We start from the raw sequence: 143232 nt of genomic DNA on the forward strand, positions 1-143232 counted from the left end.
GAAGTTAAAATATCCTGATAGAGAGGTTGTAGTAAAGGTTGAAGTAGTCCAGATGGATCTAAATAAATAGAAGACATATGGATGGTTCCAGCTTATCTGTATCAACTGCTAACAAGCAGGTTGTGAATACAAATAAAAAAATATACTTTAAATTGTCTGTATGTGAATGCAAAAACTCTATAAAATAAGATTGGATAATTAAAATGTATGGCACTAAATAAAGATGTAAACATAACAGGCATCTCAGAGAGCTGGTGGAAGGAGTGGAAGGAGAATAACCAATGGGACACTATGTATTTATGTAATATTCATATATTCTTCCAAATCCATAGTATGTTCAAGGCAGTTACCACATATACATTCATAATTAAAATTACAAAATCATCAATCATAAACTTAACAATAAAATATGAATATAAAACTTCAAAAACATAAATAGCACAAAGCAACTTTAAATATTTTATACATTCAACCTCTTAATCAAAATCCTGAAGAAATAACATAGCCACTATCTTTTTCTTAAATAATAAATAATCAGCTTCATTTATCAGTTGCAATCTTAAGTCATTCCAAAATAGAGGAGTTGCCACAGAAAAAGCTCTAGAGTGAGTTTCCTGCCATCTGTCCTTCTGCATCAAAGGTATTACAAAGAAACTGACACCAGGGTACAAATTATATCAAAATGGCAGAGAAGATAAAATTGGTGGAGAGGTGGCACTATATGTAAGGATGGCATAGAATCAAGGAGGACAAAAGTATTTCAGAAAACAAAATGCACTGTAGAACCTTTGGGGTAGATTTTCAAAGGGTTGCGCACGTAAGATACACGCGCAACCCCCGAAAACCTACCCCTGGCTCCCCCTGCGCGCGTCGAGCCTATCTTGCATAGGCTTGGCGGTGCGCACAAGCCCCGGGACGCATGTAAGTCCCGAGGCTTTGAATAAGGGGCTGGCCGGGGGCGTGTCTGGGGCGTGGCAGCAGGACAGGGCATGTCCGGGGCGGGGTCAGAGGCGTGACGGTGGTCCGGGCCGAGGGCTCCGGCACAATGGCCTGTGCCAGGGCAGAGAGCCAGCGGTGCGCGCAAGTTACGCCTGCCAGATGAAAAAAGGTAGGGAGGAATTTAGTTAGGGCTGGGGGGTGGGTTAGATAGGGGAAGGGAGGGAAAGGTGGGGGGACAAAAAAAAAGGGAACAGAACGGAGGGAACAGAGGCAGGCTGCTCAGCTCGGCGCGTGCAGGTTGCACAATTGTGCACCCCCCTGCTCGCGCCGACCCTGGATTTTATAACATGTGCATGGCAGCGTGCGCATGTTATAAAATTAGGCGTAGATTGGCGCGAACAAATCTGCGCCCTCGCGTAAGTTTAAAGATTTGCCCCTTTATGACTAGAAATTCCATATAGAGATGAGTATAGCAGTGGGGGTATACTATAAAGCAATAGACAGTGAAATACTAACAGAAATTAGACAGGCAAATAAAATTAGTCACACATTAAGAATTGGAGAGTTCAATTACCCATTATTGATTGCGTAAATGTCTTATTAGGACATGCTAGTGAAGAAAGTTTCTGGATGCCATAAATGACTGCATAACGTTTTGGCTGGTTGCAGGATGTCCCATGACCAGCCACACCCATCCCCAGCTTTGTAGCTCACATAGGCTGCCAACATGGCCAAAACACCATCCTGCTGTGCCAGTCCCAGGGCCTCCTAGGCATGCTTGTGTGTGGTGTGGCACTTCTTAAAGGCTCCTTGGTGGGAACCTTTCAGCCTGTGCTCATTAGTTATGTGGCTGGGTATTTAAACCCAAGCTGTGCTACAAGTTGATGCTTCAGCAACAGGCCCTCCTGCTCCTGCAGTGAGTGTTGCTATTTGCTGTCTTGGGCTTACCTTGCCTTGTTGTTTCCCTGCTGTGCCCTGTTGTCTCTTTGCTTTGCTTTCTTGTGCCTTGCCCTGCTTTATTTGTCCCTGCCATGTCTTGGTCTCTCTGCCTTTGTCTTGTTTGTCTATCTCTGCCTGATCCTTGGTTTTGACTCTGGCCTCGGACCCTGACTACGCTTCTGGATTGCTGCCTGCCCTGACCTCTGCCTGCACCTTGACATTGCTTGACCTTCGTCTGCCCCGACCTCTGCCTGGACCTAGATGGCACTTGCTCGCTGCCTGCCCTGACCTCTGACTGCTACTCAACTTCATCTGACCATTCCTTACAGGACTATTGCCTAAGCCCTGCTAGCCCCTGGAACCCAAAGGCTCAAACTTCAGGGAACTGGGCTGGTAGAAGTGAAGCCCCAGACTCAGTCTTTGTAAGAGTGAGTCCAGCTGCTGTCAGTGTGGGCCTAGCGAGTTCACTTGCTAGACTTCATCAACCACGCCATAGCCCAAGGGCTCATATCCCTGACAGACTGCTTTGTGGAGCAGCTGATTTTGGAGCTGATGAGAGGGAGAACTACCTTAGATCTAGTCCTCAGTGAAACACAGTATATGGTGAAAGAGATAAAGGTAGTGGAGTCGCTTGGCAATAGTGATCATAATGCAATCAAATTTGAGGAAAACAACTGCAGTAGCATGTAACTTTAAAAAGGGAAACTATGATAAAACGAGGACATTAGAAAAAACTAAAAGAAGTGATTACCAAAGTTAAAAGTTGAGGTGTGGAACACTTTAAAAAATCCCATCTTGAGAACCCAGATAAAATGTATTCCATGCATTTAAAAAGATTGAAAAAAGACCAAAAGACAGCCAGTATGGTTAAAAGTGAAAAAGGCAATTAAAGCCAAAAGAACATCTTTCAAAAAATGGAAAGCAGATCCATATAAGGAAATTAGGAAAGATCATAAGCACTGGAAGGATAGATGTAAAACATTAATATGCAGAATAAAAAAGAATTTGAAAATAAATTTGCTATAGAGGCAAAAACTAATAATAAAAATATTTTTAAGTGCATTCAGAGCAAATAGCCTGTGAGGAAATTGGTTGGATTGCCTGATGATCAAGGGTTAAAAGAAGCACTCATGGAGGACAATGCAATAACAGAAAAACTAAATTAATGTTTTTGCTTCAGTCTCTTTACTGAACAGGATGTTTCAGAGACACCCACACCAGAAACATTCTTTGACGGGGAAGATTTAGAGGAACTGAAGCAAAGGTTTTCTCAGTTATTCTGTGCTTTATCTGTATTAAGTTGTTAAACTGTAAACCGGAGTGAAGGCAGATTGCTATACCTCGGTATATAAAAGTTTTCAAATAAATAAATAAATAAATAAAATAAATCACAAACTAAAGAAGAAATCACCAGGACCTGATGGTATTCCGCCCAGAGTTCTGAAAGAATTCAAATATGAAATTGAGACTTGTTACTAGTAATCTGTAACCTATCACTAAAATCAGTCACATTACCTGAGGTCTGGAAGATAGCCAATTTAACACTAATTTTTGTGTTTAAACATTTTTTATTGAATAAAATACATATACAAAAAAGGCTTCAGGGGTCATCTGTGAAACTAGAGACCATTGTCTGATGTTAATGCTGAAGAAAATAATAGAAGCTAATCTTAAAAACAAAATTACTGGCCATATGGACATACAAATTGATGTAGCTTAATGAGGAAGAGTCAATATAAATTAACAATCTATTAGACTTTTTTGAAAGTGTTAATTAACATGTGGATAAGGATGAGCCAGCCAATATAGTGTATCTGGATTTTCAGAAGACCATTGACAAAGTGCCTCATGACAGACTTCTCAGGAAATTTAAAAGGCAAGGAATATGAGGCAATGTCCTATTGTGGATTGGTAAATGGCTAAAAGATAGGAAGCAGAGAGTAGGACTACATTGTCAGATTTGCCAATAGAGAAAGGTAAATAGTGGAGTCCACCTGGAATCTGTACCAGAGCTGTAGCCAGGCAATTTGGTGCCTATGGCCAAGTGAAACATTGCGCCATCACCCATTACACAACACATGGAACTACGAGTTGGGAGACTCTTCAATGCTTGTACAGCAATACCCATGGCCAGTGCAAGGGTATTAGGTGCCCTAGGAAAACTTTACAGCCTTTCATCCACCACCTCATCACACCCAATTAAAAATTATGCATTTATAATAACAGATTTTACATGGAAAAGAACATTCAAAGCACAGTCTTCTGAGGTAAAAATATCACTTACAATATGTATATTATATTTACGTGCACTGCTGTGGTGCCAACCAGAAAATCCTGCAAAAGAGCAAGAGATACTTGGCAACTATTGTAATGCATGTGGGGCATGGGCATGACCCTCAGAGAACCACTCAAACAGCAACAACCCTACCTATGGAAGTTAATACTAGGAATGTGAATCGGGCTTCGGACGATTGAAAATATCAGACGATATTTGCAAAATCGTCAGAAATCGGGGGCTCCCCCAAAACGATAGGAAAACCCCACGATATTGATCATGAGGGTTCTCTTATCCTTTTGGGGGAGGGCGGGAAAAACGGCACACAAAAATAACCCCTAAACCCATCCTGACCCTTTAAAACTAATCCCTTAGCTTCCCCCACCCTCCCAACCCCCCCAAAAAAACTTTTTACAGGTACCTGGTGGTCTAGTGGGGTCCCTGGAGCGATCTCCAGCTCCTGGGCCGTCGGCTGCCAGTAATCAAAATGGCGCCGATGGCCCTTTGCCCTTACCATGTGACAGGGTGTCCGTGCCATTGGCTGGACCCTGTCACATGGTAGGAGCACTGGATGGCCAGCGCCATCTTGTTCTCCTACCATGTGACAGGGGCTGACCAATGGCACCGGTAGCCCCTGTGACATAGTAAGGGCAAAGGCTATTGGTGCCATTTTGAATACTGGCAGCCGACGGTCCAAGTGCAGGAGGTTGCTCCCGGACCCCGCTGGACTTTTGGCAAGTCTTGTGGGGGTCAGGAGGGTCCCCCAAGACTTGCCAAAAGCCCCTGGTGGTCCAGCGGGGGACCGGGAGCGATCTCCTGCATCGGCTGCCAGTAATCAAAATGGCGCCGATAGCCTTTGCCCTTGCTATGTCACAGGGGCTACCCGTGCAATTGGTCAGCCCCTGTCACATGGTAGGAGCACAAGATGGCGCGGGCCATCCAGTGCTCCTACCATGTGACAGGGTCCGGCTAATGGCACGGATACCCTGTCACATGGTAAGGGCAAAGGGCCATCAGCGCCATTTTGATTAGTGGCAGCCGATGGCCCGGGAGTGGGAGATCACTCCAGGGACCCCCACTGGACCACCAGGTACCTGTAAAAAGGTTTTGGGGGGGTCGGGAGGGTGGGGGAAGCTAAGGTATTAGTTTTAAAGGGTCGGGGAGGGTTTTTTGTTTATCGGCTCGGGCGCAGCCGATAAACAAAACCGCGATCGGGCCCGATGAAAAAAAAACCACATGTGAATCGGAACCGGAATCCGAACCGATTCCGGTTCCGATTCACATCTCTAGTTAATACTACAAATATTACACCAAGCCTAAAATAGTAATAAACTCCCTATTAGGAAAACAGAACAATCCAAGCTGCTATAGATCCCTACATAGAAACTACACACGAATGGAATAACTCACTTCAGTCACATATGCAAAACAGAGATAGACCCTCAAATACAGAATAAAGAGACCATACAGTATAAATAGAAATGTACAGACAAAACCTGAACTAGAAACCTCAACAAGCCAAATTCCGTATGCATTACAACAATGTAAAAAACAGAAACATTACCATCTATCATAAAACAAAATTAGTAAAACCATACCAATAAAAAGAATAATTAAAAACAATTAATGAATAGAATAACATTCAATAATTAAAAACTCATATAAAAATCTTGCAAACATCAATAAAATATTTCAAAACAGACACCATCAAATAAATTCCAACAATTAAAATAAAGATTTTTTAAAATTCCCTGTTATCTATACCTTGGAACTTTTGATTTCCAGATGCCCTGAAATTGTCATGGATTAGCAGGCAGAGAGTAACTGGGGTAGTTGTGTACACACATGTTCCCTCTCATAGACACACATGCTTTCTCTCACTCTCCCACACACAAGCACACATGCTCTCTCTCACTCTCCCACACACAAGCACACATACTCTCTCACTCTGCCACACAAACACACATGCTCTCTCTTTCTCCCGCACACATGCACACATGTTCTCTCACTTTCTCACACACAAGTACACATGCTCTCTCTCACTCTCCCACACACAAGCACACATGCTCTCTCACTCTGCCACACAAACACACATGCTCTCTCTCACTCTCCCACACACAAGCACACCTGCTCTTTCTCACTCTCCCTCACACAAGCACACATGCTCTCTCTCACTCTCCCACACACAAGCACACATGCTCTCTCACTCTCCCGCACACATGTTCTCTCACTTTCTCACACACAAGCACACATGCTCTCTCTCACTCTCCCACACACAAGCACACATGCTCTCTCTCATGCACTTCTCCTTGACTTAGCAGGCAGCAGCAATCTCCTTCTTCAGCCCCTGTGGCCAAGGGAACGAGTTCCAGCATTGGGGCATTGGACTACTTCTGGCAGGGCGTGCTCCTCCTCCTCCTCAGCAGCAGTGTGGCCCTGCTGAAATTGACAGCTTTGTAAGTGCAGCCTCGCCAGAAACAGTATCGTTGCCAGTGGGGCTGTGTTGCTTTTTCTCTTACTAATGCCGTGCTGACCACGCTGTCAATTTTGATGGGGACACACTGCTTTCTCTTTTGCTGAGGATCCACCAGCCACACGGCTCCCGTCAGCACTTTTCGGTAGCAGCGCCTATGGCCATGGCCATACTGGCCATAGACACGCTACAGCTGTGATCTGTACTGGGATCAGTGTTGTTTAACATATTCATAAATGATCTACAAGGGAACGAGTGAACTGATCAAATTTGCAGATGACACAAAGTTATTCAAGGTTTTTAAAACATGAGCAGATTGTGAGTTTCAGGAAGATATAATGAGACTGGGAGATTGGGCATCTAAAGGACAGATGAAATTTAATATGGACAAGTCATAATAAGAAAAAAATAATCCTATCTATGGCTACACAAAGCTGGGTTCCATATTAGGAAAAAGATCCCAGAGTCATTGTGGACAATATGTTGAAATCATCAGCTCAGTGTGCAGTTGTGGTAAAAAAAATAAATAAATAAAATTGGATATTAGGAATTATGTGGAAAGGAATGGAGAATAAAACAGAGAATACCTTAATGCCTCTGTATTGATCCATGGTGTGACCGAACATCGAGTATTGTGTGCAGCTCTGGTTACCGCATCAAAAAAAGACAAAGTGGATGTAGAAAAGGTGCAGAGAAGGGTAACAAAAATGATAAAGTGCATGGAAAAGCTCCCTTATGGAGAAAGCGAAACAGGTCAGGACTCTTGAGAAAAGAAAATTGAGAAAGGAAATGATAGAAGTCTATAAACTCATGAGCGGTGAGGAACAGGTTAATGGGGGATGGTTATGTATCCTTTCAAACAGTACTAAAACTAAGACGAGGGGACATTCCATGAAACTAACAAGTAGGGGATTTTAAATAAATCGGAGACAGTAGTTTTTCACTCAATGCGCAATCAAGCTGTGGAATTTGTTCTCAGCAGATGCAGTCAACACATCTAACATAACTGAGGTTAAAAGGGGTTTTGACAAGTTCTTAGAGGAAGAGTCCATAAACCATTGTTCCCCAGGTAAACTTGACAAAGCCACCACTTATCCCTGAGGGTGAGCACCAAAGTCTGGATCTACTCTTTGGGATCCAGCAGGTATTTGTGACCTGGATTGGCCACTGTCAGAGATAGGAAACTGGGCCTGATGGCCTTTGGTCTGGCCTGGCATGGAACATCTTATGTCCTCATGGTGGCCACTTCCCTAGCCAGCCTGCAGAAGAGATACAGAGACCTCTATTCTGCAGATTTCCTCAGCTGTCTGGAGATATTGGTCATCCACGTTTTTTCTCATGCTACAAAAAGAGATATTTAGGCCAGCACGGGGGATATTCAGCCATATCCTGCAGAGATCAACTCTGTAGCATGACTTTCTGAATTTCGTAGAGCAAAGTAAATATCCTCTACCCATCCTCTGTGGATAATGGTGGGTAGGCATTTGAAAATCAGTGCTGGAAGAGGGCCAGTATGTACAGTACTTTGTACCAGCATTTCTCGCTGTTCACTAGAGATGTGAATCGTGTGATCGATCGTCTTAACGATCGATTTTGGCTGGGGGGGGGGAGGGAATCGGATCGTGGCGGTTTTGTTTTTTTAAATATCGTGTAAATCGTAAATCGGGGGAGGGCGGGAAAACCGGACACTAAAACAACCCTAAAACCCACCCCGACCCTTTAAAATAAATCCCCCACCCTCCCGAACCCCCCCAAAATGTCTTAAATTACCTGGGGTCCAGTGGGGGGGTCCCGGTGTGATCTTCCACTCTCGGGCCACGGGTGCGTTGATAGAAATGGCGCCGGCCGTATGGCCATATTGCCGTATTGCAAAATGGCGCCAGCGGTATGGCCATATGGCCGGCGCCATTTTGTAATTTGGCAACACGATTCGAGTGCAGGAGGTCGTTCCCGGACCCCCGCTGGACTTTTGGCAAGTCTTGCGGGGGTCAGGAGGCCCCCCCAAGCTGGCCAAAAGTCCCTGGGGGTCCGGGAGCGATCTCCTACGCTCGTGACATCGGGGGACAGGAACCAAAATGGCGCCGGCGCCATTTCTATCAACACACCCGTGGCCCGAGAGTGGAAGATCACACCGGAACCCCCGCACTGGACCCCAGGTAATTTAAGACATTTTGGGGGGGTTCGGGAGGGTGGGGGATTTATTTTAAAGGGTCGGGGTGGGTTTTAGGGTTGTTTTAGTGTGCCGGTTTTCCCGCCCTTCCCCTCCCCCTTCCCCCGATTTACGATTTTTGACGATAAATCGGGGGAATTCCTATTATATATCGCCTCTAACGATTTTTGACGATTTAAAATATATCGGACGATATTTTAAATCGTCAAAAAACGATTCACATCCCTACTGTTCACTTCAGCACTGCACGCAGACCAACAGAACCATCCTCCTAAGGAAAACTCCTAGCTGCCTGTTACCCAATCCCCTCCATCAGGCTATGGTTGGCCAACTGGAAGTGGTGGGACACAGAGGGAACATGCTTTACTGGTCCCCATTGCTCCTCCCACTCTCTTCTGCTTTCTGTTTAAAAAAAAGGAGAAGGTGGGGAGCTGCAGGGGACCAGGAGCATTCATACTCTTCCTACTCTACAGCACTTGGCCTGCCAATCTACCACAAACTCTCTTGGCACAGCTCTTGCCCAGCAGGTTGGGTTTGTGGCTCCAACCCCAAGAGAGAGAGGGGGTGGGGGGGAAGGTGGACAAGAAGGGAAGGAGAGATGGTGAGAGCAGGAGAAGGGAGGTGGACAGGGAAGATAAGAGCAGGAGATGAGATTTGATATTATTTATTTAGTTATTAGAAATACGGATATTCTGCCTAGAACAGACCAGCTGTGCTAGGCGGATCACATTAGATAGAGGGATGATGAAAGCAAGAGAAGGGAGATGGACTGGGAGGGAGAGGAATTTGAGGGCTGCAGGTAAAGATGGGAGCAAATGGAAGATTAGGAAGTGGCAATGAGTATAGGATGGAGAGCTGGAGAAGTGGGGAAGGCTAAGTGGAAGGAAGAGAAGCAAGGGGAAGAGGTGAGAGGAGGAGGTAAAAGAATTGGAGAGGTGAGATAAAAGTGCAGATATTTAGTGACTGGGTGGGGAGACAGAGAAAGAAGTGAGAAGACAGATGGAGACAGGGAAAGATGGAAAGAGACATTGGGTTTTATTCAATATAAGTCTTTTGATGGGCACCGAATTGGATGCAAAGCAGTTTACAATGTTTGAAAATATTGCAATCAGATTAGTATAATACCTCAATAGAAAGAAGAACCAGGAGAAGGAATCCAATGACAGATAAGATGAGAGCAGAGGACAAACCAAGGGTAATGAGCCTGGGTGAATAAAGGTAGAAAGAAATATTATTTTGAATTCAGTTGTTGAAATGTGTATCTTTGTGAAGTATTTAAATTGCTGTGCCTTACATATATTTGGTTCTTTTTCTTTTAAATTATACATGTAATAAATGTGGCTTTTGGGAGATGGTACTCCCTGCCCTTTCGTCAGGGAGAAAGAAAAAGAGGAAGAGAGCATAATGGGAGAGGAAGGTAGGTGGAGCAGATGAAGGATGCAGAGGAAGGTGGAGGGACCAGATGGCTTCTGTGCAGGAAGCAGGCCTGGTGCCTGCAGCTGATTAGTATTTGCACTTGCTGCCTGCTATCAGCCCCAGCAGATTCTCTACACTTTGGGAACCATGGGATCTGGGGGAAGAATACAGAAAGGGGGAGTGATGAGGTCTATTTCAACCCCCCTCTCACGAAGAGGCTAGCACTGCCCCTATTGAACATTGATTAATGTAACCAGAAGCGGCACTGAATTTTTATGTGTTTCTATTAATCTCTATTACAGCAGTTTAAACTAGTCCCTAGAAAGATATATTAATAGCATATAAGTAGATGTTTATTAAAGAAATAAGGTTTTCCATATTCCTGTCTTTAAAAACACACACAAATAAACAGGCACAGCATGGGCAAAGCTTTTAGAATTCATTCTATCCATTCTTCATTAAATGCGTTTGACCATCAAGTTATAGGAGAAACCTGCTTTCCCCCCTTTGAAATTGCAGAACTTGTGCTCCAATGGTCTTAAAAGTTGTGCCATGTTTTCGGAAACGCTGGCTGACTGATGTCGAATCCCGGACTGGGGCCTACTATTGACCAGTTTCTGCGATCGAGCACCTCTGCTGCTTTGACTGGGCAATAGTTTGTGGCTTTTGAGGTTTGAGGCACATGTTGCTAGGCAACTGTATTCAAATCTGAAAAGGAATGAGATGTAGGAATCCCGTCTGCTAGACAGGGAAAAATGACAGGGATTAATAAAACAGATAATGACTGTTGGTGGTCTGCAAATAGTAGCCAGTTAATTGCCCTCTGGCTTTCAAGTCTCCTTTCTATTAATATGTATTATTTGTATAAGTCTGTCATTATGCCCAGGGCCCAATAATATGAATCACCTGGTCACAGCCCCAAGACCTTAATATCTTAAGTTCAGCTGCAGAGAGATTTAGGTGAATTATTCAAAGCTTCCGAGAAAGTGGTGGCAGAGTCGAATTTGGGTCTCCAGGTTCCACGGCTTTGAATTCTACCCACCCCGCTGTACTGCACCTCGGAAACGGTGCTCCGTGCACTAGGACAAGATGTCAGGGAATCCGGGATTTAGGCCACTAGAACTGCAAATAATGACCTTAAAAAATACTCACTATCTGTGTCCCTGAGAAGGCCTTCCTTCCCCGACAATAGACCCTACTCTATGAAACTATTATGTCAATATTCCTAAACCCTCTATCCTTCTGATCTGTAAAAAGCGCTGGAAAAATACAGAGAAGATACAAAGCTATTTAGGAAGAAGAGAACGGAAGGAGAGAGAGGCTACAACAACAGGTGCTTGCTTTTTTTTTTTTTTTTAATTTATCTCTTAAATGCTTAATAAAGATTGGATTAGGCAGGCCCTGTTGCAGAGTGGCAATCATCCAGTTCAGGTGGACAGAATATCCCCTCCCAAGCTGCTTTGTTACTCCGGTGTTTTTTATTTCTTTTTTTTTTTTTTCTCGCTGCATAAAGCAAAAGCTACCGCTAGTCCCAGAGAAACAGTATTCCTTCAGGGACTCTGTTTTCCAAAGATTCTGTCCATAAACAGAAGGAGAAATATATATATATATATATATATATATATATATATATATATATATATATATATATATATATATATATATATATATATATATATATATATCTTATCGAAACAGGACCCCCACATCTTTAAACCAAGTAATTCTGTACAGGGCATATATGAGCCCTGGGAAAACATACGGCTTATTTTGGCTTGCCTAAGGCTTTTTTTTTTTTTTACTTTACTGCCATATGAATTAGTGGTTGCCATAACAGTGATGTCCAGACGTCTGGCAGCTGCGATGTCCTTCCAGCCAGGATAGGGGCGAGCTGAGGAGTAGCATTCGCAGCCACACTGCGGAGAATTCTACACTTGTCCTGTATCGGAGATACAATTAGGCAGCTGTGATGGGAATGTGAGGCAAGCCAGCCATGGCTGTGTGTGTGGGAGCAGATTTATTTCTTCTATGTGAAGGCAAAAAAAAAAAAAAGGTTTAGATATTGGCCAAGTGTGTGCCTGGAGCAGAGGATCTTTGCTAAATCTGCACTTTTCTCCCATACGTAAGAAAGCGGCTCTTGGCTGGGAGTCAAAGTGTTCAAGGTTTCTCCCGTGATTAAGCGTCCCAGGGGAATCCGGGCAGGGTTTAAAACGCTCCTTTCTTCTTGTTTCAAGCCCCTTGTTTACTCCTCTTTTTTCGGCTGATTGCTCCAACCTGGTAAACTGCTAAAAATTCACTAGGCTACGTTCTCCGTCGTCTTTTCTTTTTGAAACAACCAAAAGGGAAATTAAGGAGACAGCAGTAAGGAAGCGAGACCTAAATGAAGCTGTTCCAGAACTGGCTGGCTTGGAGCACACAGGGAACTTCTTCTGCATGATTGTTTCAACACAAGCTGTCACCTGGAAATCCACTTGAACAGCATCGAGTCTTTTTTTCTCGTATTGTTTTACTTTACGCGGGCACACGTTGCTCCATAAACCGCAGCAGCGCTAATATGAGCTTGGTAGAATGAAGAACTGCATTTGTTAGGAAAAAAAAAACAAACCCCCCAAAAACAAACAAACCATAAGCAAGGCACCTGGTAGAGAATGAAAGCATGGAAGAAAACAAAGAAACAAAAAAAGATCCCACGTGCTCGTTCAGGTAAATAAAAGCAGCAGCCCACCTGGGTGTCTGGGAGGGAGCTCCTGGCATCGCCCCTCTCCCCCCGCCAACATTCAGGTCGTTGTTTTATTTGGCTCAAGCCTTTTCATTGGTAGCTCAAGACCTTAAATCCAGGTATTTCCCTATCTCCAGAGGGTTTACAACGCAAGGGTTTCATTTACAAAGCATTTTCCCCAGAATGGGAGAAAAGCTTTGGTAAATCAGGCCCTAAGTTTGTACCTGAGCCAATGGAGGTTAAGTAACTTGCCCAAGGTCACAAGGAGCGTCAGCTGAAACTGAACCCTGGCTTTTCAGCTCTAATCACTGGACTTCTCCACTCCTTCTCCCTCCCTTGCTCCCTTCAGGGTCTTTTCAAAATCCCTTCCCTAAGAGAAGATCAAGACCCCCGCCCCCCCCCCCCCCCCCCAGCCTCCTCCTGATAAACTGGTGCCAGCTGGGGTGGTGCCCCCAAGGTGTTCCTGCCATCTCTGGAGGGTTTGCGGCCTCGGGGCTCCAGCAGGCGGTGCTCGGGCTGTGACTATGAGGTCCAGGGGGACAGACGGCTGCCATTCCCTGTACTGCCTGGGGAGGATGGTGCTCTCCCCCCGCCTCCTACTCAGAGCAGGACCAGCTCACGTATTGTTTTCTCGAAGAGAGAAAAGACGACTTTCTCTTTCCACCCACCTTCCCCCCAAATTCATATGCATGGAAAGAATGCAGTGGAGCTCAGACAGATACAATAAAAAAAAAAAAGGGAATTTCTCAATCGCCAAAGGTAAAAAAAAAAGTCTCTTTCCTGCCATGTCCCTTTCTCTTCCTCGCCGGCGCCCTGGATGCTGTTTGGCAGAGGACATGGCGGCAAGAAACTGCAAAGGGCGGAAGAAATTCAAATATTGCAAGCAGACAGGGCCCCATCTCTGCTACTAGAGCTCCTGCCCCCAGCCGTAACAGGGATGGTTGTTTAATTGCCAGACCTTTTATAGTCTCTACAACTCGCTCGTGACTCTGAGTGAGGGGGGGGGGGGGGGGGCCCGAGTACCCCCAAGAATGGGCCAGCGGCGCTCCATCCTCGCCCAAAATAGGACTCCAGAATCGGCCCCACAAGCTCTGCTCTGGGGTCTTAGGCTCCCAGCGATCCGGAATCACTGGCAGCGTGTTTGTAAACAGAGACAATCCCGTGACTGCTGCTCCGCCAGACTGCGCTGAGAATAGCTGCTGGTTGTTTACTACCCTTCAACGTGCTGCAACTGCTAGCATTTCTCTCCTATCGCTCCTAATTAACACCCGAACGCATCTGAAAAGGATCAGGAGTCTGCGGGGAAGTGACAGGGGGGGAAAAGATGGAAGGGCTCGGAGCGGAGGCAGCTGCCGCAGCAGCACAGTGCCCGAGGCGGGGTCGTGCTGCTCGAGCAGAACCTGCAAATGCGAGATTTCCGCTCACAAGACTCTGCCTGCTTGTGCACCTTTCTGTCCTGCCCTTGAACCGACATGTAAATGTCTGCCTCGTACAATCGCAGTAAAGCCGGCGAAGGCAGCCCGGCAGGCTGGCATAACGCTGATTCCGCGGTTAGAGTCTGAGGAGTAAGGAAAAAGGGTTGTCGTGCTGCTCCCGGGGATTTGGATGCAAGAGTGTCACACTGTACCCGCAGGATCCGGATCGGAGGAGAGTGTCACGCTGCTTCCATGGCTCGGGAGCAGAGAATGTGTCACACCGTACCCCCGGGGGATTCGGATCAGAAATTGTCACACGGCTCCCCGGGCTCGGAAATCAGAGAGGGGTCACATTCTACCCCGAGGATCCGGATTGGAGAGTATCACATTGTTCCCAGGGCTGGGGGATCAGATGGTGTTACAATGTACCCGGGGAATCCGGATCGCAGAATGTCACGCTGCTGCCGTGGCTCAGATCAGAGAGCATCACATTCTACCCGGGGGATCCACATTGGAGAGCGTCAAACTGCAGCCCAGGGCTCGGGATCAGAAAGTGTCGCATTCTACTCGAGGGATCCGGATCGGAGAGTGTCAAACTGTTCCCAGGGCTTGAGATCAAACCGTGTTACAATGTAACCAAGAGAATCCGGATCGGAGAGTGTCACACTGTACCCTGGAGATCCGGATTAGAGAAGGTCATACTGCTCCCGGGGACTAGGATCGGAGAGTGCACACTAAATCCGGATCAACTGCTCCTGGGGATCGGGATTAGAGATAGCTTCACACCTCTGCTGGGAATTCGGATCAGAAGGAGTGTCACACTGCTTCCAGGGCTCTGGATCAGAAAGTTACACAGTTCCCTGATCTCGGGATCAGAGAAAGTGTCACAGTTCTCCCGGAGATCCGGATCAGACACGGTATCACACTGTTCCAGGGGATCCGGGATCAGGGAATATCACACTGTACCTGGGGGATCAGATCAGAGAGGTTCACACTGCTCCCAGCGCTCAAGATCAGTGTCACACTGATCCTGGGGAGTGGGATCAGAGCTAGCGTCACATTTCTGTCGGCAATTCGGATCAAAAGGGAGTGTCATATTGCTGCCAGGAATCTGGATTAGAGGGAGTATCACCCTCTCTGGATCAGAAAGTTATACAGTTCCCTGATTTCGGGATGTCACGGTGCTCCCGGGGATCTGGATCAGACACAGTGTCACACTGCTCCCGGAGCTGGAAACTTGGGATCAGAAAACGGCTGCTACTGCCCCTGAGAGTTGGCTTCGATGAAAGGGTGATGGCGTAATGTGCCGATTCCAGAGCTCAGGGTTGGCGACCGGAGTCAGATTTTGATTTGGGGGTATTTAAGGCAGTGGTTGGAGTTTGAGAATGGAGGATCGGGGCCGGTGGCTGGTACAGGAGCTGAGCCTGGGGCATTAGGACAAAGGCTGAGAGAGCGAACTAGAATTGTGGGATCAGAGAGAAGCTGCAGACTTGGCCACAGTTGCAAACTCATAAAATTAGAATATTTGCCGCTTTCCGCTGTTTATTTAAACTCCCTTGTGGATTTTTTTTCCCCAAGACTGTGACAAATTTAGAGCCTAGATCAGCTGGGCGTTTTATACCGTACACCACCCCTTTTATAATTCTACTTGTTATAAGGAATATGAGATTCAAAATTGTAAATCAGTCGACAAACCCCCGCCGTGGCTGTTATAAAACGTACAAATCTTGCTCTCCTCTTAAGAAAGGTTTTAATGGCAGGGAAGGAAGCCGAAGGCTGTTCTTCAGCACTGGCAGTGCTTATGCGTGTAGGGAAGCGTGCGCGGCTCCCTCCGTGATTTTCACAGCCGCCTTTTCTCATCAGCGGGTTTGGTTACGAGACGAGAACTCGCCGCGGTTAGAAGCTGACAAGTGAGCTGTGCCTCCACCAGCTGGGCTGGGGCCCGGAGCTCCTGCTCTCCCCTGGAGGGCTTCCAGGACTGAGAGAGAGAAATCTAGATCAAGGCACTTCAGGCCTACCTCGTCCGTCCAGTTTCATCGCCGCGCCACCGACGCTGCCTGCACTGCTTTCTCTTTGGCCGCGCTTGTGATCGTTTGCTGAGGACCCACTCGGCCGCTTGCTCCTGCACACCAGCTGCCGGGACGACGACCTCTATTCCTCTGCTTCCTAACCAGAGCAGAGAGATCTCCCTCAACAAATATTTCTACCCACCCTCCCCAAAATACATATATTTTGAAATATTCCAGCCTTTATTATGACAGACGCAATCAATTATACAAACCCCCCTCCCTCCACCCCCACAATCTTTCTGATCCCATTCTTAATAGTAATAGACAAAGATGCTGCATGGTACAGGTCTGTCTGTGTCTAGAGAGGCACGGAACGGGGAGAAAGCTTTAGAAAGATCACGGAGCGCGCACTCTACTCAGGAGATAACCGAGCCTTAATCCGCGCTGGAGGCATAGGTCGGCTCCATTTATTCTGGCGGTGTGCTCGGACCTTGCCCGAGCTCTGTGCCAGGTGCAAAGGGCTTCCCCTCCCCCCCCCCCCTGCCCTGGAGAAGGCACGAGTAAAGATGTGGCCACATCTGTACAACACATGACTTTTCTACAGCCCCTTCATAGGAAGTGACGGCAGAATGTTTTGAACAGACCTTAGACGTGTTTGTAATTGTTAACAACAATCACATTCCCCGATCGCGGTTCTTTGAACTTGCAAACCGGTGTAGGCAGTGCCAGGCACACCAAGCGGGAGGGGGGGGGGGGAATGGGGGAGGGGGCGCTTCTATGCACAGGCAGTGGCATCGTACGGTAGCGTCTGCGCTGCTATCTGAATGGCTCGCATGCGCCTACGGGAGACCTCAAAATCAAGTTTTATTTGTCAGGTTCCTTTAGTTTACTTTAGTTTCGTTGTTTTCTTAATCGCTTTTCTGAAACCGAAACTCAAAAGCGATGTACAATACATTTGTTACAGTGGCAACATGGCAAAACACTAAAAACATATCCATCAAATAAATACAATAACCTTATGATGAAATAATAGCTAAAGCTAAACCAATAGACAAGGCCAGACTCAATGGTATTAAAGAAAAAGAATAAAAAGTAGATTAAAAGTAGATATTTTTTAGGAGGTGGGATTCTGATACACAGGATTGGAGTCTGCCAAATTTCAGAATAGTTCAGCTAACTTGTTCCTACCATAGAAAGGGCAAGGGGCAACCACATGTAAATAAAATATGCCAAAGTCAATCACCCTTACAATCAATCTATTTAGCATATTCATAGTAATACATTTTGTAGCTTGGATGGAATAAGACGCTAATCTCAGGGTCTGGGGTCATAGCTGGCACACCATTCATGTATTTTATCCCTCCCAGACTCTGGCCCCCAATCAGCAGAAATGCTGTCTTCTAATATCACCCCCCCCCCCCCAAACCCAGCCCTCACCCATCCCAAGCAAGGAAGACCAGATGGTAGCATTGAGTATGTAGGTCCAAGCCATCTGAATATAGCCTTCTACATGCTGTAAGATCATACTTGAAGTCTAGCTAATACAAAAAGAATTACCCACCCAAACAGTGGTGCAACATCCAGGTCACCCAAGGAAGAGGTTGGGCTGGCCACCATTCATGTATTTTATCCCTCCCAGACGCTGGCCCCCAATCAGCAGCAATGTTCCCGTCTCATATAAACCCCCCCCCCCCCCCCCCCCACACACACACACACACTGGGGCATGTTGGCTGCCAGGCCTGGCAGCCTCGTAACCCTCCCCCCCCCCCCTCCCTTTTCCTGCTCTGGTCATCACATGTTGATGACATCACCCATGATGACCAGGAAGTCAGAAACAAAGCTCCTCCCCAACCCAACCCTCCCCCTAATCCCCCATGGTAGAAAGGTAGGAGTGGGAAGGATGAGGGGAATGCCCACAGCACAGGCTCCTGATTACACGCAGTGCCCATGCACTTGGGGATGGCACCGGGCATTTATCAAGCTGATTATATCAAGGCAGATTTTCATTCTAGGAGATGCCAATTTCAGTGTAATGATATTAAGATAAAATCTGATATACGTGGCGCTGAGTGATTTTTATAACAAGGCCCATGCTTGTAGACACAGTGGGACTAATAGGAGTGCCACTAACAGGTCCCGGTTTTCCGGATATCCACTATGAATATGCATGAGGTAGATTTGCATGCACTGCTTCTGTTGTATGCAAATCTATCTCATGCATATGCATGTCAGATGTCCTGAAAACCAGACCTGTTTGTGGCACTCCAGGACAGGAGTTGCCTGCCCCTGAGATAGACACTGATTTGTTAGTGTCCATCTGCATAATGATTCAGTGTGTACATTACATAGAAACAGCATATAATGCAAGCTAAAACCCCCAAGGCCCATCCAGTCTGCCTGCTCTCCCTTCCTGATGCAATAAACACTGCAGGGTCCACCTGACCTCCTATTTGATCTGTTTATTTACCTTCGTTTCTTCACAAGTAAGGATCCTCTGAAGTTATCCCAGGCTTTCTTGAATTCTGTAACCGTTTTTGACTCTACCACCGCCTCTGGGAGGCTGCTTCATGCATCCACCACTTTCTCCACCAAGAAATATTTCCTTATGTTGCTCCTCAGTTTTCCCCCTCGGAGCCTCATATTAACACTGACTTATCTGAAATACCGGATTTCTGTAGTTAGCAGGGTAGCCATATCAATGCAGTTGTTCATAGCAATATGATATTGCCATGGACACAGACACTAAATATGCCAATGTTCATAGTGATAGGTATCACCATGGTGATAGAGATTAACAATAGCAGCCGATTAACCAGGAGAAAGTACATAGTTAACAAGGGGTCGAGATGGTCCAGGGGCCATTCAAATCCTCCAGCCAGGGCACCAAGAGCGAGTTCACACCACGGCCTTTGGTGGCTAGCAGGGAGACCATATCAGTGGGCCTGGAAACATAAGGTAACAAACAACACATGCCCCTGGAAATGAATGTATGAAAACGAACGGCTTTAAAGTTATAATTCTAACAGAGCTGAATTGTCTGGAGTTCAGTTATAGCCACCACAGCAATTATATCTCTGCCTCCTTTCACATGTCATGACAAATAATTTTCACTGATATCTTCCAGAATTACCTCATTTACAGAAGGATCTGGAGAAGGGCCAGGAGAGGCTGGGGTACAAGAGAAAGAGGGAAAGAGAGAATTAGCACAAAAGAGGAAAGAGGCACAACATGAAAAGGCACAGGGAGGTAAGAGGCGTAAATAAAAAAAAATATTTTAAAAAGGAAAGCTCCTAGGATGCTCGGAGGCACAGGATGCAGAGAGGAAGAACTGGGCATTGCATTGCTAGAGCCCGCTAAATCGAAGCTGTATTTTGCAGAATTCGATCGTTTCTGACGTCACAATGTTAGGTAAAAGAATGATGAATTCTGATTTTCAGAACGTTGCGTTCCTTTGTGTTAGAAACACAATGTTACTGCAGCCGAGCTTTTGTTCTTCCGTAGGGACGTAGTGTGAAATGTAGTGTCCCGCACAGCACCCGCAAATAATCCAGCACACGCTGATGCACCGATCTAAATGCAGGCAGAGAAAGCCACGCACTCAGCTGGGCCCGGAATTTCCGAATCGTCACACAAATAAAGCAAACGGTGTTTGCGGGAAGGCTTTGTGAAAGTGCCCCGCAGAAACAGATTGCCCCTGTAGTGATCAAGGAAGTTATTTACGAGGCAGAGCGGACTCTGTGCAGAAAATGAAAAGCTCCAGACGGAGCACAGAAGGGAGAGCTTGCATACGCCGCACGGTCTCCAGACTCTGCAAACCCCCTCAAGCACCTGAACCCCGCAACCTTAAACCTGGAGCACTTAGCCTCCTGCATAGCCTTTAAGACCCATTTATGTCTTCCGGAGAAGCTCATTACTGCAGAGGGATTTCGAGGCACTAGAGATACAATGGTGCCAACAATAACCTTTCCGGAGCAAATCAATGATTCGGTCGTGTGCAAGTGCTGTGCCAGGCTCAGGCAGCCGAGCTCCTGCCAGCACCTTCAGCTTGGGCTTAATGGCGCATGAATCCTGATTATAAAAGCGCTCCTTCAAGGAGCGACCCTTAGACTATACAGGACTGCACTCTGCAATGCACTGGAAATGCAGCCATGCAAAGTTATTCCTGCCTTACGCTCACAGATGCAGAAGGGCATTCAACGCGGGTAACTGCAGACTGCATTAAACAGGTTGCATAACTTAAAAAAAAAAAAAAAAAAGCATTTGACAACTGCTTAATTCTAGTCAATGGTAAAAGCATTTATGTGGAAGTTATGTAGGGTAGGGTAAGGATTGTTTCTGTACCACTTATCGTACAATCTAGGTGGTTTATAATTTTGTACAAAATTTAAAAAGCAAAGACATCAAGTAAAAAGTCACTAAATTAAAATAAAAAAATAATAAAATACAATGCATCAAAAGAACAAGAACTGACAACTGAATATAAAAAATAGGCGACTCACTGAATGTAAATACAATTTATGGCTTTGTTTCAGATATTTAAAAGGGGTGGCACCGAAGCTACGTAGACTTTAATTTTCACCAATACAATATATGTTAGAATGAGGTTCTCCTCCCCCACCTCTCAGGTAACCGTATCAACTTCTTGTATTCTCTGCCTCTCATGACCACAGAACAGGGATGGCGAACTCCGGGCCTCCAGTGCCACAAAAAAAGGTCTAGTTTTCAGGGTAGCCAAATTCTGCAGATCACCTGGAGTCGTGGGCCAGATATGTCTTATGAATATTCATAGCGGGACTTCTGAAAATCAGGCCTCTTTTGCAGCCTTGGAGGACGAGTTCATCATCGCTCCTACAGCCCTAGCACCATGGGTTGCACTGGGTCATCGCCTCCCTCTGATTGACGCTGCTTGCCACCTAACACCACAGGCTGTACTGCGTGCTCTGCCCTTCTGGCTGACCCTGCTGGTCACCTAACACCACAGGCTGTACTGTATCCTTTCCCTCGCCCCTGCTGTACGCTGCTGCCTCACGGAATAGACTGCTGTTAAGAGTCTCCTGCATGCCCTTTTCCACCGTTCGTACAGGGTGAGCACGTCTCGCTCTGTAAATAGGCTGGATGAGAAAAAAAAATGAGAATGTATCAGGCAGGCAAAAGTAAATCAAGCTCTTTTTTTTTTTTTTCGGGCGGGGGGAGGGGAAGAAGTGTGAGGAAAGGTCAGATACCAGGAGGAAGAGAAGATATTCTTTTAAATCCCGCAAAGAGAGAACCCTCCTGCTCGTTTCCCTATCAAGGCAAAGCTTTGTAAAGGAAGTGGTAACGTTACATAACCACCGCGCATTAAGGTCATTTTTACTGTGTACAGAGCAGGTGGCGTAGAAATAACCCGAAGGCTCTCGGCCTGCAGGGTAGATAAGTCTCGCCCACCAGCCCACGCCCAAAGGATAGATGTTTCAGCACTACACACCCCACTGCAGGATAAATAAATCACCCCGCTATACCACGCTGCAGGATAGAAGTCTCACCCCTGTATACCACGCTGCAGGATAGATTAATCACTTCTGTATACGGGGCTAGAGAACCGATAAGGGTCACCCCTGTTTACCAAGCTGTATGCTAGATAAATCTCACCCCTGTATACCAGGCTACAGGACAGCTACATAAATCACTTGCTAGATAAACGGCTCACCCCCTTCTGCAGGTCTGGCACTGTTTGCTCTTACTGAGCCTGACTTGAGTTTTCCAAATTCCGCACCCCTCCCCCCCCCCCCCCCTCCCATCTCCTTCGCTGGTGCTGGGACGAGCTGGAGCGTTACCCCCTTTCCTGCTCTGTGGGGGACCGAGGAAGGAATTAACATTGTATCTTTAGGTAACTGCGTTAAATTTAAACACAAAAAAAAAGGGAAGAACCGAAACAAGTTAGAATGTAATGCAGAGCCGGAGCCCGAATTGTATTGCGCAAATTAGCAGAAAAGAGGAAGTAGAAAAAGCTTCAGAGATAAACCCAGCAGGATACAGCGAGTGAATGTTGTCAGGCTGGAAGGAAGGCGGCTTTGAAAGAGAAAAAGCGAAGGTGGTTAGAGGAAGTGGGGAGGGAGGGAGGGAGAGGGGCTGGGGGAGGGGAAGCATCGCCATCTTTCCATGTCACAGGCAGACAGATCGTCTTGGTTTCCTTTCAGCGGCAAACGTGCGATTAGCAGCAGCCAGACAGGCGCAGCGCTGCCAGCCCCGAGAACAGAGGCCATCTCTCTCTCTCTCTCTCTCCTCTCTGTGCAGCCCCTGCCCTCCCTCGCAGAGCGAACTTGTGCCACCAGGCTAGGGCAGGGCCGAGACGTGCCAGACCCGGGTTAAACCGGGCTGAGCACCGGGCTGAGCGGGCCAAAGCCTTAGCATACCAGGCTGGAAGGGTACGAAAAGGGCTAAATGCTGCAGATTAGAATGAACCGGGATACAATGGGTCGAGCAGAATCAAACTAAACTGAGTAGGACTGGCGAATGTCGAACAATATTAGGTCGCCCTGAGCTAGAAGGAACTGAGAAAATGGACTGTACCGAGATAAAGTGGGCTAAACCAGGTAGAAGGAGATTTTCCGAGTTTGAGTGCCTTTGATTTCGGAGGAAGAGGGGGGTATGTGTTTGATTTATTTCGACCCTGATTTGTACAGATTAAGACATGGGATCCAACAAACATGTTACATGCCTGTGAGTTCCGATGCTTAACATATATCTATCTAATATGTGTGCGTGTGTCTATACTGAATAATCCACCCCCCCCCCCCCGAACTTTATGTTCCGGTCCAAAACTTCCCATAAAGAAGGAGAGTTTATCGTGTACCTTAAACACGTTTTCTTTTCTATTTACGGGATTTCTCTCCCATCCCCCCTCATACTCAGATTCACTCTGTTAACCACTGCAATATTTACATTTAAATCATATGCACTCCCCTCCCGACTGGGACGTGAATATTTGATGGTGGCAGCTTCAGACACTCGGAATATGCCCTACACTAGACACCAGGTGCTTGAGAGCCGAGCTTAGGTGTGCGTGGAGGGAGCGGGAGAAAGAAGTTGGCGGGTTTATTTCCTGACTGCCTGCATATTAAATGGTTAATGGCCGTGGGGATATGCAGCTACTTCCAGGGCAGCAAAGTCGTGAAGCTGGTAAAATGAAAATGAAGATTAAATAAGTATACACAACAGTACGTGTTTTAACAGTGAGTTTTCCCTGCCAATTATTTCGCTAAATTACTGTTGTGGATTCCTGTTAATCGCTAATAGAACTTTCCGTGTGTGTGTGTGTTTTTTAGGTGTCTGTCTAGCGTGTGTATGTATCTGTGTTCAGTGGTAGTGTCTATATAGTGTGTGTACAGTACATTTTGTGTGTGTGTGTGTGTATGTTTTAGGTGTCTGTCTAACGTGTGTATGTATCTGTGTTCAGGGGTAGTGTCTATATAGTGTGTGTACAGTACATTTTGTGTGTGTGTGTGTGTGTTAAGTAATATGTGTTCACAGAGCGAGAAAGATTGTGTTTGGATAAAATGTGTGCCTTATCTGTGCTGTGTATGCGCCTATGTGTGCAATGCATCTTTGTGTGTAATGTGTGCTTTGAGTGTGCGTAGGTGATGTATACTCTGTCGGTAGTGTCGTTCGGTGCCTATCTGTGTGTGTGAGAGTTGTGTCATTGAGAGAGAGAGCGAGAGAGAGAGAGAGCGCGAGAGAGAGAGAGAGAGAGAGTACGTGAGCTGCCTCCACTCACTTGAAGAGAATGAATTGCGGCTGGGTTTTTCTGAGAACGGAGATAGAGGAAGAGGAAGACAGATAGAGACGGTGGTGGCTTCTCTTCAAGGAAACCCCGTGACAGGAACTGGGAGCCCAGTTCAGCCCCACGGCTTGGCTGAGAGAGGCGGTGCAGCCCCCCCCCCCCCCCCCCCCCGCCCTTCTGCCAGCCCTTCCCCCTCCCCTGCTGCAAAGGGGAAAACGTTTTACAATCCACAGACGGGAGACGGTGCAGGCGCTCCCCTCGTCCTCCAGGGTCTAGCAGGCCTTTCTCTTTCTCTGTCCTCTAAATGGACCCGGTTGACGTTCATCTTGCATTCAGTGCCTCTGTTCCTGAGGAGTCAGGCATTTTCTCTCTTTTTTTGGGGGGGGGGCTAAGGGGAGAACAACCGCCCCCTTGTCTCCCGCTTGCCCAGCCGCTTTACCATTTGAAGGCCAATTCAAACGCCCTCCCTAATGCGGGAACAGATAACAACAGCACCTTTTGTAAAGGGTTAACCTCCTACTTTCACAGCAGCGCGATTGTCTTTAGCGCTGTAAACAGAGCTGTGTTTACCACGGCGAGCTACGCGGGGCTGCTCTAAGCCCTGAATTATGCGGGCCTTTTCGTCCACGTGGAAGGGCAGTCACAGAAACGCATAATAGTCTTAACAATGCGAAGATGAACTGTCAACGGAGGGCAACTCTCCCCACACAAATCGGGGAGATTTACGAAAAAGCAGATGGCAATCCAGTTCCATGTGCCGTGCTCCGTACTATTTACAGCTGCTGAAAAGCAGAGGCCAGTGTAGTCATGTTGGTTTAAAAAGGAAAAAAAAAAGTTCAACTCTGAAAGGCTTTTCATATTGGCATGCAAACAACATCATCCCAGAAACAGAGAAACTGATGGCAGACGAGGAGCACAAGATCCATCTAGTCTGCCCATTCCTGAGGCAATGCTACCGAGCTGGCCAAAATCAGGTCCTGGCATCCACGCATCCTCTGTGCCTGTCCCCAGGCTTTCTCGAATTCTGTTACTGTTCTGGCCCCTCCACCACCACCAATAACAACAAGAACTGGAAGCGCCTCCATGTATATAACATCACCCTTTCTGTGAAGAAATATTTTCTTACGTTCAAAACCGTCCTGGGCGGGGGAGGGGAGGAAGGAGAAGGGAGAAAATATGGGGAACCTTGCACTCCCACGGTAGCCTTGCCTCCAATGTCTGACAACACTGGGAAACACTGGTGGGCAGCCAGCCAGCCAGGAGGTCCACCACTTCCCAGTATCTAGGGTGACAACCTCCTCCTTCAGTCTTTGGAGAGCGGCCCTCCTGCTAAATCCCCCCCCCCTCCCCCTTCCTAGGGTCAGCCCTGGTTATGCTACTTTTGAATCTATGCCCTCTGAGCGGTATTTCACGACCCCTTGTCCTTAAAACTGCCTTTCCTTTGAAAAAATGCTTGCTTCTTTTGCATTAATACCTTTAAGATTCCTCCTACCTTACATCCCCCCATTCTGATTCTCCTCTAGGACATATTTTGCTCTTTAAACCGAATTTCTTAAGGTTTATGGTGCAAACTGCACCTTTTTTTTTTTTTTTTTAAAGCCCTTGTTTAGCCTGCCTCTAATCTGCTTATATCTTTTTGGAGATACAGCCTCCAGAATTGCAAACACCAGATAAGGCATCACTGATTACCTGTACAGAGGAACGATCACCTTCTTTGGTCTATTGATTATATTTCCCACTGCGCTTCTTAGCATTCTTCCTGTAGTCTTGCCACTACCCTGTCACATCATTTTGAGGACATTGGCTATGACCACTCGGGCCTTCTCCTGTCTGGTACACAGGTGTGCCTCCTCCAATCAAGTTAAGGGTTGCTCCTGTTTTGTGGGCTTTCTGTCTATTCTCTCGCTCAGGGCATGTTTCTAACCACCCTCCCACTGAGTTGTAACCAGCAGGGCTAAGGCTGAAACAGGCACTGTTTATGGAGTTGGCATCAGACCCAGCTCTATTTAACTAGCACATGAATTGTGCTGTGAAGCGTTACCTTACCGCCAGATTGTAAATACGCCTGGGGGGTGAGATTTGCGCCCTAGTACGAATAGCGCTGCAGTGCGCAAACGAGCTGGCAAACTCCTTAATATCAGTACCACGAGTGACGGTGAAATAAATCGTTTCTTCATATAGAAAAGCACATGCCCAGAAAGATGGATTGTGTTCAGGTAAATCCTCATAACGCCCTTTTCATTTGTTCTAATTATGGGGATAATCAGTGCGTTCAGACACACTTAGGTAAAACGTGTTTCCCCCCCTGCATTATTGGCTTTTGCTTGATTGCTAGCTAGTCTTTGAAACCAGGTTTGATATCCAAGTGTGAGCTTGTTCTTGGCAAGGCCCTGCATTTTGTAATGTTATATTTCTAGCTCCATTGCCTTTTGATGCTTTGGAAATGAGCATTTTTTTTTTTTGTGATAGTTAAATAAGAAGCGACTCTTGGAAAATCACAGGAGGGTCTGCAGAGTTGCTGTACCGCAGTTTATTGTTTGTTACCCCTACCGGGATAACAAAACTGTCCCTTATCCCTATATCCGTCCCAAGAGGAGCTGAGAATCCTTCCATTTGAACAATGAATCCCTGCGAACTCTCGAACACATTACGGTAGCGCAGAGTTCTTGTAGCCGCATTGATCCCGAGAAAAAAAAAAAATAAGGGAGCTCTTTGGTCTTTATTCAATACAGATGTTTGAACAGCCCTAGAATGAAGACGGAAAGGGCCTTTCTGAATAAGGCCCCCTTCTTCGGATACTTTTTTTTTTTTTTTTATTGGATCAAGCGACGGATCTTTCTAAAACATTTGTAGTATTTGAGACCACTGGGGTCCTTTTAAGCATCTTGGCTACATCATGGTAGGCCCTTTCGTAACTAGCACTCCAGGGTAATCTTATATATTTATGATCGGGGGTTCTACACGTTTCCTCATAACCAAACAATGTGGCGGTGGAGTCTCTCCAAGCTCCGAGTTTGTATTTTTTGTGTTTTTTTTTTTTTTACTGCTGTAGCTGAGACACTTCAGCGTCTTCTCTCATCCTCCTCCCCCCTTCCACTTTAAGGAGCCTGTTTCCTGAAGATTGTTGTTTGTTCCCCCCCCCACAGGTGCTCACACTAGGAGAAACGCCTTGGAAATAAGGATTCCCCTTCTAAAAGACGGGCTTCTCTTATTCTTTGCCTAAAAACAAACCCTCCTGGGAAAACACAGGGGCCTGTGCGATCTTTTCAGACCTGTGTTGCCGCCCCCCCCCCCCGGTAGGAAAGCAACCAGCAGAGCAGCTCTAATCATTTATTAAACCAAGCTCCTCGGCGATCTCCTGTTCCCTTTGTATGCGCGAGGCTCTCTATAGAAATGAGTCAGAAGCGGAGGGGCTCCTGGAAACGAGAGCCCTTTTCTTTCCGTGGCGGCGGAGGGCGGCCGATGGCCGGGACCGTGGAAGCAGCCCCGCCGCCGCTGCTCTTCCCTCTGCTTTTAGCGCCCAGCTCTCGCTGAAATCCTACCCGCAGCGAGCGCAGTGCACAGCCGCCTGACCTGCGGGTCAGCTCCCCGAGGGACTCCGGGGGAAGGGCAGCCCGCCAGACTCTGCAGGCGATCCTATTATGCTGGCAGCGTATCCGCAGCAGCTCTGCTGCCTGCTGCGGCTGCGGGAGCCGGGAGGAAAGGCGGCACATCTGGCAGCTCGGCCTCCGCCTTGCCTGCGCCCCAGACATTCCCCGCATTTTTCACGGATAAGTGCCCCCCCCCCCCCCCACCGCACATACATTACTGAAAGGAAGGGATTTTTTTTTTTTTTTTTTTTGCGTAAGAAACGAAAGGGGAAACCCTTATAACTGCCTCTTCGCTGCATGATCGCGCTTAGCCAGAGGAATCCGCGCCCGCGCTCAGTTGCTTGAAAATCTTCCCCTAAAAAGAAGAGGGGGACTGCAAAGTCGTCACGGCCACGCGATGCGAGTAGTGGGAGCAGAAACGCCGATTCTCCGTGTGCTGCTCGAAACGTCACCGAGCCGGAATAACTTTTATTGCACGCTATTCAAGTATACATTGCCTTCCTGTTTGCGTCTACATAAAAAGATTCCAAGGGTCCTGCTGTCTCGCGGCGGCCTGGGAAAGAGAACAGGCACGACCCCGTTGCAGATGGACCCATCCCCCCCCCCCGGCTAGGAGAAGGTCTTTAGAAACAGCCTCCGTAGTGGCCTCGGCCCTGACTCTCTGGAAAGGCGACATCCCTGCTGCCAGGGCACTCTGCCGCCCAGCCTCTGAATTCTGAAAGGGATTTTTTATTTAAGTCCAGGTCTTCTCAGTTGTACAGCTTAATTGGGGTCCCTATTCCTCAGTCGAGGAAGTCAGCTTGCAGCTGTTAGGCAGCGCCTATCTAAGTATTAAATTATATCAAAGGTCAATCTTCTGAATTGCTCTCCCCCCCTCCTAAGAAAGTCATTTATTAAATTCTATTGTGGGCCTTGATTAAACATTCAGACCATGCGTTCTTCCCAGGCTTTCGGACAGTGACGCGACTATTAGATTTTCGTCCTCTTTCGTTTATTTACAGAAGTTTTGGGAGTGCTTATAAGGACCCACAAAGTAGGAGCTCATTAGTTCTGCTGCTGTCCCTTCATTACGCCGGGTCACAACCGTGGCCAAAGCTGGACTCTCTGTTTCCTTCCATAAGATGCGAATCATTTTCACCGGAGAAAACTGCAGACAGTCCTCCCCCCCCCCCCCCCCCCCCCCCTCCTCCCAGCTCATTTATGACAGCTCTGCAGCCGTTTTGCTCCTGTGCAAAACTGACATCATAAGAACTTAAGAAATTGCCATGCTGGGTCAGAGGCCAAACTAGGCCACAAGAACCTGGCAATCACCCAAACACTAAGAAGATCCCATGCTACTGATGCAATTAATAGCAGTGGCTATTCCCTATTTAAATTTGATTAATAGCTGTTAATGGACTTCTCCTCCAAGAACTTATCCAAACCTTTTTTGAACCCAGCTACACTAACCACATCCTCTGGCAACAAATTCCAGAGCTTTATTGTGCGTTGAGTGAAAAAGAATTTTCTTAAATGTGCTACTTGCTAACTTCATGGAATGCCCCCTAGTCCTTCTATTATTCAAAAGTGTAAATAACCGAGTCACATCTACTCGTTCAGATCTATTGTTTAAAACTCCCCATTATTTTTAATTTGGGGGGGGGGGGGGGGGAGAGGAATACCTTGTACAATTGGAGCAATTTTTGGAACTGGAGCAAGGCCAGCACAAAACTGAAGGAAAGAACAAAGTCCCTCTATAACTTTAACACCTAGCCTCTGTGGTTGTATAGTGTCTATCTACTCTCTCTCTCACTGTCTTTCTGCGGGTGCTTCGTGTTTGTTCAGTCTAATAACGTTTAAGTCTGTCCTTAAAACTCTTGAGTAAGAAAAACAAAAATGTGCTGTACAGTGCAATGGGCCAGGTGCGTCTTATTCATGGAGCTGAGGGCTAAACTACAGATGGAAACCCCCATAATCCGAGGGACACGAGAATGCTTTACCACCTAGGACCGTGCTAACTGGAAGACACTACGGTTGTACAGACTGCTGGCTAAAACCGCAGATGGAGCGCTGTTTCAGATTACTGCTGGTAAAAAAAAAAAGAAAAGAAAAGAAATCTAACTTGCTTGCTTTACAATTTGCATCTGTCGCTTTCAGCAGCCCCCTCGCGAGGGAGATGAACTTAAAGCAGCGGCGCAGCCCTGCGTCTGAGTTTCAGGTTTCAAACCATAACACGTTTCACTTCTGTTTTTCAAGGGGAAGGACAAGGTTTGCAGCGGCAGCACAACTGACTGACTGAAAACTAGAACGGTGCGCACACGTTTTCACAGAATCCCCTTGCCCTTTCGTCTAAAGCCTGCTTCTGTAACATCTGGCAGATAAAACAAACTTCTTTTCTTCTTCTTCACGGGCTTGGCTCCGCACCAGCCCAACTTCAGGTGGATATTAGCAGCAGATCTCGTTCTGAAAGTAACTCTTGTCCTCTTACAATGAAAGGAGGGAAGTTCATCAACTCAGAAGGGACCGAGTTCATTGCACGTTGCTCGCTCGAGACATCCAGCGCAATCTGGCGAGAATTTTCTGCCGAATGCATTTTCTGCAACAAATGAAGAGTTTCGAGAAGAAGGCATACTCGCTGAACTACCTCTAGAAAAAAAAATTCTAAAGTATCCAGAGACGTGCATAGCGCGAACAGAACTAGTGGAAGAGGCGTACGTATCGCGCTCGTCTATGAACATCGGCTTGGTGGGGGATGAACAAAAGTCCTGATCCCCTTCCTATCTGCAGTCCTGTTCATTTCCTGTGCTGTCTTAACTACAAAGACTATTCAGCAACTTCAAAATATGTTGGGCCTCATGTATTAAAGTTTTGTTCCACTGCAAAAGCTGCGCCGCTTTATATAAGAGGAAAACGTCCCATTATTTTCAGTGGTGAAAATACCCTTTCAAAACTGGCGCACGTTTGGCACCGGAGCGAAACGAGTGCAAACATTTTACTAAATAGGCCGCCAGTCTGTGTTAGCACCTCATCTAGCTGCATATAGGACGGGAGCTATTCACTTGTCATTCAAGGAGCGAGGGAGGAAAAAGAAAAGTATTCGCGATCGTGCCTGCAACTAGCACAGATCAGAAACAGAACGCAGTCCCGGAATTGTTTAAATTAAGTCCAATACGTCCAGCAAAACAAACGATCTCCAGTCAAAGAGGTAGGAGCTGAAGCGCCAGATCGATCAGTGATCCTGTGCCAAAATTAAAAAAAAAAAAAGGACGTAGTGCAGAGGGAGCCAAGAGAAAAGTCATCTCCCGAGCGCACAAAAAAAAAAACTCCGAGCCTTCCGGAAGTCCTTGAATTCCAGCTGGGAGAAGGCTTTCTAGCTTCGCACGCGATGGGGGGGCAAGAACTTCAGCTCGGTGGCGAGGAGGTGCAGCCGCTCTCTCTCTCTCTCCCTGCGGCCTGGGGGAAATTCAATTAAAGTGTGAAAGGGAAGGGGGGGGGGGGAGAGAGAGGCGCTGCGCTGCGCCGCCACCGCCGCCTGGGTTTTGACAGCTCGGCGGAGGGGAGCGGAGCGGGAGGCGCTTTATGGTAATTGCGGTTCTCCTCTGGCCTTCTGGGTAGCGAGGGGAGTGTGGGCTGGGGCTCACGGCGAGCTTCCTCTCACTCGTCTCTGCCGGTCGGAGGGAAGAGCTGCGATCGAGCCGCACAGTCTCGCTCTCTCGCTGAGCGCGGCGGCTGGGGCTGGAGGGGGGGGAGAGAGAGAGAGGCTGCCGCACAAGCAGAAACTTGCTCCGGACGGGGGAGGGCAGCGGAGGAGCAGCAGCAGCAGCAGCAGCAGCCCCGGCGAAGGGCTGTGCGGGATTTCCCCCCCTCCCCCCCCCCCCCATACACACAGCACCGCCGCGGACCGGATCGTTGCCGCGGAGGAGGAGGAGGAGAGGGCGGAGAGCGCCAGCGAGTCTCCCCGCCGCCCACCGAACTCGCCGCGCGGAGAGACAACATGGCGCTGCGGAGAGAGCAGCTGCCGCCGCCGCCCGAGTGAGCGCCTGCCGCCCGCCCGCCCCGCCAGCACCTGCGCGGCGGCCCCCGGAGAGCGAGCGAGAGCGAGCGAGCGCGCGCGCGGCCGCAGAAAGTTTGGCGAGCGCCCCGGCACCGGAGCAGGTCAGTGCTGCCATCGACTACTTTGCAACTGCTCGCCGGGGGGGGGGGATGTGACTTGCTTGGCTTTTCCCGGAGCGGGCAGGGAACAGGTTTTTCTTTCTTCGGGTGTTTTTTGGTTTTTTTTTATTTGTGTTTGGTTTTGGGGGTGGGTTTAAAGATTTTTTTTTTATTTTTTTTTGCACGCTTTCTCTTCACTTTTCCTCCGCGGGGGCTCGGCTGTGCTGCCTCCTGGGCTGGGGGAGGTCGGAGGGATGGATCTGAACTTTGTTGTTGTTTTTTTTTTTTTTCCTTTTTCACGCCGCTTCTTCCAGTCTCCTGCGAGTGAAGGGGGAAAGCGTCCGTCTGCTGTGCAAAAAAAAAAAAAAAAAAAGGGGGGGGGGAGGAGGAGGAGAGGCGGCTTTTCCTTGCTTTGCTTTTCCTGCATCTGGAACTCCTGGCTGGAGGGCAGAGAGGAGAGAGAGAGAGAGAGAGAGAGGAGAGAGAGCGCTCAGCGCTCCCCACCTTGGCAGCCGCCTCTTGGCTCTCGTTCAGAGAGGCGCAGCTCGGAAAGGTAAAGCCGGGGCGCTCCTCTGGGCGGCACTGAAAGAGGGGGAGGTGGTGGTGGTGGGGTTTAGAGAGGGACTTGCCCCCCCCTGTAGATGAGGTTGATGCCAAGAACTTTGCCGGGGCGGGAGTCGCTTGGGTGTGTCAGCCCGTTTTGTTGGTGGGGGTGGGCGCTCGGATTTCCGGGTGTAGCTGTGTCTCGGGGTCCGGCGCCTGTAGCCAAGTTTCCTATAAAGATGGCAGAGAGAGAGACAGCGAGCGAGCGAGCGAGCGTGCGGCGCTCATTAGGGCTGGGGGTTTCCGTGGAGTGAAGCGTCAATGAAAAGGACAACCCCTCCCGCCCCCGCCCTGTAATCGGAGGCTTCCGCGCACTCCGGGCTCTGGGGAGCAGATGACAGGCGTCGGATGTGGGGTGGGGAGGGGAGGCCGGGGGCGAGCTCTGCCAGCGCTTCGCGATCCCCTTTTTTCTCTCTCTCTCTCTCTCTCCTGATGTGAAGGAAACGTGTTGGATCGGGGGGGGGGGGGGGGGGGGCAGAACGGGGGTTCCCCCTTTTCTTCTTTTTTTTTTTTATAATGTTGCTCATGCGAGTGTGACATTTTGAAGGCTCTTTAGTGTAGCGCAGGGCAGCGGGCGCTGATGCCGTAAGTCGCGATCTTCTCTTTCTGGGATGGATTTCTGTTTTGTTTTATTGCGTTTTGCTGTCTGCCGATGACCCTGCCCCTGCTGGGCCCTCTTGAACTTTTTGAATGAGGGGGAGGGGGAGGCCAGGGGCGGAAGTCTCCGTTGGGTGGTGGTGGTGGTGCTGCTGCTGGGGATCTCTGACCGGCGGAGACCCCCCCCCCCCCACCCCCTCTCCCCGATCGGCTCGAGGTCGATAATTCCGCATTTGCCGACGGAAAGTTAGAGCGCGCCTGCTTCCCAGGCTTTTCAGAAGCCGCAGGATAGCGCGGGTGGGGGATTACTTTTCGCACGATCCCGCTGTAAACTGAGCATCTGGCGTCTGAGCATCTTTTCCTTGGACGTTGCTTAATTAGGTTTTATTTTTATGTCATTGCAAGCGGAGCTGAAAACTATAAAGCGTTTGCTTCTTAAGCGGAGCCTCTCCCCCCCCCTTCCTCCTCCTCCTCCCTAATTGCTGGTTTTCTAGGGATGATGGTGAGTGGCCGGGGGAGTAGAGGTGCGAAAGGTTGCCCCCCCCACCCCCCCCCCCGCTGTCACACGTAGGTGACTGAGAGTTAATTAGGAAGCGCTCTCTGGATCAGCGAGTCCCGCAGCTCATTAGTCATTCCGCAGCCTTTTCCAGCGTCCTGGGGGTGGGGAGAGGGGGCTGCCACCGATTGGGGGGGGGGGGGGGTCAGAGCGCCCCCTCTTCTGGGGCTGGCGGCGGGGGAAATGGAAATTCTTGCAGCGCGGCTCCGTCTGCTATAAATAAAAGTCTCTGGGTGCACTCGGGGGAAAGCGCTCGGGCTGCAGTTCTACAAGTGCTGACAGGATCACTTTGAAGGTCCTCGGCCCCCGCTACCCTCCCCCCCCCCTCGCCTAGTTACCTGGGAGGTGACTGGGGAGGGGGGGGGAGGGGAGGAGGAGGCCAAGTGGTTTGGGGAAGGGGGAGGGAGGGAGGGGTGGGCTGGCTATTGTTTTTGCCTCTAGTGATAGATCGGTCTAGACAGCACTTCAGGCTCCCTGCGAGCTCCCGAATGGGACTGAAAGAGGAAAAGGTCACCTTGATCTCCCTTTAACCTTTTAATATTAGGACCTGAGACGGTCAGAGCGGGATCGGGGAAGGAAACAGGTACGGCCATCGAATCGCAAGAGGAAGGAGGAGTTGTGGGGAGGGAGGGAGGGGGGGGGGGGGGGCCGACACTGGGTCGATGTTTGCATTCAGCAACTCTCAAAAAAAAAAAAAAAAAAGATGAACCTTACTCTTCTTATTATTTATTGCGCGCTTCATCTGGCATCGAGGAGTTTCCTGCCGCACGGACGGACTTCGGGAGCCTCCTCCTCCTGAAGTTTGCTCTGGTCACAAACTCCGAGGCTCGCGCTGGGTTGGAAGAGAAAAGGAGGTACCTGAGCCGCCCCCCCCCTCCTCATCCCTTCCCTCCCCCTCCCCGTAACTCCTCCACAGGCGGGAGGGAGAGAGGGGAGCGGGTGCAGACGGAGAGCACTTCAGGGAAACACAATGCAATCAGCAGCAGCAGCAGCTCGGCGATCGCATCAAAGCTCCCCTCCCCCTCCCTGGTGACCTTACAAGAGGGGGGAGGGGGAGGGGAGCGCGTGAGCTTTCTTTATGGTGCTGAAGTGCGCTGGCTCGCAGTGGCTGCTAGTTTCCTGTATACACACACACACACACACACACACACATATATATCTCTCCCCTCCTCCACCTTACAGGATCCCGCGGCACAGACTGACCCTGGCACTCGCAGCCAGCGCTGCCTTTCTCTCCCCCCCCCCCCTCCACCATCCACTCCATTCACTTTGTACTTTTTGTTGTTGTTATTACTGCTGCTGCCCCGTACACCTAGAGGAGAGCAGGGGTTCGATGTGGGCATGGAGGTGGGGTGGGGGCAGATGGTTAGGATTACGGGGAAGTGGTGCCCCCCCCCCTCCCCTCCCCTCTCTGGAGCTCTAGATAAAAGCCGCTCTGTTGTCGGCTCTGCCTTGCAGCGCGGCCGATCCTCGGTGCTCTTTGTCTGAGCCCCGGATTCAGGAGAGAGATCGCGGCCTGCAGTTCTCAGCGCCTCTCCCCCGCTCCTGAACCGAAGGCCCTCCTCCCTCCTTGCCCAAAAAAAAAAAAAAAAAAAAAGTCGGTGCCCTGTGGGGCAGCGCTCCGCGAAGCGGGACCTCGGAGCTGCCTTCAGACCTTTCCGTTCATCTGTACGGAATCGATGAACGCTTGTTCAGCCCTAGTACGATTCTTGTATCTCCTCCTTCACGCATATTTTAATTTAGGGGTTTTTTTTTTGTTTTTTGTTTTTTTTTAAAGCAAAACAATATAGAAAAAGAAGTTGGTTAGAATAAGGCTCATTGCCTCCAGTACTCTGCGAAGGGTTGGGATTCCTCGGGATGCAGTGCCCTGAATCAGCAGCGTGCATTGCATAGGCGAGGTGGCTGCATTTCGGGGATTGTCATGTGAAGTGTCGCCTGCTCCTTCTTTGTGCCCGATGCGTCCTGCCAGGCTGGGGCGGGGGAGGGGGGCTGTTGCAGAGTCCGGCTCTAAGCTCCCTTGGCTCTCGTCCTTGCGGAGTATTTTACACGCAATGCTTGAATTTATCGCAGGCTATTTTTTTGCCATTTTCTGTATCGGCTGGGGAAAAGCATTTTTAACATTGGACTTCCTGACTGTTTTACGAATGCACTGTGTCTATAGAGGGCCTTTTTGTAAGTTGACAGTTCCGCTTATTCTCTACAGCTGGGAAAGGCATATTTATCTTTTTTAAGGTTGTTTTTTTTTTTTTAATTGTGATAATGAACCCACGTGGCTCTTAAATAATACTTAGATACAGGACAAAGCTAAGTTGTCTTGATGGCTATAACTGAATTTCCAGACTGACATTCGCTTATGCTAGAGCTCTGATCTTAAGCTTTTTTTTTGTTGTTGTTGTTGTTGGTGCCCTGCTTGTTCTGAATTCAGAATTTCAACTTTATTTTCAACAATGGCCCGTATATTTAAAAATGGCCCTATAAGTAGTCTGCTGGGTTTTAAAAGCCGTCTGCTGACATGGGGCGCGGTTCTGTTTGGGAAAACTTTCTAAAAATGAGGCTGGGTCCTCAGCTATGCCAAAACCCTCGGAGCAGTCGGAAAAGAAAATTAGTGGGGCGGTACAAGGATATACCAGCGCGGTGTATTTATTTTGTGTGCAGTAATTAAAATACTGGGATTCAGTTTGTTTTGATACAGATGTGTGGTGAGGATGACCTGGCACAAACTTGGCTGTAACGCGCGCCTTGCCTGCGCCTTTTGCTGTTGCTGCGAATGGAATGTTAGAGTTTATTAAGCAAAGAGGAAGCCGAGTCGAGTCCTTGCATCTCGGCAGTGCAAATGAAGCCCTCACGTTTGAAAGTGGAAGGAGAGAGGGTGAACAACATGGCCATGCTTTTTTTTTTTTTTATAATCCACTTATTCTGATTCCTTTAGAAGGAACGGAACCGTTTAAGGTCCTTCACTCCCCAAGGATTCTGCTCTCCAACGTGTATAATATTGTGAGCTCAAGAAGATATATATATATATATTTATAGGGCATCCGTGGATGAAACGGAAAATCTCCGGAAACTGTAATCTTAATGATTTTGTTTCCCATAGGCCCATAAATAAGTTTGATTTTTATTGAGCCGGGTTTGTGAGTGGATGGGGGTAGGTGTAAAGGAGGCTAACAAAAGAAAATAGGGATGTTCGAAAACCAAGCTGTAGTATTAGCTACAAAAAAAAAATTAGGAAGGGAAGTGCACATGAGTACATCTTTCGCGGTAGCAGAAAAGGTCTAACAGTAAGGTCCTCAGCAAACGCGATCTGCCGTTAATGCGCGCTAAGAAAAGAGATTATGGTGGGGGGAGCGCGCTGCCGGCCTTGCTTGACCCTCGGGACAGGCGTTCTTTCGCGTTCACGTGGGTCTGTTCAGATGGCTTCTAACGTGAGCCTAGCTCGGTTACTGAAGCCAAAGCCTAGCACCAAGAGTAAACAGTGCGCACTGTGCGATCTGATGTGGGAAGGAGGAAGGGACCAGCCTGGGTTCTCCTCCTCCTGGGGGTTTTGTCTGCAGTAGCGGAGACGAGGAAAAAGTACTTTGATTGTGATTGAGCAAATCGGACAGGCAAAGGGGGGAGTGGGTTACATTTCTGGGGCCCCCTTTTACAAAGGGATTTTTTTTTTTTTCACCAGTTAGGCCGAAGTTACTGTCGGGCACTTTCCGATTACTTGTCCAACTCCAGGGAAGGATGTTTATGCTTGTATGTAGAAGATGTTTTTAGTAACATTAATTGTTGATGTTTTCGTTGTGATCTGCCTTTGAACAATTGTTGCATAAGGCGGAATAGAAATGTTTTTTAAATAAATAAATAATATTTTTGTAGGCCTCATTGAAGAACGCGGCCCAGTTCCCAAAATAAGAGCAAAGTTTTACTGCACGAGATCCTTGAGTTGCAAAACAGAATCTCGAAACAAATGCCGTTCCGCCTCCTGCTCCCGATGAATTAGACCATTAGCTTTATAGTGGCCACATGCACTTGCCACTCTAACCTTCCCTTTTCTATTCCTCTTGCCACTGCTCCCCTCTTGTGCGTCAGATTCTCGCTTTCATGTTTCTCCTTCTTTGAAAATCATCTTATCCCTTAATGGATATTGGTTGCCGTATGATTAAACATGCGAGGAAGTCCGCTCGGGAAAGATCCTGACAGCCTGAAATATAATTTGTGATCTGGAAGACGGTTTCCAGTATAATCTCATTACGCACGACAGACTCCCCGTGTTATTTTGTAGAAGGCTGACAATGATCAATTTACATTGACCTGGGCTGGCCCGGCTTTTAGATGGTAATTGCTACATTGATTTTGCATGAAAAAGGGGAGACTTGCTAAAATTAAGGACCGGAAGCTATGTGGAAAACCAAATTTATTATGGGTACAAAGCAGGGACCTGTTAGAGCAAACAGATTTTCAGGTAAACCCCCCCCCCCCCTCTTGTCCTGGGGTAGATAGAGGGTGGGAAACGATATAATAACCCTTTCATTCGAATGGAGCACGTCCTGCAGGAAGGGATGGCTTTTGCTCTTCTGTTTCCGCTTCTGTTCGACGAGATGCCGGGTTTCCTCGGGTGCTGGGGCCAGCTTTCCTCCCGAGTACCTCGCCAAACCTGGAAGCTGATACATCTGTGTGCAATATCTGTCTGCTTCAGTAAGGCCTCCTAGCATACGCGAGTCGGGTGTTTTGTTTTTTTTTTTTTCTTCTAGGACCACAAGGCCAATGATTTTTTTTTTTTCCAAGGTAATTGGCTAGGAAAGGATAGACAGCTTTTTATTTATTTAATCGGGTTTTGTTTTCTTTTTGCGTGAAGTGGGTTGAAGGTTTGTAGTGACTGTGAGCTGGAGAGCGGCTCTAACCTCGCTCACAATCGGTCGTATTTCAGATCCACAGACGAGTATGAGTGGTGAAGCCCAGTGAAGAGAGGAATCCTGTATTTAAAAGTATAAATCTTATTTAAAAAAAAAAAATAAATTGTGACTAAAAGCAAAGGGCAAGAGCGAAACATCCCCAAGTGCCTTGTGAGTGACCTGCTCCAAATGCCAACCCACTAATCTTTAAATACAAATGAGCCTAAAGTTACAGCTACAGTAATAAATAAGGAGCTGAAAGCCAGGCTTATGCAGAGAGTTTTTATAGCGCTTTCGGCTGTATCTTTGGGATCCGAGCAGGTTTTGTAAGCAGAGCAAAAGCCGGGTTCTCCCTGCAGTGCCAATGAAGGAAGTGCTTTGCAAAACGCACCTTCCTTTCCCTCCCCCCATCAGTCTGTGGCGAAAGACAAGCCAGAATAAAGAGTGTGTGCTAGTGTACTGTTTTTTTTTTGTTGTTCTGCTACCCTGATGGTCCCATCCTGGTTCTTTCCCTTTGGAAAGAACCCTCTATATAATATAATTCCACAAAGCCAGGTGTGCCGATTTTTTTTTACTGAGCTTAGAGGGATTTCGGAGCTCCTTTTTTCTTTTTTTCACGTTTTATTTGAGGGCAATATGCCAAGATTGCCGCTACGCCCTGGCTGGCTCCTCGTAGCGCTAGGTAGAATGTGCAAGGTTCATTGGGAACAAGCGGAGCACAAAGCTTCCTGTCTGTGTTCAAAGGGCTTTTATAGCGAAAAGGGGTAGGGGGCACTGGAACTGCTGGCCTAGCCTCCTCTTTATGCACAGCCAGATGCCTTGGACTAGTCCAGGAAGTCGGCATTAAGGAAATGCTGCTCACGGATTCACAGAGAACTTTCTCGACTTCAAACGAAACTTGCACCGAGCGCTGTTGTAACTGAGTCCTAATTCTGCTGAACCTGCATTCCACACGTGTGCTTCACAAATGCTCAGTTTTAGTTTCCAATCCTTATTTTTGTGTATATTTGCAAGCTGCTGGGGGGGCGGGTGGGCTTGCAAGCTTAAAACGTTTTGTCCCATATGTTTTTAATATTTTGCGCGTTCCCTCTGGTAGCCTGGCTGCTAAAAATCCCAGACCTGAGGCTCTAGTGGTGAATCGAGTTTGGATATCGTGACAGTCATAGCAATGAGTATCATGGGCAGGAGGTCACCGGGAGTCCAAGGATCCCCAGACAATGTAGATTCATATAGGAACAAAGGCAGGTTCTGGACGTCTGACGTGCCAACTTTGTTAAAATAGGGAAATACATAAATAGGATCTAGTGTAAAGCTAAAAGTCGTCATGAGAAGAAGGAGCCTTCATGTTCGTACAGTAAATACAAGAAAAAAGGAGACCGGTATGGTTTTGCAAAGGTGCAAATGGAGGAAATATAACAAGGTGCATTTTTTTTCCCCAGATATATTAATGAAATAACGCGTGGGATGGTAAGACTGCAAAAAATGTGAAAGGAGACAGGGAAAACCAAAATAGCTAATTTAAATGCTTTTGTACAAGGTTGGTTGAATAAGGGGTTAGGAAAGGATGACCGATAAATCTCAGGAGACAAATAGGTTGTAGTTCACTTATAGAAAATAGTTTGCGTGGAAATAGCAAAAGTGAACGTAGACACAGCAGGAGTGGCAGATGAGAGAAGCACCAGGTCTGGCAGCTTCACAGAAAGAGAAGTAAGGACGGGTCTGGGAAATGTATCTATAGGCCAGTTAACCTTACCTCGGAGGTGGGGGAGTAACTGGAGACATTGCTACAGGAAAAGCTAATGGTGTATCCTCAATCCTGCAGATCACAGGATCGGGGGGGGGGGGGGGGGGGGGGGGGCAGGTGATTTTATTACCAAGAGCTCTTGGTGAACTCATTTGATGATGATCTTTGACTGGGTGACCAAAGGGTTATATCAGGAGTGAGCACTGAATGTGGTGTACTTGAATTGGGCACTGCTCTAGGCAGGAGATTCATTAACGAGCCTAGAGGATGGGAATAAATTAAAAAAAAGCTAAACTGGCATGACGCGGCAGTTCTTACCCTTAAGAGAAACGTGGGGGTAACCTGCAGGGTGCGGCAGTTCCTACCTTGGGAAGCTTGCTGGGCAGACTATAGACCATTTTGGTCTTTTTCTGCTGTCATTACTATGTTACTGTGTAAGCCAAGCAGCCTAGGAGATGCGTCCTAAGGTGTTAAATTGGCTTAGAAACTGGGTGAGCAATGGTAAGCAGAGTTAATGCAAGGAAAAAACAGTTTCCAGGAATAAAGCTTGGGTCCAGCTTTATTTCAGAAGTGTAGAAGGGACAATCAGAATTTTTTGGTTGACGATACTAAGATCTGATATAGGGTGGACGTGTGAGATGGGCTGGCAATACAATTTTGAAGAGTGGTTGAAAGTTTGGCAACTACGCTTTTTTTTTTTTTAAATGCAAAAAGTGCAGTGGCATGAACTTGTGATGCAGAAATACCAGGATACAGTACATGATGGAGGAGTATTTGTGCCTATGTTGGGGGAGGGGGGTGGAGCTCGGAATGAGATCCCAGGGTGGCCTCACGTTTGCCGGCTACTACAGCAAAGCATTAGTGAGGGTCAGTGGAATGATGAAATCAAACGATAATGCCTCTGTGCAAATCATTAGGGAGACCCTCTCTGAAACACTGTGTCCAGTTTTGGGGGTGGTATCTCCAAAGGAATTTAGACAGACCAGAAAATCCAGAAGAGAGCTGCCAAAATGGTGCATAGCCCACACCTGTAAGGCATATACTGGAGGAGATAGGATAGAACGCTTGAAAAATACTTGGAGGGCATAAATAATGCATAAGAGGAAACACTTTTCAGGAGCCAGGAAGTTTTTAGAGCATGGGATCGTGGTATGGGACTGAATGGGGTAGATTCAGAAATAGAAATAAAAAATGTGAAGGCTCAGGAGGATTGCGAGGGTCCATCTGGTCTGCTCAGCGTCATTATTGGTGCAATGCCACAGGCCTCAGCTGATCTCTGACTTTTCCCCCCTCACAACTAAGGGATCCTCCGTGCTTATCCCGGGCTTTCTTGAATTCCATTATTGCTTTTGTCTTCACTACCTCCGCTGGGAGGCCATTCCATGCATCCATTACCCTTTCAGTGAAGAAATATTTTCTGATGTTACTCCCGAGTGTAGTCCCTGGAGCCTTATGCAGTGACCTCTTGTTCCAGATCATTTTTTCCTCTGAAAAAGGTTTGCTTCTTGTACCTGATTTATACCTTTGAGGTATTTGACTGTCTAAAAATATTGCATCAAAGAATGGGTCCTATATGTATGGAAGATCTCTCAGCTGGAGGCCTGGGGATAAGCATAGGTAATTAGCAGGGAAGTGGGGGTGAAGAGGGCATGGATGAGGTCTGCAGTACTGTCTTGGGGGAGGAAGGCAACTTTGATGGGCCTTGTGGTCAGTTCCTACTATCATATTCCATATTGCTATGGGATTTCAGTTTTACAGTTTTGGGGGAAAAAACGTTATAGAAAAAGAGCAAAAGGATTAGCTAAAGTTACTTTGTCTAACATACGAATATGCAACAAGAAATATAAGGGATCCCTGTGCATTTACTCAAATAATGTTTTACCAGTTTAATTAGTTATATCTGGTTTTGTAAAGAACAGCTCGATATGCTTGTGGGAACAGATAAGTAAACCTTTTGTGAAAATGATGATGTATTTTCCTCCTAAAATTTTGAGAGGGAAACTGGACCTTAGGTCAAGTTTGCAATATTAATTCGGTGAAAGAAAATGTTTTGCAGTAACCACCGTGAAAGGGGGTCGATTAAAAAAAAAAAGTGCTTTCTGCTCCCTGTTTTCTTGTCCTCCTTTCTGAGAATTCCCCTCCCTCCCCCCCCAGCCTGCTAATTAATACAATAGGTACTGGTTCTTGCATCCCAGCATGAGTCACCCACGTCGATTAACACAAAAAGACGCATCTTCAGTCTGAAAGAGCAAACAGAAATCAACGCGGTCCGTCCATAAATCAGGGCGACCTTAACAGGTTAGGGGCAGATGTATGCAGTAGCCCCGAAAGAAAAAAAAAAAAAAGGTGCTGACCCTCGGCGCCCGGCCCACCAAGAGTTAAAAATTCTTTGAAAGGAGACGCAAGGCAAATACTTGTAGCGATACAATAATCTATCGCGCAGCAAGAGATCCCGTGTGTGGGAGGGGAGGGAGACCTTCGCCACGTCGTGAGTGAGAAGTAATGTGCTGGATCCATAAATGCATCCACTTAATGTACTATATAGGCAAGGAGAGTAAACGGCCATGGCTCGTTCCCTTCAGCAAAGCGGGCTTCCTCCTCTTCCTTGCTGTGCAAAGAGCCAGCACAACTTGTAAACCAGCCTGTAAAAACTTTAAAGCCATTCCTCCCCCATCCAACGTGTAGGTTGGCGTTTGCGTTTTATGTCACTTGGGGTTGGACATGCAGACACCCCCCCCCCCGGGTACGTGGCTAATCCAAGGAGCCCAGTTACACATCCACCGAGCGAGGTAGAAATGTTAATTACGACCGTTCTTCAACCACGCTTGGTGGTGGCAGCTGGAAAATTCATTCGGGCTTCGGAAGCGAATGGCGATGTTTGCACTAAGCGGGCCTTGTTACTGCTAGCGCCTTTTCGGCTTGCACTAAATGGTGGCCGCCCTTGGAGTGTGTGGCTGGAGGCACTACCCCCTCCCCCTCTCCCGTATGTATCTTATTCTGAGCACCGGGATTTCCCTTGGTTTTTTTTTTTTTTTTTTATAATTGGAAGAGCGCCAGTAGTTACGGTCTCCGCGACTTCAAAACCAATGTATTTCTGGTGCTTGCTTTAACATTTCCAAGTATCCAATTATAAATCCGCAGTTTACCCCTATTGTATCTGTGCATTTATGGCAGCCAAAGTGAAGAATAATTTGAAAGAAAAATTCTGGACGTGTAAATGAACACCCCCCCGCACTGGCCGAAGCGGGCGGAATGTGTGCAGAGAGACGTTTCAAGGTTAGTGCTGGGATAACGCGAGCTCTGCCGCGCGGTGCGATCTCCCCCCCCCCCCCCCGGATTCAGGCACAGGCAGAGAGTGGGGCCTGGCCAGCTCAGGTTTCCTGCTCAACTCCCGGAGGAGAAGTCAGCATCTGATTGAAGCTACACTTGGTTTCTCGACTCCCAAGGGAGGCCAGCCCTGAAACACGAGAGCGCTCTCCCCCCTCCCTCCCCTCCCCCTCGCTTCCTCCCTCCCTCTCCCTCTCGCTCTCTCTGAAGGGCTTTGTGCTGGTGAGAGAGAGTCGGCAGGCACGGATCGCTGGGCTCTTTACAAGAATGCGTTGTAGCCTTTTGCTGACATTGTTTCGCTGGAGATGGCTTTTAGTAGCGAGTCGGCAGCGTTTTAGTTTTCCAGCCAGCGGAGGCGGAAACCCTCCGGCCCCGGCCTGCAGCCGAAGGCGACGCTGTTGCCGGGGGTGGGGATCGCTGCAGGTCTTCGGGCCCCATTCCCACCCGTCCCTGCCAGCTGCGATCTGCTCGCCTCGGAAGCCTTGTTAGCTTCCAGGGCTCGGCAGGAGACGCCTGGCAGACCTCTGGCTTGTAGCCATGCATATTCCATTAAGCGATTCCAGGCGGGATTTGGGCGAACTCTTTTTTTTTTTTTTTTTTTTTTTTCAACTGGTGCCGCCACCCTGGCAAAACTTTCCTGTGCATCAGTAAATAAGGCTTTTCTATAACGATGGAGGTGGTGGGGGGGCTTGGGAAGGCAATAGTAGGAACATCTCCGTGGAGAGGAGGTTGGTCGTAGTTTGTCACAAGATCGCAAACCTGTTTCCAGTAAAAACAGGTGAACTCCAGCAAACTGGGTTTTCGGTTCGACCCAAAGGATTTGATGAAATGTCATGTCCTCTTCCAGCGCGGGCCCTGGATTCCCTGAAGCTTATAGTCCAGACAGACAGGGAAGGAAAACGATCCTTGATAAAGTGGGGCCTTAATAACCTCTGCACCTAGGCACAGCGGGGGGACGGCCTGGAGCGAGGGCAAATTTTGGAAAAATCCTGTTTCCATGTGGGGAACAAATCTTGGGAGTATTGGATTTTTTACTTCATTAGGAGCTTGCAGGGTTGTTTTTTTTTAAATCAGAGAATCGCATCAGTTGGTGGAAGGGTTTCTTTTAAGGACATTATTATTATTATTATAATGAGCAGCTGGAAACAGGACCAGTTTAACAGTTCTGCCTGCAGGGCGCCTGTGAAAGCGGCTCCGTGCTGGACGGGTGGAGCTGGAGAGCGACCTGGGCTTGGGTTCAGGCTGACCTCCGGCCCCCTCTCCCGGGATCACCGGCCGTGCAGCCAGCCTCCAGCTCGGGCAGAAAGTTTATATCCAGATCTAATGTCTTTAAAATGAGCCTTCTATGGTTGTTTAATTAAAATCTATTTAAAGACTGATTAGGCGTGTAATTTGCGCTAATAATGGCGATTATGGAAACGTTCAACCTGACTGGGGGAAAGGCAGAAAAGGCGCCATTTTGTGGCCGGAGGCCTGGTGTCCGGGGGGGGGGGGGGCAGCTGCGGCCGATCGCGGGAGAGCCGAGAAGGTGACAGCTGCGGAGGCAGCTCCCGGCGCTCCCACGAAGCTCCGATCCGGCCTGCTCCCCCCACCCCCGCCGGAGCCGCGGCGCTAGCCCTGCGTTGTCTGTTGCAGGAAGCGGCTCGGAGCGTCTATTTATAGCGCGCCCCTGCTCCTCCCGCGGGAGAGGCGAGCAGCTGAAGTGTCTGCCTGGGGCCGGGGAAACGGAGGCACCGGGCGCTGGCAATCGCTTCGAGATTTGTTTGGCTGCTCGGGAGTTTGCGTGGATTTCCGAATAGGGGAGGAGGGGCCACGAGCAAGGAGGATTCGGGAGAGCACAAAATACAGGACAAGATGAAAAGGCAGTCAGAGGCAACGTACGCACGTCTCGTGCGATAAACGGTCTTGGGCGGCCACCGTGGGGTTTATTTGCAACTCGATTGCGCCAGCACTAAAGCTGACGTTTAAATGTATAAATCGGCACTAACGCAGCTTTTTCAAACGAGGTTTCATTCAGAGAAAGGCCAAAGGCAAATGAGCATGTTTTTATAGACCCACAACACGGAAAACCTTTAGTACATCAGACTTTTAGTCATGGGGCCTGCTTTACCCGGGTCCTGCATGCCAAATGAAACAGGTGGACTGAGGTGTGTCCCGGGCAGCCAGAGCTGAAAATATCCGTCTCCGCTGACAGTGGGATCGCGGTACAAAAGGCCGATAGTGCGCTCTCCCCCTCCCCCCGTCCATCTTAAATGATGCTGTTTATATTCATTGTCAACCTGAGGAACGGGGGTCAAAGGTCTTGAGTCCCTCTACCAATTTATCTAGACATCCAGATTTGGTTTTAAATGAAATGTTGGGTAGAAAAAAATTAAAAATGACGAACCGCTGAGGATCTATTTTTGGCAGGCTCTTAGCACTTTTTTTTATTATTATTATTAACATATTAAAGCACTCCGGAGGGCTTTGGGAGTGAACCTCTGCCCCAAATATGCTGTGTTTTTTTTGTTTTGTTTTTTTTTTTTCTCATGGTTACATCTTTAGAGTGCTTCACTTGTGTCCGCAAAATACAATAAAGCATAATAGAAAAGTAATTTAGATGAGGCTCATTTGTACTTTGTGTGTATGCGCCAGACACACGCGTTACCGAGGGCTCCGTGGAATCCTCATCAGGTAGCGCGCCCGCCTGCCTTAGGAAAGCCGTTGTAAAGCAGATCTGCAGGGCTGAAGCACAGCGGGCTCCCTCTGTGTGCTGGTAAGCAAGTTGAAATGAGTTAATTCGTCCAGTTGTATGCGCTGGGAGATTGCAGCACTCTGCTTTCTTGTTCAGTAATTACCACTGCGGGCCCAGTGGCCTTATCACACCCGAGTGGTTGCGGCGAGGCCTTATCCCAAGGGCAAATAGCTCCAGCCACAGCGCGCTGCCTTCGTCGTTCCAGCTTCGCTCTTCTGCCAGGTTTCGCAGGCAGAGAAATGGCAAGAAACGCGTTGTGTAATTACGAGGAACAATGGCCTGGGAGCGAGAGGACGCGGGGAAGCTTCAGTGAGCTCCTTCCCTTGGTAGTTGCCTGATTTCTCCCTCCCCCAGTTTTAAATGCGAGGTTTTGACCTCGGCGCTATTGGGCTCGGATTCATCAAGGGATTTTTTTTTCTAGTCTATGCCCAAGACAACAACCGTGGTGGGCCCTCGTTCAGAAGCAGAAAACGGGACTAGCAAGCATTTAAACTGTTTGTTTTTTTTTTTTTACTTAACGTTTGAAGTTAAAAAAAAAAATATATTTTTTTCATCTCTGGTTTTCTAAGGAAGCTGGAGCTTGTTTCTCCCGCGTAGCCTTTCCCTTCTGGCTATGAGGTTTCTTTCTTGCAGTTCATTTCGCATCCTGTTTCGGGGAGCTGGAAGGGGGGGGAGGCTCGGCAGCGGTTTAATCGCGGCCGAGTCCCTTTGAAGCGCTCTCTTTCTCATTTGGCCTGCCCCCACCCCTTTCAGGAATGGGGCTTGCAAAATCGCCCGAGACTTCGAGCAAAGGTGGAAAGAGGAACGCGGCGAGGAGCCTCGTCCAGATCGCGGCTTCCAAGGCTCAGGCTTGCAGGGTGGGGGGACGTGTTCTCCAATTTAGCAAAAAAAAAAAAAAAAAAAAAAATCCATGCAAATGAAGAGACAAATAATTCTTTCAGCGATCTGTATTAGTCACTTGTTATCGTGCTTGGAGGCACAGCTCATTTGCGCGTCTGCCAACTCGTTCACATCTGCTCAGAGCCGTTCAGGGCATTTTAACCTTGCTGATGTTGTGCCGAACTTCTCCGATCAAGATCAAGTAATTAAAGCTCTTAGCGGCAGGAAGAAAGAGAGAGAGAGAGCCCCCCTCTCCACCTCCCCCCCCACGCAGGCCGCGCTGTCTGCAGCTGAGAGGAGGGAGAGCTCAGAGCTAGGGCTGGGGTGCGGAGCGGGGGGGGGGGGGGGGTGGTGAGTCTTTTCTTCTCGAGCAGGCTGGACTCATCCTTATCCCACGAGTTTCTCGTGTCCCGCGTGGAACGCAGCAGTCCTCGTCTAGAGCAAGCAGAGAAGGGGGAAGGCTACTACGTCGCGTGTTTCTCAAAGATCGGGGGGGGGGGGGGAAATATTTTCGCGTGGGATGAGCTGGCTCATTATTTAGTACCTAAGCGCCGCCGCGTTTATTTAATTCCAGCGGTGTCAGGTGAGAAACGGTGTGACCTTCGCTTTCCACGGTACAGCAGCTCCCCTCCCCTCAGTGACCCCCGAAACATCTAACCCGGATTGTTGAGAGCGAGGGAAGGTTTTACGAGCCCGCGCCAGCGGAGGTAGCGCTGCCGCTGGCTTCAGAGAAAATCCACGCGGGGAGGCTGAGCGGAGCAAGGTTAAGATCCGCCGCCTGCGCCGGCCATTTGCTGTACAATGAGCTCTCCGGGGGAAGCGCGATCTTGTAGCCTCCCCCTCCCGTAGAAACTTCCTGCCCGACCCCGGCTATGGGGGCTTCAAGCCGCTTTGCTTGTTTTCTGCATTTTTATTTCATTTTGGCATTGGGGGGGGGGGGGGTGTTTCTGTTTTCGGAAGGCAGCTGTGTACGTGCAATGCACCGGGAAGCAGCCCCCGCCCGCTCATATCTCCAACTCCTCACGGGGCGGGAATCTTATTTTTAACTTGCCAGCAGTAAAGAGGAGATGAGGGGGGGAGGGCACGTGTGTGGCCCAGCCCGGCACAAAGACGGCTCGTTGCCGGGATCACCTGAGCTGCCTGCGGCTCGCTGGCCCTAAAATGGCGCGGGCGGGCGGAAAGCGAGAAATATAAGTACCAGGTGGTGGTGGGGAGGGCTGGGGGTGCCCGGGAGGGAGGGGATGATTTCCTCTAGCTTCCGCTGAAACTGTGAACAAACGACGCCTTGAACTGGCACTGGCAGCGCTTTCATTTTTTTCGGAAGGGGGAGGGGGGGTTCCCCTGGCTAAACACAAACAGAACAGGCTTTAAAGCCGCGGGAGGCGGAGAGAGGGGCCTTTTTGTTTAACCGAGTTCTTGCTTTTGCCGCTGGCTCCTGTCTAGGAGTGGGGTGGGGGTCACAGTTTCCTCCAAATCGCTGCCGCCCCCTCCCCTCCCTCAGCACGGTCACGGACACGCGTGAATCCGCAGGTGTGCTTGGCGATTTGTTTGTTGGGTTATTCTTCAAGGGCTCCGGCTCCTGACACCCTGCAAAAAATAATTTAAGAAATTGCTCTCAGATGCCCCCTCCGGCAAATCAGGTGGTCCTGAACACGCCTCGGGCCAGCGCTGTTATGACAACTTCCAAAACCGGCTGCAACTTTCCGGCAGCCTTGGGCAATTCGGGGGGGGGGGCATTCTCCCCCCCCCTGGGAATGGAAAATGGAAGTAGAACGCAGCTCGGTTCCGGGTGGCTTGTAAGCCCCCCCCCCCCCGGCCAGGCAGCACAGATCACGGGTGCCCTTCTTTGCAAGGCCTCCGCTTCCTTCCATGTTTTGCCGCGAGCGCGCGGTCGGGGGCAGACCGAGGCCGCGCCACCTTTTCAGCCCCGGGGGCGAGATTTGCACACCAGATAGGGAAGCAGGGCTTCAGCCGGGGCAGCCTGGTACTCGCTCCCACCTCCCCGTCCACTCCTACAACTTCTGTCACATTCTCTCCCACGTTCGGTCTCGCCTCCAGTGCCTCCGCCCCCCCACCGCACCGGTCTTCCCCCGACCTCTGCATGTCTGCCGTGAGCCGAGCCTCTCTCTCCCGTCTGCTCGGTGAGTCGGGGAGAGGTAGTGGGGTAAGGATCGGGTGTTAGGTTTGAAGCACAGCCGATGCCGGACGGCAGCGTCCGGAGTCGGAGCTCAAGGCCGACGATCGCGCTTTCTGTCTGCTTTCATTTGATTTTTTGTTGTCGGGGGTGGACCTGCAGCAGATTCAGTGTCCCTCTCAGTTCTGGGCGACACCGGGGATCTCCGCAGGATCACCACTTCGGTGCATTGCTTTTTAAATATAATTTAATCTGCGTTGTGTTTTTTTTTTTTTTAATGAAGCGCGGTACTTTGGAAGGCTTCTTCCGTTTGCAGCTTCTCTGTTTATTTATATTTGGGGTAATTTAGACTTTAGAGAGCCATCTGCGACGTTGGGGTTTAAGATTACTTTGAAAGGTCAAGCGGTGGAAGTAACGGATCGGCTGCCAAAACACTGTCCCCCTTTTCTCCCTCCTGTCCCGGAAAGAAACACGAACGTAGTCACGATTAACTCTGTAAAGTTTGGGCAGTTTTTCGGGGTGGGTGGGGGCGCCAAAATTAATTGGGAGCTTTGGATCGGGTCCCCGGGTGGGAAGCCTTTTGGCTGGGGGGATGGGTGTAGGTTCGGCCCGGTCCGACCCGAATCAGGGCTCGGAGCCGCCTGCCACAACCTCCGGCAGCATCAGCGCCTCAAGGATCCGAGTAAGCAAACAAAACTGGCTCCCGGTAGCCCTGGCAACCAGATAGGGGGCCAAACCTTTGCTTTCTTTTCACTGCACCGCTTTCATTCCCCCCCCCCCCCCGTCCGCAGATCGTCGATGCGGGTCTCCGGTGCCTCGGGAGCGGCGCTCGAGCGGCTTTTCTGGCAGCCGCAGAATGGAAACTGGCGCCGCGCCAGGGCAGCTGGAGGGAGAGCGAAGGCGCCAGAGGGGAACTCGTGCGCCGCTCTCCCCTCCCCTTGCACGCACTATCAGCGCTGCAGCTGCTCTCGATGCAACCCCCCACCCTCACCCGGGTCCTGCGCACTCCGGAGCTTTCTTTTTCTGGCCCCCCGCAGGACTTTCCGAGCCTCGCACGGCTTCTGCCAAACTTCCCCCGGAGTCCGCAGCGCCCAGCGTTGGGCACAAAGTCTTGCTCGTAAAAGTTTGTACGAGGCCATTTGATTTGTGATCGGGGCGGGGGGGGGGGGGTGTAGTATCGAGCAGTCCCTTTCCCCTGCCCAGCGATCTTCACGTGCTGCCATGCCGGGCGTGTAAGGTACTCCGTGCTTTGCATACCTCGGTGTACAGCTCGGTCTCCCACAGCGCAGACGGAGAGTGGCGGTAGATCGGCCCCGGGAGGGGGGGTTCTGGCACAGACTCCGCACATCCTGGCTCTGCCTGGAATTTTAGATTTATTTAATATTCGGTGCCAGACCGCGAGGTGGGGGTGACCTTCACCTCCTGCTAGCGCCAAAGCCGCCACTCCCCCTCCCCCAATGTTAAGCCCTGTTCGCTGCCAGCAGGAGCCGCCCCCTCCCCCAGAAGGGCGCTGGCTGAGAGGGATCCCTGCAGGGGCTGCAGAAAGCTGCCACCTGGAGCGGGGAGAGGGATAAAAGAAACCCTGGCGGCAGCCGTGGAGGGCGGAATGGCGTGCGCTGCTGTGCGATCCGGCGCCAGAAGTGTTAAAAGTCTGCTGCCGGCGCCGCCGTGTGCGCTGCAGACCTCCGCTCTTGCACACAGTTCACAAAAAGTTCAGCGGGGCGGCAGGAGCAGAGCCAAAATACCTGCGGCTAAACATTAACCCGGGGGGGGGGGGGATCCAAGCCCACCCCACCCCACTGCGTGGCCGCCGGACACGCGAGTGCCAGGGGACAGTCGGCAGTGCCAGCCCCGAGAAAAACCCCTTCAAATTCCCGGAACCCACCCAAAATGTAGGTCAGGGGGGGACCCCGAGGCCGATCAAAGTGGGCCGCGCGCTGGATCGCCTGCAACTTCTTTTGCTGGCCAAGAGCTGCAGGGCTGCGGCCCGGGCTTGCCCGGATGAGCTATTTCTAGATTTGGGCGTTGACTGCTTTGATTGTTGCTAACGCGCTTTCCTTTCGCCCCTCGCTTCGTGACGCATAAGGTGTGATTAAAGCTGCTCAACCTCCAGCCCCAAGCGTGCACTTTGCATTTCATCACCGCCAAATGACAGGGACTGTGTAGCCTTTCATTGCGGGAGCCTGCCTGGGAGCTGTAAATGACACGGTCCGAGGCAGACGGAGCCGCAGGAAGGCTCCGGTTAAACATTAATGGGAAAGCCCGACACCCTGCCCTGCCTTTCCCGGCACATTTAAGGGCCAGCTGCACTGACTTTCGCGCATGTGGGGCCCTCTCCGGGGAAAGCGTGTGCTGGACCAGCGACGTCCCACCGACGCAGCCGGGTTTTAATTCTTATTACAGAATATACTGTGGCTTTGCCTTGTACTTGATAAGGTGAAATATATGTTGCATTACCGTTGGCTACTTTTTTTTTTTTTTAATGCACACTTAGCCGGAAAGTATAACAAACACAAAAAAAAATGACCTCGCATTTTACATCCATTATTAATAATAATAAAAACCGAAATGGACCGTCGGTTTCCAAGCGCAGCCAGCCACAAATCTATTTTGAAAGTGCTTAGGAGATAGCTCGGGACGGGGGCTACTCTGCGTGCCCCAACGCCAGCCAGGATCCGGCACTCTGCAGGCCCCGAGCGATCGGGCTCCGATTTCCGAGCCCTTTCACGGGGAGGCACAGCGCTTAGCAGGAGGCTGGGCTTGCTGCCGGGGGGGGGGGGGGGAGCGGACCACCCTGGGCAAAGTGACAGCGCCTTCCAGAAAACGTCAGCTCCCCCCCTCCCCTCCCCCATGCCAAAAATAACCCCCATGCGTTTCTGTTTTGCGGGGGGCACCGAATGCAATTCTCATTCCGTCTGCCCCCCCCCCGGCGCTTCTCTTAACGCCACCAAGGCCCAGCGGCCACATAATCCTCACCCCTGCGCGTTACAGAGGGGTTTCGGGGGCGAGGTGCCTTGCTCTCCCCGCCCGCTTTGCTTCTTAAGCGCGGCGAGGAAAAGCGCCACAAACTCCTCGGATTGACTGTGCAGGAAGGGAGGGAGCCCGAGCTCGGGCTAATGATTGATTTCCTCCCACCTTGGCGAGCTGCCAGCGTTGAATGCTGGAGGCGCTCGCAGCAGCTCCGGTGCCTCGCTTCCCCGCCGCGCTCCTCTTTCTTCTCTTCCTCCCCCCTCCGGACTGCAAGATGTTGAAGATCGGGGCCCCGGACCGCCGCGAGAGCTCGGGGGCCCCCTGGGAGCGGCGCCCGCCGTCGCCTCTGGCTCGGGTGCGCGTGCAGAAGGGGGTGCGGGGCGACATTCGGAGCTGCTTCCCCCGATACGAGTGAGCTGCATTAGGGAGAGCAGGTGGGGATTTAGTGGCCGGCGAGTGGCTCTGGCTGTGGCCTCCCCTTTGTAGGTGGGCGGAGATCGAAGGCCGCGCTGCTTGGGGCAGGCCCCGATCTCTCCTAATCTGCTCTTTCTCTCTCTCTGTTTTTTTTTTCCCTGTACACATTTGCAAACCTCTTCAACTTGTTTCTTTTGTTTTATTGCCGTAGCACAAACCTCTCGAAGAAGGGACGTTGTGATCGGAAACGGACGTCATGCTGTCTGCCACCCCCCTGTATGGCAACGTGCCCAGCTGGATGAGCAATGACAGGGTCCGCGTCTGTGCGATGACTGAAGACAGGTACGGGGGAGGGGGGGTCTGCCTCGCTATCTCTTCCTCCCTCCGCGCACACATCAAGTCACCCCCCCCCCCCCCGAGCCCTGCTGATCGCTTCTGCACCGCTTGAACTCCAGGCCCTCGGTGCTTTGACACAACCCCCCCCCCCCCCCATGCCTACAAGTAAAGCAATGGCTGGAAGAAGCTGATGAGAGAGAAGCGGGTCAAACCCCACCCCCCTCCTCCAGATATCAGTAATGCAGAGATTTAATTACGCTGCCCTCTATTAGGCAATTTGTGAGCAGTCAGGTAAAGGCAGTTAAATACTGGCTGATTGCAGTTGACTCTTCTGGGTATTGATGGATCTTGCATGTGTCAGCCATTTTATCCCTAGGTTCGGAGCCTGTGCTTTCCTTCCCAGAGGGTCCCAAGTCGAGCAATGGCCTGATGTCTGCTTCCTTCTGGACACCCACCCCCCTACTCCTCATAGGACCTGAACACTGTGAAGTTTGCCTTTGCTTTGTTTTTCTGTTGGTACAGAGCAGTGGCAGATTGCAGGAAAATGTCAGCCAGGGGGATTTTTTTTCAAAACCGGCCCATGGGGTATCCGACTCTCTTGTGCACTTCCTCTGCAGCACTTGTGTCAACAGCTCCTTAAACATGCCAAGTCAACTCTGGAACCTGGCAGAATTAAGTAAAATAAATTTCACATTTTTTCTTAAATAACTAAGAAATAGAGCATACTCTAGACAGCAGTGAGCAGATAAAGCTGTAGACCCCATTCCATCCATGCAAATTGGGTATCATACACACACACACACACACACATATCCTGGTCTGGCCAACCAAGCAGCTCTTGAACTAGTGAAAGCAATGAGACAACTACAGTGCCAGCCAGTGTCAGACTCACACAAACAGATGTATAGATTGCAGAAACTTTATATACACTGTCACACACATCGGACACTTTCTCACAGACACACAGATAAACCCACACACTGAGAATGAGAGCGTGTATGTGTGTGTGTATGTCAGAGAGAGAGACACCCACACACGCAGTCTTCCTCTGACCCAAAGTGTAGGCATAGGTATGTGTCGCTCTCTGTGTGACACAGGCACACACACTCTCTCTAACACACTACTGTTGTTTGCTGCTTATGTGCTCATATAGAGGTAGATCTTCAAAACATACGCGCACGCGGTGGCGCGAACAAAAGTACACCAGATTTTATAAGATACGCGCGTATCTTATAAAATCCGGGGTCGGCGCGCGCAAGGCTGCGCAAAATTGGCAGCTTGCGCACGCCGAGCCATGCAGCCTGCCTCCGTTCCCTCCGAGGCCGCTCCGAAATCGGAGCGGCCTCGGAGGGAACTTTCCTTCCTTGCACGCGCCACCCCGGCATTCCCCGGCACAGGCCGCAGTGCCAGGGGACTCGGGACCGCCCTCCCGGCCTGCCCCCGAACCGTCGACACGCCCCTGGACCGCCCCGGGACTTGCGCGCGCACCGGCGGCCTATGCAAAATAGGCGCGCGTAAATCCGGGAGGATTTACACACGTAGGGGTTTTAAAATCTACCCCATAGTGCATGCCCCCACCCCAGCACTACCGCATCATAGTGTAAATTTCTTGCTTGCTGTCAGCCCTTTCTCATTCTGCAGCAGTCTCATCCTTTTTCAATCCCACTCTGAGACTTGCTGGTTCCACAGCTAACTGCTCCTCCCACAGCTCAGTCCAGTCACCTCGGTCAGAAGCCTCCCCAACACTGCACAGGTACTTTTCTCCTGGCTCACACACTCCCTTCCTGTGCCTGTAGCTTGTCTCCACTTCTCTGCCACCCTCCCACCACTCCAGTGCATTCCCCCTGACTGCCTGCTGCACAGTCTGCTGTTTATATGCCTTCCCACGCTCTGCTCTGCCTCCCAACTCAGGGGAGGAAGGGAACCAGAAATGACCCATACTGTTCCCTGGTGTTGGAAAGATCCGGTGTATACTGGACCATACAGAATAACAACATTAACTCTGGGCTTATAAAAAAGAAATTTAAGCCCTGGCCGAGACTGGGGAGAGCCACTAACCCAACTCCAGATTTTACACGAAGAAGAACATTCAAAGTACGGCCTTCAAAGGTAAAAATAACATGTACAATATGGTATTATTCACATGCACTGCTATGGTATCAACCAGAAAACTCTGCAAAAAAGTCACCTGCAGCCATACGATATTACAGCTTACTGTAAAGGGTGTTGGGTGTGGACTCGGCCTTCATAAAGCTTTGAGTAAACTAAATTGCAATATAGTAAACCTCCCATATGAAATCAGCCCTAACTACCAGCACTCAAACAGTAATAACCCTACCTATGAAAAGGCAACACTACAACTATTACATCAGACCCTAAAACACCAATACACCTGTTATTAAGAAAACAGGAAAGCCAAGCTGTTATAGATCCCTGCATAGAAACCACATGCCATAATTCCCTCTAAGCTGAGAGTGTGAGCCATTGCTCATATATTTCTGAGCATTGCTCGTAGGTTTTATATGATCACTCACATACATTTTTTATTTGTGCTATATACAGAAATCAAACACTAATGTTGGCATTCAAAAATTGTTGGTTTAAAAATTTGTTGCTCACAGAAAAAAAAAATTTGTACACACCTAGTCACTCCTTGGAGAAAGCGTTGCTACATGCTAGCAGACTACCTCACCTCATCACACATGTGGAACACAGAAAGACCCTCACCAAATACAAAATGAAGAGATGATAAAGTATAAATAGAAACATGCAGACAAAAACTGAACTTGAAACCACAACAAGCTGGACTCTCTATGGAATGGAAAAACAGATATCATTCCTCACTACGCATCAAACAATAACATAACAAAATATAAAGCATCAATCATAATAGTAAAACCAAACTCAGAAGAAATATTTCAAAACAGCTAATGAAAAGAACATCCAATGATTACGAACATATAACATTTGTTTTACATTTCCCAAACATCGATAAAATATTTCAGAATAGCAGATACAGCAAACACCCAATAATTAAAATTAAAGCTAAAATAAATCCTCCGCTCTCCGTACCTAGGAACTTTGGATTCCAGTTATGTGAGATTGTCATGGATTAGTATGGGGTGGGAGATATGCACAAACTTTCTTCTCTGACTAACACACATCTTCATTCTCACACAAATTCTCTTATATTCTCATACACATGCTTCTTAGTTTACAAGCTGTTTCTTGTACATGCTCACTGGCTCACTCATGCTGTCTCATCTACATGCTCACACACATGTTCACTAACTCGTTCTTGCTCACACACATGCTCACTGGCTCAATCAGTCTCTTTTACACTCACACACAAGCCCATTGGCTTAAATAGTCCTCTTGCTTAAACATATGCTCATTGACCCATTCAATCTCTCTCGCTCACAAACGTGCTTTGGTAATCACAAGAAGCCCAACATAATCATTCCTCACAAAACATCAAGCAATAAAATCAAGAGATAAAAGGCATCATTCATAATATTAAAATCATGAAAAGAATAAATATGTCAAAATAGCCAACAAACATAGGGGGCCCAATATTCAAAAGTGCATTCAAGTCTTCTTAGCCAGATAAGTAGGACTTACGTGGTTAAGTAGCGGCTGCTGAATATGCGCTTACGTTTAGCGGCTGCTCCACATAAGTCCCATATATGTCTAAAAAGTTAGCTTCATAAGTTGTGGGCGGGCAGTGGATGGAGTGACTTAGCTGCATAACTTGGCCGCATAAGCTGACTGGCTAGTTAGATAGTTATAACTTATACGTCTAAGTACAAATATATACGCGTATATTCAGTGACATAGCCGTGCCACTAAATAAATATACCGTATAATTTAGCTGGATAAGTAATATCCGGCCAAGTTACTTAAATGGCCATCTTTCAATATTGAGTCCCTAATGATTTAAAAAGTCACATAAATTTGTTCTAATATTTCCCAAATACCAATAAAATATTTTAAAACAGCAGACACATGAAATAACACCCCATAATTTAAAATAATACAAAATTAAATAACTGAAAAATCTCCAGCTTTCCTTACCATTAAATAAATAGATTCCTGCCTTGTAGGCTCACACACGCAGGTTCTCTCTCGCATACACACATAGGCTCACTCTCCCTCATACATATCCAAGGACTCTCATGCACACATGCAAGCACGCTCTCTCATACATATTCAGGCACTCTCATACGCACATGCAGGCTCTCTTTCTTTCATATACACACACACCTCTCAGGTGTTCTCCTTTCTTTTGGGCCTTGGCCACGCCTGCACTGCTCCTTTATTTACTGGAGGAGGCAGCCCTGCAATCGCCAGATGCATCCTTCTGCCGACCTCGTAGGCCTTTCTTCTGGCTGCAACGAGTTGGGCTCCGTCGTGGCCCCTGCGGAGAACTCCCTCGGGCGCGAAAGGGGTTGGGTTACGTCGCAGCCTCACCAAAGACCTTGTTCCACAGCAACTCCTCTCGGCAGGAGCTGAGATGAAGACCACATGACCAGTGCGACCGGCCCACCGGGGGATTCCCGCTCCCCTGATAAGCCAGTCCACCCTTGGTAGAGAATATTAGGCCCCAGAGAGCCTGGAATCTTACTGCCTTGCTAAGAATAATACACACGTTTTGAACTATTCTTGTGTGCATGTCCTAGGAGACAAGTCTGGCCTTACAGCAGATACACTTAGGTTTTTTCCCTGTTTGGAGTCCACTTCTATTTTAGCCACTCTTTTGTACTATATTTTTAGATATAGACCCCCCCTCCGCCCCCCCAAAAAAATAGGACCATTTATCTTTGCCAACCAGTCTGTGATTGGCAAAAATATACATTTTGCATAAAGAAATGTTGTCATCTGATGTACTTAAACCTTACATTGTCAGCTGTCTTTATGCTGAGTAGTAAAATGTAGTAATCTTCCATTTCATGTGCAGTAAGAAACATTTTAAAGCATGCAAAATGATTTCATGTCTTTTTTTTTTTTTGATAGGAAAATTCCCATAAACGATGGGGAAGTTCAGAAGAATCGGCTGGAACTGAGGGAGGAGGCTAACCGCACTCACAGCATGGTAAGCCCTTCAGGCACATGCAGTACGCGCGTAGGAAAAACAGTCGCGCGTGATTGAGCGCCCGCTGTTCTAACCCGCGCCCATCCACCTCTCCCGGGCGCGCGATGCAGTAGGCACATGAGTCGCTGGGTTAAAAAGGAGGAGCTGGGGAAATTGTGCGTCCCTAGCGCCTCCTCGGCATCGGGAGCCCAGGAGAAGTGGCCATGCGTGGGTCAGGAAAACGGACGCTCGTAAAATTGAGCATCCATTTTCCTCACCTGACCACCATCGAGACCTTTTTTTTTTTTTTCCATGTTGCTGCTTTCTGTGGTTCCTCCGGCTTAATATCGCCACGATATTAAGTCGGAGGAACCACAGAAAAGCAGCATTTTCTGCCTTTCTGTTCAACGTTTGGGGCTCCTCAAGACTTAACGCCAGCTCCTGGGCTGGTGTTAAGTTTTAAGGGTTAAAATGTGTGCGTCGGGTACACGGTTATTTTTTACATAAGGGAGTAATAGCTAATAGGGATGTGAATCGGTACCGGACTCGTTTCCGGTATCGGGTTCGTAAAAAAAACAAAACGCGGGAAATCTTCGTTCCCGTGGTTCTGAGCATTTTTTTCGGCTGTCGCAAGCCGAAACCCCCCCCCCCCCACCCCGACCCTTTAAATTTAATTATTTAGAATTCCCCACCCTACCAAAAATCTTTTCTAAAGTCCCTGGTGGTCCAGCGGGGGTCCCAGGAGCGATTTCCTGCTCTCGGGCCGTCAGCTGCCAGTAAACAAAATGGCGCCGATGGCCCTTTGCCCTTACCATGTGACAGGGGCTATCGGTGCCATTGGCCGGCCCCTGTCACATGGTAGGAGCAATGGACGGACGGCGCCATTTTGATTAGTGGCAGCCGACGGCCCGAGAGCGGGAGATCGCTCCTGGGACCCCCCGCTGGACCACCAGGTACTTTAGAAACGTTTTGGGGGGGGGGGTCAGGAGGGTGGGTGCTACTAAATAATGAGATTTACAGGGTCAGGGTGGGTTTGTGGGTTGTTTTTGTGTGCCCTTTCTTCCCGCCCCCCCCCCCCCAAAACGATAAGAGAACCCCAAGAAATTTGTGGGGTTCTCCTATCGCTTTCGGGGATCCCCCGATATTTGACGAGTTTGAAAATATCATCTGATATTTTCAGTTGTCAGAAAAACGATTCACATCCCTAATTAGCCTCATCAGCATGGCATGTACTTGCAGCATTAGCTACGCGCTGCTTTGGACACGCTGTTACCCTTATTGCATGGGGGGGGGGGAGGGGGGTTATGGACGCCCGTTAACCCGTGTGCTAGCCTGAGCGCATGGAATTGCCCTGGCCTGCCCGAGTTTGGAGCCAAGTCTCGTTTACCAAGTTCATCGTTTTGCTCACTTTCCCCGAACGCCCGGCACTGCGTGTTCCATCAGGGGCAGACGTGAGAGGAGTGAAGCCACCCCCTGTCTGGGGGAAAGCTGTTTGCACGCTGCACGGGCCTCTCTTGCCCGTGCATCACTGCACCACGTTCCTATCTACATGCAGGGGGAGGAAAACGTTAATTTGAGCAGCGATGTCTGAGTAATGGGTACAATACTCTTCAAAGAATGACTTCCCACATGGTAAATAGGGCCATTTTTTTTTGTCGTGATGGGGTAAAAAATAAAATAATTCCCCTCATCGTTAGAATCAATTTCCCGTGCATGTGATCCCTCCTTGTGGAGTCTGGCTGTGAGAAGGAGTGCTAGAGAACACTCTGGACATGATTTATCAAGATCTTTCTCTACTTGCTCGGCTGTGGAAAATCCTTCTTGGATTGGCCCTTGGTAAAGTGCCATTGTACTGAGAATTATGTGAGATCTAGTGGTGCTTCTACCAAAGTAATGTGATCTGCCTTCTTAGTAGGCCAAATGTCTGGTTTTTGGGTTTGTTTGGTTTTTTTTAACCAATATTTATTTTATAATTAATAATGCAACAAACTTTGTCTCATTCTCCGAAGGTGGATGCAGCCACGGCACATCACATGGAGAGTCTGGCAGCCCTTAGCATGGACAGCAGCGGCCTCATGCGAGAAGGGATCTCGCTTCCAAGCAGCATAGTCTACTCCAGTCTCTGTGGGCTTGGCTCGGAAAGAGGACGGGACGCTGCAAGCACCGTGACTGCTCTCGGGTTCACTCCGGAGAGGAATCCAGATACGCAGTACAAACCCAGTCCCGCGGAAAGCATGGACAATTCTCCTGTCACTGGGAAAACCCTGAACGGCTTCAGCACCATGTATAAAACGCCTCCTGGAATACAAAAGCCCTCTGTTCCCACCGGCGATGCATTAGGACTGGACAGGAGTCTGAGCGACAAGCAAAGCCCTCTTACTGTCAACGGGGCCAGTTACCTAAGGCTCCCCTGGATGCACCCCTTTATGGAGGGAGCCACACCAGCCATATACCCTTTTATTGACTCGCCAAGCAAGTATTCATTGAACATGTACAAGACATTACTACCTCGACAGTCTTACAGTTTGCCACAACATCTGGCTTATTCCTCTGTGTGTGCAAACGGGGAAGGCCTGTTATACGTACCCCCTCACTACGTGGCACCCCACATTCCGTCTCCGTTGGCCTCCCCAATGCGGATCGCTAGCGCTCCGGCCATCCCTCCTCTGGTGCACTGTGCAGACAAAAGCTTGTCTTGGAAGATGGGCGTCGGTCACGGAAACCCGATGGAGCCGCACGCGTACCCTCACATCCAGGGCAGCAAGCAGCCCAGAGGCCACTGCGCAAAGCCTCTGGGGAGTATCGCTACGGACCCGGCTCTCTTGCTCCCCCACTCCCCCAGGTCCTCCCTTCGAGATCATTTGTCGACTCCGATTGCAGACGCCTACTCGGAGTTTCACAAACCCCTTCCCCGGATTTCAGCGTCGCCTCCTCCACCTCCCCCAGTCGCCCTCTCCATGCCGTACATGACTGTGAGCAATGACTTTCCTCCCGCCAGAATACCCGGTGGGAAGGTTCCCAAAGCGCCCGACGCCGGGGAGACCCCCCAGCCGCCTCTCATGCACGTCAGGAAGCAACCTGCTCAGGAGCGAAAGGACAGCAGGTCGCCCCCTGTTCTGGAAAAACAGCCCCCTGCCAAAGATGTCCCGGACAAGCCTCTCGACTTGTCCTCAAAAGTGACGGACGGGGAGCCACTGAAGCCTGACGCCATGAAAAAACTGGTCCCCAACAGGACCGGAAGCGGCGCGGCCGCAACGGGAAGGGAAGCGCCGAAAGACGCGGGCCCCGCTTTGGGGAGCGGCTGCATCGTCTACAGGCCCGAGATCATCAGCAACGCGCCGTCCTCCTGGGTGGTGCCCGGCGGCAGCGAGGACGGCAAGGCGATGCCGCTCAAGAATAAGGTCCTGCAGCGGGTGATCCCGCAGCAGAGGAGCTCTTCCTGCCCCCGAATGGGAAATAGCGAGGGGGCGGTCAGCAATAGCCTGGGGCCAGTCTCCGGCGCGGGGCGCCCGGCCTCTGCCTCCCCTGCGCCCAACGCCAACCCGGATTGCTTCAAGATGAGCCGGAGCTCGGCAGAAAGCGGCCCGTCCGTCATCCAGCAGACGGGCCAAGCCCCTGCCGCGGCCACCAAGCACGGCGGCAAAAGCACTAAAGCCAGTGTGGTGGACTCTGCCTTTAAGGCCAGCGAAAGCAGCCTCCCGCCCGCCTCCCTCTTCCTGCCGCACACCGAGGCCTTCCGCTCGCCCTCCCTGCCCTACCCCCACAGCTTTCTGCCCTACCCCGTGCCCGATACGCTGGCCCTGGGCCACTTGTCCTTGCATGGAAAGGGGCCTGTCTACCCCCATCCGGCTCTGCTCCCTAACGGCAGCCTTTTCCCAGGACCCCTGGCCCCCAAGCCTGGCATCCCTTATGGCCTGCCAACCCGAGGGGATTACATGACATCATACCAGGATGCCCTGGGAATGGTCTACCCCATGCTGCCGCCAGCGGCGCTGGACATCGCCAAAGACGAGAAGTCGGAGCGGAGGTCGCGGTCGCAGGAGAGGCTCCGCTACGAGGATCCCGCAGGGAGGAACAGGCTGCCAGAGTCCGGCCCCAAGCTCAGCTTCGAGGCAGAGGCCGCCGACAGGATCATCAGGTCGCACCTTGGCAGAAGCGCGTGCAAGAGCCAGCAGTGGGATCCCGCCCAGCCCCACAGAGAGGAGGACTGCTGGCCCAAGGCCGAGCTCCCCGAAGCCCCCAGTGTCCGGGCGGACACCTTGGCCCTGCGGGAGCCCGGGCCGGGCCACACGGCCCCGGCTCTGCCCTTCGCCAAAGCCCCGGAGGACGGCCTGCGCTTCCACTTGGCGAGCGCGGAGCACGGGAAGATGCCGCCCAAGGACAGATCCGAGGACCTGAACCTGCTGCACGGCAAGTTCCTGAAGGGCCGCTCGTCCAAGCTGGCCAAGCGGATTGCCAATTCGGCCGGCTATGTGGGCGACCAGTTCAAGTGTGTGACCACGGAGCTGTACGCGGACTCCAGCCAGCTCAGTCGGGAGCAGCGGGCGCTGCAGGTGAGTGCGCGTGGCTGCGATCTGCCTAGAGAGCCGGAGGGTGGGGGGGGGGGGGGGGGAGGGGAGGGGAACGTGAGAGAGTAGACGTGCGCCAGCCGGAAAACGAAGCCCACGCTTGGCAGCTGAAAGGGTCCTGCCTCTTTAGTTTTGCATGGGTGGGAAACTTGCCCCGGTTCAAAACCCCCCCCCCCCCCCCCCCAATTCTCACTAGCGTCAGTTGGTGAAAACGCTGGCGCAGACGTTAATGACGCAGCTTCTACGAATATGAAATGAATTATTGGCCAAATATCCTCTAAACGAGAGAACTCGGGCTTGTGGTGGCCTGGTTGCCTTGCATGAGCAGCGGTGCCGCGTGCGATCTTAGCCCGAGCTGTAATCGCAGAAACGCCGTCCGGTTTGGACTGTCTGCAGCTTGTTTTTCTCTCCGTTACGTGACGCGTGATGCTGTAAATGAATCTTGCAGACGCTTCGTACACAAGTACAGGGTGCTGTGCTCGATGGCAGGATGGCGCTCCCCCCGACACCCATTACATTCTGTTTAGTGAAGTTAAGCCAAATTGTATTGTATCGTATTAAGAAAAAAAAAATGGTTTGTGCTGATGAAAAATGGATGAACATTTATCTAAATGATCCATTGAGTGCCCATTTTAATTACTTAGATGGAGGGATTACAAGAGGACAGTATTTTATGTCTACCTGCTGCTTACTGTGAGGTCAGTTCTTCAAATTTTTACTATTAGAATCTTGCATAAACCTTTGAGTTTATTTCCATTCCCAAGTATACTAAGGGAAGGCTTTGGGCCCGTGATCCTTTGTACTCCTTGTGCAGTTGTGTTTTGTGGGTTGTTTTTATTTTGTTTTTTTTTGTTTTTTTATTTTTGCTTTTTTTTTGTGTTTTTTTTTTAATTTTCCAAACACATTTCATTGTTTGTGTGTATTCTGTCTGAAAGAGCAGCGGCGCTTTGCGTTTTAGATGCGTTAAGTTGGCCTGTCGTACTTCGATTTTTTTTTTTTTTTTTTGCTGCTGTAACGTTGTCAGAGTAGATGACCTTCCAGCCCTCGCTGGGGGTGGCAGCAGAGAGGGCCTTTGGAAAATGCTCTTAGAGGAGGTCAGGTAAGACCGACTGGCACGTCTTGCCGGAGGATCTCATGTCTGCTCTCTCTCTAGCGTGCCATGATGCGCTTCTCTGAGCTGGAGATGAAAGAGAGAGGGGGCCAGGCTGCCACCAGGGACTCCCAGGGCTGGGAACACTTGAAAGGAGCAACGGAAAAGAAAGCCAAGGCCCTGGTGCTGGAAGACGCAGCCGCCGACCTGAAGGACCCAGACAAAAGTAAGCAGGTTTGACGGGCGCCGAAGGTGTGGGGGGCGTGGCCTGGGATGGAAATGTGAAGCTATTTTTTTTTTTTTTTTTTGCAGCGCTACTCCCCTCCATGAACTTTCCCTTGCAATGAGGTCTGAACAGCTCTGGATCCTAACTCTTATGTGCCTGCCGGTCCGTGTTGGGCTGGCTCAGGGGGTGTAGCCAAATAAAGGAAGGCAGTGGGGCCCATGAGCATTTTTTTTTTTTTTTTTTGACAGAGGGCTTAGGCTAGCGTGCAGGATAGCCCCCCCCCCCCCCCCCCCCCCCGTTCCTGAGCCAGCTTTATACGGCTCAGGCTTTTGCACGACTGCGCTAGTGCAGGGATTGGGTGGCCGTGTCCCATGCAGATTCCTCTTTGTCAGCTTTCTGTAACTTTTGGCTTTGAACGGGATCTTGCAGTCTCCCATCCAGCCAGTGGTGTCGTGTAGGACAGTTTGCTAGAAATGCTGCTTAGCTGTCTTTTTTTTTTTTGTATTTTATTTAGATGGTTGCATTTAGCTCATGCCTTCTGATTGGTACTGTAGCTTATGTCCCTGTCCCCCAGGGCGCCCAATCTAAGGGGGATCATTGAGAAAGCGTTTGTGCCTGAGTCAATGGAGGGTGAAGTGACTTGCACAGGGTCACAAGGACCGGCAGCGGGATCTGAACCCTGGCTTCCCTGTTCACCACTTTACTATTGCTGACACTGTCGAATGTTTCTTTACATGCTTTAAAACGTTTTTGTTTTTTTTTGTAAGGCAGGCTTTTCTTTCTTTCACTCTGCAACTAGTAGCAACGATTGCAGAAGTAACGTTGCAAGGCCTGCCCTGTGTTTAGGGAGAGAAGGGGATGGGTGACAGGAGTGCGTGAGGTTGGGGATGTGTTTTAAAGGATTTTGTTTATCATTCTCCTTGCAATATTCTCTGGGCTCCATCCCTTCGAGCCGCCTCTTCTGCTGCACTGGATTCCCCGTGCACGACGCGGCCTTCTAGATTTGACCCTTAAAGGAGCGAGGAAGTTAAACTTTCCTGGCGGACGCACGTAGTGGCGTGGGCCTGTGCAAATTGAAGTTTCACGGCGCTGATTGGTACGAGGAGAACCATGGCCGCCTAGGCACTGAATGCCAAGATAGCGAGTAGGCACTGAGGAAGAGCGATGGCTAGTAACTGAGGGCTCAAAACGGCTAAGGAAGTGAAATGCTTTCATTACCTAAGGGATGCAGAAACCAGCAAGGTTGCCATGCAGCAAAGACCCTAAATCTGTGAGTCGGCACGTGTATGCTGGATCAGTAGATTTTGCTAGTTAGTCCAAATGCAACCCTTACCTCTGTCTCTCCTTCTGGCCCCCATGACACCCAACTTTGACTACTGTGCTACTTCTCTGGAGTGAGGGCTCTTCCTTTTCACTGGGTCATGGGTTGAGGATGGGGAGGACCTGGATGTACGAATTGGCCTCTCAGTTGCGGGGCTGGGTGCAAAACCAGTAATGGAATTGAGAAAAGCCTGGGATGGGCCCAGAGGAAGGGAAGGAGCAAACTGGAGATCCACAGGGGTGGGGGTCTGTGGAATTGTAACAGAAAATGAGATGGGCAGACCGGAAGGACCAGTCTGCCCATCATGTTACGCTATCCTCTTCCCTCAGTTTCTCTCTGTGTTTCTTTCTACTCCACTACCCAATGAATTCTTCGCTCTCCGTTCCAGTCTTACGCTTTTCTGCCATTCACTGACCCCCCCCCCCCCTGCGACGACCTGACGTGGTTCCGAAACGTATGGCCCAGTTCTGTATAAGGGCGAGCGGAGAATGGCCCTCAGATTTTCATTTATCTCCTACAATTTGTATGAGCTTTCTTTTGCATGTTCAAGTAGATTAATGCTGCAACCACAATTTGGGTCCTAAATTTGCAGACTAACCCCGGGATTCATCATTCCACTATAAATATAGCGCAATGATGTCCCGCGGGAGGGGGGGAAAAGAGGTGAGGGGGAGGCGAAAGTAATCAGCCGGCCGCATTGAGGCGGTGCGTTTACACCCTCGCACTTTCGCCCCCACAGCGCCACGTGGAAAAAGTGTTTATCTCCCGTGGCTCTGCCGACGATGAATGTGGGGAAAACGTCGCCCGCAGCGCTGTCGGACCATAACCCCCGCCCACACTCCACCCCCTGATTTAAATCGTACCGCCGTGATGCAGCCGGTGTCGCGTGCGACGAGGCCCTAAGGCACGCGATGACGGCACATCGCGGTTTAAAGAGTGGCCCTGTACGCTTGCTCTCTCTTGATGTATGGATGCAGTGGCTAAAGAGGCCCCTCGGCTCCTGAATGGAGCAAAGTCATATTTGCACTTTTGGATCAGAAGCCCTCAGCTGTGCAGCTTGCAGGGAAAGCCATATCCGTAGGTGCGGCTTTCTCAGCCTTCTGTCTGTCCTGGGCTTGCAGCAGCTGCCCGTCCAGCCAGCCCGAATGCCTCTCTACTTCACGTGGGGCGAGGGGAGGGGAGGAAAAGAAATAGCCCAGAAAGCATGGACCACGATGTCCTTTTCTGACATCGTGGTCCATGCTCCCATTGGTAAGAGCACCGTGCACAGCTTCAGATCGATGGGACGGTGTGCTTAGCTTTTTTTTTTTTCCCTAAGCTGGGGAGAGGGGGAGAACATCAGGTTTTGTCTGGGTCAGTGTTTCTCAACCTGATGCTCAGGGACCCCTGGCCAGTCGGGTTTTTTCAGGATAATGGAAGATGCATGCAAGTATAGCTCATGCAAACTCATTATGAATAGCCTGAAAACCCGACTGGCTAGGGGGGGGGTCCATTGGGACCAGGCTGAGAACCACTGGTCTGGGTCATTTAAATGGACATCCCTGGTCCCCTTCTTGCAGGTCTGTCTGCTGGCAAATTGGATGGAGCAGATCTTACTGAGAGGTAAGGGGAGGCTCCCTCATGCTAGAACATGCCAGCTGTGGTTCACAGTTCGCTTACCCCAAGAATGCGTCTGACATAAAATGAATAGTGAATGCCCCAGTGGAAGTGGGACAACGTACTTCTGCTTGTCCCCGAATTCCCTGAAAGGGTCCCCGAGGTCCAGCTGAATGGGGCTCCAGGGGGCCCAGCCAGAGAGACAGAGCCCAGAGCGTGCATCCAAGAGCAAATGTAATCAGAAACGAAGCTCATTCTCTGAAATTCAGAGAACTAATACAGTTGTGGACGTTTGTTCAGGTATTTGCTAATTAGGTTGTTTAGAGTTGAATGGGTAGCTTATTGACCACTCTGCATTAGAGGAAGGAAAAGTGTTGACACTTAACCAGTTTACTAGGAAAGTCTCATTAGTTAGATTTTAGTTTAGGAAGGGGTAAGTTGTGTTATCAGCGTCTGCCTTTGTCTTGTATAGGTCTGTTTTATGAAAGTACATCATGTGTTTTCTTGTTAACCACTTAGGGGTGGAGTTGATGAATTGCAAACCATAGTGGAGTTTATGAATTACAGACTATAAATTGTTGAAATAATATAAATATAAATACATAAAACTGTAGAAGGACCTTGTGAGACTAGGAGACTGGGCATCAAAATGGCAGATGCAATTTAATGTGGACAAGTGCAAAGTAATGCACGCAGGGAAAAATAATCCAACTACAGGTACACGATGCTGGGTTCCAGGTTAGGAGTTGCCACCCAGAAAAGGACCTCTGAGTCCTTGTGGTCAATACCTTGAAATCTTTGGCTCAGTGCATGGCAGTAGGGATGTGCATTTGTTTTAGACGAAATAGACAATGACAACCAAATTGTCTATTTTGTCTTGTTTCGGGAGTGCCCCAAAACGGGGAAAAAAAAAAGACAAAATTTAGGAAAAATGAGTATTTTGTGTTGGTGCACACTAATGGGACTTAGTGCGCGCTAACTGAAATTAGGGAAACATGAAAAAACACCCCTAAACCATTTAAAAAATGAAATTAAGCACAAAAATACCCGAAACGAAAACGATATAAAAATAAAATCAGTGCACATCTCTACATGGCAGCGGTCAAAAAGGGCAAATGTAATGTTAGGAATTATTTGGAAAGGAACAGAGGACAAAATTGAGAATATCGTTAATGCCCCTGTATAGACCCATGGTGCAACCTCACCTTGCGTATTGTGCAGAGTTCTGGTCACCCCCCATCTAAAAAAAAAAAAATTAGAAAAAGTACAGAGAGAGGCTGCAAAGATGAAAAAGCTCCTTTATGGAGGGAGGCTAAACAGATTAGGGTGCTTTAGCTTGGAAAAGAGAGAATTGAGAGGGAATATGATTGAGATTTATAAAATCCTGAGAGGCTTGGGAATGGGTAAATAGTGAATGGTTATTTACCCTTTCCTAGCGTGTAGCCAGATGGACTCAGGACCAATGGGTTATGTGCTCCCCTGCCAGCAGATGGCGATGGAGTCAGGTTTCAGTGCTGACGTCACCCTATATACACTCTTGCAGTGACCTCAGCCCTTCAGTATTTCTCTGTCTCCAGCAGATAGAGCCTGTGCTTTTCCTCCGGGGATCACTGTACTTTTTGGAAGAAAAAAAAAATCTACTTTTAAATTGCAGAAAATATTGAGCCCCGCTCTCCCACGGTGATACCATAAGGTCCCTCCCCCAGTTGAGAATTCCTGAGGTGATTTCCGAGATCCCTCAGAGGTGTTCCTTGGTCCGGTAGCTGGTTCCCGGCGTGGACTTTGCTGCTCAAGCAGCTAAAAGGCAGCGGGTGCAGGAAGCTGAGTGCGGCGGTGACAGTCTAAGCCCTCTGCCCCCCGCAGCCAGAGACCATCTCTGTACTCAGCCGGTAAGCCCTAAGCCCAGGTAAGTTTTTAAAGAAAAAGAGAGAGAAGAGGATTTACCTCCCGATCCAGAGACATATTGGAGGGGTTTCAGTAAGACTTCCTCCGGTCTCCTTGCTTGGCATCCTGTACTGATGTCGTTCCCGATCCTATTGGGGTAAGGAGAAGTGGGCTTCCGCGCGGGTTGAGTAGCACCCCGGTGGGCTAGGCCTCACTTTAGGCTTGGTCGGCACACCGCATGGTAGGCCCCAGTGGCGCCATATTGCATGCGTCTTTTTGTGCGTGATGTATTGTTCACCACAGAGCGTCGGTACATGCAGCGCGTGTCGGCTCTACACATGCGCTATGCGCATAACATCACACGCGTGCACATGCACACAACTCACTAGGGCACAGAACACAAGTAAAAGCCAGGTGCATGGGCTGTGCGCGCACCTCGCCGTGGCCCGCGTAGGTGTCCAAAATCTGTGTGCATAAAACTTTAAGCGCGAGCCGACTGAACGCGCACTTACCGTCGCCAGTGGCTTCGGCAGCAAAGAAACATAAGCACCTTTCTCTTTGCGCTGCTTGTCATATTAGGACTGCACAGTCTGACCTGGATTCTTGCTGCACTGTGAGGAAGTCCAGGGAGAGTTGGCCTCCCCGGACTTTGCTGAGCCTGCTCCTCCCCTGAGTACCCCCGGGACTGGATCTTCCATGGGAGAGGGAAATTCGGTGGCAAGTACCTCCTGGACTAAGCATGGAGCTGACTGCCTTCTCTTTGGTGGAATTTTTTTCAAGGCCTTTAAGCCTTTGTACAGGTGCAGTCTGCTACCTCACTTGCCCCTGTCCGGACAGAACCTCAGCCGGTAAGCCCTCCCTCTCCCAGTCCTACCGGCAGACCTCGAGGCATGCCTCACCTCACAAAGGGTGTCCCTGGCAGGGACCCGGGCGGCACGGATGATGATGAGGATACAGATTCCTTGGAAGATGGGGCAATTCCCCCGGTTTAGAACCGTATCAGACCATGTTACAGTTTTTCCATAGAGATGAATTGCCGGCCCTGGTTTCCCAGATCCTCAAGATCCTGGGAGTTCCTGGGGCGGACTCTGACGGAACTAAAGAAGAACCCCATTCTGATTTCTCTAAGTAAAGTGTCTCGCTACTTTCCAGTACTGGAAGCCATACAGGAGTTGATTGACCTGGAATGAGACGCCGCAGAAGCAAATTTTAATGGTGGATGAGCGTTAGAAGCTCTATACCCAGCGAGAGAACATTTGCGTTTCCCTAAAGTGGATGCGCTGGTCTGTGCCATCTCTTAAGCGAACAACTATCCCAGTGGAGGGAGGAGCGGCTTTAAAGTATGCGCACAGTAGATGGATGGAGTCCATCCTTAAACAGGCCTTTGACGCAATAGCAATGACCTAATATCCTGCTTCTTGTTGCGTCCTGGTAGCTTGTTTGTGCCTGCTTCTCTCTCGGGAGTGGATGACTCAGGAGCGAATTCCAGAGCGGTTATGGAACCCACCACTGCCTTTTTACCTGACTCGGGCTCGGACCTAGTCCTTACCTTGACCAGAGGAGTGGCCTCAGTTGTGGCGGCAGCAAGACGACAGCTATGGCTGTGGAATTGGTCAGTAGATGCAGCTTCCAATGCAAATCTTACAAAGATGCCCTTTAAAGGATCGCTTCTCTTCAGAAGCGATTTGGAAAAGCTGACCAGTAAATGAGGCAAATCTCCAGTACCCCGGCTACCAGAAGATAAGAGGAAGCAGTTTCAGTGCCCCTTGCCTATGAGGGGTCGACCCAAGGGTTCCCAGCACTTTCACCCCTACAGAAACTCGACATTTCAGAGGTTTCTGCCCTTTGGGAGGTCTCAGTCCTTTCAGAGCCAACAGCCCGAGAGAGGGGCAGGCTCGGATTCAGGTTCGTCCCAAACCCCCCGGTGAAAATTTGCTGACCCACTCTCAGAACGAGGAGATAGGTGGTTGACTGTCCCTCTTCTACCAATGGTGGGTCGAGATCACTTCAGACAAATGGGTACTGGAGGTCATACGAGAAGGATATACACTGGAATTTTGCAGCACTCCTCGGGACTAAGTTATGATATCTCCTTTCCACTCCCAGCACAAGAAGCAGGCAGTGGAGACTACCCTGTTAAGGTTCCTCAGGATGAGGGCTATAATCCCAGTACCTGTGCCCCAGGAAAATGTGGGGTATTATTCTATCTATTTCATCATACCCAAGAAGGAAGGTTCCTTTTGCCCCATCCTGGACCTCAAAAGCGTCAACAGACATCTGCAAGTGATTCATTTCCGCATGGAAGCCCTAAACTTCGTGATAACATCCATACATCGGGAGAGTTCTTACCTCCCTGAACCTATCTGAGGCCTACCTACATATTCCAATCTGTCAAGAAATCAACGTTTCCTACACAGCAATACAGGGTCACCGTTATCAGTTTCGGGCGCTGCCCTTTTGACCTGGCCACTGCCCCCAGAACATTTTCCAAGATTATGGTGGTCGTTGCAGCAGCATTGAGAAAAGAGAGAATCCTGGTGCACCTGTACTTGGACAACTGGTTGATCTGGGCAAAGTCCGTGGAAGAGTCTCCAGGTGACCAACAGGGTGACCTCCATTCCTCAGGAACTCGCTTGGGTCGTAAACCTGGACAAAAGCAGAATCAAACCCTCCGAGTTCTTGGAATATCTGGGAATCCGATTCAACCTCAAGGAGGGCAAGGTCTTCCTTCTGACTACATGGATAAGGAAGTTGATGTCCTAAGTCTGTCGGTTGATGAGCACGATATGTCTGATGGTGTGGAGCTATCTCCAAGTTCTCGGTTTGATGGCAGCAACCCTGGAAGTAGTGCCATGGGCGAGGGCACATGTATCACGAGGGCGAGGGCACATGTATCACGAAGATTGAAGACTTGGTTATTTAAAGAAGCCGTCCCAGACAACTCTTAACCACCTCCATTTCCTCCCAAACAATGGAGCCAATTGGCTCTGTAAATAATTATTAACTTATGTTTAACCCTTTACTGCTCTTTTCTCCTTCTCCCAGTTTTATTACCTTGTTTCATTGTAACTGCAACCCTGATGCACCTGTTATAGTTTTATTGTTCTATGCACCCCTCGTTCTAATGTAAACCGGCATGATGTGATCTGCTCTGCTCATGAATGCCGGTATATAAAAAACCTAAATAAATAAAAAATGTACGACCACTTCAACGCTCCTTGCTGTCATGGACCCCGCAGTCTCAAGACTATTCAATTCACCTCCTTTTACTGATGGAAATATGTTCTCGGCTCCAGTAGTGGCTGCAGGAAGCTCATCTGGGCAGGGGTGTATCCCTATCCTCTCTGAACTGACATGAGCCTCCGGGGCTGGGGAGCACACTATCAGGAACTGACTGCCCAGGAATGTTGGACGAAGGAAGAGACCCTCTGGAACATAAACTGCCTGGAAGCCGAGGCAGTCAGATTGGAGTGTGTACAATTCAGCCACATACTCCAGAGTCAAGCGATCCGCATAATGTTGGACAACACAATGATGGTAGCCTACATCAACTACCAGGGTGGAACCAAAAGCCAACAAGTGTCATAAAAGATAGACCTCCTTATGGAATGGGCGGAAATACATCTACAGATGATCTCAGCCTTCCACATCACAGGAAAAGACAACTCAGAGCAGTCTTTCTAAGCAGGGAGAATCTGGATCCAGGAGAGTGGGTGTTGTCAGCCAAAGCCTTTCAGCTGGTAGTAGATTGCTGGGGTCTCCCATTTATCGACCTGCTGGCCACATCTCACAACATGAAGGTTCTCTGATTCTTCAGTCACAGGAGAGATCAATGGACCCTGGGGATCGACACTCTCATTCAGACCTGGCCAGAAGAGGAGTTGCTATACGCTTTCCCTCTGTGTCCCCTGCTGGGCAGGGTCATTTGCAGAATCAAGCACCTCAGGGGATTAGTCCTACTAGTAACTCCATTTTGGCCCAGGTGTCCATGGTATGCGGACGTGTGGAGACTCCTGGTGGAGACCCCCCTGTGCCTCCCACTGCACAGGGACCTGCTACAGCAGGGACTGGTCCTTCACAAGGATCCGACTTGATTCTGTCTTATGGTCTGGCCCTTGGGAGGGCTCGCCTGATGAAGCGAGCATATTCGGCGGATGTAATTGCCACCTTACTCCGTGCAAGAAGTTCTCTACATCCCTAGAGTATTTGAGGCCTGGTGCGAAGAACGCGATGTGTTCCCTTGGATGGTCAAAATCCCACTAATTTTGGAATTTTTGCAGGCAGGCTTAAATATAGGTTTGACCTTTAACTCCTTAATGGTTCAGGTAGCGACTCTCTCCTGTTTCAGGGGGAGGTGCATAGAACCTGCCTGTCGGCTCATCCGGATGTGGCCCATTTTCTGAAAGGGGTGAAGCACCTCTGGCCACGCCTACGGTGGCCAGTTCCCTTGTGGAATCTTAATTTAGAATTGAAGTTTTTGGCAGGGTCCTCCTTTCAGCCACTGCACAGTCTTTCCTTACATTTATTAACCTTGAAAACGGTGTTCCTGGTGGCCATATGCTCGGCATGTCACATCTCTGAACTACAGGCCTTGTCGTGTTGGGAACTGTTCCTTCGGATGACTCCAGGAGCGTTACAGCTTTGTACTGTTCCATCCTTCTTGTCCAAGATAGTCTCGGACTTTCATTTGAATCAGTCCATTTTGTTACCATCCCTAGATAAGAACAAGGACGTGGAAGAATACCACCTCCTCCGTCATGTGAATGTCAGTAGACATTTGGTGCGGTATCTGGAAGTTTCAGAACTGGTCCGAAAGATGGACTGCCTGTTTGTCCTTCACGGTGAAAGGCATCAGGGCGAACTAGCTTCGTGGGCTACCATAGCTTGCTGGATTAAGGAAGTGGTCACGGGAGCCTATGTGGAGGCAGGAAAGCCATTATCCCTTCAGGTTAAAGCTCATTCCACTAGGGCTCATGCGGTCTCATGGGTGTAGGCTAGACTGCTGTCTCCCGTCAATATCTGCCGAGTGGTGACGTGGTCTCCCTTGCACACCTTCTCCAGGGTCTATCGCCTGGACATACAGGCCTGAGTGGATTCAGCCTTTGCAAAGGTGGTGTTAACCAGACCACAGGCAGCCTCCCGCCCTGATCAGGAGTAGCTTTTGTACTTATCATTGGTCATGAGTCCACCTGGCTACACGCTAGGAAATGGAGAAATTACTTACCTGATAATTTCGTTTTCCTTAGTGTACACTGATGGTCTCAACAATCCGGTCACGGCTGCCCAAGAATGGTGTCAAGGATTCGCCCATGGGGTGAATATTGATTCTGTCATCCAGTCCCTAGATCAGGGCATCTAGAATCTTACTAGGGTTCAGTGTTTGTTTGGTTGAGTACAGTTATAGTTATCTGTTTTTAATCAAGTTTTTTTTTAATAGTATGTCCATGGTGGCTTTTGAAGAGAATACTGAAGGGCTGAGGTTACTGCAGGGGTGTATCTTGGGTGACTTCAGCTTTGAAACCTGACTCCGTCTCCATATGCTGGCAGGAGAGCATAAACCCCATTGGTCCTGAGTCCATCTGTCTACACTAAGGAAAATGAAATTATCAGGTAAGTAATTTCTTCATTTCAAACACTAGGACTAGGGGACCAGCTATGAAACTTGCAATCAGTAGATTTAAAACAAATAACAGGAAGTGTTTTTTTATTCTGGTATGGAATCTGTTGCCAGAGGATGTGGTCAAGGCAACTAACATACAGGCCGATACAGTAAAGTGCACTCCAGTGGAGTGCACTGTTAGCCCCCGGTTAGACGTGCGTTTTCGACGCGCTATTTTTACCCCTTATACAGTAAGGGGTAATAGTGCGTGGAAAATGTGCGTCCAACACCCCCGAAACAAATAACGCCCGCAACATGCTAATGCATTTTGATGGCCCTATTAGTTATTCCCGCGTGATACAGAAAGTAAAATGTGCAGCCAAGCTGCACATTTTACTTTCAGAAATTAATGCCTGCCAAAGGCAGGAGTTAATTTCAGCCTGCACCGGGAAAGTGTACAGAAAAGCAGAAAAAACTGCTTTTCTGTGCACCCTCCGATTTAATATCATAGCAATATTAAGTTGGAGGCCCCGAAAGTAAAAAAAAAAAAAAATAATAATAATAAAAAAAATTTTAAATCTGCCCGCGGGTTGGAAGACGGACGCTCAATTTTGCCGGCGTCCGTTTTCCGAACCCATGGCTGTCAGCGGGTTCGAGAACCGATGCCGGTAAAATTGAGTGTTAGCTGTCAAACCCTCTGACAACCGCCGCTTCTGTCGAAAAGGAGGTGCTAGGGACGCGCTAGTGTCCCTGACGCCTCCTTTTACCGCGGGCCCTCATTTGAATATTTTCAATTTCTGAATCGCACGCCCAGGAGAGTGGCCTGGGTGCGCGTCGGGAGAGTGGGTGCTCGCCGGCTCTCCCGCGGGGCTTTCTGTTTCGGCCTCATAGTGGGGTTTAAAAGGGATTGGGTAAGTTCCTGAAGGAAAAGTCCATAAATAGTTAATAGCCAGGTAGACTTGGCAAAGCCAGCGCTTATTCCGGGGGGTGAGATACAAGAAATAGATCAACTATTGGGGATCTGATGCGTAGTTGTGGCTTGAATTGGCCTCTGTCGGAGACAGAATGCTGGGTTTGATGGACCTTGTTCTGACCCCAGCAGGACACTTGAATGAACATAAACCCAAAGGGTTCGTAATTCCATGTTATTGTCTATCGTGACTTCACTTTGGATGAAGGTCTTTGTGCTTTGCTTGGGATCCTGCAGCTGGGAATAAATCTGATATCTACCTTAGGCAGATCGTTCCAGGTAAACCTGGTCTGCACTTCTAACCCCCGAGGTTTTGTTTGAGGCCACGGTCGATGGTGCAGCCGCCTCTCTGCACTCTGACTCTGCCACAGGCCCCTCTGAGGTTTTCTTCATCCTCGCGTGCTCTGGGGCTTTACTCCTGGGCTCTGCCGCTAGGCTAGGCTGAAACACTAGTGCTAGTGCAAGCCATTGGCCGTAATTTATCTGTCTCACGTTCTCTGATAACACCATGTGAAAGCCATTGAATTCTTGGCTTTTTCCCATACAGGAGGGTAGTTCTAGCATGCGGGGTTTTGAAAAACCTCATACGGTTGCTCTGGAGATGCTTCCCAGGGAAATCCCCTCAACAGGAAACCTCCCTGTTGTAATATCCCTACTTGTTTATCCTGGCCTGGTTCAGAGGTGATGCTGTGTGCAGGAGACCTGGATTTGATTCCTATACCCTGCTTCTCCTTCCCAGGACTGGGGGTGCTGTGGAAGTAGCACTCATAGCCCCTGAAAGGTCTCCAGCATTGCACAGTGGGCAGCCCCCTAGTGGCCAGGCAGGGGGGTGCATGTGTATCAGGTTCTGGTCAAGGACATTGCTGTGATGGCTGGGCTAGATGGAAGAGGGGAAGAATGGGGATACGTAAAACCTTTGGGCATTTAGAGGTCATTTTCATACAGCTCACATAGATTAAAAGATGAGGAGGTATTAACCAGATTTTACAAGAGGATTTGTGTGCATAAATGTGCTTTTGTGGGTGTACACAAATCAGACTCTCCCCTCCCTCCCCCCCCACCCGCATGTTCGAGAGCAGATGTGGGTTTACCACATGGAAGGTATGCATGTGAATCTCACCCCGCCCCCACCTGCGGAACCTGTGTGGGGTAGGAGCAGAATTACCCCCTTAAATTCCTCCCTTATGTGCCCAGTGTATAAACCTCATGTCGGCAGCAAAACCTGGCACGCTTATTCCTCCCTTTGGAGATCCGGTACCACGGAACATCTGGGTTTTAATGTTTGGTCTCTGTATAAGACTCTTCTACTGCCATTGGCTGTTAGAGAGCCGGACGCCCACGTCCGGATGCACTGCGGGGATCCTGTCAGATCTTCCCACCTATGGAGGGGCCTTTACAGGGCAGAACTCGGCTTGCTTTGCATTTTTTTTTTTTTGCAACTTTTCTCCTCCAGGTACAGAGCTACTGATGGGCTCAGCTGATAATCTTATCGTTGCTTTTAAAGCATTTTAAGCGTAGCCAGCTCCGTTCTTTGTGCAGGGAGCGTTAAACCAGAATTCCATCAGCACAAACACACAGAAATTGATGACAGATAAGAACCGGAAGGCACCATCTCTCTCCGTCCATGCCAGACCTGCAGTAACCTGCTTGGAGTAGCGTGAAATAAAAGCTGATGCTATTATACCGCAGAGCCCAGCTGACCTCCGGCTCCGTCCTCCCAGCCCAGGATTTTCCGTGTTGATCCCAGGAATTCTAGAACTCTGTCTCCATTATCTTTTCTGGGAGGCCAGCCTCCACCACTTGTACCGTGAAGTATTGCCTTTTGTTACCTCCTGAGCCGCATATCATGACCTTTTCTACTGGAAAATGTTTTCTTCTGGTGCATTATTTACACCTTTTGAAGTATCTGAATGCCTCTCTCCTCTCCGGTATACATAGCTGGGTCCTTAAGTCTCTCTCTCTCTGTGGGGTTTATGGCGTAGACTCTGCATCATTTTGGTAGCCCTTCTCTGGACTGCTTCGTCTTTATTATCCTTTATGGAGATACAGTCTCACCAGAGGCATTATCGCATCCTTTTTTTTTTTTCCCTCCTACTTCTAGCTCTCTCTGTGCACCCCCGTGTCCCTCTGGCTCTCACCACTGCCTTGTCATGTGGATTTACTTCACTGAGGTCATCTGATTTGATCACCTTGAGGTGTCCTCCCTTGACTGATGCACATCAGTACCGTCCTCCACCTCTATCGTGTATTGTTCTGTTGGATTTCTGCACCTTTTTACTGGCTCTCGGTTTCTGCCCCAAAGAGCTTAACAAGCATACGGGTCCCAGATTATGAAAGCAAGGGATCGGGCAGTGTTCTAGACAGAGGGTTAGTACATCTTGGTGGAGTGCTCTGTGCAATCAGAATATTTATAGAAAGCGATTTTGGTATTGGCCGGGCAGTTTATAAGCGTTCGTTCCTACTCTGTGCCTCTAAGTGCCCAAAGAGAAGATTTTGTTTTAGATTTGTAAAAATAATTGTTTTTTTGGCCGTTTGGAGTATTAAGGGGGTTGTCACATGATTCTGTCGTGTTCAACGCAGGTTGCATCACAGGATGCGTTCACCTTTTTGCTCCGTGGCTTGGGGGCTTATTACTCCGGATGCCACGCCATTTTGCTTGCAACACGCTCGGAGAACCCACGGCTGCAGCTCTTTGATGTCCTGCCGAAACGAAACGGGCAGAGAATAGGGAACTCTTGTGTTTGTACGATCTGGGGAAGGCGCCAGCGAGCGCGAGGGATCCGGACGGCGCGCCACGCCCCGTCTGCACACTAGGTGGCCAGGCTAATGGGCTAAGAGGGAATTTTGAAGCATTCACAGTCCTTAAGTGGCTTACGTGTTTTGGTATTGTATGGAAATCATTGGCCATTGTGCCGGCAGCAACCAAGCTACTTTGTTGCCAAGGAGACTTGTAAATGTTGCCATGGCGATGCTTTTTTTTTTCCCTCTTCCTTCCTTCAGAGCATTTCTCTAGCACAAACATGATAAATTATGGGATATATGCGCCGTTAGTCATGTGACTTGCTCCGAGATCAAATGCATTTAGCAGCTGGCTCTCGGACAGGCCCCGCATCTGTGCAGATCATGCCAGGGGTGCCGGAAAGCAGCAGTGCTCTTCCAGTAAAGCATGGAGGCCTTGGGAAGGCTCATTCCGTAAGATTGTGCAAAATGTTGAAGGAGCAGAAATGTCTCTCCATTCCTGCTCGGACATTACACACTGTACCCGTCTGGACTGCACTGTGTCCAGCTTGTTAGCTCCAAAGCACCTTAAGCTCCCTCAAGCTGCGACTGTTTTTCCATCTGGCACTGGGAAGAGCCACTACTAGCAAACAAAAAACAAAAAAGTTTTTGATTGGTTGCTACAATGCACAAAATGCTAATGATTTTGGCTCAGATATTTTATTTCCCCAGGAGATACTAAGGTGGAAAGATGTTTCTGAAAGCCCTTTCCACCTTTCGAGAGCCCCAGAGAGGCAGTGCCGTGACTCGTGCAAATGGAGCATGGGCTTGAGGGAAGTTTGTTAAAAGGAGGGGGCAGCACTGCCATTTTAAAAACTGCACAGATTGTAAAAGATAAGAGAATGTATTAGGACAAAAAGGAAAGGAGACCTAGGAATAATACCAATGCAGGAGGCAGCGTAGCTAAGAAACAGGCAGGAAATAAGACTTTTTTTTTTTTTTCATTTTCTTTCAACTGCAAAACTCCCCCCCCACAAAAAAAAAACAAGTTGGGAAGGTGGAACTGCATTTCTCTCCCTTCCATTCTCTTCCCCTTCCCCCCAGGTCTGTGGCTCTTTCACTAGCCTGCATGGTGTGAGACAATGCCCTCCTGCCACTGCCAACTCCCGGCCCTATTAGAGCACCTTCAGCACAAAAAACTGGAGCCCAGCCCCATGCCAAGCAACAAGAAACTGGCGTTATCCCCAGCGGGACCCTGCAGGGCCGCCGCTGTCTCCCAGCAGATCTCCGCTGGTGTTCAGCGGGAACGGTGAATTCAGGGAGGTAGTGAGAGGCCCTGCACCTGCCCCGCTCCCAGTGTAGTCGGATGCCTCCGCTCCCTGCCCTGCTTTTCCCCACGTCTGTCTGTCCGCATGCATGCACACACAGCTGCATGTTTATTGACGGAGACATAACCCGGTGGTTAGAGCCAGCGGGCTGCAAGCCCAGGGTCCCGTTCGCACCGCCACTCTCGCGACCTTGGGGAAAAGTCCCTTCACCCTCCGTTGTCTCGGATACAAACTTACAGGCCGATGCAATAAAGTGCCTTCAGTTGAGCGCACAGTTGTATCCACACTTAAAATGCACGTTTTGTGCAGGTAAACGTCCCCCTCCCCCGATGCAGGAAGGAGGTTTACCTGCAGAAAATGTGCGTTTACAAACATGGGCTTTAATTCCTGGCCTATGCTGGAGTAAAGTTGCTAACGCTGGATCCACTGCCAGGGCTCCCCCCCCCCCCCCCCCTTGCCACCAACTTTGGGGACAAAGCGATGGAAGCTCAACAGTGAGTTTATTTTTTTTTTTAAAGCCTAACTGTGGTCAGATAGTCAGCTAGGAGCACAGCAAGAGAGATGCTCCCAACTTTAGGCGTACAGCCAGAGATACGCCCTTGCCCCCTTCCTTTTAACAAACTTCCCTCAAGTCCATGCTCCATTTCCACGAGTCACGGCACTGCCTCTCTGGAGCTCTCGAAAGGTGGAAAGGGCTTTCAAAAACATCTTTCCACCTTATTATCTCCTGGGGAAATAAAATATCTGAGCCAAAATCATTAGCATTTTGTGCATTGTAGCAACCAATCAAAAACTTTTTGTATTTTTATTTTGCTAGTAGTGGCTCTTCCCAGTGCCAGATGGAAAAACAGTCGCAGCTTGAGGAGCTTAAGGTGCTTTGGAGATAACAAGCTAGTTAGGCGTGCAAGGAGAAGTGTGCTCCTGAGTTAGGCGTGCAAGGAGAGATGTGCTCCTGAGTTAGGCATGCAAGGAGAGGTGTGCCCCTGAGTTAGGCGTGCAAGGAGAGATGTGCTCCTGAGTTAGGCGTGCAAGGAGAGGTGTGCCCCTGAGTTAGGCGTGCAAGGAGAGGTGTGCCCCTGAGTTAGGCGTGCAAGGAGAGGTGTGCCCCTGAGATAGGCGTGCAAGGAGAGGTGTGCTCCTGAGTTAGGCGTGCAAGGAGATGTGTGCTCCTGAGTTAGGCGTGCAAGGAGAGGTGTGCTCCTGAGATAGGCGTGCAAGGAGAGGTGTGCCCCTGAGATAGGCGTGCAAGGAGAGGTGTGCTCCTGAGTTAGGCGTGCAAGGAGAGGTGTGCTCCTGAGTTAGGCGTGCAAGGAGAGATGTGCTCTATGTGCTCTCTCCCATTCAGCCCCTCCCCGCCTGAGTTAAAATGCATGTTCAACCTTTGCTGACCACACATTTTAACTCCCAGTGCATTAGCATATCATTAGCCTGCTGCATGGAGAGTTAAAACTGTGCGCTGAAATTCAGCACATAAGCTCTTAACGCACAGATTATTGCATCAGCCTGTTAGACTGTAAACCCTCCGGGGACAGGGAAATACCTTCAGTACCTGAACGTAATCCACTTTGAGCACGTCTGAAAGGTGGAATAGAAATCAAATACATAAATAAACCAGGCAGACAGCCATGGTGAGGCCAATATCTGCCTTCTCTTCAGACTGAAACTTACTTACAAATGAGGCTGGGAAGCTGCAAGATGGTGAATGTGTGAAGCAGGGCATTCTGCCGACGTCGTGGCCTCGGAAGGCCCGTTTCTTCTTCCTGTGATCCTTTCCTGCTCGCTCACGTGTCTTTTGGGATGGTGCAGTGCCTTGCCTCCAGCCTCCTGCTGCTGCCTGGCGGATGGCCGGGGGTGGGGGGAGGGCGGGGACTGCTGGGCTCTGTTTCAGAGGTTCTTTCCGTGGCTCCGGCTCTTGTGCTAGATCAGACTGGCCAGAGTGCTTAGGAGCACCGGTGTTCCCCCCTATATTGGGTTCAGTGAGCGGGTGAGACCTTCAAACCCGCATCAGAATCGCAAGCAAAAGCCCTTTTTAATTCGATTTGTGAAACATGACAAAGCCGTCTGAAATGCAGGGTATTTTGCAAAGCCTAACTAAAGTGACTCCCTCTTTGAGGGACGGTAGCCAGTGCTCAGCACTCCCAGCTGTGCGCTCGGCTAAGCCGTATCCCATCCAGTGAGGGAGGGAGGGAGGGAGGGAGGGAGAGGTGGGCAGGTTTGCGCCAGGGTCTGTTGTGAGGCTGAAGGCCCAAGTACTTTCCTTCGCCCGAGACTTGCCAGGCTGTGCCGTTACATGACTTGCAGTAATAAAGAAAAAGTCCCGTTATGATTAATTTCCCCTCCGTCTGTCCCTCCACCCCCACTCGCCTTTGTACAGGGATAGGAAAAACCTTGAGCAACAGCCAGTCACTGAGCAGGGATTCTTCCTGCCGTTTGTGCTTGTTCCTTGCACACCTGCTCCCCACCAGGCAGGGTAAGGATGGTGCTAGGAGCAGAAGTACAAATCATCCTCCTTCAGCACCAGGGGCTGACCTGTTGTCATCTGCTCAGAAGTGAAGTACCACGGTGGTGCTTGTATGTGGCTAGAGGACCACGGGGACTAGGAAAATGCTGGAACATGGTAGGGGGTCCAGTCCTTCATTGCAGCATTAATACATCCTAAGGTCCCTGCTCCTCATAGACACAGAGAGAGAGAAGTGATGTGAAGAGCCCTGTGAGTCTTTAAGTCGTCAATAACGACAGACTCTGCAGATAAAGCTGTGGTTCTAGGTCTGGTGCAAAGGATAAACTGCAAGTAGTAGAGGAGAACTGGCTTGCAAAGTAGCAAAACTGGTCGGAGAGAGAGGGCCTGATAAAGAGATTTGATTTTCTAAGCTGTTCCTCTTATCCTTGCAGTTGGCTTCCACGGCACAGGCAGCAACCAGGAAACTCTGGTGGCGAGAGAAGCATCCATGGAGAGCTGCTATTTGGAGAGACTCCACATGATGTACAAGCAGAGCAAAGACAGGGCAGGGGAGCTCGAAGCGGATCGTTTCAGTCAGCTGAACCGAAAACGAAAGCGCTCGAGTGAGAGACAGGATGGAGATAGCTGTCACCATGAAGCTTGCGTGGAGGGATCCCAAGAAGACGGGTCCAAGGCCAAACGAAGGAAGAGCTCCAAAGGTAAAGAAACCTCCCTTGAAACAGTGGCAGACCATCCTTTTGAAGGGTCATTTTCGAAGCTGTTTCCACAGGGAAAGGGGGGGGGGGTCCTCTGAAGATTGCCAACTTATATACTGGTACGGTTTCTGAGTGTCCTGCCTCTAAGTGCATTATCATACCCACGATGACGGCAGGAATTCCCAGGTGGGGTTGGGGAGGAGCTGCAAGGACGTCTACATTTTGAAAAGCATGCACATAACTTTACCCAGAAGAAGCATCCTCACAAAAAGCAGGGGCAAAGGTGTATCGGCACCTTTAGAAAATTGGTAGAGTCCGCAGGGGCTTTGCACTTCTGCAGTCACTTTAAACGCTGCCCTTTTGAAGTGGTGGGGGATGGGGGTGTTGCACATTGTCTGTTCACTAATCTTGGCCTTGTCGTCTGAGGTCCTTAAGCGTTTGGCCAATGTAGAGCCGTGATTGCTCGTGTAACTGGTCATCCGGGCAGCTAAAGGCCTGTAGTGGTGATGGAGGCACTGTAGCTTTAACCTTGCAAAATCAATGTCCTTTGAGCACGCAAGATGCCAGAAAGCAAAGCCTGAACCTTGCCGAGAGCAGGGGCGTGCACGTGACGTGAGTGGCTTGCAGCGGCGGAGCACCTTTGTGCTGACCTGTGTGGTTCTTTCCCTGTTAGATGACTGGCCTGAGAAGGAAATGACCACCAGTCCCTTGGAGCACTTCGAGCCCCTGTGCAGTGAGGTGACCAAGCTGAAAGTGCGCATTGAGCTAACAGGGCTTCACCCCAAAAAGCAGCGGCACCTACAGCACCTGCGAGAACTGTGGGGACAGCAGGTCTCCCCAGAAGGGCCGCTGTGCATTAGCACAGGCCAGCAAGGCAGGACCGACGTGACCGAGGCCATGGAAAGAGAGGTCAAGGTCAAAGACCTGGTAGAAGACAGACACGGCAGGAAAAGAACAGAGGTGGACATCAGCAGAAGTTGGTCTGAAGAATCCCTCAAAAGAAGCAACGCCGAGGAAGGTATGGCTAGGCCGCTGGGCCGAGACAGCTTTTCTGACTCAGGTTCTGCATGTCAATGTGGTAATTTACAGGTTGTGTTGCCAATAAGCTCCGTGTCACCCAGGTCAGGCAGATCCAGTCCTGGTCTTACCCCACTGCATCTAGGGATTTGTTCCGAGTTTGCCTAGATACGGAATGGACTGACACTAGGACAGGCGCAGTCTCTCGTGTGTGACATGGAGCTTTTATTTATTTATTTATTTTTTAATGAATGTGCAGTAACTGCCGGTGTAGCACTGTGGAAGAAATTAGACATCCGTGCGGCTAAGGGTGGTCCACCCTGAGTAGCTTGCGTGTGCAGCGTGTTTAAACCTTTTTTCCTCCCCACCTCCAGGGTTTGCTTTCTCCGTATTCCCTGCATCGCCACGCACGAGAAGTCTCTCCTCCGCCTCGCCGGTCGGCAAGCAAGAGGCCGCGCCAAGCCCAGCAACAGCCTGCAGGCAGCAGAGGCCGACGGAGGGCCAGAAGTCCGACGTGACGCAGGAGGGAACCCCGGCTGCCGCTGCCGCCGCCGTCCTGCTGCAGAGATCCAGCGAGGGCGAGAAGCCAACGGGCAAACGGCACTGCAAAACCAAACACCTGAGCCTGCAGGAAAGGAGGCGGAGGGCATCGCTGACGGGGGACGAGGCCCCCGAGACTGGAGACCTGCAGGAGAAGGTGAGGGATGCTTGAGTCTGTGCTAGGAAATCACAACCTTGTATCTCAGGATTTAATGTCTCCCATCCAAAGTGTCTCCCAACCCCCCACGAAAACTGGAAGATTTTGGACATGCACTGCAGCCACTTCTGGGGTGGAAAGCCAGCCTTCCGGTTTTCTTTACTCCATCTCTGACCCAGAAGTAAAATTTCCAAGTTTAAAAACACCAAGATAACCAGTGGATTACCTGAGTCCGGGACTCCCTCATCAGAGACGCAGAAGTGTTTGATTGTGCAGATTCTGTGTTTATGTAAGCTCTTTGGGGCAGGCACTTATACCATCATATTTGTAACCATCACGCAGCATCCGTCTGTTGCTGTCACCTCATTCTTCTCTGGCTTTGCCAAGACCTGGGAGACCCGCAGAACTGTTGGCCAGGCAGGAGAGCACAGCAGCAGTGTGACAGGGGGTAGGGCTGCCGGGCCTTATGCAGCAAACGAGAGAAACATCAGGAGATAGCGAGACAGTTGTGGATACAGCGAGCGCCCCATGATAGTGACAATCTTGCTAATACAAGTCCCTTCCCCAAAGGCCATATAGACAGCTGTACATATAACAATTCCACTGCAAAACGTTCCTTCCTCAAAAAGCTTACACAACACACTGTCACACATGCAACAGGCTTTGCACCAATGGTGACAACTGTGCTTAAGTGCCTGCTTTAAAGAGAAGCATATTTTTTATTTTTTTTTTTACCTTTGCACCTGTCTAGTGCTCTTTTTCACTTGTTTTATGTGCACAAATCATGGTTTATGCTGCACATTTTAGGGGTTCATATTTTTGGGTTAGTGCACGTTTTTAAAACCCCCATCGTATTTGTATACCATTAGCTTACTGCATTAGACATTAATTCTTTTTTTTTTTGTATGTATGTGAATAGAGAAAGTGTGCACGAAAATGTAGCGCACGTCTTATTACATCAGGCCTAGGGGGTGTGAAGGGAGAGACTGAGAGCTTTAGCAGCTTGTGAGGTATTAAAGTAGATGGGCAGTCACCCTTTCCAGTCCTTCCTGCAACCCAGGAAATAACCTGGAAAGCTCAGGCTGACCTGAGGCCCAAGTTGTAGACCGCAAGCCTTTGCTTTTTCCTCAGTCTCTGATGAATGCTGTGCTCTCCTGCCCTGGGCCAGAAAGGCGACTCTCACTCAGAGCAGACCCGAGCATAAGCGAGGCCTCGAGGGTGGCCTGCGGACTCAACTCTTAGCAGCAATATTATTCCTGTTCCCTTCCCAGTCCCCCTCCCCGGTGGGATGGCACTGCCTCTGGACTCGGCTCACGAGGTGGAGGAGGAGGGAGGAGGCGGCACAGCGTATTGCAGAGAGCCTTCAAGGGGAATTGCTTGTAAATTCCGCGGGCGCCTTTGTCGCCTCCATTGGGAGTCTTTCGGTGACTGTGCCGGCAGTAAATTTCCAGTGAAACCAGCGGATGTGTTTTACTAGACGGCAGAATGCGTTCCCCCCTAGCTGTACACTCACACCCGCTCCGATTCTGGCAGGTCGCCGTCACCAGGAGAGTGAAGAAGAGAGCGGAGCCCCTCGCGGGCTGCGACCTGTCGCCGGTGGCACCGCAGGAGCAGAAGCTGTGTGCTGGAGCAGCGCAGGCCCCGTCGCCGCCGCCCGAGCCTCGAGCGTCGCTGCTGGAGCTCCTGAGCCCCCCTCCAGAGGCCACACCCTGTCGTCCCATGCCTCCGGAGGCTCGCCGACTGATCGTCAACAAAAATGCCGGAGAGACCCTACTGCAGAGAGCGGCACGGCTGGGATACGAGGCAAGTTCCTCCCTCTTAAAACTTTTAATACTCTCCCTTGAGATGTGCAGGGACCCCTCCCCTCCCCCCCCCCCCCCCCTTATCACTCTCCTTCAGGACGAGCGAGCGTGACACGGTGGCGTCTGCGGTGCAGGTTTCCCCACACTGCAGGAATTCTGTCCTCTGCTTTACTAAACAGTCTGTTTGTCTGCCCCCCCCCCCCCCCGGGTGCTTTCCTGCCTGACTTTTCTGAAGCTGCTGTATTCGTTGCTTGCTTACGCAAGGTCCTGCTGACGAACAGCACAGCAGCATTTCTGCGGGCCTTGTACCACGTTAGCACCAGCTGCACGGAAGGAAGAACCTTCTAGAGGCTCCGGTGGCTTCTTACGTGTTCTGTACCCTTTGTAGTGGCGTGTCCAAAAAAAAAAAAAGCAGTCTGTGGGTTTAAATTAAATTTTGCACTGGAAAGACGTGAAGCTGGACGCAGGAATCTGTTACGGCATGGAGCAGTGCTTTTCCCTCTTAAGGAGTAGGAGAGGGTCGCTGCCGGAGAGGCTCTCGCACGCGCCCCTAAGCCTGCGCACTGCTGCTTAGTGACTCCCAGGGATTGCCGCCTTTGGGAAAATTGGGAGTGGGTCGCAGAAAGATCTTTGTGGAGAGCAGCGTTAAGAGGCTGTGAGGGTGGATGCAGGAATTAAAGGCAAAGTAAAGGTCAGACAGGGTTGGATGGAGGAGGATTGCGAAGAAGCATGAGAGCAGGGCAGAGCGCAGCTCCGGATTTATTTTCTTTTTTTTTTTCCCTGTGAGCTGCAGAATTAACTCTTTAGTCACTTGGGCTGATTGTTCCCCCTACCTCTCCCCGCCCCCCCTCACCCGCTGCTTTCTGTCCCCATTCTGCTACTGCTTCCCCTTCACACCTGCAACTGTGGCTTGGGTTTGTCTCTCCGTCGTCCAATGCCGCCACTAACTGCGCGGATGTCCCCCCGAGCTGCGGGAGCACAGGAACACGCGGCTGACTGTGACTGAAGGCAGCAAGAGCGTGCATGGGAGGGGGAGGGGCGGCGGGAGCTGGAGAGAAGGGGAAAGCCACATCTTTAGTGACTGCACTCGCGGGGGGGGGGGGGGGGTCGGGTGTCCCCCGATTATAATCCCTAGCAGCGGGGGGGGGGGGGGTAAAACCGGAGCGCTGTAAGTAAAACAGGATGAAATTCGTCTCAAAGGTGACTTTTAAAATGTTATTACAAAGGTCACGGGGACAGCGCGCACTCCCAGCTCATGCCCAGGGTGCACAGGGAGAGGAATAGCCCGTGGATAGAGAGGCGATAGTGCCGTTGTATAAATCTGTGCGGGGATGGACCGGATGGAGGTGGTGAAGAGGGCAGCTACCAGGAAACACGGGAGAGACCTAATGCCCCTCCATGTGTAAACCTTGGAGGAGGGGAAGGGGGGAGCATGTGAGAGAAACTTTCAAAATCCATTTAAAATTGGAGATAATTTTGGGTTTTAAGATGTAAAAAGATCTACAAGAAAAGCCCAGGAGGGAAGGTGGGTGAGAGGGGGAAGACGCGGGAGTCATGCAGGGAAGTATTTCTGCATGGAGAGAGCGCTGCATCACAGGAAGTGGGTGGAGCAAGCCCAGGGGGGGGCTGAGGACGGAAATGCAGAAGGACAAGCGGGGTGGCAGGACTCTTATCTGCCGACCTAGCCGCCCTCTGGTGAAGCGGCTGCCGTGCAGAGAACCCTTGTGAGCGCCGGCGACGCGCAGAGCCGGAGGCTGGGCCGGGTACAAATAGCAAAAAAAAAAAAAAAAAAAAAAGTGACAGCGGCTCCCTCTCCAGCGCTGTGCCAGACCTCTGCATGCCTGACGGAGCTGGGATGGACCCTAGAGGACAGTCGCCCGCCCCGAGAAGGATGTACCTGTTATGAGGCTTTTTTAAAAAACAGATAATGTACGGATTGGATTAGTGGAGTTTATCCTTGTTTGTAATCAATATTCAGCTCTGCACTGAAGCTGGAACCTGGAATGGGAATATATATATATATTTTTTTTGCTTTTAATTACAAGGGTTTTATTCTGTAATGGCGGCACGGATCCTGGGCCTGCAGGAGGCCCGGCCCCAGTGCCCTGCTCCCATTCACCTCACCAGGGTGGAAGCGTTTTTGTCACCGACCCTTGCTCCGTGGGGCTGTGTCAGTAGACGCACAATGCAGCCTGGAGCGCTCAGCGTGCCACAAGTATTGCCCATCCTGCCTGTCTGGGTTTCCTTTGGTTGGTCCAGGAGTGACTACGCAAAGTAAAAGTGAGTTGGTGCGAGGCGGGGGAGGGGGGGGGGGTAAGAGACTGCATCCCTGTTCACCAGGCTTTTAAGCAGGACTCTCGGCGTGATGGCACTGTTTTTCCCACTGCGTCATGGACTCCAAGAGTGCATGGGGTAAGCCCGGCCCCTCTGTCAAAAAGGCGAAGAGACGGCATGACCCAGCAGCAGCGGGGTTTAAGAGTTTACGGTGCCCTATCCGGTGAATGCTGGGGCTGTCCGAATGAATGCCAGAGAGGCTAAAATGAAGTGTTAAGACACGAGGGCAACTACACAGCTGGGGCTGTCTTGGCAGGCTGCAATACAGTAAAATCTAAAAGTCTAGCGGAAACGCAGCTGTGCAGGGGACCCAGGACGGATGTTCATCCGCACTAGTGCTGGTAGCTGCGCTTTAGACATGGGGAGGCTGGGAAGCTGGCTGTGAACCAAGTGAGGATCCTGCGTGCTCCCCCCTCTGCGCGCGATCCTTCTCCGTATCCGCGCTCGGTGACTGGCAGCTGGGCGTTCTCCTTAGCAGCATGGACAGCAGTAATGGGGCGGATGGGATGGGCTGCAGATCATTGTATATCTGTTTGCTGTGTTCCAGCAAATTCTGTAAATGTGACAGTACAGAGGTGCAGATAAGGGCCAGAGCCAGGAACCTTGCATGGAGATAAAGGTTAACAAATGAACACAAAAAATAGCTAAGGTGATCCCTTTTGGCTTGGACGAGCTTTCAGGAGCTAATCCACTCGCCCTCGGCTCAGAGTAGAATGGGCAGAAGATGATATTCTCAGGACCTACGAGGGGCTCAGAAAAGGCCTTCCAGCAACGGGGGAGTCCATGAAATGTCCTGCCCGCAGCTCCCTTCCGTTTCAGCTGTCACACAAACCCCATATCTTCTTTGCAAAGGCACGGGGTGAACGGGAAATGCCTGCCTGCAACGGGCTCGCGGTTTTGCTCCGATGGTCACATTTTCATGTTAAAAAAAAAAAAAACCAAAAAAAAAAAACCCCTCCAGTTAATGAGGCATTTAATTAATGAACAATGTAAAGTTTTATGGTTTCCATTTTACAGTTAATGATGTTCTGCTCGTAGGCTGGGAGCACTCGTGGCCCATTTGGTTCATTTCCGCGTAGCCATGTGATGGGGGCATCGGCCAGACAGGGCTTTCTCGGGTCTTTTAGTGCTCGCAGTCAATCTGCTGGAGGGGCTGACCAGACCCCCCCCCCCCTCTGCGGGCAGTCCTAGATTAGGTATCTTACTCTCAAGGAGGTTGAAATGACCTCACCGAGGCAGTCAATATATTGACACACAGTTATTTACAAGTCCCATCCACGGGTACCGTCAAAGACACAAGAAATTACATCTTGCACTAAGAGCGTGCAAGCAGCAAACACAGTGCCACCCTTTTGGGTTGGCTCCCAAGCTCTGCAAGGGCCACTGCAGCAGTTTTCAAAGTCTCTGCTTCCATGAGCCGACCGGCAGCACGTGACAGCAAACAATAGCCCAGGAGGAATGGAGAATCCAGCTTTTTGAGGGGGGGTCTGACTATTTCCGAATCCCAGTACGTAAAGGAAGCTAAATAGCTTGCAGTCACCAGATGCAGGATAAGCCAGGAAGAAGTCCCGGGAAGAGGGAATACAAAAGGGTTTTGCTGCATCTTCCTCCGGGGGGGGGGGGGGGGGTGTCTAAAGCCGTTGTCCAGCCAAGGAGCTGGCCAGAGAGGCCCACGAGGGGAACCAGGAGAGCTAGCCGAGCCAGCTTTAGAGGTGTGCAGCTGTGCAGTCGCACAGGGCCCTGCTGCTGCTGTGTAGGGATGGTGCTCCTCCCGCTTCCTCTCTCTCTCCGGCTATGGGAGGGCAGTGCTGCAGCTTGGCTCTGGGAGAAGGCATGGCCAGCGCTGAAACGAGTCCCGGCAGCTAGCATGCAGAGCCGTTCACTGCTCAGATGCTCTCGGCTGTCCTTATATCTAAAAACCTCGAGGGGGGGGGGGTGTCTCTTGACACACACACACACACACACACACACACACACACACACACAGTGATCACATTCAGGATCTCGGAGCATAATTTTCAGGGGGGGCCTCCCACAAACGTAAACCTGTCCAACAGCCTCTTCCCACCGCATAGGCACACAAGGGTCTCCCAAGCTGTTGATAGTTTGCCAACTGCAGTTCTGACTTTTTTTTTTTTTTTATTTTACAGACTTCAAGCAAAATGTTTGTGCAGTGCTCAGATAGTGGTGTGGAGGATTTGGAGGCGTCAGGGCTTGTACCACTTAGTAGTGTGCCGGCGAGGCCTGTGGCTAGCACAGGAGATTTACAGGGGGGAGGCGGGGGGCCTGATTTGGCACTAGAAGCGCCTTGCATGGGAAGGTTGCAGAAGGTTTCTCCTTTCCCTGCCTGTGGCTTGTGGCAGGCCAGCGGACAGCCGGAGCTCTCCACCTACTGCAGAGTCCAATTAAGCTGTGAAAATAAACCGGGTAACCGGTCCCTGGGAGGGACAGGGTCCCGCTCGCCTTCGATCAGTCTTTCTCCTTCGCTTGGATCTTTTTTTTTTCTCCCCCCCCCCCCCCCCATGTTGTGTCCGCGGGACGGTGCAGACCTTTCTCCCGATTCACTTCCAGCTGCGCGTGCGTGGCCGAACCCTCTTCCTTCCCGTGCTGTGTCCGAGTGCCTTTCAGAAGGATTCATTCCTTATTCCCCTGGTTCGGGGGTGTGTGTATAGGGCAGTCTGTCAGGAGCTTGCAGGTATTGTGAATGAACAGCGCGAGTTGGGACAGCTCCGTCTTCCTTGTGGAGGGATTTCTGGAGCCTCCTGGGAGGGGCCTGGCCTATTGGAAGGGGGAGAGGGACACCCAGAGCAAAAGCTGCCTCGGGGGGGGGGGGGGGGGGGAGAAGAGAGGAGAGGCCTGCACCCGTACTGATACACCTCGCCTGGTGGCCGGACACCTCGCTGCTGCCGGATTCCCCGGGAGAGAGTTGACGTGTGCGGTCGCAGCATGTGGTGTGTGTGCGCCCCCCCCTGTGACGGGGCTGGGGCCCAGTGGCTTATCGGCTTGCCACCGGCCCGGGTCAGGCTAGTTAATGGAGCCCTTTCTAAAAGAACAGCTTCATGCTGTATCCTGGATACCAGCCGCGGGGGGGGGGGGGGGTCGGATGTACAGCGGCTCTAGCCGTGGAACTGACAGAAGGAACGCAGAGCGCTGTGGAGTCTGCCGCTCTCTAGATTATTATTCCGCAGACGGAACGTGGCCTGCGAGCGACTGTAAATCAGCACACGGCGACTTCACAATAGCAGCTCTTGTAGCTCTGCTGATGTGCAGAGGGTCAAGCCTTGGTGGCGAAGATTGCAGGCTGTACCCCCTCCGCATGTTACCCTCATTCTAGTGCTCGGGGGAGGGGGGGGGAGGGGAGTCCATTTCCCCCCCCCCCCCCCCCCATGTCCTGCAGCCTGGCATTGCTCCCAAGGTTTGGCACCCGATCAGCAATCCAAGGTAGGCTGGGAATGCAGGGAGGCCCCCCCCCCCCCCCCCCCCCCCGTGTTATCCTTAATTAAACGTGGAATTTGAATGGGTATCTGTGACCTACCCGGAACTGCCAAACATCGGCTGACGGTGACGGAGGGTTTCCAGCTGTGCTGAAAATCCGGGAGGCGCCCCCAGGTGAATCTGGCAGCTCTTAAGCTCTGCTCTGCCTGTGATCTCTCAACCACCATTATACTATTGCTGGGCTTATATTAATATTTTAGCACTGCAGTGAAATGAGAAATCGATAAGTGGGTTTGAGTGCACAGAGATGGAACTTGGGAAGAAAGACCATTTAATTTGGGGTTTGTATCTGCCTAAAGCAGCAGTGTCCGTTTTTCCTTCAGCTCAAAGTGCCATAGGAAGGATGAAGAAACCCCCTCAGTTTAATTGCCCTAAAAAGATCCTGTTTCAGGCAAAATATATGGAATTAACTAGAAAGCAAGATAGCAACTGCATATTTTTCTCTTAAAACTATCCTTCAGAAAGATTTGAGAGAAAGCTATGCTCTGTAGTAAGAAGATCAGTAACTGGAAAGACTGCAGAAGTTGGACTCAGCCTGGATTTTAACAGGAGGTTGGGCAGGCCAGCCATGGTCACCTTAACAAGGTGCTAATAACCCTTTTGTCATCTTTGTAAAAAGACGATGGCTGAGGGCGTTGGTGCACTTGCATACCTGAAAGCTGAACAGATGATGGGGGTGATGGAAAGGATTCCGAAATAAGGACTTCAGGAGATCTCTGCCGAAAGGCAGGCTGCTGTGAAACCAACTCCCATCTCCAACCAGGATCACATTTCAAGGAGCTCCCGTGAGTCGCAGGCTGTTAATGTTTAGCACCTCAGTACGACCACACAACTAAAAGGAAATCTCAAAAATTGCTCCCGCGTGCTTAATTCCCGGAGTAGTGTCTTTTTTTTTTTTTTTAATCTTCTCTTAGCCACTCACTATTATGTGTCTGAGTAAATCGGGGCGGTGCTATGCTGATCCCCACTGGAACCTTATGAAGGCACCAAATGGTGACATTTACAGCACGAATAAAGCAGAAGAGCTGAGGGGGGAAGAGCGTTCCCATAAAAAATGGTGTCAAATTGTTAAAAAAAAAAAAGCACTGGAACAGGAAAAAAAGAAACCAGCATGTCGTCCCTCCAAGTACAGAAGAGCAGACTTCTCCCTATCCAGTGCTCAGCAATGAAGAGACCCTGGTCTGCCACTGTTCAGTTGGTGAGGACTGGGTCAGCCCCACGATTTCCTATTCCTCGCCTGCTCTCCAGCTGCTGCAGAGAATCAGGGAACATCTTTGTGTATTTTTCATGAAAGTACTGGGGAGTGCAAACCTGAAAGGGAGCCCTTGCCACTCAGGGAACCTAATAAGCTATGTGTGTGACGATAGGAGTGCAATATTTGTATTTATTTGTGTAGTTCTGTGGTTAATAAATCTGGATTCATTTGCTCCTAGATACAAAAAGTGATTAACAAGTTAAGAGATGCCTACCCTGAAAAACCTACGGTCCGAGGGGCCTGTTTGATATATAAGCCCCCATATGGATAACTGAAGCAACAGGGACTAAGTGACTTGCCTAGGATTCTAAGTATCAATGGCAGAAGCAGGATTTATTTATTTTATTTATTTATTTAATTTTATATACCGGCAACCGTTTGCACATCGTGCCGGTTTACAGATAACTTACAAACCAAGATAAATATAGGCAGAGCCTTTACAAAGAACTGTGTGTAACATGAGAATAGTAACATAGTAAAAACTCGAAAACTAGGGGAGGGAGGGGTGAGGGTGATCTTGACGCGGGGGGGGGGTGAGGACGGGTACAGGAGGAGAAAATATGTACAGGGAGTCAATAAATAGAGAATATGTACAGGGGTTGTATACTAAGGTTGTATGTGCGCATGAAGAGCAGGGAGGGGGGTGAGGGGGGTGAGGTAAAATGTACAATTGTATTAGGTGATGGCTTGTTAAGTGAATGATGTTAGGTGAGGGGTTTGAGGTTGTCCTGAGGGGAAAGGTGTAGGTCCTGTGGTGGGGGTGTTAGAATTAGGAGGAGGTTGAGAGGGGGTGTTTATAGGTGAGGATGGTGATTGGGGGTATGCTTGGAGGAAGAGCCAGGTTTTGAGTTTTTTTTTTAAAGGTAGGGGTGGAAGTTTCGATGCGAAGGTCAAAGGGCATGGAGTTCCATAGGGAGGGGCCTGCGAGGGAGAGGGCCCTCTTGGTGGAGGAGATGAGCCTTGTCGATTTTATAGAGGGGGGAATAAGGGTTCCACGAAGGGAGGAGCGGGTGGGTCTTGTGGAGGTACGTGGGAGGAAAGGAGGGTTTAACCAGTTGAAGTGTTCATTTGTAATGCTTTTGTGTATTAGGGTAAGTGTTTTGTATAAGATTCGTGAATGGATGGGAAGCCAATGGAGGTTGATGAGGGTGGGGGTAATGTGGTCTTTCTTCTTGACATTAGAGAGGATGCGTGCAGTGGCGTTTTGGAGGAGTTGGAGAGGTCTGATGTGGGTGGCCGGGAGTCCAAGTAAGAGTGCGTTACAGTAATCAATTTTTGAAAAAATAAGGGATTGGAGTACTGTGCGGAAGTCATGGAAGTAGAGGAGGGGTTTGAGTTTTTTGAGGGTTTGGAGTTTGAAATAGCAACTGCTAAGGATAGATTTGATGTATGGTTTAAAGGTAAGTTGATTGTCAAGTATAATACCCAAGTTTCTTGTGTTGGAAGAGAGGTTGGGAAGGTGGAGTGTGGAGGGACAGGTTGTGGGTGTATGTTTAGAGGAGATGAGGAGGAGTTCAGTCTTTTGTGGGTTAAGGGCTAGGTGCATGTCTGTGAGAAGTTGGTTAATGGAAGTGAGGATGGTGTCCCATTTGTGTAGAGCAGTGAGTACAGTGTCTGTGAAGGGAATGAGTATTTGCACATCATCTGCGTAGATGAAGTGTGTAATGCCAAGGTTGGAAAGGAGGTGTGTGAGGGGGAGCATGTAGATATTGAATAGAGTGGAAGAGAGAGAAGATCCTTGGGGGACGCCACAGTTGAGATTAACAGGGGGGGAGGTGAAATTGTCAGTGAGGACTGTGTAGGTGCGGTTTTGGAGGAAGGACTTTATCCAGGAGAGGGCGGTGCCTGAGATTCCTATGCTGGTGAGTGTGTTGATGAGGATGTTATGATTTATGGTATCGAAAGCGGCGGAGATGTCTAGCATGGCAATGAGATAGGAGTTGCCGGCATCCATTCCTTTGATGATAGTGTTTGTGAGGGAGAGGAGGAGGGATTCCGTACTGAGGTGTTTACGGAAGCCATATTGTGTAGATGGGAGTATGTTGGATTGTTCTAGGTGGTCGGAGAGACGGGAGTTAACTAGTTTCTCAATGATTTTGGAGAGGAAGGGGAGATTGGAGATGGGGCGGAGATTGGAAAGGTTGGTAGGGTCAAGGGAGGGTTTTTTTAGGATAGGTTTGACCACAGCTTGTTTCAGTGAGTTGGGTACCATGCCGTGTTCCAGGGAGCAATTCACGATTTTGGAGAGTGAAGAGGCTATTGTTTTAGGGATAGCGAGAAGTAACTTAGTAGGGATAGTTTCGGAGGGGTGGGAGGAGGGTCTCATCTTCTTTAGAATGTTTTCTATTTCTAGTGTTGAGGAGGGTTCAAAGGAAGATAGGATATTAGGCGTGTGTGGGATAGGGGGAGTTGTGTTGTTAATGTTGGGGGAATTGTTAGTGTTTGTAGTAAACTTGGCGGTGATGTTTGATATTTTGTTCTTAAAGAATAGGGCAATGTCATTGCATCGGGTCTGGGTGGAGGCGACTTGTGGTGTAGACATGTTAGGTTTGGTGAGGTTTGAGACTAGGGTAAACAGTGCTTTTGGGTTGAATTGGAGGTGGTGAATTTTTTTGGCATAGTATTCCTTTTTTGTAGCTTGAATGGCGTTTCTATATGCGTGCATGAGTTGGTAGTAAATGGTTTTTGTGGCGGTGGTAGGGTGTTTGCGCCAATGTCTTTCTGCTGCTCTAAGCTGGATTTTTTGGGATTTGAGTATCTGGGTGTACCAGGGTTTTTTAGATGATTTGGTTTGAGTGATTGTTTTTTGAATGAACGGGCATAGGTTGTTGGCGATTTTCAGGGTGGTTTCTGTCCAGGTGGATATAGCGTTATCTACTGTTTGTAGGTCAATATGGCCTGAGATGTTGGAGCAAGCTGTGGCCAGGGTATCTATAGGGCAGGTTTTGGGGAAATGGAAGGATTTAGGTTGGGTAGGAGGGGAGGTAGGAGGGATTTGTAGGGAGAGGGTTGTGTTGATGATGGAGTGATCGGACCAGGGGACAGGAAGGCATGTGGGGGAGTGGATGATGTTTATGAGAGGATTGGTGAAGATGAGGTCAAGGGTATGACCGGCTTTGTGGGTTGGGGAATGGATGAGTTGGGTAAAGCCCATTGCGTCTAAGGATGTGATGAAAGCTTCACATGTGGGGGATTGTGGAATGGAGTCAACATGTAGGTTAAAGTCGCCAAGGAGTATTGTGGGTATGTCGGGAGAGAGGGAGATGGTGAGGAATTCAATGAGGGGGGAGGGGTCCTTTTCCAAAAGACCAGGGGGGGTATATATGAGACATATTTGTAGGGATTGCGATTTGAAAAGGCCTACTTCGTATTGATTGGGAATAATGCAGGTTTGTGAGGTGAGCTTGAATTCTTTTTTGGCAATGAGGAGTAGGCCCCCTCCTCTTTTCTTTTTTCGGGGGATGGAGAAGATGTCATAATTTTCAGAAGGTAGTTGGTTAAGGAGGGGGTTGTCGCAGGGTTTGAACCAGGTTTCAGTAGCTGCAAAGATTTCTGGTTTGGAGTCGGTTAGGATGTCATTAAGTAGGTGTGTTTTTTGTTTTAGGGATTGGGCGTTAATGAGTAGGAGTGAGATGAGGGAGATGGTGAGGGCTTGGGAGGTGGGAGCTATAGGGATGGAGGTCAGGCGCCTTTTTTGGGTGTTGTGGAGGGTGTGGAAGGGGGGGGATAATTTGGAGGGGGGTGTGAGTGGGTAAAGGGGGGGGTGTGGATAGGCGTATGGGGGCATTGTTAGAGAGGGCTAATCAAAAGAAGTATTGGAGAGCACAGACACAGTGTGAAATGCAGGAAACTTATGGCAAATAACCAGGTTTAAAGACAGTTGTAGCAGGATAATGCATAAGCGGGCACGGTATTGCAAAAGAGTAGGTTGAAGGAACTTAAAGCAAGGCAGGAACCTTTAGACAGATAGTTAGGTTTCAATACAATTGTAACAGGATACTGCAGATGCATACACAGTATTGCAGAAGAGTAGGATGAAGGAACTTAAACAATTATTGCATTTGGAGGGAGTGGTGTAGCTGGAGTATAGGCAATGCAGATTATCAATTGACAACAATTGGTGAGAGTAATGCAGGGGAAATGGCTTACTATAATATGACATGCGATTAGATACTTAGATAGAGTAGGTTGAGGAGTGCAGATACAGGGTTCACTTACATATGGTTCTCTTGACGAATGTTTACAGTATTGTATGGCAGAGAGTTGTGTACAGTCCAAGGGCTGTTTTCTGTGAGTTCTTGTCAGCAGATGACGAGCATTGGGTTCTAGCGGGGTGTCTTTAGCCTTAGACACATTACTGGTGGAAAGGTAGGATGCGTAGTAGCGGGCTGCTCGGGGCGGCACGAAGGGGCGAGACAAAGGGGCAGGCCCCTTTGTCGCGCTCCTTCGTGCGCGCGACGCCGGTAGAGGAAGGGCGATTAAATGGAAGGGCGATCCCTTGGTTCCCAACCCATTACTGCATCTGCTAGACCACTCCCTGTCCGTGAATAAGAACAGCCAAGCTGGGTGGTCCCGAAGATCCCGGAAAGCCGGTATCGCGTCTCTGAGGATGGTGACAGCCGCTGCTTATAGGGCGTGCGTAGGAAGCAGGATAGTCAGAAACGTCCCTCTGCTGTCACACTCTCCCGGGCTCTGGCACTCATGGTTTAGGGGATGACGCCTCGGACTTTTGCATTAAACAGCCTGTGCTTGAGCTGTCTGATCCCTCTTTCTAACCCAGGTATATTCTTTGCTGGCACACGGTCCTGTGGCAGTGACTGGCAGACCTTCATCCTGCCTTGGGTGAAGGGGTAATTCTGTTTGTTTTCAGCTGTTGCAGACGGGAACTGAGGCTGGGGGGGGGGGGGGGGGGGTTGGCCAGGGGCCCCAAGGAAGTAAATGTTGCCAGATCAGCGAGGGTTAAAACTGTTTGCTCTTTCTTTCCAGGAGGTGGTTCTCTACTGTCTGGAGAATAAGGTGTGCGACGTGAACCATCGCGACAATGCGGGTTACTGTGCCCTGCATGAGGCCTGTGCCCGGGGCTGGCTTAGCATCGCACGTCACCTGCTGGAGCACGGGGCCGATGTGAACTGCAGCGCTCAGGACGGCACCAGGTGAGGTTACCCACGCCGGGACCCCGGGGCAGTGCTCGGGTGCTGTCGAGTTTCCCCAGTTGGGATCACCTAGAGCAGTGCCATCCACAGGGCCGGTGCTTAGCTTTTTTTTTTTGTGGCCCTGTGCGAACAGTTAATTTGCTGCCCCCCACCCGTGTCCCCCAGTTTATTTATCTCCCTCCGGTAATCTAAACTTTACAATCTGATATTTCTCCCTACCCAGGTCCGTTCCCTGCGCCTCTGGGACCCATGGCCATTGCAAGGATATCAGATGTCATAGGCGAACTTTAAAAAAAAAACAAAAAACCCCCACGCATGCACAATTAAAAGTTGCATTTATAATAACAGATTTTTACACTAAAAAGAACATTCAGAGTATAGTCTTCTGAGGTAAACATTATTTACGCAACCTGTATAGTGTGTTTACATGCACTGCTGTGGTGCCAACCAGAAAACCCTGCAAAAATAACCCTTATGGTATTGGTCCTGGTGCAGTGCATTTCCGACGTGGGCTTGACCCTCAGAAAGCCTTGCGTAAACCTCCCGTACCAAATCAGCACTACCTGCCAGCCCTCAAGCAATAATAATCTTACCTCTGAGAAAAGTAAAACTGCAAATATAAACCTGCATACCCATCCCAGCAGCAGCATCCGAATGACGTCCTCTCCTGGCTGCCGCGGAGCCAGTCTTGCAAGAGGAGGCTCGGCGGCAGCAGCAGATGACGTCATTGTAATGCTGCTGCTGCTCCTGCTCCTGTTGCCGGCTCCACCTGATTACGCCTGCTGCTCCTGTCCGCCCTCTGTGGCTCGGCTGAGCAGCGCAGGCCGCCACCATTGCTGCCTGCTCCGTGTGCTCTCTCTTTTTTTTTTTTTTTTTTTTTTATCCCGGCTCTGCGTGGGTAATCTGCTCACGCTGGCCTGCTCCCATCCTCTCTTCCAACCGCACGGCACAACCTGCTGCGTTTTCCTACTTTTTCCCAGCCCTGCCACGTGAGTCCGTGCCACCTGCCTCCCCCCTGCAGCTGCCCTTCCTCTGGTCAGGGAGCCTGTGACTGTGACTGTCTGGACACCGAATGCCATCTGCATGTGTCTTGCACTTAGTGTACTGCATGTGTGTACACACTTTTTTTGTTTGCATACTGCCCCCTCAGGTGGGAGTTTTATTCTCGCTGCTTATTCATGGGGGGGGGGGGGGGTGGGGAGGCGTTTCCATGACTCACGGGCAGTGGGCTGTGTGGCTGTGCTGTCCCGTGGGCTGCCGCCCAGGCCGCTGGTGCCACGGGACACACAAATTCTAGACATTAAACATCAGGATGGAGAGCTTAGTTCCTGCCATGCTGTAGGTTTATATTAAGGAACCCCCTGGTGCACAGTTTGTAGGAACAGACAGATAGGAATTGGTTGATTTGGCCTGGAGGAGAGTGTCCCGCCCGTTATCACCGCCCTGACCTCTGCACGCACTTCTCTCTTCTCCAGGCCAATCCACGATGCAGTGGAGAACGACCACCTGGAGACTGTCCGTTTGGTGCTTTCCTATGGTGCTGATCCCACCCTCGCGACCTACTCCGGAAGGACGATAGCGAAGATGACCCACAGTGAGCTGATGGAAACCTTTCTCACAGGTGGGCGGGCTTCTGCTGTTCCTCCCTGCATGTGCAGAGAACCCCAAAGGTTTTCATCCTTTCTTCCTTGGCTGGCACCTTCTGCAAAAAAAAATCTGAAACATGGGAGCTGCTTAATGAATTAAAAAAAAAACAAAAAAACCTGTTGCCTTTTTCAAGGAAAAAAAAAAGATGATTTTATGAATGCCTAAGAGTGTTCTGGAACAGTCCACAGGGGATCCTTTTACTTATTACGTGTGACTGATGTACCCCGTGCCTTGTAATTTTATGGATTCTTGCTGGTTCCCCACCTATCCTGGTACATTCTGTATTTGCTAATTGTTTTGATAAGTTTCCCTACCGGTCTGCCGTGCCAGTCCCGTTCCGCTTTTCTACGAAGCTGCTTTACAAATATTATTCACTGCTTGTGGTTGCAGAAATTATCTGGAATCAGAGAATCTTATTTTATTTATTTTGGGTAGTGACTTTCATATAAACTGTATCCAGATGTTTTTTTTTAGGAAATGGAAAAAAGTGTGGTGAAAGCATCTGTGAACCTTTTTCATGGCTGGGCAAGTGAGCAGAGATGGCAGCTTGCCTTAGCAAGCTCTCTTGGATCCTGTATTGGTGTCTCCATCCCTGTTCACTCTCCTCCTGAATCCGCCTTGTGTGCCGACCAGCAAAGTTATCACTGTTACTGCACCAAGGAGCAATGCTAGGCCACGCCAGTCCTCAAGAGCCCCAAACAGAGCTGGCCTTTAGGATCTCCAAAATATGCAAATTAAGCAGGCTCCTAGAGGATGTGTGCAAATGTATCTGATGAGTATTTGGTGGGAATATCCTGAAAACTAGTGCCAGCTCCCAGGAACTCGCAAATTGAAATCCCTGCTATCTCGTTGACTCTTCATGACCTTGGGGACATCACTTGACCTTCCTGTACTGTAATTGGTTTTCCTCCTCCTGATGCAGTGGGACCAAGTTTTCTTTTTTTTAGGACTTCCTGTTTTATGGCCCAGGTTTACCTTTTTCTGATGCCTACCTGGCTTCCACATATCAGACGATTAAAAACTTCTTTCCTCACCACCTCTTCTTGAGATCTTTCAGATGTTGGCATGAGGCCCTTTTCTGTGACTCTGAATTAATGATTGTAAAGTGTGCACTGATCTGATTTTAAACATCACATAAGTCTGGATTAGCATTGCAAACTGAGGTTTCTGGTTCAGTGGCTGCTAGAGGAAGCATGTGAGAAATGTGTGTGTGTGTGTAGGGGGGGGGGGGGTGCATCGAAAAAAAAGTTGTTTTACTTTTTTATATTTATCTTTCATTTATTTTGGTTTATTTACTTGAAACGAAATGAGCACCAAAGCAAAAAAAACGAAGGGGCCAGGTTTCCTCTCCTGCCCTCGTTGGGTCCATCTTACCCTATTTGTGGGTCACAAGAAGTTGAAAAGAGGCAGGAGCAATTGCCAGTTACCCTTGCCCCACTGGGTCCCATTTTCAAATGAGTGCTGGCTGGTTCTGAATTTGTCACCATTGTACAGCCTTACAACAAGGTGGAGCAGATTTGAGGGCTGGCTGGTGCCATTTTGAAAACAGGACTTGGTGGTGCAGAAGTAACTGGGGATCACTCCTGCCCCATTTCAGCTTTTTGCAAACTACAGATGGAGTAAGATGGGTGGGGGGATAAGGGAAGGCCTGAGATGGGGTGGGAGTGCTTTATGGGATGGGGATTGGTGGGAGGAGACCAAACTAGGGCTCAATTCTGAAATGCAAAAATAAAAAAGCCACCAACGAAGTTCATTGGGGCTTTTTTTTGTTTTGAAACGACCCATAACGAAACAGTGCATTTCACTGCCTTTTTCATTTTGTTTCAAACATATGTACCCCCTTAGAGAAATGTGTGCTGCTCTAGAATGCATCTAATAGGTTGGGTCTGTGTCTCATTATTCATAAGTAGGTTTGTTCTGATCTGTGTGCATGCTTTTCTTCCTCTCCCTAGAATATCTGACTGACCTTCATGGCCGGAGTGCTGATGACCCTGGTGTGTGCTGGGACTTCTATGGCAGCTCCATTTGTGGTGGGTACAATGCATCCTATAAATGAAATTTTGTGCGCTCTAAAAAAAAATTCACGTACAGCATAGCTTTAAATAATTCTTACATTGACCCAATAAAGAGAATTGGAACCTGCAAAGATTCCCATTTTCTGCAGGATCACCATTGTTCCTGGGATTCCAGACCATGTAAGTTTGTCCCTGTAATTTTAGCTTCTGCCTCTCCCCAGATCCCAAGGATGAATCTGGATTTGATATTCTGGCTGATCCGCCTGGCCCAGAGGATGAAGACGGCTGCAGTGACGTGTTTGAATTTGAGTTCTCAGACAGTCCCCTCTTGCCATGTTACAACATCCAAGTGTCTCTCTCTCAGGGGTACGAATTTCTAATAAAACTGCTCAGGTGGGCTGCATGGGAAACTGCTGCGCTTCAGGAAATCTGGTATTTTAGAGGGTGAGAAGTGAATGACGGCTCTTCCTAACAGGGAGTGCTTTTTGAGATGGAGGAAGGGCTGAGATTTCAGGTGCAAACCTCAAAGCATGCCAAAGAGCATTCGTCTTCCTGTACTTTTTTTTTTTTTTTCATTTTCCCAGAAGACAAAAGTTCAGTGTCTGGCAAAGTTTCAGGATCACTTAAAAGCCTTGAACTGCTGCTTTATGTGCAATTTAAAATAGTTTAGTAAATTGTCAATATTTAGTGCATGCTGAAAGAATTTTCAGATTGTGTGGGGCTGCGTTTTTCCTTCTCCGGTAAGTCCTGTAGGTAGCTTTAACTTTTTTTTTTTTCTGTTTCTAATTGCAGCCCCCGGAACTGGCTGCTTCTCTCGGACGTGGTAAAACGGCTAAGGATGTCGCCCCGCACGTTCTGCTGCGGCTTCCCCGGCGTGGATATTGCCACCATCACCGAGGCGGAGTTCCACAAGCAGGTGTCCCTGAGCTCCTTGTTCTCCTCTCCCAGGGACCTCGAGGCGTTTAGCCCAGACAGCAAGGAACCGGTGGAGCTGGTAAAGCTCACGCACGAACTGCAAGTGTTACTGGGGTCATCCCTGGAGTGGCTGCATCCTGAAGACGAGCCCAGCTCTGCAGTCAGCTGGTGACCTGGCACAGCCCGCTCTGAGCGGCAAGATTCAAACGTGCTGCCCGCAGGACCATGGCACTTACGACACTGCTGGGTGGGAGGGGGGTGGGGACACGTGGGGAGGGTGGGAAATCCGCATTTCCTAGTTTGGAGAAATGCGGTTCCTGTGGAATAAGACAAAGCACGCAGGGCCCATGCTCATGCTCTGTACAATTTGTGTCATGTATCAGATCACCGGTGGGGTCCAGGGCATGCCGAAAAGTGGTGGGAGAGGAAACCTTGCAGAGCATCATTCTGGGCAGTTCTGCACCCCTTCTGATACTGTGTGTGTGTGTGTGAGGGGGGAGGGGGGCACTGCCGCTGTGCTTCCCCCTGTGTACACGTGTGCTTGTGACAGTTTCTGTAAAGAAAGGACACTGTTAAACATGAAAATATGATTCATTTGTAGAAGACTAAATTCCAGGCAGGAACTTCAGAAGAAATTTTATTTAAAAAAAAATAAAGCAAGAAAATGACAGTTATTTAATCTGTTTTTAATGTAACTGTTATTGAAGACACTTTCCTCGCCGTTCGATGTGCATATGCTTTGGGATAAGTTTGTTTTTATCTGGAACATTTATATATTTTTTTTTAATTTAAAGAATCACGTTGGCTCTGTGTCCCCACCTCTGTGAGATTGATGTCTCCGGAGGCGGAGCCACGATCGGAGTCATGTGACCTGCTTGGAAGACCAGACTTACAAAAGCACTTCTCGAGGGGGTTCATGTTTACAGAATTACCTGCTTTGGACAGGTAACGAACTATTGGCTAGAAATCAGCGATTTGTAATATAAATGAGAAAAAAAAAAAAACAACCTATTCATATATCTGCCAACTAATTGTTTGAACTTTTGTATCCTAATTTAAAAACCTTGTGGATTTAGTTTTCAAACACAAATCGGATTGTTTGTATAGGTTTAAACATTTTCTGCTCTTTATTTAAAAAAAAAAAAAAAAAAAAAAGACTGAATTAATTTTTTTCCCGTACCTTGTAAGATATGGACAGCTGTAACATAAAATACATTTGCTGCTTGAAATTGTACATAAAACTATTTTTTTTCTCTGAAATGTGTGTGTTTTACGTTTGAGAACAGTGTTTTAACTTTGTAAGTAAAATTCTCCTGCCTTTGTATTTATATTTTCCAAAAAAGATTTTCTTAAAAAGGCAATAAAACTGTTCAGTAAATGGAAAGAAAGGCTGGGACTCCTATTAAACCTGATTCTTCCTGGTGTATCACAAATGGTCTGGAATGGGAGACTTTCAACTTTTTGCCTCATCTAGGCCAAAAGCTTCTTGATTTTTTTTTTTCCCCCCCCTGCTGTAATGTTTCAGGGTTAGAATTTTATAGCATTTCATAGAAAATGAACATCATGGCAGCTTTTGATTGTGAAACAAAATTTTATATGGAGAGGGATGCCAAAATAATTTCTGCTGTTCTACCTTATTTTGAAAATTCATTAAGGAAATAAAAAAAAAAAACATTTTCCCCTGTTATTCAGAGACAGCTTGTTGTCTGTAGTTGGGAGGCTTCTGGGGAGCTGCTCAGACAGACGCACACACGCTCTGTTTACTCATGTGTTTGTGCCAGTGAAGATTTATAATCCCTCTGTGGAACTGCTGATCTTTGCTTTGGTCAATATGTATGTGCCTGATCTATAAATACTGATGGTCACTAAATCAGATGGCTAGAACTGCGTGTTGTACTGATTTTTATGATTCTGCTTCTGCTAAAGTGAGTCTGAAATTTACAATGACATTAAAAGTGCTAAAGCTTGCATATTTTTTGGTCTTTGCGCAGAGCAGCGAGCATTTTAACAACGCATATTTTGGAGCAGGCCAGATCTTGGAGGAGAGCTTCAAGCCAGTGCTGTGGTTTTCTGATAACGTCGTCTTGGTGGTTCTTGATACCCTAGTTGCTGATTTGAAATGGAAAGAGCATGGCCTGCAAATCTCACATTTCCTAGAGTGTAGCTAGATGGACTCAGGACCAATGGGTTATGTGCTCCCCTGCTAGCAGGGGAGCACATAACCCAAAGCTGACGTCACCTTAGATACACCCCTGCAGTGACCTCAGCCATTCAGTACCTCTCCGTCTCCTAGCAGATGTGGATGTGCTTTCCCCACACCACAATCTGTGTTTAGTGGGATTGCAGTACTTATTTGAAGAAGAAAAATTTACCATTAAATTGGAGAAAGATCGAGCCCTGCTCTCCTGCAGTGATACCTAATGATCCCTCCCCCAGTTGAGAATTCCTGAGGTGATTTCCGATATCCTTTGGAGGTGTGCCTTGGTCCAGTAGCCGGTTCCTGTCATGGATTTTGCAGCTGAAAGGCACATACGCTCTGTTTACTCAGGAAGCAGAGCGTGGCGGTGAAGGTCTAAGCCCTCTGCCCCCACAGCCAGAGACCATCTCTGTATTCAGCCAGTAAGGGCTGAGCTCGGGTAAGTAAAAGTAGGACTCCTCCGATGCAGAGACGTGGAAGGGCTCCAGTAAGTCTTTCCTCTGGCTCGGTGCGTCGTATTGACAACGTTCCTGATCCCATTGGGGCAATGGAAAGGGGTTTCCGAGCGGGTTGAGCGACCCTCCGATGGGCTTGGAAGCCAGTGCTGGGGTTTTCTGATAACGTCGTCTTGGTGGTTGTTGATACCCTAGATGCTGATTTGAAATGGAAAGAGTATGGCCTGCAAATCTCACAGTGCACTGGGATGTAAGCTTGAACCCCAGGATAGGGCCAAAGTTCTGTAGAAAATGTGTTGCCTGTGTTTGAACCAGAATCTGCTGTTAGGAGAAGCCAAAAGTTCTGTGGCAGGACAAGCAGGCAGCATTGTATAGTGCCAAAAGAGGAATGCCCAGAGACTGGAGAGCAGTCTGCTGTCACGTAACCTGCTGAATGTTCTTGCTTCCTTCTGTGTGTTTACAGGGGACATCTCCAAAAAACCCCTTTACCTGCTCCTTTAAGTCTCCGGTTTTTTGATAATTCTCTAGTGCTTAAAATAAAAAAATTGGACGTACAATGGCATGAAGACTGAAGCAGCCCTCTTAAATTCTAAAGGCCTTACACTCCTATAATACATTACATGTCCCAGAGAATTGGAGGAGGTTTACTGAATATCTGGAGATGCTCAGTTTTTAGTGCAGTAACAGAGAAATGGTTGAAATCTTGCAAATGGATGATTACACTTGCCTAGAGAGGAAAGAATCTGTAAAGCAAAAAAAAAAATGCTGTGACATTGTAAACGATTTCCCTCTATCCTTCTGCCAGTAACAGGAATGAATGGTTCTGTATGTCATCAAACAGTACCCCTTTAGCTCTGCCAGCTCAAAGATCTACTTGCTGGCAGTCTGAAAGCCTTTTCAGCAAAGTGAGACTGAACTGCAAAATGAAAACAAAACCAGGAAGATGGATGTAAAACCACAAGCTAGTGTAATGACAGAAGGTAGGTATTGCTCCAAAATCACCTGAGGAAAGAGAGAAAAGTATTGTTAAGAATCTTTCTTCCTTTTCCTCAGGTGGGGAAGTTGGTGCCACCTTTTTTTCTCTTAAATTATGTACTAATCAGACCATTGAGATGTCATCCAAACTCTTCTCCTTATTGACAGTGGACACTCTGGCTTGAGAGGGGAAAACTTACCTGCCTGTAAGATGATTTCAGTGTCAAACTGGAAGGAGGATAACCAATGGGATAGTGTAGTACCAGAGTAGAAATTATATCAAAATGATAGACCAGGTCAAATTTAGCAGAGGGGGTGATGCTATATGTTAAGGATGGGATAGCGTGAAAGAGGACGAAAGTACTGCAGAAACAAACTGCGCTGTGGAATTTCTATGAATAGAAGCTCCATCTGCGACGAGGAAGAGTATAGCGGTGGGGGTATACTTCTGTCTACCTGGCCAGGATGAAGAGATAACAGTGAAATGCTAACAGAAATTAGGAAATCTAACACATTAGGCAACCCAATAATAATGGGATATTTCAATTACTCAAACATTGGTTGGGTAAATGGAACATGCTAGGGAGGTAAAGTTTCTAGATATCATAAATGGTTCATAGACCTGAAACTAGGTTTAATCCTCACTGCAACACAGGGTACAGTGTGACAGAAAACAGTGGTGGGGCTGCTTGGAAATAGTGATCATAATATAATGAAATTTAACAATCACTAAAGGGAAGATTAAGAAAACCTAGTGTAGTAGCATTTAACTTTAAACAGGGAGACTATAATAAAGTGGGGAAATTCAGAAACCCCCCCCCCTAAAAACAGATGCAAAGTTAAAAAGTTTGCATGTGGCATGAAAGCCCATTCTAGATGTATTCCATGCATTAGAAAGAAGACCAAATGACTACCAGCTTTGTTAAATGATGAGGCAAAGAGCACTTTCCTAGTATGTAGCCAGATGGACTCAGGACCAATGGGTTTATGCTCCCATGCCAGCAGATGGAGAAGGAGTCAGGTTTCAAAGCTATTATCCTAGACAAACCCCTACAGTGACCTCAGACCTTCAGTATTTCTCTGTCTCCAGCAGGTGCAGATATGCTTTCCCTACGGGGATCGCTGAACCTTTTGGAAGAAGAAATTCTACTTTTAAATTGCGGAAAAGATTGAGCCCTGCTGTCCTGTGGTGATACCTAAAGGTCCCTCACCCAGTTGGGAATTCCTGAGGTGATATCCGAGATCCCTCAGAGGTGTGCCTTGGTCCGGTAGCCGGTTCCCAGCACGGACTTTGCTGCTGAAGCAACTGAAAGGCAGCAGGTGCAGGAAGCAGAGTGCGGCAGTGATGGCCAAAGCCCTCTCCCCATGTGGCCGCCATCTTTTGAGTGGAATTCTTTCAAGGTCTTCAAGCCTTCGTACAGGTACATTCTGCTACCTCACTTGCCGCTGTCTGGATGGAACCTCAGCCAGTAAGTCCTCCCTCTCCAAGTCCTATCGGCAGACCTAGACTCACAAAGGGTATCCCTGGCAGGGACCCAGAAGGCACGGACGAAGAAGAGGATCCAGATTCCTTGGAAGATGGGGAAATTCCCCCTGGTTTAGAACTGTATTGGACCATGTTACGGTTTTTCTATAGAGATGATTTGCCAGCCCTGGTTTCCCAGACCCTGAAGGACCCAGACCCTACGGAAAGCCTCTTGCTACTTTCCAGTACTGGAAGCCATCCAGGAGTTGATTGACCTGGAATGGGATGCCCCAGAAGCAAGTTTTAAAGGTGGACGAGCGTTAGAAGCTCTGTACCCACTGGATCCGGCAGCAAGAGATCGTTTGTATTTCTTTAAAGTGGATGAGCTGATCTGTGTTGTCTCTAAGCAAACAACTATCCCAGTGGAGGGAGGAGTGGCCTTAAAGGATGCACACAATAGGTGGATGAAGCCCATCCTTAAACAGGCCTTTGATGCAATAGCAATGACCTTACAGATTGCTTCTTGTTGTGCCCTGGTAGCTCAATCATGCCTGTTCCTCTCTCGGGAGGTGGATGACTTGGGGGCAAATTCCAGAGTGGTTATGAAACCCGCTGCCACTTTTTTTTTTAGCTGACACGGGCTCGGACCTAGTTTGTACTCCTCTGGCTGAGGTGGCCTCAGTGGTGGCGGCCAGAAGACAGCTATGGCTGCGGAATTGGTCAGCAGATGCAACCTCCAAGGCAAATCTCACAAAGATGCCCTTTAAAGGATCACTCCTCTTCGGAAGTGAATTGGAAAAGCTGGCCAGTAAATGGGGCGAATCTCCAGTACCCCGGCTACTAGAAGATAAGAGAAAGCAGTTACAGCACCCCTTGCCCATGAGAGGTCGATCCAGGGCCTCCCAACACTTTTGCCCCTACAGAAACTCAACATTTCACAGGTCTCAGTCCTTTTGGAGTTGGCAGCCATAAGAGAGGGTCAGGTTCGTCCCTATCCCCCCCAATGAAGTTTTGCCAACCCGTCCTCAGAACCAGGAGATAGGGTGTCTATTGTCCCTCTTCTACCAACGATGGGTCGTTACTACTTTGGATAAATGGGTACTGGAGGTCATATGAGAAGGATATACGCTGGAATTAAACAGCACTCCTTGGGACAGATTCATGATATCTCCTTGCCACTCCCAGCACAAGAAGCAGGCAGTGGAGACTTACTACCCTGTTAAGGCTCCTCAGGATGAGAGCTATAATCCCAGGATCTGCACCCCAGGAAAATACGGGGCAGAAGACATGGTCAGGAAGCAGTCCAGGTCAAGAGCCAAGGTCCGTCTGAGGGAAGAAGGACGAAGGAGCAGGAACTGGAACTGTGAATCCGGAGCAGAAGTAGGAACAGGTGCCGGGTGCAGGAACTCAGGCAGATGAAAGCAAGGAGACCTGTCAGAGCTTGCCTTATATACCCAGGGCCGATGACGTCATCACAAGGGGCCAAGGAAGATTTTTCCGCCGTGGCCCAGTTCAATCCCTGGAAGAGGCACGTGAGCACACCTAGGAGCAGGAGCCAAGGAAGAAGGCTGCAGTGGCGTGGTCGGTGTGGCAGCGTTCCCTCACCATGGATGGGAGCCAGCCAGAGAGGATGGAGGACTGTCCCGGGTTGAGCAGTGTGGCCGGGAAATGGCAGGACCACAACGGAAGCTGCCCACCACGGTTAAGGCGAGGAGGGCCAAGGTCGGGACCCGGCGCCAGGAGGTAGGGGCTGCCATCCTGCAGCCAGGAATTGTAACAGTCCCCCCCCCCCCCCCCTTACTTCCCCTCCCAGGAGGTCTGGGCTTACCGGGATGAGAAGCATGGAATTGTCTCAAAAGTTCTTTATCCAGGATATGGACAACTTAATTCTCTTTGGGGCCATAACCCTCCCAGGAGAAGAGGTATTCCCATCTTTGTCCTCTCTTCCGGATGTCGAAGACTTCTTGTACCTGATAGGTAGGATCCGGATCCGACGTGAGTGGAGGAGGTTTAGGAGGTTTGCGTGAAGGCCACAATAGGATCAGTGGTTTGGGTAGTGACACATGAAATGTGTTGTGGATCCTTAAGGAAGGCAGGAGACAGAGCTGATATGATACTGTTCCATCTGGTGACTGAGGAAAGGGCTGATGAATTTTGGAACCAGGCGTGGGAGAGGGCAGTTTCAGGCATATGTGGCATGTGCTTAGCCACACTTTATCTCCAGGATGGAACACTGGGGCTGGTCTATGATGGGTGTCAGTTGTTCTTTTGGTGTGGTTGGCAGCCTCCTGGAGCATCCTGGTCATGCAGGTCCATATCTCATGTAGAGCTTGAGCGGTGGCTTGGGCCGTTGGGAAAGAGGCGAACAGTTGGATAGGCAGAGGTGGTTGAGGCTGTTGGCTGTAAATAATAGAGAAAGGTGAGGCTCCAGTGGATTATCAGACATAGGAATTATGCAATAATTCCGCCCAGGGTAGAAGTTGTGATCAATTGTCCTGCCGCTCATTGGAGTATGCTCTCAGGAAAGTCTTCAACAAGCGGTTGGTACGCTGTACCTGACCATTCGCTTCAGGATGATATGCGGTGGTTAGGAATAGCTTCACCCCAAACGTTTGACAGAGGGCCTGCCCGTACCGGGCTACGAACTAGGGCCCGCGGTTGGAAGTGATGTATTTAGGCAGACCGTGAAGCCAGAACACATGGATGAAGAAAAGGCAGGCACATTTGGGAGCAGACAGCAGAGCAGGAAGAGGGACAAAATGGGCATCTTAGAAAAGTGGTCCATGATTACCCAAATTGTGGTATGGCCATCGGATTTGGGAAGGGCCACCACAAAATACATAGAGACATGAACCCACAGTGTCCTCGGGACAGGTAAAGGCTGGAGAAGGCCCCACGGTCGTCCCACTAGAACTTTCTGTTGGGCACATGTGGCGCAAGAATCCACGTAGGCTCGGACGTCCTAGATCATGTTCAGCCACCAATAGTAATGTTGGAGTAAATTTAAGGTGCAGGCCCGCCTGGGATGCCTGGCAACTCGGGAGTTGTGGGCCCAGCGCAAGACCTTCTTGCGGAGCCTGTAGGGAACTACCGTCTTCCCGATGGGCACCGGGGTGGAGGTGAGCAGATGAATGCGTGCTGGGTCGATGCTGTGGTGTATCTGGCACATCTTCAGGTTCGAAAGCGTGCGAAAGTGCGTCTGCACACAGATTCTTTTCTCCTGGGCAATACTTAAGATCGAAGTCAAACTATGAGAAGAAGAGCGACCAGTGCGCCTGCCTGGTGTTGAGATGCTAGGCCTGTTTTTTTGGTACTCAAGGTTTTTATGGTTGGTGTAAATAACAAACTGATTTTGGGCGCCCTCGAACCAGGGCCGTCACTCCTCCAGGGCCAACTTGATGGCGAGTAGTTCACAGTCGCTGACACCATAGTGACTCTCAGTGGGCGAGAACTTGTGAGACTTGAAAGAGCAGGGATGGAGCTTGCCATTGGGGGAGCATTGGCTGAGGATGGCTCCAACCCCCATGGAGGAGGCATCCACTTGACGATGAATTTCTGACTGGGTCAGAGTGTTGCAGTCACGGTTTCTTGAGGAAGGCCTCCTTGAGGGCCTTAAAGACTGAGATAGCTTCAGGTGGCCAATTCTTAAGGTCCGCACCCTTCCGAGTTAAGGCCGTAAGGGGTGCCGCGATGATGGAGTAGTTGGCTATGAACTGGTGATAATAATTGGCGAACCCTAGGAAGCGCTGGAGCGCGCGCGTAGGCTGGATGGTTGAGGCCAGACCCGGGTTGACTGGAGCTTGCTGAGGTCCATGGCGAAGCCATTCTTAGAGACAATGTAGCCAAGGAAGGGTAGACTTGGCTTCTCGAACACGCATTTGTCTAATTTGGCGTATAGGTGATTGTCATGGAGGCACTGGAGAACTTGGCGTACATCCTGATGGTGCATCTGTAGGTCCCGGGATTAGATCAGGATATTGTCCAGATAAACGAGTACTTTAGTATAGAGGAGATCTTGGAATATCTCGATCATCATTCGCTGGAAGACCGCCAGGGCATTGCAAAGGCTGACGGGCATCATGAGGTACTTGTAATGCCCATCCCTGCTATTGAAGGCAGTCTTCCAGACATCCAAAGGGCAAATCCGAACCAAGCTATAGGCGCCTCTCAAGTCTAGAGAAAACTGTGGTGCCCTGCAGGAGGTGAGAGAGCTTGTTATTAAGGGAAGTGGGTATTTATCCTTGCGGGTGATGGCAGTGAGTCTCCTGTAGTCACTACAGGAGTGCAAGGATCTGTCTTTCTTGGTTACGAAAAAGAAGCCCTCCCCTGCAGGCGAGGAAGAGGGCTGGATAAAGTCCTTGGCCAGGTTTTCCTTAATGTTCTTGGCCATCTCCTTGGTCTTGGGAATTGAGAGTGGGAGACCCTGCCCCGAGTGGGTGAGGTCTTGGGTAGAAGTTCTATGGTGCAGTCGAACTTCCAGAGAGGTGACAGGATGTTGGCCATCGGTTTAGAGAACACATCAGCGTAGTGTGTATATGGAGCTGGGACTCCGGGGATCGTCATAGATAAAGAAGCAGGGAGGCCTCCTCAGCCTTGATGGGTTTCAGGCAAGAACCCCGACAGTGAGGGCCCCACTTGGAGAGTTACAGAGTGGCCCGATTGATCTGTGGGGAATGGTGTTGGAGCCAAGGAAGGCCCAGAACCACCGGGTGGATAGACTTCTCCAGAATGTAGAACTTGATTTCCTCATGGTGGAGAGCTCTGACCTGCAGCTGAATGGGAGCAAAGACCCATGAGATTCTCCCCAGCAGGGGGTCTCCATGGATGGAGGCAATAGTTAAGGGGGACCTCAAGCGGCTTGAGGGGAATAAACAGATGGTATGCCAGGTCTTCCCACAGGAAATTCCCGCCAGCCCCTGAATCGACCAGGGCTAAGGTCGGGCAGGAGCCACAAGAGAGTTTAGCTGGAAGGGAGAGTTGGAGGGCCAGATTGGCTGTGCCTAGGGTCAGGGCCCCTAATGGCCCTAGGCCGGGGAATTTCCTAGATGGACTAGGCATTTGGATAGATGATGCCCTGTAGCTCCGCAGTATAGGTGCTCCTCGGGAGATAATTTACCTCGTCCCAACTGCATGGGTTCTTTGGAGCCACCACCTGTGGTGGTCAAATGAGCAGACTCAGAAGGTGGATGATGAGATGGTCGCGTTTCTCGGCTGCGTTCTTGGGCCTGTCGATCAATACAACTGGCTAGGTTGATCAACCCCTCCAGGGAGTCGGGTAGCTTGTGGGCTGTGAGTTCATCCTTCAGTTATGCAGACAGATAATCTAGGAAGATGGGTCAGAGGCAGTCCTCCTGCCAACCCAACTCCAAGGCCAGTATACGGAACTCAGAGACGTTGTTGAAAGGGCACTGGCCCTGGTGGAGGTGCAGGAGGTCATAACTGGCGTTCACGGACCTCCCTGGGTCATCAAAAGTCTTCCGAAACTCAGTGACAAAGCAAGGCAGGTCCTGAAGAAGGGCATCCAAGCGCTCCCAGAGTGGGGAGGCCCAAGATAGAGCCCTATCCTCGAGTCATGAGAGGGTAAAGGTTATCTTGGTCATTGCAGCCAGGAAGGCAGCGGCCTGAAGCATGAAGTGCATATAGCACTAATTTATAAACCTTCTGCATAGCTTCGGGTCACCATTGAAACGAGGAGGTGCATGGAGTGAAACGGATGACCTCAGCGCTGAGGCTGTGCCGGGGGGACTGGTAGCTGATGCCAGCGCAGCTGGAGCAGGACCAGAGTCTAGACTAGCGTTGAGCCACTCGATGGAGGCCGCCAATGCCTCGAGATATTGCTGTTGCTGCTGGATCTTAAGGGCCAAGCCCAGAATGGCCTGCAGGGTAGATGCCTCAGCTGGGTCCATGGTCTTGGCAACCTGTTGCAAGTGTGGACCCTTAGTCTGAGGCGGTGTTGGGGCTACCTGTGGGGAAAGCCCCCACAGGTCCCCACCATTGGGTGGCAAGGCCGGACAGGAAACAGAGCCCAGCAGGAGTTCCGCCACTACCAGCCCACGTTCCCCACAAGGTGAACCCTTGGGTGCCAGGGCCGGCTGGTCTTAAATGGGCCTCTGCGAGGATGATCCTGGCAACATGGCCAGTCAGGGCGGACAGTGCCCAGGGGTGGAGATCCGAGGCAGGCAGTTGAAATTGAGGTTAGGTCCAGGTCAGAGGCAGGCAGCAGAAGATGAAGTCAGGTCCGGTCCAGAGGTCAGAGGTAGGCAGCAGAAGACGTGGTCAGGAAGCAGTCCGGGTCAAGAGCTAAGGTCCATCCGAGGGAAGAAGGACAAAGGAACAGGAATTGGAACGCGGGAACTGGAACTGGGAATCCGGAGCAGGAACAGAAGACAGGTGCAGACACAAGAATGCAGGAACAGGAACAGCAACTCGGGCAGACAAAAGTAGGGAGACCTGTCAGAGCTTGCCTTATATAGCGCGGGCCGTGCAACCTTTTCCCACCGTGGACCCTTTAAATCCCTGGCCTAGGAGCAGGAGCCGAGGAAGAAGGCTGCGGCGGTGTGGTCTGCGTGGCAGCGTTCCCTTGCTGCGGATGGGAGGCAGCTGGAGAGGACGGCGGCAGGGTCAGCGTGGCAGCATTCCCCTGCGACAGATGGGAGGCAGCCGGAGAGGTCGGAGGACTGTCCCGGGTTGAGCAGGGTGGCTGGGAAATGGCAGGACCGTGATGGCGGCTGCCTGCCGCGGCCAAGGCGAGAAGGGCTGAGGTAGGGGCTGCTGTTCTGTGGCCGGGAATTGTGACAGATTATTTACTCTTTCTTACTAGCTGACACTCCATGAAGATGATAGCACATTTCAAACAAATTGAATAAGGTGTTTTTTCACTCAGCACAAAATTAAATTATGGAATTTGTTGCCAGAGGATGTGGTGAAAGCAATTAAGGCAGATGGGTTTAAAAAAGGTTTAGACAAGTTCCTGGATGATTGAACCTTATTAGTCATGTAGACTTGAGAAAACCACCGTTGATCCCTGGTTATGAGCATGAAGGATTAGATCTATTCTTTGGGATCGTACTGGATACTTGTGACCTGGATGAACCACTGTTGGAGACAGGATTTCAGACTTGATGAACTTTTGGTCTGACTCAGTATGTCACTTCTTATATCCTTAGACTGCAACATCCCAGACCCGTGACAGCTAGGGCTCACATCTGCACTCAAGAACCGTTTTCAAGTGTGGTTCAGTTAAACCAGATCAGAGAAGCCACTAAACTGGTTTAGCTTAAAAAATATAGCCTCTTCCCCCATTCTCCAAGAAGGTCTCAGCTAGCACTATGTAAGAATGGCAGTGGAGTCCTCCAGATTTTCCCATGAGAGTAGAAGATTCCTGGCCTCCGCAGATGTGCCTAGAATATGACTTTATTCTACAGAGCTCTGCCTACCTGATTGCCCCTCCCAACTTCACCTTTTCTTTAAGAAATTCTTCTTTAAAAAAAAAAAAAAAAAAAGCAGATTACTATCATAGAACATTTGGGCAGCTGAAGGATTTAATCCAGGGCTTCCCAAACCAGTCCTGGGGACCCCACAGCCAGTCGGGTTTTCAGGATATCCACAATGAATATGCATGAGATACATTTGCATACCTGGTGAAAACTCGACTGGCTGAGGGGTCCCCAGGACAGGTTTGGGAAGCCCTGATTTAATAATCCTTCCTGAACCAGTGTGTTAAAAATCCTCATAGGATTTCAAAGCAAAATCCACTCTATTGTAAATCTGATGGGGGTTTACTGCTTGCGTTCTGTACTTAACATAACAGCTGGGTATTTTAAAATCAGTTTTCAAGTCTTCTAAACATTTGGAAGTTGTAGTGCTGAATCCACGTGATGCAACTGCTAATTTCTCTATCACGAATCAGAACAAAAGTCACATCTATATATACATAGAAACGTGATAGCAGAAAAAGACCATTACAGCCTATCTATTTTGCCCATCCGCCCAACTGCTCAGCTCTACAAATCCTCCCACACCCTCAGCGATCTGCTGAATTTATCTCATGCTTTCCTGAATTCAGATACTGTTCTCGTCTCCACCACCTCCACTGGGAGGCTGTTCCATGCATTCACCACCCTCTCTCTAAAGAAATATTTCCTAGGATTAATCCTGAATCTATTCCCTTTCACCTTCATCCCATGACCCCCCTCGTTCCAGATTCTTCTTTCCGTGGAAAAAGGCCTGCCACTTGTGCATGGAAGTATTTAAATGTCTCCTTCATATCTTCCCTATTTCACCTTTCCTCTGGGGTATACATGTTTAGATCTTTAAAGTCTATCCCCATATGCTTTAGAACAAAACCCACAGACCATTTTAGCAGCCACCCTCTGGACAGACTCCCTCATGCTTATATATCTTTTTTTTAAAGTGCGGTCTCCAGCATTGCACAGTATTCCTAGTGAGTTCTCCCCAGGGACCTATACAGGGTCAATATCATCTCCCCTTTTTCTGCTGACCATTCCTCTCCCTGTACACCCAAGCATCTTTCTGGTGAAGGCTTTCTTGCGAGAGAACTGTCCTCGCTCGGTTTTCCCACCACAGGCGCAGTGTGGAAAATCCTTCATGCTCCAACATTGGAGTAGGAGGGGTGGGGTCTGCACATGCACATTTGGACTCTGCTAGAGTAACACCCCTCCTTTCCCACCTCCATCCCACCCTTTCTGCTAATACATGGCTAGATAACTGGGCTCTTACTGAGCGGGGGCTTAAGTGCCATCCTTGCAAGTTGCAGCCTTGCCTGATTTCTCCCAAGATTTTGTTGTGGCTTCAGACTTGTCTTAGGGTTACCATATGGGGTTCGGTCATTTGGGTCAGGCTGAGCCAGTCCTGGTTCAACAAGACACAGAGAGAGGTGGCAAATGGACTCCGCTCTGGTGAAGAAGATAACGTGACCAGTGGTGGGTACCGTGGGGCTCAATCCCGTGACCAGCTCTTTTCAGGATCTTTACTAGCAGCATTGCAGAGAGACCTGATTCTCTTATGATCTTCACAGCATCCATTCCTGGGAGGGTGTCCAGCCGCCCTAGGCGGTGATGTCATCACGTGATCTTTCTTTCTCCCTCATTCTCTAATCACACACGACAAATTATACCCCAGCTCCTCAAAGCAGTACATACCCAACAACGCCCTCTAGCCCCGTGCCTCGCCTGTGCCACTTCTCATCTCAAATGTCCTTTCAAAACTGCCACCCTTACCAGCTACTCTGCCACCTACCCCACTTAATGCTTCTGCCAGCCCTGACCCGCTCTGTGTACGGCTTATTACTCTTGATTTTTATCGTGCTTATGATACTGTCTCAATATTTTGATAACTTTATACACTTATCTATTAGTGGCAGCTCCAGCACAGCGCTCCCTTATTCGGCACTGTTGGCTCTCCCACTCTGGGCCTTGTGCTGGTGGGATTTTACTGCCCATGCGCTCTAGAGAATGGCCTAATTTGCCTAATGGAAGCACCGGAAGGTATGAGGGGGATAACTGCAAAGAGAAACATAAGAGCCCAGGTCAGCATTAATCACTAAATGTAAAAAGAACATTGCAAACTGGACAGCAATATTCAGAGTATTATTCAGCTTCACTGGGGAGCAATACCCAGAAAAATGCTGTGCACGGTTTAATCCCACTGCTGCTTCTTGTGACCTTGGGCAAGTCACTTTACCCTCCGTTGCCTCAGGTACAAAATTAGATTGTAAGCCCTGTGGGGATAGGGAAATACCTTTAGTACCTGAATGTAATCCTCTTTAATGTACACGTTGAAGTGGCAAAAAGTGGAATATAAAAATATAAATATATAAAATCTAAATATTATTGATATCCATTTATATTTTGTTGCACACCAGCTAGAGTCCTTCTGTATTGGTCAACTTATAAATATAAACAAAGAAATCTGTAACAGACACCTGAAGTAAATGAAATTAGAAGAAGAAACTGACAAGAAAAATGTAAGAAATGGTGACGTGTATGGGAAATTCCTTCAGTGCTAAATGTAAACAAATCTTGCATTAGAAGCTAAACTTTCATCAGCTACTTATCATTTCGAAGGAGAAGACCTGGAAACAAATAAAGAGCCGTCATTTCAGATGGCCTGAAGGTACCGCTTTATGTAATGAAGTAACTGGGACAGCTAACTGGAAACAGAGGTCACGGTGCCCTTATGGATGTCACTGGTGAGACCCCCACCTCCAGCAATGAGCTCAGCTAGGGAGGTGGCACCTTCCTGAGGACACTGAGAGGATGGAGGAGGCTCAGAAAAAAGATTACAGTACAAAGAAAGGCTTCAGATACTCAAGGGGTTGGGGAAAGGGAGGACGAGATAGCAACGTTCAAACATTAGAGGGGCTTCAATAAGGTATAGGAAGGTGAAACGTTTTCATAGAAAAGGAATTTCAAAGACGATCGATCATGCTAAGAAGTTGGACAACTGGGAGATTTGGAGGAAACATGAGGACATCCGTCCTTCCTGAGAGGATGATGGAGGCCTGGAAACCAGCACCGAGACAGAATTCGAGCGTGCTTGGGATGGATACAGAACAAGTCTCTCAACCCCCCCCCCCCCCCCGGCAGCATTTCTGCCAACCTAGAGTGAGGGTGATTAAAGGAGGATGAGGAGGCAAGGCCTGCCCTGCAGCTGCCCACGCCGCACCACACCCTGAACCACAGCCAGCAGAGGCTTTTCTTAACTGTCCCTGCCCCCCCCCCCCCCCGCTCTATGTCCTAAGGCCCCATTTCTGGGATGGAGCAGTTGCAGCTGAATGTTAATGAGCCATTGTGAGATTGAGCCAGAGCCTGCTCCACTCTCTGGCCCTGCAATACCGTTCAGAAGCTAGGAGGAGATGGGGCCACTGCAGGGTCTGAGAGCAGAGCAGACTCTGAATCAGTCTCATGCAGGTTCATAAACGTTCAGCTGCAGTTGCTCCCCTCCCAGAGGTGGGGCCTTGGCACCGGCCATGTGCCAGGATTATTACAAGCTTGATGGTATGCCTTCCCGGACAGGAAAGAGGTCATGGTTGTTGGATTAAATATGAAGGGCTGGTGGAAGCACCAGGCCGATTAGGCGGATGCTTAGAGCATCACAGGTTTGGGGATGGCTGCCTATTCCTTTCACCAGCTCTGCTTAAGTGTGGGAGCAACATTCTTGTGGAATCTTCCTGGTGGGAGGAGCACAACAACTGGGCCTTCTTCTTCCCACCCCCAGGGGCCAGAAGAGGAAGCATATGGTGGGCCTGTCTAGATGGGAAGAAGGCAGCCCAATTATGTCAGAAGGAGCAGGAAGCATAGGTCCCATGGGACCAGGCCTTGGAAGCCTTCAGAGAGCAGCATCTGCTGGGTCCTCCTGGCCACTGAAGAGAAGAGCAGGAGCAGTGGCTGGGCCCTCTCAGCAAAGAAAAGAGTGATGTTCACCCCACAAAAGAGAAATAGAGAAGGTGTCCTGATGCTGCGCTCTTAAGGAGGAGACTGCTGCTGCTGTTGCTGCCGATGCCTGCAAATTCCGAGGAGAGTGAAAGAGAGTTTGTGAAAGTATATAGGTACAAGAGAGAGAATATGTTTATGTGTGAGAACATGTGTGAGAGTGTATGTGTATGAGAGAGAGAGAGCTTGTGTGTGTGTGTGTGAGAGCAAAAGTGGGAAAGAGAGAAAGCATGTGTGTTTGTGTATGTGAGACAGAGTGTATGTAGTCAGAGAGAGAAACTGTGTATGTGTTTGAGTAAGCGCATGTGTGAGAGAGAGTGTGTGTATGTGTGTTTAAGAGAGCATATGTGGGAGAGAGAGATTGTATGTGTGTTTGAGAGAGAGCACATGAGATAGAGAGAGAGTGTGTGTGTGCATGTGTGAGTGCATATGGGAGGGAGAGAGAGCATGTGTGTGTGAGACCACACGTGGGAGAGAGAGAGAGAGCATGTGTGTGTGTGTGTGACTACTTGTGGGAGAGAGAAAGCGGGTGTATGTGTGAGACTACATGTGAGAGAGAAACAGAGCGTGTGTGAGTGAGACCTCTTACCCATCCTGTAAGGTGCACTAAACCCCAGCCATGGCTCACCCCCAGAATTCACTACCTACATTCCTGCACCTGCTCTGCAGAACATCTCTGGCTAAAATCCTGTGTTCATGCAGACTTCAAATTCATGCTGACTACTTTCCAGTCTGCTATTGCACTTGCCAAACAAGAATACTATGTCCATCTGACAAACTCTTATATCCAACCCTCACCGTCTCTTTGCCACTCTCAATTCCCTCCTCAAACTTCCCTCGCCTCCCTTCTCCACTTCTCTCTCTGCCCAGACTATGGCTGACTACTTTCATGACAAGATTCACAAAATTAGTCTAGAGTTCTCACCTAGGTCACCTTTAACTGCCTCTCTCCCATTTTTTTCCTCTACCCTTCCCCTGGCCTTCACCACTCTCTCCTACTTTCCTGAAGTCTCAGTGGAGGGTACTGCTTGTGCTCTTTCTTTCTCCACACTCACTATTTGTTCTTCTGACCCTGTCCCTACCCAATTCTTCAGCTCTATCTTCACTGCAATCATCCCTTCTATTTGCTACATCCTTAATCTATCACTCTCCATTGCTGCTGTTCCTGCTGCCTTCAAACATGCTATAATCATACCACTCCTTAAAAATCCCTCACTGGATCTTACCTATTCTGCGAACTATCGTCCCATCTCCCATCTGTCTCCAACCTACTTGATTGTGCTGTATCTCTGCTGCTGTCTTGACTTTCTTACATCTCAAGCTGTTCTTGATCCATTCCAATCTGGTTTTTGCCCTCTACATCCAACTGAAACAGCCCTTGCCAAAGTTTCCAGTGACCTGTTTATGGCTAAAGCCAAAGGTCTTTATTCTGTCCTTATCCTTCTTGACCTGTCTGCTGTTGATCACCACCTACTCCTTGATACTCTATCGTCGCTTGGATTTCAGGACTCTGTCCTGTCTTGGTTCTCTTCTTACCTCTCCCATTGCACTTTTAGCGTTTCCTCTGGTGGTTCCTCCTCTACTGCCATTCCACTATCAATTGGTGTGCCTCAGGGCTCTGTCCTGGGCCCTCTCCTCTTCTCAATGTATACTAATTCCCTTGGTGCTCTAATTTCCTCTCATGGCTTTCAATACCCATTTTATGCTGATGACTCTCAGATCTACCTTTGTATACCAGAAATCCAGTCCCGGATCGCGACCTGCTTGTCTAACATTGCTGCCTGGATGCCACCGCTCAACATGGCCAAGATGAAGCTCCTTATCTTTCCCCCAAACCCACCTCCCTTCTTCCTCTTTTCTCTGTTTCTATGTATAAGATGGTCAGTCGTTGTCCTGGTCCCATCGGCTCGTAACCTTGGAGACCTCTTCGACTCCTCTCTCTCATTCTCTATGCATACCCAAAACACTGCTAAAACATGTCATTTCTTTCTTTATAACACTGTCAAAATCCATCCTTTCCTTTCTGAACACACTACCAGAACCCTTATCCATTCTCTCATCTCCTCCCACTTAGACTATTGCAATCTGCTCCTCACAGGTCTCCCAGCAAGCCATCTCTCTCCACTGCAATCTGTCCTAAATTCAGCTGCACGATTTATCTTTCACCAAAGTCGCTATGCTCACATAAGCTCTCTTCTGAAGTCACTGCATTGGCTCCCTATCTGCTCCTGCATTCAGTTCAAGATCTTTGTTCTCACGTATAAATGCCTTCAGTCTGCAGCACCTCACTACCTCTCCTCTCTTAACTCTCTCTGCACCCCTCCTTGTGCACTTCGCTCATCGGATAAGTCACTCCTATCTGTGCCCTTCTCCTCTGCTGCCTATTCCAGACTCCATGCTTTCCACCTGGCTGCACCATGTGCTTGGAATTGTCTTCCTGAACTGGTGCGTCGTGCTCTCCTCTCTTGCCATGTTTAAATCCCATCTAAAGACCCAGCTTTTTGAAACCACTTTTAAATCTTATGCCTGATTGTCTGCTTTTAGTATTGTTAACTAACTTTCTTTTCTTTTTAAACCATTGTCTTGCTTTATGAAATACTCCAAGTCTCTTGTCCTGTATGTTTGTCTTATTAGATTGTAAGTTCTACTGAGCAGAGATTGGCTTTTTGTATGTTTGTACTGCGCTGGGTAGGTCATGTAGCACTATAGAAATGTTATGTAGCAGTAGCAGTAGTAGAAGTAATCAGCAGCTGCAGAATGCAGGGCCGCTGCTAGCTTTTTTGCTGCCCTGTGCAAACAATTTACTGTGCTGTCTCCCCTTCCGCCCTGCCATCTCATCCATTCAGTCTCTGTCCTGGGTCCAGCTCCCTCCAGCAATATAAACTTTAAAAGCTGACACCCTTCCACCCCCCAAATCTTCATTCCCTGCCCCGGAACCCATGGCTAGTGCAAGGGTATTAGGTGCCCTAGGTGAACCTTGTAGCCTTGCTCCCGGCCCTCTCCACATATACAATTAAGAATTAGGCATTTATAATTACAGATTTTTCATGAAAAAGAACATTCAACATAGTCTTCTGAAGTAAAAAATATCATTCAAGCACAAAGCGCACCTAAATTAACAAAAATATTGTGCGGCACACCAACCTCCATGGAGCAGGCAGTGTGGACACAGAAAGGACTCATTTGTCCAAGAGAAGATCCCAGGGAGTCATCTCTTCCAAGTATTAAAACAAAAGAAGAGAGGGGACAAAGACACACATGAACCCATCACAAAGCACCGGCTCCCACAGGAGAAGAGAAAAGTCGGTGTGTTGCGAGCAGCCGGCTGAGTTAGTTCTCTTGGCTGCTGCTTGTGGCTGCCAGAGCTCCTCTACTGCTGCTGCTGCTGCTCACAACACTCAAGGTGAGTCAAATCCAGTACTCAGTACAGCCTGAGGCTTGAAGAACTCAAAAGGTGGGGGGAGAGGAGGAGGAGCTGTGTGCACTGCTTGTGCTGCACAAAGCAGGTCCTAACTATCCATGCTTTGCAGGCTGCCCATTAATTGCCACGCTAGAAAGAAGAGGCACGCATGATTACACATGTTCTCCGAAAGGAGTTCCTACATGTTTAAAAGCTGCTGGTACTGAGAGCAGAGCCCAGGTGCTAGGCTGGATCTGAGCATCAAGCAGTGGTGACTTTTCCGTGGCAGGCCTGATATGATCAAAAGACACACTGGTTGGGAAACATTGATGTATATTATATATACATTGCACTGCTGCAGTGCCAAACAGGAGAACTCTCCAAAAAGACCCTTGGAACCCATATGGTATTAGGCCTAGTGTAATGCATGATGAGTGTGAACTTCACCTTCACAACGCCATAAGTAAAGTGAAATACAATTATAGTATAGTAAATCTTCCATGCCAAAACAGCAATATCTGCTAGTTCTCAAACAGTAACAACCCTACTTATGAATAGGCAACACTGGAAAGATTATATCAGGCCCTAAAACACCAATACATCACCTATTTGGAAAACAGACGATACCAGGCTGCTTTAGATCTCTACATAGAAACTACATGACAGCAGAACACCTCATTTTGGTCACACATGCAGAACACAGACTCTCACCAAACACAGAATAAAGAGACCATAAAGTATAAACAGGAACATGCAGACAAATTGAACTGGTAATTGCAACAAGCCAGACTCTGTATGCAGTGCAACAATAGAAAAATAGAAATATCACCATTCCTCATAAAACATTAAACATAAATTATAATAGTAAAACCATACTAATAAAACCTGATGAACAGAATAGCCAAAATTTCCCAAACACCAATAAGAGAAGGATAAAAAAATCCTTTCTCCATACCTGGAAACTTTTAATTTGCAGGTGCGCTGAGATTGTCCTGGATTAATGGGGAAAGGGGGGGGGGAGGTGAGGGAGGAGATGACACACAAACTTTCTCACATTCGCCCACTCTCTCTCTCACATACACACCCCCATCCACTCTCTCTCTCCCACACACATCCATCTGCTCTCTTTCACACATTCCCATCCTCTCTCTCTTACACCCCCACGCACCCACTTCCACTCTCTCTCCCCCACCCACTCTCCCTCTCTCTTTTTTCCCCACCCTCTCACGCACTCCCACCCTCTCTCCCTCAATCATACCCTCCCACCCACTCTCTCTTCCACACCCCCACTCAACCCCTCTCACTTTGTCTCATATCCCCTCCCAATCTCTCTCTCTCCCCCACACATCCACCCACTCACTCTCTCTCTCTCTCATACAAACACACACTGACACATACACACAAGCTCTCTCACACATACCCTTTCTCCTACTTACTCACCTTCAGGGCCTCTCCCTCTCTTCAGGGCCTTCGTTTTCTTTGGCCGCCAGTGGGATGGGCTTTGCTGACAGACACATAGCTCTTCATTGCTTCGCTGTCAATGGGATGGGCTCCACTGGTACCCCCCAACTCTATCCATGGTCATGGTGTGCTTGGGTTGCGGCAGGAGTTGCATTTAAGTGACATTATCTCCTACTGCCGTGGGGCTGATCTCACAGTAAGAGCTATGAGATTGACCCAGCAACAACAGGAGATGCTGTTCACTTAAAGGCAATGCTGACTGCAGGGGGAGAGAGGGAAGTGGATTATTTTAAAGATTGCATGGTTGACAGCATTCCTTCTCTGGCACCACCCACACATGCACGCCAACCTGTGCAACTACACAGTAAGCACACCCGCTAGTGCCGGGCCTGGCAAATGACAACAACAAACAGTCAATAAGGGACAACTGAGGAGCTCCTTGAGAAGAGAAGGACGATTCACTGTCACGTACCCTGAGCTGAATACTAAACCTTCCCAGACCCAGCGCCATCGGGTGTGCAAGATGTGCAATTACACAGGGTGGCACACCCAGTGGGGCAGCGTTGGGAGAAAGGAGAGGCCTGAGTTGCCACCGGTGAACCCATTCCCATGGTGCCACCAGTGGAATTAGGTCCACTGGCGGCAGAGGAAAAAGTCATGTCCAGGTTCTCCTCCTCTTTCCTGCCTGTGCGACCCCGGAAGAAAACCTTTGCCAGAGTCGTGCAGGCAGGAAGGAGGAGGAGTATCAGCTGCATGCAGAAGAAGAGCAGCATTTGTGTCAGGCCGCCATTAGATGAATCCCACCTTGCGGCGACCCGAGAAGATCAGGGCCACCATGGAGCCCATCCCACAGTGACCTGCAAACTGGAGCCCCAAAGGTGAGAGAGAGGCTGAGGCCCTGTAGAGTGTGTGTGTGTGTGTGTGTGTGTGTGTGTGTGTGAGTGTGTGTATGTATGGTATGAGAGTGAGTTGAAAGAAAGTTGAGAGATGGTGTGTGGGAGTGAGAGTCTGTATGATCAGAGAGACAGCATGTGAGAGCCTTTATGTGTGTGTTTGTGAGACAGCATGTGAGAGTGAGAGCCTGCGAGTTTGTGTGAGACAGCATGTGAAAGCCTGTTTGTGGGTGAGTGAGACAACATTTGAAAGAGAGATTATTTTAGAGTGAGAGCCTTGTGTGTGTGTGAGTGAGACTGCATGTGAGTGTGAGAGCATGTGCCTGTATGTATGTGAGAAAGAGAGGAAACAGCATTTGAGAATGACAACCTGAGTATGTGTTTGAGGGAAGGAGGGAAGAAGGAGAGAAGGCAGGTGGATAGAGAAGAAACAGGAAAAAAAGAGACCCTGTAAAAGGAATTAGCAAAAGACCAAGAAAGGGAAGGTGGGGAAAAAAAAGCCTGTGACCAAGCTGTTGCATATAGGGAAAAATAACCCTTGCTGTAGTTACACGATGTTAGGTTCCATATTAGGAGCTACCACCCAGGAAAAAAGATCTAGGCATCATAGTGGATAATACTTTAAAATCATCAGCTCAGTGTGCTGCAGCAGTCAAAAAAGCAAACAGAATGTTTGGAATTATTAGGAAGGGAATGGTTAATAAAACGGAAAATGTCATAATGCCTCTATATCGCTCCATGGTGAGACCGCACCTTGAATTCTGTGTACAATTCTGGTCGCTGCATCTCAAAAAATATATAGTTGCGATGGAGAAGGTACAGAGAAGGGCAACCAAAAATGATAAAGGAGATGGAACAGCTCCCCTATGAGGAAAGGCTGAAGAGGTTAGGGCTGTTCAGCTTGGAGAAGAGATGGCTGAGGGGGGATATGATAGAGGTCTTTAAGATCATGAGAGGTCTTGAACGAGTAGATGTGAATCGGTTATTTACACTTTCGAATAATAGAAGGACTAGGGGGCATTCCATGAAGTTAGCAAGTAGCACATTTAAGACTAATCTGAGAAAATTCTTTTTCACTCAATGCACAATAAAGCTCTGGAATTTGCCGCCAGAGGATGTGGTTAGTGCAGTTAGTGTTGCTGGGTTCAAAAAAGGTTTGGATAAGTTCTTGGAGGAGAAGTCCATTAACTGTTATTAATCAAGTTTACTTACAGGCCAATACGGTACAGTGCGCTCTGACAGAGCGCATTGTTAGCCTGCTATTGGACGCGCATTTTCCCTTACCCCTTATTCAGTAAGGGGAAGAAAACACGCGTCCAACCCGCAGCACCTAATAGCGCCATTAACATGCAAATGCATGTTGATGGCCCTATTAGGTATGCGCGCGGAATACAGAAAGTAAAATGTGCAGCCAAGCCGCACATTTTACTTTCAGAAATTAGCGCCGACCCAAAGGTCAGCGCTAATTTCTTCCGGCGTCGGGGAAAGTGCACAGAAAAGCAGTAAAAACTGCTTTTCTGTGCACCCTCCGACTTAATATCATAGCGATATTAAGTCGGAGGTCCCAAAGAGTAAAAAAAGTAAAAAAAAAATAAATTTGAATTCGGCCCGCGGGTGTCGGGCCGAAAACCGGACGCTCAATTTTGCCGGCGTCTGGTTTCCGAGCCCGTGGCTGTCAGCGGGCTCGAGAACCGACGCCAGCAAAATTGAGCGTTGGCTGTCAAAACCTGCTGACAGCAGCCGCTCCTGTCAAAAGGAGGCGCTAGCGCTAGCACCTCCTTTTCCCCATTTCTACTGCGCCACTAATTTGAATATGCGCGCACTGGCGAGGGGCCGGTGCGTGTGCCGGGAGAGCAGGCGTTCGTCCGCTCTCCCGCGGACTTTACTGAATCGGCCTGTTAGGGAATAGCCACTGCTATTAATTGCATCAGTAGCATGGGATCTTCTTAGTGTTTGGGTAATTGCCAGGTTCTTGTGGCCTGGTTTGGCCTCTGTTGGAAACAGGATGCTGGGCTTGATGGACACTTGGTCTGACCCAGCATGGCAATTTCTTATGTTCTTAACTGATTAGAAAACTAAGAACAGACAGCAAAGGTAAAAAAAAAATCATTTTTGTATTTTTAGTGATTGGTATATGTTATCTTTGGGAATGTGCAAGAGTAGCACTTTCTGAATGCTGATCTCACAATATACGAGATCAGCATGGAGGAACTGGAAGCCTGGCAAATTTTTAATACAGTGGGGCCTGCACAGAAGAGGCAGCACAACGGGCTTCAGTGCCAGTAGCAGCAATCGGCACCTCCCCAATAGCCACATGGCAGCAGTGACAGTGGCAGCAGAGGAAAGAGAGAGGCTCCGAGGTTACTGGCAAAAGAAAGAGGAGATTTGTCTTCAGTGTGTGCATGTATGAATGGGAGTCTGCCTGGGGGTGTTTGGTGAATGAATGAGTGCCTGCCTGAGGGTATGTCTATGTATGTATGAAAATGAAATGGTGCCTTCCTGGGGTCTGTCTTTGTGAGAATGGGTGCCTGCCTTTGGTGTGTAAGTGTATGACTGGGATGTGTGTATGTGTGTGAAAGAGAGAGAGAGAATGGGAGCTGCCTGGGTTTTGTGTGTGTGTATGAGAGAGAGGGAGAATGGGTGCTGCAGGTGGATTCCAACCTGCCAGCAGTTGAAATGAAGATGAGGGCCTGACGCTGCTTGTAGATTCCAATCAAAGAAGAGCTGGAGATGCCTGTGGGTTTGTCTGAGAGGGGAGCGAATGTATTTATGAGCTTGTATGTGTATATATACAAGAAAGAAAGGAAAAGGTTTGTGCATCCCTCTCCCACTAATCCATGACCATCTCAGGGTGACTGGAAATCAAAGTTCCCAGGTATGGAGAGCATGAATTTTTTAAATCCTTTTTAGTTTTATTTTTCAGGTGTTATTTGATGTGTCTGCTGTTTTGAAATATTTTATTGGTGTTTGGGACATTTAAAAAACTTGTATTTGAGTTTTTATTTATCTAAACTTTTATTCATCAGCTTTTTTTTAAATATTATTAGTATGCTTTTAGTATTATGATTATGTATTTATTTTATTTCTTGATTTTATTGTTTGATGTTTCAGGAATGGTCATGGTTCTGTATTTTATTGTGGCACTGCATAGAGTGTCTGCCTTCTTGCGGTTTCCAGTTCAGTTTTTGTCTGCACGTTTGTATTTCTACTTTATGGTTGCTCTATTGTATATTTGGTGAGGGCTGGTTTATGTTCTGCATGTGTGACTGAGGTGAGGCATTTTCCTAACAGAAGTGTATTCGGGCTTTCAGGGGGTCAAGCCCACACCCATCACAATAGACCTAACATCATATGGGTTCCAGGTGGCTTTATTTTTTCAGGGATTTCTAGTTGGCATCACAGCAGTGCATGTAAATATAATGTAAGTGATATTTTTTACCGCAGAATACTGTACTTTGATATTTTTCATGTATAATATAAATGCATAACTCTTAACTATGTGTGTGTGTGGAATGGGACGGGGGGCGTTGTGCAAGGCTATAAGGTTTGGCTAGGGCACCTAATACCTTGCACCAGCCATGGGTTCGGGATGGAGGGGAGATGGTGTCAGTTTTTAAAGTTTGTAGCACTGAAGGGAGCTGGGCGTTTTCTGGTGGTCCCGGGACAGAGAATGAATGAATGAACGGCTGGGGGGAGGGGGAGGGGCAGCCCAGTAAATGTTCACACAGGGCAGCAAAAAAGCTGGCACCGCCCCTGCTCCTTCCTTCCTTGCGTGGAGCTCAGACAGATGCTGCAGAGGTAACTAAAGCTGGGGGATGCAGAAAAGAGGAGCCCAGAAGGTCACGAGGGACTGCCCCATTACCCAGGGCTGGGCAGGGCCAGCTTGCAGAGTTGCTGACTGTAGTGGGATGGACTGACTCACTCCCTCTGGGGGGAGGGTTCACCACCTGTGCACTGAATTAATTTGTGAGTTTCCTGAATGTTGCTGGTCCCCAAGGGGGCAGATCCAGAAGCCACATAGCCTGACTGTGTGACTGAGCAGCAGCAGTGTCTTCTAGAGGTGTGGCAGGATGGCTCTTCCCTCCTTCCACATCTTTAGAAGGGTATCCCCCGGCCCCAGCTTGCACAAAAATCAGAGGAAACCTCCCCCACCCCATGAAGTTTAGAGGGAGAACCCTCATCCCCCTGCGTCCACAACTCATATCTTCTAATCTCCAGGTGACATCTTGGGTTGCCACCCTGCGTCTTCACAAGAGAAGGTGCTGGCCCATTGGCGACCCTAAGCAGGGGTGAAGAGAGAGGAGATAAGGGCCACAGGCAAAATATTATCAATAAAAAGTGAGCCTAAGGGTCCTTAAGTGATTGCTTAGCCTGCTTATGCCTTGCCCTGGCTCTGTTTTGCTCTCTGCAGTTGAGTTCCATGTTCAGTGAGAGTTGATGAAGGTAAGGCTGAGATCAGGTACATCTCACGCTTGATCATCTTGGGTGTAGACACGGGGGGGGGGGGGGGGGGGGGGCTGACTGTGTGCTTCAGTATTTGGCTGCTGGGGGTGGGAGCATGCAAACATGAGCGGGCACTGACGGACGCAGCTGCCTTGCCTGCCAGAGCTCCATGGAGCGGGGCATAGCAGCAGGGCTGCAGAAACCAAGCTTTTATGGCTGGAAGGGTCTGCGAGGCAGCACCTGCTGGGATCTGGAAGAGGGCTGAAGGTTGGGGGTGCATGGCAAGGGCACCCCCATGTCTGAGCCCCCACAAACCTTGTCAGCGGCCCTGGTGGGAGTAAGTGGGAAGAGCTTTCAAAATATGAAGCATTCAGGGAGTGACTTAACAAGAGCTTTTTATCAGCACGCAATAGGAGAGAGCTGACAGAAAAGCTCTTTGTTCTCCTCAGCAATTTAATATAAATCAGAAGAAAAATAGGGGATGGTAATGATTTTCTTTGTATTAACTGCCAAATGAATTATTTAAAAAAAAAAAAAAAAAATCCACATTCTCAATAGTAATTGCAGCTTTAAACACAGGACTGTCTCAGCCTGTCCAGGATAACCTTGTAACCTCTAGACAAAATATCACTCCTGCTGATAGGAAACCAAAGCACCAGTCAGTATTTGCCAAGCCTTGCCGTCTCTATGTATTTTAACACTGTTCATATTAGACACAGTGTAAATGTAGGTCATCTGTCTATAATATCTATAGTGCTTATCATATTTATTATAGCCATCTATCTGATCTGCCTATTGATCTGCAATCTAGATCCAGGACCATCAGCAGGCTAAGTGGTGCCTCGGGCTGAGTCCCCTTGCACTTGCACAGATGTAAGGGAGCGGTGACTCAGGAGTTTATTTCTGCCATCTCTGTAATGACAACGGTGGCGTTGTGCCTCACCTCACCATCACCACTACCACCATTACCTAGACTGATGTCCTGGGCAGCCACTTGCCTTGCCCACCTCTTCCAACAGCTCTGTTTCTAGCAGTCTTCTTTTTGACCTGATTTTAAGTCTTGTCAAAGGATCCGGGTTAAATTCCTGAGCCTGACTTCTGCTCTTTGGGCTGGCCAGAGATGGGGATTCTGTAGAAGGGAGGGAGGGAGTCTCAGCCATCGCACAACAGCAGCATCTACTGGCCAGGCTCAGACTCCATGCATGCTAGGTTCCAAAGGATCCCAGGGCTTCCCAAACTTGTCCTGGTTACTCCACAGCCAGTCGGGTTTTCAGGACATTCACCATGAATATGATTGAGATATATTGCATATACTAGGTCTCTGATAAATTTGCATATATCTCATTTACTATTTATTTAAAAAACAACTTTATAACCTGCACGCTCCAGGGTAGCCCAAGGCGGCTTACAATGTAAAACATTCATAATTTTAAAATCGCAAAGTCATGTGAACGACGACACTGTACATCGAAAACAGAAAAGTACAGGATTCCCTGCTCTGGACCCATGGATTTCAGATTGAAGGCCACTGAAAAAAGGTAGGTTTTCAACACCTTCCTGATAGTCTTAGACGGGGAGACATCTCGTGGGTGCTCTGGAATATGGAGTCCCACAAACATGGGCCAGCAACAGAAAAAGCTCTGTTTCTTGTGATGTCTGGCCTGGCTAATTTTGGTGTTGGGACCTTAAATAGATTCTTGGTGGAGGAATATAATTGCCTTGCAGGTTTATACAAGCAGAGGTTTGTGCTCAGCCATATAGATAAGTAAATTATGGATGAGGGTTAACACCTTGTATTGAATCTGACATGCGATTGGTAACCAGTGAAGAGCGAACAATTCAGGTGTAATACGATCCCAGAGTCTTGCACCTGTAAGATTCCTTGCTGCAGCATCTTGCACAACGTGTACGGACAAATTGCATTTACAGCCAAACGGAAGTGTCTAAATGATTCGGAATCAGGGATTGTAAAGCTAAACAAAAACCTTGAGGTTCCTTTTAAAAAGTGGAGTTTGTAAAATAAGGATTTTACGATTGTGGAGGTGTGACATAGCATGGCAAGATTAGAATCGAGCAGAGCACCCACGTTTCTAGCTTTCTGACCAATCAGATTGCGATGTCCTAGGAAGGTGAGAATAGTGGGGATATTGTATGATGGTGATTTAATCCCGGTAAGAATTTCAGTTTTACGGATATTTAATTTTAAACCGTTGTGGGCTAACCAGCGCTTTACAGAGTTTAAGCACAATGAAACCAGATCTAGAGTATCAGCCTAGGATGTGCTGTAAGGAACAAAAAAAATTGTATGTCATTAACATAGATCTTGTAATTCACACCAAGATATGCAAGGACCTTCCATACGGGCCGATACAGTACAGTGCGCTCCGGCGGAGTGCACTGTTAACCTGCATTTGGACGCGCGTTTTCGACGCACTAGCTTTACCCCTTATTCAGTAAGGGGTAATAGCGCGCCGAAAGCACGTGTCCAACCCCCCCCAAAACTAATAGCGCCCGCAACATGCAAATGCATGTTGATGGGCCTATTAGTTTTGCCCGCGCGATTCAGAAACTAAAATGTGCAGCCAAGCCGCACATTTTATTTTCAGAAATTAGCGCCTACCCAAAGGTAGGCGTTAATGTCTGCCGGCGCCGGGGAAGTGCACAGAAAAGCAGTAAAAACTGCTTTTCTGTGCACCCTCCGACTTAATATCATGGCGATATTAAGTCGGAGGTCCCGAAGGTTAAAAAAAGTTAAAAAAAATTTTTGAAATCGGCCCGCGGCTTGAAAACCGGACGCTCAATTTTGCCGGCGTCCGGTTTCCGAACCCGTGGCTGTCAGCGGGTTTGAGAACCGACGCCGGCAAAATTGAGCATCGGCTGTCAATCCTGCTGACAGTCGCCGCCGCTCCTGTCCAAAAAGAGGCGCTAGGGACGCTCTAGTGTCTCTAGCGCCTCTTTTTACCACGGGCCCTGATTTAAATAAATTAATTTACTGAATCGCGCACACAGGAGAGTGGCCTGTGCGTGCGCCAGGAGAGCCGTGATTTTTACTGTATCGGCCTGATAGTGGGGCCAAATTTAGGTTGGATAAAGTGACTGATGGCGCACGGCCTTGTGGAACCCCAGAGGACGGTGTAAACCAATTAGAACAAAGCGAGCCTATCCTGACTTGTTGAGTTCTACCGGTTAGGTACGATGCAAACTATTTTAAAACTGTGCCAGATATACCAACTGACTGAAACCTTGTGAGAGGAACTGCATGATCCAAGGTGTCGAATGCTGTGGATATGTCTAATCAGACCATGATGTAACCGATGTTTGCTCCAAAGCTGTGAATTATAGTGACAAAAGATGATAAAAGTAGAGTTTCAGAGCTGAAGCCACATTCATGGTGGATACCTTGAAAACCCAAGTGGCTGTGAGATCACCAGAACAGGTTTAGACAGCTGTGGGTTAGATGTAAAAAAAGGGGGAGGGGGGAGTGTAAAATTCCCGGTGAATCTCCTGGCACCACAGCCTTAGTACAGGCTGCTTCTAATCCAGCTGGAAGCAGTAGGGAACAGAAATAAAGCCGGGGCATAGCTATGCAGGGGCTTGAGTCCCCTCATATTTGGCTCAGGCCTCCTCCTCGAGCAGCAGGATCATGTCACACTTGAGTCAGCCCTTAAAAGTGCAGCAGTTAGAAAGCCTGGAGGCACTGGAATCACTGCCAGACCATGATCGCCTGTGCCTTTAAAAAGGCTAACTTGCACAGGGAAACAACACTGTCCTTGGGCTAGACCCCTAAAGATTCGGGCTGTTTACTTTTAGCAGGTAATTATCCCCCAGCCCTCAGCACCTTAAAAGTTCAGGAATGCCAGGCTGGTTGGAAGCATGTTTCCAGAGATTAACACTTGCATAAAGCAGCTGAGGGATGGTGAAAGACAGCCAGGGCAAGGAGACAGTGAAATGACAGACCATACAGAGCCTTGCCAGAAACGGAAGGGTTTTTAATCCACCGCTGTGAAGACTCACATAGAATGGGTGCGGGGTGCGGAGCTAGCACAGTGTCCCCCCCATGGTAACCTTGGCCCTCCCCCCTAAAAAAAAAAAAAAAAAAAAAAAATTCAGTTCTGACTACATCCCTGAAAGAAACTCCCAAGCCAAAGGGAAAGTCTTTCGCAGCCCGGTAGCGATTTGTTGGATCCTGTAATTAGGTAGAGCACAGCACTTCACAGAAGCTATTTAAATAAATAATCCCAGATCCAGCCCAAAGAAAGTCAGATCCCATTCACTCCCCTTTTCAGAGAGCCCCTAAGCAGCTCCCAGCAGCCCTGTCAATTCTCCACTGAAACAGTGTCCACACCTATTTCGTCCCTGGGGAGTGCTTTTTGCAGCTTTCCACTCCAGTTTCATCCTTTCAGCAGCTCGGCTAGTCTTTACTTATCCGCAGCTGTGTTTTGTCCTCTGTGCCTGCTCTCCCACTGTGCCCTTTTCATTTTCTTCCTAGCTCTGGTGCTTTTGCCTTTCCTAAAGCAAATTGTTCCTGCCCTGCTGTCACATCATTCAGAAAGCTCATGTTGGCTGGGGCACTGATCCCGGCCTGGGTTTTAAGGGTGTGGGGTTCTGGCCCCTCTCTCCGGGGATCCCAAGATCCAGTTTATGTCGCACTACACGGCAGAGCGTCATTAGCCAGATCACCAACTGGCTCAGTCCCCGCCTTGCTGTTACATTCATAATAATAATAATAATAATAATAATACAAGGGTGACTCGGTCTGTTCAGTGCCTGAGCGGAGGCAGTGACAGCTTCACTGTCCATATGTGCACCCGCCTAGTCCTCACCTCCTCTTCAGAATGGAAAAAAAACATGCAAAAATAAATAGAGGGGAGCGACATGAAGCACAGGTACATGGGAGAGGTGGAGATTCACGGTGGGGTGGAAAGGGCCAGATTTTTTAAATTTCCTCTGCAGATTGCCACCTTAGGCAGCCACCTATGCTGTCTAATAAGGGATGTGGGCCCTGTCTGTGCAAGGAGAAAGAATAAGAGCAGCTACAGCATCTCTTCCCTCATCAAACATTCCCCTTTCCCTTGGGGAGTGTAGAAAAGCTCAGCTAAAGTCATTTTAGTACTAAAATCTAGAAGCACAGAAACCAGCCTTAGCTCTCACTGGCCACGTTGCCTCCATTGTTGGCAGATACCGAGTAAGAGCTGACCCCGATTACTCTATCCTGGTGCATTCTGGTGCCTGCAACGCTGAGTTCAAATGATAGACGCAGGGACTACAAATACCATAATGCACTGGGAGGTATATTAAAAAAACGAGGACTGGACAAACGGGTCCCGCTTTGCTCTGGTCACTTGCCAACTCTGCTCCCCCTGCTTTCCATGCATGCTGGAGAAGGCGCCACTGAGCTGGGAAATGTGTGTGTGTATGTGGAAAAGAGGAATTATAGGGGAGTGATGGGGAAAGAACTTCAGATGAGAAGAATTAACATCTTGGCACCATTTTTTAAATTTTTAGTACAAGTTAATTCATTCCTGGTTTTAACCCTCTGCAGTGCTGCTTTCCAAGGAGCACAAAACCAGAACTAGATCAGCTTGCCCCCAAAACTCAACTCCAGACACATGCATAGAGAACAAGAGCTGTAGGATTACGGAAGCAGAGAAGAGACCATGGAGAAGAGTCGGATTATGAAAGTGAAGCAAAAAAGAGACCATGGAGAAGAGCTGGATTATGAAAGTGAAGCAAAGAAGAGACCATAGAGAGGAGCCAGATTATGAAAATGAAGCAGAGTAGAGACCATGGAAAAGAGCTGGATTATGGAAAGGAGGCAGAAAAGAGACCTTGGAGAAGAGCTGGATTATGGAAAGGAGGCAGAGAAGAGACCATGGAGAAGAGTTGGTTTATGGAAGGGAGCCAGAATAGAGACCATGGAGAAGAGCTGTATTGTGGAATGGAGCCAGAAAGTGAAGTAAAGAAGAGAAAATAGAGCGGAGCTGGATTATGAAAATGAAGCAGAGAAGAGATGATGGAGAAGAGCCAGATTATGGAAGGGAGCCAGAATTGAGACCATGGAGGATTATGGAAGGAAGCCAGAATAGAGACCATGGAGAGGAGCCAGATTATTAAAATGAAGCAGAAAAGAGACCATGGAGAGAAACCAAGTCACTGAAGATTTAAAGGACATATACTAAAATGTTCATTCAAAAAGCCTCAAATTTCATTTGGAAAACATTCAGCTGCAGGTATTAGGCAGGGCCAGCTGCCACTTTTGCTTGGAGGGTATAGCAGGCCCAGGATTGTCTTGTTTATCACTCCCCCAGTCCATACTAGTATTAGGAAAAACATATAAAGACTACATCTTCCAAACTCCTGCTGTCCATCTCAAATAGTGTAAAGCAAGAGAACTGAAAGCAAAAGTCATGCACTGGACTCAGCCAGGAGAAAGCCCTGGGCTATGCTACTGCTCACGTTTGCTTGGTATCTTCCGTAATGCACGCATGTTTCACACACGCGGGAATCCAGTTCCTAGCAGCATCACAGCACACCGCTCGTGCGGCAGGCCTCGTTCAAACACTGCTGGACTTCTCATTCATGCCTTCCACTTCACCTGCTGAGTGGGGTCCTCAACACCCTCTGTTTCAGCATGTCCAAAGTGGAGCCAACCAGTTTCTTTCCGAAATCAGAAAGCAATTATTACGCTTTACAGGCTCTGCCGCTCTTTCAGATCCAGTCTACATTTGCTTTTATCCTATCCTCCAAGGGCCAGTTCCTGCTTGCCTCTTGCTACCTCATCGCTCATTGCATCCTCTCACTCCCTGCTCCTTATCTGCTACAGTTCACACAAGAGCTGGAGGGCACTCCCAGGAGCCCCTTTCTAAATTAAGTTTTCAGAACCAAATTATCTGACTGAGAGGAGCAGATCTGGCCAGAGCCCCTTCCTAAACAATTGGCAGCACATCACTGTGGAAGAATTCCCCTCACCTACCCCGCACAGCGAACCAGCCTCCCAATCCCCTTTCAGGGCTGTCTGTCAGTCAGAAGCTCACCATTTTAATGCGTCCAGCAAACATCTACTACAGAGGCATTGCTAGGTGCTTACAAGAGCCTTTCTTCACCCTCCTCACCCCCTGAGATTTTGATAAGAACTCAGCAATCACGATCACCTTCCCCCCTCCAAGAACAATCCTGTAAAACATATAATTGGATAGGATATGATACAGACCTTCAGATACCTGAAAGGTTTTAATGATGCACAATCCTTGAACCTTTTCCGTTGGAAAGCAAACAGTAGAACCTGGGGGGTCACGAAATGAAACTCCAGGGGGGATGACTCTGAACCAACATCAGGAAATGGTTTTTTTTTTTCACAGAGAGGGTGGTGGATGCCTGGAATGCCCTTCCAGAGGAGATAGTGAGGACAAAAACAATAAACAAATCCGTAAAGGCATGGGTTAAACACTGTGGATCCTGAAAGGCTACAGACGGAAATGAAGAAAAGGCTGCATGGGGGTAACTAGCATGGAGTGGCAGTTACTACCCCTAACAGAAGGCATGGGGATTACTACCCTTAACCAATTAGCTTACATGATTTTGATGCAACTGCAACACTGCTCTGTGCTTTGATGGCAGGGGGGAAAAGGGGAATGGGATTCAGATGGCAGCCATCACTGGGCCCTGATTTTTATAGTCTGGGGTACTGATAAATAAAGATTAGGGAAAAAGCACAGGACTGCTTCTATGGCCAAGTCTGAAAGCAAGTTCAAGCAGCATTGTCTGAATCATCAAGAAGGCTGCTCACCCTGTAAAAATGATGCTAACAATACTTTTGTTTTGGGTTCGACAGTTGCTTGGTTTTGATTGTTACTATTACTCCCTTAGCATAAGGCTTGGGGGTAACCTGCACGGAGCGGCAGTTGCTACCATAAGAAACTTGCTGGGCACACTGGATGGACCAGTTGGTCCGTTTCTGCCATCATGACTATATTACTATGTATATTACTATCAGTTTAAATATTTAAATTAATAGGCACTATAGTAATGGGAACATAAATGCTCTCCGCTATCAGGCACATTGTAATGCAATACAAAACCTTGCAAACAATGCACTCAGAACCTGTAAAGCAAACCTGCCACACCATAACAGCACTAACTGCCAAACCCAAACACCAATAATCCTACCCATGAAAAGGCAACACTGTAAACATTAAACCAAGTCCTAGAACATCACCCCCTACTGGTAAAATAAAACAAGCCAGACGTCTATAGACAAGGCTGACTCTAGCAGGGTGCTGAACCCAAGGCAAATCAGGCAAGGTTGGGACCCCTTGTGATTGAATAGAAGGGGGATCCCCCTGAGATTAAACAGCGGATGTGTGAGTGTGTGTGTGAGTGTGTGTATGTGTGAGTGTGTGTGAATGTGTGTGTGTGTGAGTGTGAGTGTGTGTGTGTGTGTGGGAAGGGTGCTGCCCTGACCTTTTGATACTGGCTTGCTGCTGCTCTCTCCTCCATGCACATAAGACATGGCAGACTCCAGCAAGCACCATTACCCTTCATCCCCTCATGACACCCAGAAGTGCTCTCTCCTCTTTTCCCCCTTCCAAGGCCCCAGCAAGCACCACCCTTCCTAGCCTCTAAAAACCCCAGGCACCTCTTTGGCTGCTTAGTGCTCTCTGTACCTTCTGGCCAGTGCGGGTCGAGACGAGCATTGCCCCTCTCTCCGAGTCCTCTGGGTGCTGTCAGCTTACTTTTGGGCAGGGACTGAAGACTCCAGCAGGCTGACATAGGTCTGAAGACACTGCAAGGTAAGGAAGAAGTGGGACCAATATGTGGCAGCACCTGATGAAGCTGCCTCTTCTTGGATGCTGGTATAATTTACTCAGGCGGAGGCAACATGCAGTGCTGGCTGATGACGACGCCTCTTGTCTTATGCAGGCCCAAGGCCGCAGTTATGACTGATGACATTATCCGTTTCCCAGGCTGCTTGCAGGGAGCAGGAGGGGAGGGGCCGTAGCAGGCAGAGCAGAAAAGAAAAGAGCCATTCTGGGCCCTAATCCAGCCCCTCCCCCTCCTGTCTTGCATGGAACAGGAAGGGAAAGATTGATTTTGAGGTGGGGAAATGAACAGAGCAGACTCAAAGAAGAGCTACTCCTGCTGACTAATCCACCCCCTCTCTGCCTGATGTTTCAAAGTCCCTCCCAGACAACCTGCAAGCCACACAGGCCAGCACTGAGACTGTCCAGCAGATCAATACAGGGGAGGAGGGAGGGCAGGATGACCAAGTACTCAATAGGACAATAACTAAGAAAGCCACTGTCCAACACATCAGGCCTCCCCCTGCTCACTGAATCTTAGGTCTAACCATATTCTCTCCATGTGATCTGGTTCCTTAATAGTAAAATGGTTTAAATGTTCAGAAAACTGAACTCCTGAGGATTGGATGATGAAAGGTAGAACTGGCCCCTAGGTTTGTTGAGATTGAATTAAATAAAATATTCCAGTGCAGTTAAGAGTTTAGGGGTAAAGCTGGATGCTGAGCTTAATTTGATCTCTCATGGTTTTCAGATGGTAAGAAATGCTTTCTTGAAGCTGAGATTGATGTAAAAACAGCCCTCTGCCCTTTTTTTTTTGGGGGGGGGGGGGGGGGGGGGCTTATTAATCCTTTCACGGAGTGGTCCAAGCTTTACTAATGTCGCAGTTAGATTCTTGTAATAGTCTATGCGCGGGCCTGCCAGTGTGGCTCTCACTCAGAATGCAGCTGAAGAGTGGTCCTAGAGGCCGGAGGAGGATTCCTTACAGCGGCTGCCACTCCACGCCCACATCCAATTCAAACTGAGGTTTCAGGCAAGGAGGGGAAATGGTGCACTCAAGGTGCCCTGCCAGATCTTCCTTCAGTGAAAGAGATGAGGGTAAGGGGCTGAGGAAGAGGGCCCGCTCAACGGCAGCTCCTGTCCTGGCTTCTACTGGCACTCTGGTTGCAGCAGAACTACCTTACCTTCCAGAAGAAAGTTAAAAAAACACTGGTAAAGGATGCTGTGAGAAATTATCTGGCTGAGAGGGTGGGGGCAATGTGGTTAGAACTGGCTTGCTTAGTTCTAGTTTTTATTTTTATGCATTTTAATATGTTTTTTTTAAAAATGTATTTGTTGTTTTGTTTTTATTGTTGTGCTGTATTTTATATGATGGGTGTGGTTAAGTGTATAAATTGCATTAGGCGACCTTATTTAGGACAGGATTGTGGCCTAGAAAATTGAATACATAAGTGTAAGCTACCCCAATGGATTCTTGGAAGCCACTGCTTTCAGGGTAATTTCAGAAAGGCCTTGAAGTGTAGAATGATTGTTTAAACCATCTCACTTTATAATTATGTAATGTCCCTGGCGTGCACTTAACATGGGTTAGAAAGGAACCAGCGGCTTCCAGCTCAATCAGAACTGGGCTCCACTGGGCTACGGTGTCATGAGACCTCATTCTCCACTACCCAAAGCTTTTCTCCATATTCTTTTTACCCTTTCCCCACCGAGCCTGCACCCTGAGTCTAGTCAGTGGGTGTCTCCCCCTCTCCCCGTCCAGGCCTTCCACAGCTCAGGCAGCAGAGCCTGACACTGCTGCTGAGCCAGGGGCCCTCCTGAAGGAACAGCTGTACAGATGCATTAGCCAAAACACGATTAGAAATGTCTCATCCTATTGCATTTTGGAGTCCTTTTGCTTTGCAGAGGAGATTACAGAAGGATCCCCCTGGGGTCGGGCAGAGTAGCCCTTTCCACCTCCTAATGCAAAGAGGGTTTGGGGACACCACAAAACCAGGAACTATGTTTCCAGCACTAAAAACATTTTCCTTTTGTTGTCACATTAATTTGTGGCTCATTACTAGTGACAGGCCTGAGGTATTGCACTGATATGGATTTGCATATTCATGAGTAACTTATCATTATTAAACAAATAAGAGTTTTTTGAGGCGTAGGAAGAACCCAAAGCAAGTGTACACATCCCAACGCACGAGCCACACACTTCCTGTTATGCGGCACTAATAGACACGGCTGATTAATGGCAGCATTCACTAAGGATTTGGGCCATAGGCACAACAGGGAACAGACTGTAGGCTGAACAGGCCACTTAATTAACAAACAAGCTGGCTACAGATTAAGAACTACAGGATATATTCTAAAGCAGCTTGTTTGCTTGCATCTCCCTCCCCACCTCCCTTTTTCCCCTATCCCCGCCCCCCACTCCCTAGTCCAGCCATTCCCCTCATCTCAGACAGCTTGCCTGGGTGGCACCAGGAACCCTCGCCGGCACCCCCCCCCCGAGAGCTGGAGAGTCATCTGCCTCAGCACCACTCTTTATGGCTGCCTGGGACCACCATGATAGCGACAGCCGTCTTTCCCCCCCCCCCGACCTCTCCCTTCCCAGGGTCAAGTGCAAGGCCTCCACCACACACCCGATGCCTGCCATCCCCGTCGGAGAGACAACCTGAACCTGTCTCCCATGTTGCATGCTGTGACTTGAGAGTCACAAGGTCAGCACATTCACTTTCTGGGCAAGGTTTAGCCTCTCTGTACGTCTGACTGTTATAAGAGGAATGAGGTGTAGAATTGCCTCCATATTGAACAGGAATTTTGCATTACTCTAGAAGAGGCAGGGGAAGGGATGGATCCATTTCTCAGTCTTCCAGCAGTGCAAGGCGCGACAGCAGCTTCAGTGAGTCGGAAGCCTGTCCACATTCACCAGGCTTCGAGGAGCCTGCATGACCTGCATACTTCACCCTTCATTTCTCACAGACGAAGCCTGCAGCTGCCCTCTGTGTGCCGATCCTTCATCCCCTCAAGGTCCAGGTTACCGAGGCTGCTGCCCGCACTTAGCATCATTCATCCCTCCGTGGTCCAGGCCACTGCAGCTTCTGACTGAGCACTGCATCCCTCCCCATGGCCAAAGAAAGTGCAGTTGCTGTCTTTGCACTGCATCTTCATTCCTCCACCCCCCCCCCCCCCCCCGTTGGTCCACGTTACTGCGGCTGCTGCACATACCTCATTCTGGCCCGCTAGGCTCAACAGACTACGCTTTGCTGTTTGCGCAGTGCAGCCCTCACCCCTGTAGCACAAGACACAACACCGTTTCAGTCCGCGCACCCCCATCTTTCATCCCCTCATGGCCCAAGAGACTACAGCTGCTACCTGTGCACTGTATCTCATGGCCCAAAAACATTCCAGGGAATGATGGTACTTGTGTGTGTCGTGAGCGGTATGGACTCACCGGGGAAAAAGAATAACATTGCTTTCTCTGCTAGAACTTTGCATTGTTGCTATTTGATGCTAAAACGAACAGAACAGGAAATCGGGGTGCTAACGGAGAATGGTTTATATCATATCCAAGGGAAAGTAAGAACGTAAGACGTGCCGTGCCGGGTGAGACCTAAGGTCCATCAAGCCCGGCGTCCTGTCTCCAACAGTGCCCAGACCCTAAAAGCAGACTCATGTCTTTTCCTGTTGTCTGACGAGGGCTGGGTCTCTTGTCTGAACCCTCTTTAAACCCAGCTGTGCCTATTGCCTGCGATCGCATCTTCCAGCCACGAACTCCACAGCTTGAATGAGTGAAGAAATGCTTTCTCCAATTTGCTTTAAATCTGCTAGCTGTAAGTTTAAAGGTGTGTCCCCCTAGTCCTAGTATTACTTGAAAGGATGAGTACCTATTCCTTATTTACCTGCTCCACCCCACTGCTGATTTTGCAGACCTCTATCTTCTCTTCTCAGAGCCCTAATCTGTTTAGCATGTCTTCATAAGGGAATTGTTTCAACCCCTTAACAATTTCATTGCCCTCCTCTGTATGCTTTCTAACTCTGCTATATCCTTTTTGAGATGGGGTGACCAGAACTGCACCCAATGCTCAAGGTGCGGTCGTACTACTGATCTATACAAAAGCATTAGGATGTTCTCTGTTTTAGTCTCCATTTCCTTTCCCAATAATTCCTAGCATTCTGTTTGCCTTTTTGGCCGCCACTGCACTCTGAGCTCAGGATTTCAACATCCTGTCGTCAATGATTCCTAGATCTGCTTCCTGGGAGGTTACTCCTAAGGTAGAATCCATCATTGTATATCTAAAATTAGGGTTATTTTTACCTATGTGCATCATTTTTCCCTTGTCCACATTAAATTTTATCTACCGTTTAGATGCCCAGTTCTCCAGGCTCCCAGGAGAGAAGTGGATTAAGGGGGGTGTATATTAGTTGCAGGAAAAGGGCCCGGTAGGCTCCCAAGAACTAACCTTTTCATTAATAAACACCAGGCCTGCTAAAAATAAGGTTGAAATCCTGCGTGACCTGACTTTAGATTACAAGGCTGATCTGTTGGGGATCACAGAATCGTGGCTTCATGATAAAGATATGGGGCTGTTAAATCATCTGTGCCCACAGGGCTTCTCTTTTGTGAATGCTCCAAGGACTGGAAAGAAAGAGAAGCAACAGAGGAAAAGGTTTGGTATTCAAAGATTAAGTGAAAGCCATGTAGGCAACTGGTGTATGCAATAAATGGTAAGGACTGAGGGGACTGGAGTGCTACTGCTTTCTTGTGCTCCCACCAGAGGAGAACTACTAAATTTAATAAGTGAGGTGACATTGTTCTGCCCACATTTCAAATTTGATAGCT

The 143232-nt window shown here is 49.0% G+C and overlaps 1 protein-coding gene across 3 annotated transcripts; it reads left to right on the plus strand.

Annotated features, from left to right (window-relative positions):
• The first annotated feature begins 31243 nt into the window (after positions 1 to 31243).
• BCOR (BCL6 corepressor) lies at positions 31244 to 103116 on the plus strand. 3 transcript variants are annotated; one of them, XM_029603164.1, is made up of 15 exons: positions 31244 to 31839; positions 52883 to 53013; positions 58021 to 58099; positions 60088 to 62631; positions 63291 to 63344; positions 63800 to 63962; positions 82271 to 82537; positions 83208 to 83552; positions 83926 to 84248; positions 85782 to 86051; positions 98121 to 98287; positions 99763 to 99908; positions 101887 to 101964; positions 102171 to 102315; positions 102742 to 103116. In XM_029603164.1, the coding sequence occupies exons 2-15, from the start codon at positions 52928 to 52930 to the stop codon at positions 103034 to 103036; spliced, it is 4962 nt and encodes a 1653-aa protein (XP_029459024.1). In that variant the 5' UTR covers positions 31244 to 31839; positions 52883 to 52927; the 3' UTR covers positions 103037 to 103116. The 3 variants fall into 3 exon arrangements, with proteins under 3 accessions (XP_029459024.1, XP_029459026.1, XP_029459025.1); XM_029603165.1 differs by lacking the exon at positions 31244 to 31839 and adding an exon at positions 52378 to 52691; XM_029603166.1 differs by lacking the exon at positions 63291 to 63344.
• Positions 103117 to 143232: the final 40116 nt, after the last annotated feature.

Source organism: Rhinatrema bivittatum, chromosome 5 (assembly GCF_901001135.1).
Source record: "Rhinatrema bivittatum chromosome 5, aRhiBiv1.1, whole genome shotgun sequence".
NCBI classification, from domain to species: domain Eukaryota; kingdom Metazoa; phylum Chordata; class Amphibia; order Gymnophiona; family Rhinatrematidae; genus Rhinatrema; species Rhinatrema bivittatum.

Coding starts and splice junctions, on each gene's coding strand:
- BCOR (XM_029603164.1), top strand. CDS start 52,928: ATGCTGTCTGCCACCCCCCTGTATGGCAACGTGCCCAGCTGGATGAGC. Junction 58,100..60,087: donor CTAACCGCACTCACAGCATG/GTAAGCCCTTCA, acceptor CATTCTCCGAAG/GTGGATGCAGCCACGGCACA. Junction 86,052..98,120: donor CGGCACGGCTGGGATACGAG/GCAAGTTCCTCC, acceptor CTTTCTTTCCAG/GAGGTGGTTCTCTACTGTCT.